At 41.9% G+C, this 121,896-nt stretch overlaps 11 protein-coding genes across 13 annotated transcripts; 9 read left to right on the top strand and 2 right to left on the bottom strand.

Moving 5' to 3' along the window:
* Nucleotides 1-225: 225 nt before the first annotated feature.
* tbc1d22b (TBC1 domain family, member 22B) lies at nt 226-14,313 on the top strand. Of its 2 annotated transcripts, none has more exons than XM_083974582.1 (13): nt 226-494; nt 4,983-5,160; nt 5,899-6,058; nt 7,537-7,704; nt 7,865-7,935; nt 8,230-8,358; nt 8,468-8,533; nt 10,307-10,421; nt 10,575-10,681; nt 10,773-10,848; nt 10,946-11,073; nt 11,165-11,260; nt 12,010-14,313. In XM_083974582.1, the coding sequence occupies exons 1-13, from the start codon at nt 439-441 to the stop codon at nt 12,136-12,138; spliced, it is 1,479 nt and encodes a 492-aa protein (XP_083830708.1). In that variant the 5' UTR covers nt 226-438; the 3' UTR covers nt 12,139-14,313. The 2 variants fall into 2 exon arrangements, with proteins under 2 accessions (XP_083830708.1, XP_083830707.1); XM_083974581.1 differs by having other exon boundaries at nt 5,896-6,058.
* Nucleotides 14,314-15,940: 1,627 nt separating this feature from the next.
* LOC310988741 (uncharacterized protein) lies at nt 15,941-19,991 on the top strand. Of its 2 annotated transcripts, none has more exons than XM_083975441.1 (2): nt 15,941-16,097; nt 16,515-19,991. In XM_083975441.1, the coding sequence occupies exon 2, from the start codon at nt 16,550-16,552 to the stop codon at nt 18,182-18,184; it is 1,635 nt and encodes a 544-aa protein (XP_083831567.1). In that variant the 5' UTR covers nt 15,941-16,097; nt 16,515-16,549; the 3' UTR covers nt 18,185-19,991. The 2 variants fall into 2 exon arrangements, with proteins under 2 accessions (XP_083831567.1, XP_083831568.1); XM_083975442.1 differs by having other exon boundaries at nt 15,947-16,097; nt 16,512-19,991.
* Nucleotides 19,992-20,675: 684 nt separating this feature from the next.
* On the top strand, nt 20,676-22,814 carry snrpg (small nuclear ribonucleoprotein polypeptide G). The gene is made up of 4 exons (XM_083975020.1): nt 20,676-20,801; nt 20,997-21,019; nt 21,598-21,722; nt 22,577-22,814. The coding sequence occupies exons 1-4, from the start codon at nt 20,770-20,772 to the stop codon at nt 22,625-22,627; spliced, it is 231 nt and encodes a 76-aa protein (XP_083831146.1). The 5' UTR covers nt 20,676-20,769; the 3' UTR covers nt 22,628-22,814.
* Nucleotides 22,815-23,889: 1,075 nt separating this feature from the next.
* plpbp (pyridoxal phosphate binding protein) lies at nt 23,890-29,797 on the top strand. The gene is made up of 8 exons (XM_083975959.1): nt 23,890-24,027; nt 24,744-24,851; nt 24,946-24,981; nt 25,085-25,160; nt 25,957-26,097; nt 26,210-26,352; nt 27,512-27,610; nt 28,617-29,797. The coding sequence occupies exons 1-8, from the start codon at nt 23,938-23,940 to the stop codon at nt 28,794-28,796; spliced, it is 873 nt and encodes a 290-aa protein (XP_083832085.1). The 5' UTR covers nt 23,890-23,937; the 3' UTR covers nt 28,797-29,797.
* Nucleotides 29,798-30,164: 367 nt separating this feature from the next.
* Nucleotides 30,165-35,790, bottom strand: tmed4 (transmembrane p24 trafficking protein 4). The gene is made up of 5 exons (XM_083976253.1): nt 35,605-35,790; nt 33,904-34,004; nt 33,688-33,813; nt 32,519-32,665; nt 30,165-32,052 (listed from the first exon to the last, which is right to left on the bottom strand). Exons 1-5 carry the CDS (start codon nt 35,738-35,740, stop codon nt 31,903-31,905), a joined length of 660 nt encoding a protein of 219 aa, XP_083832379.1. The 5' UTR covers nt 35,741-35,790; the 3' UTR covers nt 30,165-31,902.
* An 808-nt stretch (nt 35,791-36,598) lies between these two features.
* On the top strand, nt 36,599-50,556 carry ikbkg (inhibitor of nuclear factor kappa B kinase regulatory subunit gamma). The gene is made up of 14 exons (XM_083974874.1): nt 36,599-36,950; nt 37,531-37,671; nt 39,173-39,438; nt 41,546-41,620; nt 42,332-42,517; nt 43,595-43,656; nt 45,301-45,403; nt 45,521-45,636; nt 45,731-45,883; nt 46,850-46,922; nt 47,013-47,147; nt 47,724-47,860; nt 48,174-48,250; nt 49,089-50,556. Exons 2-14 carry the CDS (start codon nt 37,533-37,535, stop codon nt 49,277-49,279), a joined length of 1,713 nt encoding a protein of 570 aa, XP_083831000.1. The 5' UTR covers nt 36,599-36,950; nt 37,531-37,532; the 3' UTR covers nt 49,280-50,556.
* A 394-nt stretch (nt 50,557-50,950) lies between these two features.
* On the top strand, nt 50,951-58,281 carry sephs3 (selenophosphate synthetase 3). Its single transcript, XM_083975416.1, has 8 exons — nt 50,951-51,336; nt 52,049-52,152; nt 53,183-53,290; nt 53,452-53,606; nt 55,386-55,476; nt 55,568-55,667; nt 55,790-56,002; nt 57,115-58,281. Exons 1-8 carry the CDS (start codon nt 51,060-51,062, stop codon nt 57,363-57,365), a joined length of 1,299 nt encoding a protein of 432 aa, XP_083831542.1. The 5' UTR covers nt 50,951-51,059; the 3' UTR covers nt 57,366-58,281.
* Nucleotides 58,282-60,293: 2,012 nt separating this feature from the next.
* ap4b1 (adaptor related protein complex 4 subunit beta 1) lies at nt 60,294-92,879 on the top strand. The gene is made up of 13 exons (XM_083974952.1): nt 60,294-60,416; nt 60,550-60,774; nt 71,454-71,584; nt 71,726-71,873; nt 74,863-75,148; nt 76,190-76,288; nt 77,126-77,237; nt 78,507-78,590; nt 79,274-79,377; nt 84,024-84,231; nt 84,320-84,634; nt 89,411-89,566; nt 91,822-92,879. The coding sequence occupies exons 1-13, from the start codon at nt 60,304-60,306 to the stop codon at nt 92,301-92,303; spliced, it is 2,463 nt and encodes an 820-aa protein (XP_083831078.1). The 5' UTR covers nt 60,294-60,303; the 3' UTR covers nt 92,304-92,879.
* A 307-nt stretch (nt 92,880-93,186) lies between these two features.
* LOC310988432 (alpha-1,3-mannosyl-glycoprotein 4-beta-N-acetylglucosaminyltransferase C-like) lies at nt 93,187-99,265 on the top strand. Its single transcript, XM_083975027.1, has 5 exons — nt 93,187-93,419; nt 95,172-95,270; nt 95,525-95,675; nt 97,437-97,691; nt 97,792-99,265. Exons 2-5 carry the CDS (start codon nt 95,175-95,177, stop codon nt 98,694-98,696), a joined length of 1,407 nt encoding a protein of 468 aa, XP_083831153.1. The 5' UTR covers nt 93,187-93,419; nt 95,172-95,174; the 3' UTR covers nt 98,697-99,265.
* A 2,829-nt stretch (nt 99,266-102,094) lies between these two features.
* Nucleotides 102,095-105,260, bottom strand: cfap126 (cilia and flagella associated protein 126; the record flags this gene model as incomplete). Its single annotated transcript, XM_083975751.1, has 5 exons — nt 102,095-102,334; nt 103,220-103,420; nt 103,513-103,587; nt 105,055-105,117; nt 105,234-105,260. The coding sequence occupies 5 exons, from the start codon at nt 105,258-105,260 to the stop codon at nt 102,095-102,097; spliced, it is 606 nt and encodes a 201-aa protein (XP_083831877.1).
* A 919-nt stretch (nt 105,261-106,179) lies between these two features.
* Nucleotides 106,180-113,846, top strand: ccnq (cyclin Q). The gene is made up of 5 exons (XM_083974879.1): nt 106,180-106,532; nt 107,331-107,514; nt 108,378-108,510; nt 108,889-109,107; nt 112,507-113,846. The coding sequence occupies exons 1-5, from the start codon at nt 106,412-106,414 to the stop codon at nt 112,594-112,596; spliced, it is 747 nt and encodes a 248-aa protein (XP_083831005.1). The 5' UTR covers nt 106,180-106,411; the 3' UTR covers nt 112,597-113,846.
* Nucleotides 113,847-121,896: the final 8,050 nt, after the last annotated feature.

The raw sequence follows: 121,896 nt of genomic DNA, 5'->3' as shown, positions 1-121,896 counted from the left end.
AACTCCCCCACGAGTAGCTATGAGTGTTCAATCCCCCCACCCCCACCCCCTGTGTGTGTGTGTGTGTGTGTGTGTGTGTGTGTGTGTGTGTGTGTGTGTGTGTGTGTGTGTGTGTGTGTGTGTGTGTGTGTGTGTGTGTGTGTGTGTGTGTCATCCTATTGGTCGGTCGCGCTGCACCTGTTCCAGCCGGAGCGCCTATCGCACGGATCGGCCGCTGTGCTCCAAGATGGCGGCTCCCAGTAACTCCGCTCAACACATCATCGCATCCGAAAGCTAAATATCTCTATCTCTCGACCGTGTGAAAACCCATGAGGGGGCAGAGCAGAGGGAGAAGAGCGGGCCCGAGCTGTCTCCGCTGAAACACGGAAACGGTTTCCCCCTCCTGCGGCCTGTTTATGCGGGGAGGAGCCGGTGCGACGGGGGCTGTGTTATCCGAGTATGGCCACCGAGAACAGGATCAATTTTTGGAGGAGAAACGCAAAGGTTCCCGGAAGGTGGGTTTTCGTTACTCTTAATTTCTTATCGAAACACGACGAGTTATGTTTCTTTACTAAGTTTCAGAACATTATCACCGACATTTATTGTTTGTTTGGCCTGAATCAACTCACAATCAAGTGTGCAGGAAAACTAGCTTGAAGCCGTGGACGTCACCGTGTCAACCAGCAGCGTAAACACCCACTAATAATAATAATAGTCGTCAGGTGATAGTTTAGCAGTCGAGTGTGTTATTATTACATTCATTCCTCCTGGGGGCTCACTGACATCTCCGCCGTCCTGTGCTGTGAGTGTGTGTCAGTCCGCCGGAGGCAGCTAGACCTCCATCTCTGAGCTCGCCACCGGGCGGAGGTGTCAGCTGTCACAGCCGTGCACCGGCGCCATATGCTGCCTCCGCCTGAGCCAGAGAGACGGAGAGAGAGGCAGCCTGCTGGCTCACTGCAGCAATCTCAGACCTGCTATTGTTGAAATCCAAGAGCGGAGTAGTCGAGTCATGCAAGGGCAGAAGTTTAGTGAAACACATCCTCTTTTTTTTGTGGCGGTTTTAATGATGACTAACATCTCATCCTTGAAAGCAGTTGGTTAAACCATAGCTCATCTTTGGTTCACAGGGGGAAACACTTATTGCAATGTGGAGATTAGCCTACATGTGTGATGAAAAAATTGAATTAAGTGGGAGAAAGCACATACAGTAGCTAATTGGACCTAAGTTAGTCAAAAGCCCAGGTCAGAGGCATTAGTGTATGACCTGGTTATGCATAATCAAATAATATTTTTTATGCTCTTCCAAAATATTTTAAAAAATGTATTTGTTTTTTTAATCCAGGCCAGAAATTATATACGTCCATGATCTGTGCACATTTTGAAACCTTGTTGAGTTGAGTTAAGTTGAGTTAAGTTGAATACTTTTATTTGTCAGTATCTCTTCTGAAATTTTTCTTGTGTCCAAGACACTTCTAATAACAAAAAACATTACAGAATATAACACAATATAACACCAAACAAACATCAAACAAAATATCACATCAGACAATAACAAAAACATTAGAAAAATATAACACAAGACAAACATCAGCATTGCAGTACAAAGAAATAAGATTTGTTTTAAATCAAATAATAATAGATATTCAAGAAGATTCAAGACAACCCAAACAAATACTAATCCCTTAAAGGGCAGTTCCATTTGGTGGCTCCCACACCACATGCTCGTAGCACAAAACACATAACAAAACAGGGAAACAAGGAAAGAAAAGATAAGTTTAGCAGCTGTGTGCAAAGTCTGCTAGTTACATGTAAGGAATATGAATACATAACTTCATTAAAAGTAGGAATTTGAATAAATATCACCATTAAAAGTACATCTCTATATCTCTGAATAAAAAAAAAATACATAAAAAGTACACAGTACCCAGTACACAACACAAATATTGCACTGTTGCCGTTAAACAATTCACATAGTTTTATTCAGCAGTCAGACAGCAGAGTGAGCAAAAGACCTGGACAGACGGTTGCCTCTATTAGCAGGCTGGGCACAACGACGGCCCGAAGGCAACAGTGAAAAATCATTTGCCAAAATGTGCCGAGATGTGTGCAAAATACTATGTGATTTCCTCACTAACTTGTTCCCATAGAAAACCTCACTCTCTCTGTTTAAGTCCAATAATCTTTGAGCAGGTTTTCACAACACTGTTAAGACTGTTTTTGTCCTTGAGTGACAGGTTGTTAAACCAACAGATAAAAGAATGATGAATGAGGTACATTACATTTTTGTTTTGGTTCACTTTGAACCGCCTTTTCTAGCAACTTATCTATCTGTGTTTGGATCGGGCCTCCTGAATCACAATTAGGTCACCGAAATGTCTTCCATTGTGATGGTAATGGCTGTTTTTTATTTTTTTTTATTAAGATGGTTATTAGGGTCTGTGATGATTACACAATCATTGTCAAACTCATTTTTTAACCATGTTTTGTCAGAGACATGTGAAGATACTAGCTCTGTGACTTGAATGTAAACATAATGAGAGAATCATCAGCTAGTCTAGTTTGTGCTCAACAGGCCTTAACGTTAATGGGCCGTAATTATCTCTGGTTATCTGCAGGTATTCACGTATTTCATTTCCTGTTTTGTACACATGAATCTCATCATAACACACACAAGTTGTTGCTACATAATGTGTTTGTGTCAGCTATGAGGACTGAGGGATCATCCTGCCCTGGCTCCATGCATGTGCCCAGCAGAGCGGGTGGAGCAGGTGGAGCGGGTGGGTGGGAGCCAGGGCAGTGTGTTTGGGTAATCTGAGAGGAGAGGATCTCTAAGGAGAGGGCGTTGCTGCCTTTGTCACACACATACACACACATACACACACACATACACACACACACAGTCACACTGATCTCTCTCAAACTACGATGGGTGGAAAGGCTGGAAACCCAAACACAAACATGTGTTTGAACAAGAAAGCGAGCAGCTACTCAGTCTTAGCTGCCTGTCCTTGAGCTGCTCCTGATAAAACAAGTCTGACGTTGGTAAACAAGAGACTTTGGCAGTGCCAGATCATCAGCAGGCTCAGTTCTCAGCCACTGGGCTCGCTCGTCAGTTTATTCATGCAAATGACATGAATTAGGTCGACGTCTTTCAGCCTCAGGTGTTAGAAGCCACAGTTTGACACAGAGTCCACATGGTGATACTTTTTGCTTGAATGAAATAAGTGAAATATCCGAGTCACTGATGACATTTTGGATAAACAGAGATAATAGATTAAGAGAATAGGCATTGGAAAATACTTGCATACAAGCATAATCCTCATCAAAAGGAAAAGTGTGAACATAAATCTCCCAGTAACTTACTCCAACTAACAGCTGCAAGTCTGAAAAATGAATGGATGATATATAAATATATTATTTATTCACAAGAAAGTAACTGATTTCTGCAATTCCAGCGCTGTGTAAAGGCAGCTCTATCATGACTGTTGAGCATGAAGCAACTGAATCCAATATTCATTAATTTCTTTTTTATGTGTAAAAGTTTGTATATAATGGAGAAGGCTGCGACGAGAGGAGATGAGTGTTTGTTGATAATTGTGGGTCTAGCGCAGATCCCACGCTGTGACTCTCTTCGCTGTGCTTTGTGTCGCCAGAGAGTTGGAAAGAAGCTGAGCATGAAGATTCTCACATCCGCTGAACATAATGCCCGGCACAGGGTGGTGGTGACGAACGTGGGGGCCGCGCAAGCTGTCCCCTAGTTCTGTTCAATACTCAAAAAAAGAAAAAAAAAAAGAAAACTAAAAACAGCACAGTCTAAATAAGACGGGGGTCGGTGGCTCTTTAACTGGAGGGAAGAACTGAGCTGTCATCTTGTTAGAGGCTGTGTGCGTGCTTGTCTCTGCTTCACCAAATGCTCCCTACGCTGTTTTCTAGCTGTGAGAAATCAATCACAAACACACAAAAATATGAACTCATATTGATCCCATATTGCAAATGTAAGTTTGCAGACAACCCTCTGCTTGTCCTTTGAATGGTTTGCTTTTGTTGTTGGAAGTTTAGTTCACACTATCAATCTCCTTTCCTTCTAATAACACTGGACACAATTTGTCATCTGTGGCGCAGCATAAGGACCTGTAACTTTGTGATGTCACAACAAAGTAGTCACCAGAATCAACCGTGTGTTTTTTTTGGTTGTTTGCCTGAAATCTGCTATAGGCTATTTTTTATTTGATCACTTAGATAGTCAGCGAATCAGAAGCACAGCTCAGCTCTCTTCTGATTGGCTTACGCCTGAGAGAGGAGACGTAAAACTACACTTATTATTTTAGTTTCTCAAAACCTCAAATATATCTTGGATCAGCACTTAAGTTAAAACACAGGAAGATGGGCCCTGTTAAAGGAAATCAACCACATTTACTGACAGAAGACACGCAAGGACAAGACATATGGCTGCCAAACCTTTTTCTGAACAATAATTAATAATTAAGTAGACTTTCTGAATAGTTGGTCTTTGACTGATACGACTGCCCTGGTCAAAGACTTGGAAGCTGCATGTGTTTGTCTGCACAGAGGTGACAGCATTTCACATCATCCTCTACAGCGTACAGCCAGTTTACGGAGCACAGCACCCGCCCCTCGACCCACGATTGCGACGCACGTGAGTGTGCTCAGCGTAGCTGGACTGCATGGCATCATGTCACCCACGTGGATGTATTTTTATTTGTGTCACTACTGTTTTCAGTCATTTGCTTTGAGGACTTGAACATGTGTGGCTTGCGTGCATGTACTGTACCAGTGTTGACATCTGCATAATGGAGCCTGTTTCAGAGAATTACTTTGTTTTATTGCTTTTTTTTTATTATTATTTTTTTCTTGTATTTGCTGTTTGGTGTTATTATTGTTTTGGTGATCTCATCTCCTAAAGTTTGTTGTCTTGTAGCTCCTAGTGCAGCCACGAGTGAGACTGTTGAACTCTTCTGACCTCTGGATCTGTCCTCCCGCAGGTATCCCAAAGACACAAAGCCCAAGTTCAACAATCTCAAGTCTAAAAAGGCCTCAAGCTTCCACGAGTTTGCCCGCAGCACCAACGACGCCTGGGACATCGACGATGAGGAAGACGAGGATTTCCTCGGGACCCCAGCCCCAGTTTCAGGCCTGCACACAACATCCACACAGAACCAGGTAGCTGCAAGTGTTAAAGGGATAGTTCAACATTTTGGCAAATTGGCCCATTGCCATAATCCCTATAGTTTTAGGAGTAGGTTCGTTACCTTTAATTGTCGGTGCAAGCTATTTTTAGGACGGCGGAGAAGAGCCGCGAGCTGCTCAGAGCTACGCTACGGAAGCTAATGGGAATTCTTGGTTTCCCTCATGAAACTCATCAAATACACAATCCAACAACTCCAAAACGCTCTCGTGGACAATTTGTGACCTGCACATTCACCACGCTATGAGATAATAACTGAACGTTACGAGACAGAGTTGTTTTTGAGGCAAATTCATGCAAAACCACTGATGTGCGTTCCTGTGCGTCCCCTCGAAAACAACTCCATCTTGTAACGTTCTGTTATTATCTCATAGCGTGGTGAATGTGTAGGTCACAACTTGTCCACCAGAGCGTTTTGGAGTTGTTGGATTGTGTGTTTGATGAGGGAAACCAAGAAATCCCATCAGCCTCTGTAGCGTAGCTCTGAGCAGCTCACGGCTCTGCTCCGCCGTTCTAAAAATAGCTTGCACCGACAATAGGTAACAATAGGTAACGAACCTACTGCTAAAACTATAGGGATTATGGCAATGGGCCAATTTGCCAAAATGTTGAACTATCCCTTTAAGTTGAATCCCTGAGCAACTACAGGTATTGATTTGGTCTGAAACAAAAGCAGACGTTCTGACGTGTTTCCTTTGCCGTCTCATCAGCAGCAGAACGAGGCGGGTGACACGGACGGCAGGACCTCGCACACGCCGGCCCACCCAGACAGTCCCAACCTCCAGGATGTTCAGGAGGACGACGCAGACTGTGAGCACGTCAACGGCAAGGTGGTCAAGTCCAACAGTGAGGCCCACCTGGACACGTCCTCAGGTACGGGTTAATGTGCTGCAGCATTAAGATCCACTGAGCAGCTTATCAGAGGATTCATAGTGAAGATAATGACGTCACACTGCTGACAGGACGGCTGGGATTATATCAGGCTCTTATCCCCATGTGCACTAAGGTGGTTTCATATGAATGATGAGTCTGATCAAACTACCAGTGAGTTTATTACAAGTGCTATGTATTAGAAGACTGAGTAAGGAGTGATTAAAGCACCCATGGATCACTCTTGAATAACACCATATGTCCTGAGCATCAGGCTTTTCATCAGTCCAGCCAACCTGCTGTGAATAGTCACCTGGACCTCTGCTCACAAGACTCCCACTGAGTCTGTGTAAGCAGGAGTGACTCATAAACAATAACACCTCTTAAATCACTACTTGATGTCTAGATGCCTTTAAATGTGCTGTTTTATTGTTTTATTTCCATCTGTTTTATTCTATACAGGAAGGACGACGTTTATTTAATTAGTTGTACAAAAAAACGAAAAAAGAGGAAAAAGGAAAAAAGGAATGGTCTGTGTTGGGTGTGAGTGTTGATTTTGAAGGATCATACCAAAATAAATTAAAGCGGTCCCTCAGCTCATCATAATGATGTTACTGTGGAATAGTTTATCATCCATGGTTATGCATCCATTTCTATATACTTCATCTGATCTGGTCCATTAGTTCTCTTTTTTAAACAGGAAACATCTCGGAGATAACAGGTGTTAAAGCAGAAGTAAGCAGAATGTTTGTGTTAATATAAGTCTTAAATAGTTATATCTTCCGACAGCAATCACTTATATAGAGTGTTTGGTCTGAAACACGGGTCTGTCAGTCACTCTGCTCTGCTGTAAGCCGAGGAGAAAACTTTCCTTGTATCCTACAACCTTTATCCAATGAGGAGAGAGAAGGGCATAAAGGGGCGGTCCTCTCTGTGTGTGCAGCCAAGGGATGCGCGTGAATGTGGTGACGTAGGGACGAGGGCGGGGACTGCTAACTCCATCTGCTGACAGGAAGTTAGCCAAAACGACCGGATCGCTTACTTCTGCTTTAAATACAGAAGTAACTGGGTCATCTGTATATCTCCTGTTAATATGATTGGACTTGCATCTTGGTTGCTGTTTTTTTTTACTGTTTTTTTTTATTACATACAAACACAAACTCAACAAACACTGAGATGTATATTATATACAGTTATATTTGCTTGAAGTTCTTTTCTTCTTTTTTTCTTGTTGACTAGATCTTTGTTAATATCAGTATTCTTGTACTTGTGCGTCATTTTTCCCATAGTCCAATCCTCATCTTCGTTCCATTAGCCCATTAGCCTAGCTTTCCGCGTTTGTACGAGTACTTTACAAGTGAGAAGAACAACAATACAAAGTATGTTGCATCTTTTTTGAGAAAAAAAAGTTTGTGACTCAAAGGTTTTTTTATCACTATATTAACAGATTGGCTTTTTTCTTTTGTTCGGCCCTTTTACAGTTCGCTCAACGCTGCAGAAGCAGCAGTCGCTCCCAGTTCGTCCCATCATCCCACTGGTGGCTCGCATCTCAGACCAGAACGCGTCAGGAGCGCCGCCCATGACGGTGCGGGAGAAGAGCCGGCTGGACAAGTTCAAGCAGCTGCTCGCCAGCCCAAACACTGATCTAGGTACAGCAGCACATTGACACACGTTGACAGTGTAGACCACACTGATGTGGGGTCTGTCTGAATGCATCAACCTGCATCAGTGAGTCACGTTAGAGTGAATAGGAGGTCTGCTTTCTGACGGTGTTACAGTGAGTTACTGTGTTGCTCTATGTCGTTACAGAGGAGCTCCGGAAGCACAGCTGGTCGGGAATTCCAAGAGAAGTCCGGCCGATCACATGGAGACTTCTTTCTGTGAGTCTCCCCTCCTTCTTCTTCCCTGTATCTTTTCCGTTTTACAAAGCTTTGTCCCAATTGGCCAGGGTACCGTAGATTTGGTTTTCTTAGTTTCTGTGCAGCCAGTTGTAGGCCTTCAAGAAAATGCGCACATGCTGTCAAAAAGCCGTGTCCTTCCAGGCAGCCTTATCTGGCTTTTCTCTTATCTCAAATGGTCAGCCTGTTCTGTTCCTCGGAAACCGTCCACGCAATCAGAAAGTAAAGTTTTTTTCCCTCCTCTGTGTTTTCTCTCCTGTCCCTGGTGTGTGACAGGGCTACCTGCCGGCCAACAAGGAGCGCAGAGAGCTGGTGCTGAGCAGGAAGCGAGAAGAATACTTTGGTTTCATAGAGCAGTATTACCACTCCAGAACAGACGAGCACTTTAAAGACACATACAGACAGGTAACAGAGCGGTTGACGTTATCAGGCCTTTTAGACTGCTGCTGCACATCCGTCAAACAACCACCTTATCATTTGCTTGGAGTGAAATCTCAATAATCCTTCCTGTTAGATCCACATCGACATTCCAAGAACCAACCCTCTGATCCCCCTGTTCCAGCAGCCGGTCGTACAAGAGGTAAGAGATTACGTTTACACACAGTGTGTGACTACATAATAACGCTTTATGGGTTCTGTTCCATGTGTAGACCAACTTTCAACCTAGCTCAAAATTCCCCACCCACGTTTGAAAATTATATTCTGTTCTTTTTTTCCTGTTAATGTCTTTTTCAAGTGTCTACTGAAATTTCAGGAACATTTTGAAGCATTCTAGATTTAATTGGAAAATAAATAATAATTGTAAAATAAAATCTTTTCCCACCATACTAATAATTTTATTCAGGTCTTTTCCTATGAATCGTCTGAGAGATATGTTTGTGTTTGAGTTTGTTTTGGTTCACCAGGAGCACGACCCTGGATCAGGAAGCCAGATTAGTGAGGGCATTGATGAACTAATTAGATTTTGGTGGTTCAAAGTCAAAGTCAATGACTCAATGGGTTTGATAGGTCAAAGGTCAACCTTACTGTAACATCATAAAAACTAATTTCCTACTGATATACACTTTCAAAGTCTTTAGTACACATTAATGAGTGTGGAGGTAAACAGGTGCTGGGCTGCAATTCTCATCAATCTGTCTCTAGTGCATTCTCCAGGTGGAGGTGCAACACTGAACACTCACTCATTGCAGCGCGTCGACAGTAATGAGACACTAATGAGGATAATGTTGTTGAAATCAGGAGAAAATGGTGTTGCACCGATTCAGTGATCTGTTCTCTGTTAGTCAGTTTGCCTGGCTATTCATTTTTTTGATGTTTGTTTTTCAGGCGTTTTTGCCTCTATCAGATGAGGACAGTGGAGATGTGACAGGAAACAGGAGGGAGCAGACAAACAGTTAAAGGGATAGTTCAACATTTTGGCAAATTGGCCCATTGCCATAATCCCTATAGTCTTTTAGGAGAAGGTTTGTTACCTTTAATTGTCTGTGCAAGCTTATTTTAGAACGGCGGAGCAGAGCCGCCAGCTGCTCAGAGCTACGCTACGGAGGCTAATGGGATTTCTTGGTTTCCCTCATCAAACTCATCAAATACACAATCCAACAACTCCAAAACACTCTGATGGACAAGTTGTGACCTGCACATTCACCACGCTATGAGATAATAACGGAACATTATGAGACAGAGTTGTTTTTGAGGTAAATGCAGAGACTGCTTGCCGAAAAACTGCGCACCAGCAGTTTTGCAGGAATTTACCTCTAAAACAACTCTGTCTCATAACATTCTGTTATTATCTCATAGCATGGTGAATGTGCAGGTCACAACTTGTCCACCAGAGCGTTTTGGAGTTGTTGGATTGTGTATTTGATGAGTTTGATGAGGGAAACCAAGAAATCCCGTTAGCCTCCGTAGCATAGCTCTGAGCAGCTCGCGGCTCTGCTCCGCCGTTCTAAAAACAGCTTGCACCGACAATTAAAGGCAATGAAACTATATGGCCCATGTGTTGAGGCTCTATCCTGTGTGTCATTCCCCCCTCTCTGCCTCCCATTTCCTGTCTCTCTCTCGACTGTCCTGTACATTAAAGGCAAAAAAGCCCCAAAAAATATACTAAAACTAAACTAAAAACCTATCCCTTTAACCATCAACAAAGGCTACAGGGGCCAGAGCCCATATGGGACTTGCTCTCTAAAATGAGCTCTCACTTCATTTTACATGCTGAAACTGTTGTAAAAGCTGAACAAAAGAAACTGTAATTCAAAACCACCGAAAGTGGAAGTTACAAATCATAATGGTCGCAGTGTTTTTGCCTTGTACTCTTGTGTTAAAGCTGCTCGTCTACCACTTTGTTGCTCCTCAGGTGTTTGAGCGGATCCTCTTTATCTGGGCCATCCGTCACCCGGCCAGCGGCTACGTCCAGGGAATCAACGATCTGGTCACGCCCTTCTTTGTCGTCTTCCTGTCTGAGTTTGTCAGTAAGTTGCCGGAGGGAGAATTCCTGCATGTACTCGCGTCAGCCGGGCGACGGTCTGTTTCATCTCACAGTGTCTGATAGAGTCATGTACAGATCTCGCCCCTCTATCTGCGTCCGTGTCATCACCAGTCAGCGTTGTGTGTTGTTGTTGCAGCGGAGGACGTGGAGAACTTTGACGTGGCGGCGCTGCCTCTGGAAACCCAGAGGAACATCGAGGCTGATAGCTTCTGGTGCATGAGCAAGCTGCTGGATGGAATACAGGTCTGCACGGACACAGACACCTCACTGAACATAAAACAATAAAAAAATGAGCCAGTTTACTGATTGTATGTTTTGTTTTTTTTCCTTTCAGGACAACTACACCTTTGCCCAGCCTGGGATCCAGAACAAGGTGAAGGCGTTGGAGGAGCTGGTCAGCAGGATAGATGGTAAGTTGGCTCTTTTTCCTGTCGCGTGCTCGGATGTCGTACATGCAGAAAGTGATGGAGGGTCATGACTGTGCCTTCCCTCCCTCCCTGTCTCCAGAGGACATTCACAATCATTTCAAGAGGTACGAGGTGGAGTACCTGCAGTTTGCCTTCCGGTGGATGAACAACCTGCTGATGAGGGAGCTGCCACTTCGTTGCACTATCCGTCTCTGGGACACCTACCAGGTAAACTGCCCAGTTCACACTCCGCGTTGCTGCGAATCTGCTCCCATCACACAGCATTTGATGCTGATGGTCGGTGTTGTGTTCTCCACAGGCTGAAGCAGAGGGTTTCTCCCACTTCCACCTCTACGTCTGCGCTGCTTTCCTCATTGAGTGGCGCAAAGAAATCCTCTCCATGATCGACTTTCAGGTACCACTGCAGCTTTGTCATCGTTCACACACACACACACACAGTGCTGACAGACAAGCGCAAGATGTAGATTTATTGTGTAAGAAAAGTGTGGAGCCACTTTTCTAAGCCACACTCCTGAATTGAAATACCATAGAATTTTTAGTGTTTAAAAAATTGTGCTTTAAAATGCATCTGACTGACTTGGTGTGGTGTGAAGTCCCATCTTTTAAACCACAGGGGATGATTTCAGGCTTTGTGTGACTGAATTTGATGTGGAAATTTGAATTTTCTATGTTTCTCATTTGGAACTTCCCTTCCTCAAAACACATGACTGAGAACAACCTGATAAGACAGCTGAGTCTTGTTTGCTTGAGTGCTCCGTTTACCACAAGTCTCGAATTTTTTGTGTCTGAATTTTTCACCAGTTCCACTTGAAAAGCCCCATTTTATTTTATTTTTTCCCTGACTTGAATTCAGAGTTGGGGAAAACACACTAACCCTTTATAAAGAAGGAGGCGTACACTGTGTTCATTCGCTTAGAACTAGTTTGACTAGTACACTTTGTTTTTCAGCAGTTGCTCGGTGTTCAGCACAACATGTGCACTGTAAATTTGTACACTTGATTTTATTGGCTCAGAATTAGATTTCACAAACAACCCCACACACATTGTGTATGTCTGAAATGCTGTTTAAACTCTAGCATCAACCGCAGCCTTTCAAAAAATAGCGCCCACCACGTCTTGAAATAAGTTTCTGTTGCTCCTCAGGGCCTCCTCATGCTACTGCAGAACGTTCCCACAATCCACTGGGGGAACGAGGAAGTGGGTCTCCTCCTGGCTGAGGCGTACAGACTGAAGTACATGTTTGCGGACGCACCGAGCCACTACAAGAGATAGAGCCGGGCGCTGCCCCATCACAGCAAACACAGGACTTCTTAAACTTCAGCAGACTGTGGACTGGATGGACTCCCACTGTCTGAAGACACTCTGGACAGAAAGTGTTGTCTCTGAGGCGACCTGGAAGAGACCGATGCGTTCAAATGCAGCTCCAGGAGACCCGCAGGGCGTTATCTCGGAGCCACTAAACTTATCCTGTGAAAACAATGTCCGCCGAGTATCACACACTGAAATTTGGGTTTTGGTGCATCTGTAGAGCTCAGCGAACATGAGACTATATATTTGCAGTGGACGCACTGCATCGCATCAGTGGACTGTTACAGTATGAACAAACCACGGCTATAGCATTTTGGTTCACCTGTACTGTTTTTGGTACCATGCATCATTGATTGTCTCTCAAGCGGAGTGTGCACTCAGAGGTACATGCTGTGATACAAAAAAAAAGGATGATGAATGTTTGTGAAATCATCCTCTTAGTGAAAGATGGTATCTACAGATTCTATTTTTTTGCAGATTTGTTTTAGTAGATGTTTTACAAGGGAAATAATATTCAGTGTAAACCAGGCAACTACAACATTTTGTCTTTGCAAATTGAATTAGTCTGACACTGGACTTTGCGACAGCTAACGTGTGAGTAGATGTATATTTTGGTTCAGGGTTACCAAATCTGCACTGCACAATCAACTCATCTAAGTCTTGAGTTTTGGCCTCAATCAGCGAGTTTAATCAGTTTCTAGCTCTGATATTTTGGTTTGTATGAAGGTAAAAAGGTAGCAGATAACACTCCAAGGCTCTTGGGTTGAGCTTATATATGTATATCAATGGAGGTAAGAATTCAACATTTTCCTGCAGACAAATTGAAGAACTTCTGGTTCATGTCCCAGTTAGTGTGTCGGCTGAAATAGCTCTAATTTTATGTTGGGACAGACGAATCGTAACTTTTTTAGTATATTTTAGACGATTAAAATAAAGTTTTAGTTCGAGCTTGTGGCACAAGATGAGATCAGTAACAACTGTGTTGATTTCACCAAAACTCAGTTTTTATGCATAACAGATGATAGTCTTATGATAGTCTGTGAAGTCTAATTAAAAACCTGTGCCCACTGTAAAAACCACATATAAAAAGTAGTGATGAAAATATTCAATCCCCTGAGTTTAGCTACTGTATATGTGATATAGTAATTGAAGTATTTTTTTAAATTGAGGAAGTGCCCCTGTCGAAGACGTTTGGTCACACCATCCTACCTGTGGACACAGTGCAGCTCTGAATACATGATGATGCCTTTGTTATGAGCATTTGTAATGTAAAACTCTTAAATGTAACACGGATCAACGCTTTGTCATTAACGCTTGTGTTTTTCTATTTGGTTCAGGTTTCAGGTTGGGGTGCTCTCGTGTCTCCTGTGTTTATTTGGAACTGCTTTTTTCTCTGTGCGTGTGCTACTATGACTCATCTACCTTCATTACCGGTGATAATTATGACACAATGTATGTTTGAACAGTAGCCTTTGGTATACTCAGCCATTCCCATCATTAGCTGTGTATTTAGGTTTTTTTGTTTTTTTTGCTTCAGTCATTTGCTTCATGTGGAAATCAGGATTTAACGTCACCGTGGACCAGAGTCCTGGCTGTTTTCCTGGTTATTGTCAACTTCAAGGATTTGATCTTTCAAGAAAAGTCTTAATTCATATCCAGGGATTATTCAATCCCTCTAAAAAATGTGGTGGTTTAACCATAGACTGAAGTCTGACTTACTTTATTTCACTATATTCAGTGAATTATGACTGAAGACACTGTGGTACTGGAATAGACCTTTTCCCATTTTCTTTCATTGTCAGTTTTTGCATTATTGAGCCACTTGTAATCTTGTTTTACTCACTTGAACGTGTCATGTTGTGAGTGTTAACGTTACAGTATACCTTCAGCCTTGAGGTAGGTTTGCTTCATTCAGGTGCAACTACTGATCGTCTCCCTACCATGACGGTGTTGTACACTCCACGCTGTGTTCATGTGAAGGTCACGTGTCCTCAGACATGATGTTGATAACTGAAGGTTGACAAAATGAAAATGTGTTTATTTGTTCCAAAAGTGTTTCTGCAGTGTTTTTTTTTTTTCATCGATAACATGCCAAATCTTTATCTGGCTAATACAATCTGTGCTTCAATAGTCAGTGCTGGCTTCAGCCTTTAAAGGAATAATTATTAAATTATTACAGTACCTGCTGTATATTAACTTTCTGTTTATATTAAACGATTGTTATACAAGTGCCAGAATGAGTTTTTGTTTTGATGTGCATGTACTGACTGTTTTTCCTGCTTTTATTTCAGGGGGAAAAAAATCATTAGAAAGAAAACAGTGCATCAGCAGCTCAATTAAAAAGCATAAAGGTAAATAAAAGGTAATAAAAAAAGATACTTATTATGGTAATGACAAAATCAAATACAAATAATAGCATAATGAATAAAGTGTGCTAGTCAGATGCAAAAATTAATACAATAAAAGTAAAAAAACAAAACATTATATTAGCCCAATTTCAATGTTATGTTTTTTGAAGGTGTTATTGTCTTTATATAGCTGCATTTCTTTGTTGAAAATGCAGAAGCTAAGTGTCATTTAAGCCAATTTACAGTTTTGCAAAAAACTTTGCAAATAATATAATGACATGACGATAAAATAATCTCAATTTGTCTTGACATTCAAGAAACCAAAAAATACATTTTCCCGTTCATTTTAAAGTTAAATTCACTCTTACACCAAGACACTTTATTCAATAAATCCACATAGCCTACAACCTCAACACCATCATTACTGAGTGGTCAAATGAGTTAAGTTTGTTTACATCAGCTCTTCTGTAGATAATAATTCTCCTGATAACAGGACAGATTATTCTAAACAGGAAATATGTTGCCATGGATGAAGTGAGTTGAGCTGTGAGCTTCAACTTGAGTCTCCTTTTATTTCCTTCAGCCCATGTTTGTTTACTTTTGGCGAATGAACTACACCAATACTGTCTTTGAAGCACTGGGCGTACAGACAACTGTGAAGAGCTCCTTATTTGTTCTTTGATTTATGGATGATTATTTGTAATGATGCTACCAGTCTCTGTGTTCAACTTTGAACCATTTCTCAGATTTTGACACACAAAAAATGTTTTTGTTACAAAATGCCAGTTTTGGATGTTGACACAAGGTCAAATTAGAATGCGTCTCAGAATTTTTTTTTTTTTTTTAACATCTCAAGGAACTGGTGCACATGAGAAAAAAAACCATACATAGGCTACATACATACATATATGTGTATAAAGAATATAAAATACATAAACAAAGATAATTCAACTAGAATAAACTAAAATAAACAAAGGCTAGGACTTCTTCTGTAAATCATATTTATCAATAGGCTAATACTAAACAGTTTATTTGCATTTTTATTTTTCATAAGATTGAGGGCTTTTATGAAATGAAGAAATTCGTTATGAAGCATGTAAAACCTAGGAGTCGATTTTTAGAAATTTGCACTTGTGTAGGCTATGTAAAATGTACCCAGGATGAGAATGATGTTGAAGTAATTTTCAAAATTGTCGGACTAGTCCGGATCGATCGATGTATGAAGCCAGTCATGAATATCAGTACACAAACCTGATGTAATTGGGTCTGAACATCCTCACAGAAGAACACACATTGATTAGTTTCACGTGTGTCTCAGAGTGATAAAGAGTGAAGATTTAAAGGGGGCGTGGCTGGTGACGTATCGGAAGTGACCCTGACAGCGATATGAAGTAAACCCAAACCCCCCTCCCCTTCCTCAACATCCCTACACTCAAACTTCGGTTTCACTTTTGCAGCCATGTCGTTTTGTTTCGTGCTCTCCGAGCTCAACACAAACACGACGCGCCGCCCGGGTTGTTGTCGCCTGTGTCCGGGGATGAAGTAGCCTCCACGCGCCTCTGTCCGCGCGCCGAGGTAAGAGCCGCTTTGAGCCTTTTAACCTGTTAGCGCAGCAGCTAGCCACGAGCTAACGCAGCTAGCCCCACACGGAGGCAGCCTGTGGTGGTGCGCAGCGGTGGGGAAGCTCACGTAGCCCCGGGCTGCTCACTGGAAACACCCCTCCTGGCTGCTTATTCGACTAAATATCTTACCGATAATCGATTAGACGTGTGTTAATGAAGAGCTACAAGCTAACGAGGCTTGTGTGGGCTCACTGCCGGTCAAACTTGAGCAGCACTTAAGTCACACAACAACAACAGCAGCAGCAGCAGCAGCAGCAGCAGCAGCAGCTTCGTAGCTTTCAAGTTAAATGTAACGAGCTGTCGGGTGTTTTAACTTGTTATTGTTGTTTCTAAAGGTAAATGATTTAAACCTGTGTCTCTGCTGAAGCAGGAGAGGAGCTGGGTGAAAGGAGGGGGAGGAGGAGGATGGATGGAGTCAGCTGGAGCACCACCAGGGCCCCGGAGTCGTTCAGCCGCAGCAGCAGGACGGCAGCGGACACCCTGTCCCGCCTGGCCAGCTTCATCGCACGGGCTGACACCAAGCAGCAAACGCGGAGCCAGAGGCAGAGAGACTCCTCCCACCTGCCCGCTGACGTTTGCCCAGAGTGTGGTAAGGTCTTCCCTTCTGCAGAAGATCTGTTGCATCACCAGGAGCTGAAACACTCATTACCCAAACCTCACCGCTGTCCCTCTTGTGGACAGGAGTTCTCCCTGAAGTCGTCCCTGCAGCTGCACCAGTGCGACCGCGATTTCTCCATGTGCGAGCTCTGCCGCGGGGAGTCCCGGCTGGGCTCGCCCTGCCCGGCGTGTGCGACCCGCGCCTTGGAGCCCAGCAGGCCGCAGGACAAGTCCCTCCACCGCCAGCCTCACCTCCCGGACAGCAGCCCGTACGCCTGCGCCCCGTGTGGGAGAGGCTTCAGCCAGAAGCAGGCCCTGCTGCACCATCAACAGGCCGGTTGCAGTGAACCACCGTCTCCGTCTGCAGATGCCAGCAGCCTTCCGGATGATTCTCCTCCGGTTTCTGAGGGAGACTCAGCCCGCTCTGATTGCTCGGAAACCCCAGGGCCCAGCAGCGGCGGCGGCTCCATCATTATGTGCCAATTCTGTCCGAGGACCTTCCGCACGGAGGCCGGACTGCAACGCCACGAGGAGACGAACCACAGTGAGGACTGGCTGATGGCTCCACAGGGACAGAAAACCAAAGCAGAATGTACTGGCGGCGAAGCGAGGAAAGGAGCGAGCAGCAGTACAAACGAAGAGCCAAATACGAGGCAAAACCCCAAAAAGAAGTTCCTGAGCTGTCGCTCTTGTGACATGGTTTTCCGCAGCACCGCCAAGCTCTATGTTCACAGAAAAGAGAAGCACAGCAGGGAGAAAAACATGGGGAGAGAGCCGAGGCCGGTCATCACCAAGCGCAGGAGACGAGACGCGTATCCGTGTCAGATCTGTGGCAAAGTCTTCTTCCATCATTTGTCCCTTCGGGCGCATTACAGACAGCACACGGCCTCGAGCCTCGCCACAATCAAAAACAAAAGCCAGACTGTAGGGAGCACCGCCAAAGACTGCAAGTCATCAGAAAATAGACCAAATAAATTAAAAACCAGCCTCGGAGATAAGACTGTGAGGGCCGGTACGGGGAGGTCCAGGGAGGGGGCCGGGGTAGAGCCCAGGGTCAGCCATGCAGGGAGGTGGAAGGAAGTGCCTGAACAGGAGGAGGAGGACGAGGAAGAAGATAAGGACGAGGACGAGGAGGAGGAAGAGGAGACAGAGTTCCCGTGCCCCTCCTGCGCAGAGGTTTTCTCTCTGCAGTCCCAGCTGAAGGAGCACATCGAGCTCCACCAGTCCTCGGTGAAGAGGCGGCAGTGCAGCGTGTGCACTCACGAGATGGACACGTGCAAGTGGCCCGGCTCCAAGAGGCAGCGGCTGTATCACTGTGTGCCCTGTCATCAGGGCTTCTCAGCACTGGACGCTTTCCTAGAACACTGTCAGGAGCACCTGCGAGTCCGGGTGGAGGAGGACAGCGCCACGGAGGGCTACACACAGCAGGCCCGCAAAGCCTGAGGCCCACTTTGAATGTCATCAGATTGCCTTTTTTTTGTCTTTGTTTTTTTCTTATTGTCTTGAAGGGGTCAGGGAGCAGACAGCAATGAAGTGTCTGGAGTTCTTGTTGATTCGCTAGTTCATCCACTGAGCATTCAGAACACCTTGTTTTCACATCTACACTGTCAGTTTAATTAGTTTAACGACTTAATTTATCCACAGATATATCAAGGGTTAAAGGAAATGGGTTGTTAAAAGACCATACCAGAGTTTTTGCATGTTTTTTTTTTGGCCCATTTACCATAAATCGCATTAACTTTACTGCCAACTATTCTACAAAGCAAATTATAGCTCCTTACAGTTTTGCTCTTAAGAGGGGCCAAGAGCCTCCAGGGATGCATAAAGGGGGTCCTGGTGCTCCCAGCAAAAAGGGGATTAATTTATTTTTACTATCATGCCATTCATAATGTCATAAATGACAAGAGTGTGTGCCTATGTGTATGTCATATGACTTCCAGAAGCAAAAATCCTATCTAATCCTTGACATAAAAGTTTGAGACCCACTGTTCTTAAAGGGCCACATAATTGATTTTTTTTTTGTATAGTCTGTAAATCATTTTGGTTGAGATCAATTAGAGACTATTCCAGAAATGTAACAATATCACTGCGTGTTAATATACCGGTATTTGAAAACTGGTCATTAGTGTGTTTAAGCGCTAATGGGATCGTCCACCCAGAAGCTAATGTGGACGTTACAAAAATGATTGTGAATACACTGTTTGGCGGACGGACTAAAGAATTCTGCAAGCGCTTTTATGCACCATGAATGAACAGTTTTCATAATAAAACATCAATTTAAGCCTTATTGACTAATCATGATGCTTACTGTGGTGCATTACCTCTGTCTAGGTGGTCTGCAAGTTGGTTTTCAGTGTGTATCAAATTATGCTGAAACCTGAAAAGTTGAAGGAGAACATGCAAAAACACCAGTATGCTTATTTAAATTGAGTCTTGCATATCCCTTCATGTTTAACTGTCACTGACAAGTCAATATTTGATATAGATCGGGGGGCCTTGTTTCCTTTTAGAGAGGGATTAAGAACATGTGGGAAACGATGCCATCTGCATAACCACGGTACGTTCCAGCCAAAGCACTGCCAGATCTTATTTGCTATAGTTTATTCTTACATCAGACAACTGGAGTGCTTCAGCTAAGTAACCTCATGTGTAAACTGCTGTATTTTGTTTGTCTTAGAGTTTTGGCAATAATTGGCCACGTGTTAGTGGAAACTCTGGTGTGTCACTGGCTGGATTGCCCCTGTTGTCTGCTGGACCTGGGTATTTGCACTGTATTTGTGGCACTGCTTACAGTACTGGATGGAAGTTCAGTGCTTTGGTCAAGACTTCAAAGTATTTGCTAAGTGCGTCACCAAGATTTTAAGGAGACATGTCAACATGGACTGACTTTTTTTTTTTTTTTTTTACATGCTGTTTGACATGTGGTAGCTGAAACATGGTTGTTATGGATAAATATACCCAATACAATGCCTTTCATCGTGGCCTGTCTTATAGCTGGCTGTAACTCGGGTGATATTACCTAGCTATGCAAATAGATAGACTGATGGTAGCCGCAGCCCTTCCGTGTGTTTCTGATGTGTGGTGAGTGTGCTTTGGTTGATGAACGAGGATTAATGTGAGCTTTTGTTTTGTTTTGTTCTTTTTGAATGATTTTCAGCTACTGTTTTGAAAGTGCAACTGTGAAAATATAGAACTTATAGAGTGAATAGGTTTTGAATCTTCCACTTTTTCAAGGTCTTTTGTAAATGAGTTTATGGCTCTTTATAGATAACATTATTAAAACTTCACAGTTCTCAAGGGATCTTTGTTGTGTTTTTTCAACAGATTTTATGGAGTTCTTGATGCTGATAAACTGGGCAGTCGGTAACTTCCTGAGCATGAAAATCTGTGGAAAGTGAACACAGAAAATGTATACACTTTTTTACATTACTTTGATTGCCCAATAATGACTGATCGTGATACTTGACAACAACATGAAGCCTTTTGTGTAGAGATATTTCCATATTCAAAAGACAGATGAAATCAGCAGGAAGTGGGTGTGATGCAAATTTCATTTTCAGACACTGCTAGCAGCTCTCATCAAATCTATTTTGCTCTGGATTTAAGAGGAAGTCTTTTAAAAATAGGAAAATAGCAGTAGTTTAGTGTTTTGTTGTTTGTTTTTCTAAAAATGTATGGATGGTCAGGTAAGAAAAAGAATAACTCTTCAAGCTCATCAGGTGGGTTATTCCATTCAGATTTATATTTATTTTATTCCTCCCTTCCTTTTACGTCCACTTTTTATGCTTAGATGTCAGAAATATGTCAACAAGAAATAAAAACAAGTTTATTATTTGCATCGACATAAATCCTGCCGGTCCCCACATCCTCCTGGCCTCACGGCGGCGCTGTGCAGGTTTGACCACAGACGTCAAGGAGGAAGTCTTGTCGCCGGTCTACTTCCGGTCTCCCGGTACACGCTTTCCTTCCGCGGGTTTGTGAAACGAAAATCGGACGTCTGCCTGTCGGTAACTGGAAATAAAGACACAATGAGCAAAGCGCATCCACCCGAGTTGAAGAAGTAAGTTGTTTTGATAAAACGTGCTCTTTAACCAGAACATACTTTGTATTTTTTTAGTGAAACACGCGCAGTGGGCCGCCTGCTTTGTTTGCAATGGAAACAAGCTAACGCTAGCTAGCCGCTCTGGTTGCCCTGTGTGTGTGTGTGTGTGGAGGCGCTCTCAGCTTAAGTTAATGTTATTTTTTTCTCTTTCAGGTTCATGGACAAGAAGCTTTCATGTGAGTCTGACCGGAGGCTGATACACAAACCATCTCATTTAAAGGAAACCAGAGCTTGATCTCGTTGGTTTGAAAGGGTTTCTAATGTGATGAAGGCTCATTGTGTAAAACATTATCCTTGTTTGCTGTGTTGTCTAAATCAACTGGTTCTGAAACTGCCTCCTAACATTTAACATAATGAATCAGCCCTTTAACTAACAGCTGTGTTCATTAATCTAATCTGTTTGGCCTTCATTAGTGAGAAAATAATGAAGAATCCCTGTTGTGATTCACCACAGACCAAGGAGATGTTGATTACAGACAGATTTATCCATCCATCAGCCCAGCACCCAGAGAGATTCAGTTTACAGTCACACTGATTCAGTAAATCCTCACATTTAGGAATAATGAACCAGGGAATGTTAAAAAAAGAAAAAAGAAAGGATGAACTATTAATGGACTTATTGGTGCAGCTCCAACAGTATAATAACGTTAATTCATACTAACAAAAGACACGATTGAGTCCTTTTGAAAACAGGCTGGATTGTAACTGCAGTGACTGAGCCTAACATGGAAGTTATGTCTTTCTCTACCTCCAGTAAAGTTGAATGGAGGCAGACACGTGCAGGGCATCCTGCGAGGGTTCGACCCATTCATGAACCTGGTGGTGGACGACTGTCTGGAGATGGGCCCGGGAGGACAACAGAACACCATCGGCATGGTGGTCAGTATCTGTCAAACTGTGTAAAATGTCTGGCTCACTAAGCTCCAGCACTACTTCATCTGTCTCCCATGAGCAAATATCAGTGAATAGAAACAGTCAGATAACAGCTTGTTGTCAGATTTGTATTTTCTTTGTGAGTCTGTGTCTGTACTCGTCAAGATAGTCCTGTTGTGTAACACTATTGCACGACTGCTGGTGTAGTCCCAACAACTTCAGCACTGCGAGGTGTCTGCTTTCTAGCCAATCCTGTCACTTTCACTCTCATTCTTATCAATAAATGAAGCTCTTTAACTGAATCTTTCTGAACCGCTACCTTCAGTATATGGATGTAGCTCTAGAAAATTACGAAGCACAGTGTGTCAGATATATTTAGGTAAATATAAACATTGAACTTAACTCTATTGGTTTCGGCAGAGAGCCAAAAAGGAGTTGGATCAGGGCCAGAAACTTGTGGCTTACTGATGCGTGTTTGGAAAACAATGAAGCTCTATGCTCAGAGGAATACAACTCTAGATATCAGGCTCCTTGGGGATATTTGTGTTAGCACCAGCCAGGCTGTGTTAATCATGTGGGACTTATCCTTTTTTCACAGCTTCAGTAGTTTGAGTTCTACTAGTGAACCTTTTTATTTGCCTTTTTCACAGCAGACATTTAACACTGCTGTGGGAAATCAAAGGTTTAGCTGTGAGCTACTTTTGAATCATTATACTAGTATGATATTGGCATTGCAGGGTTTTAAACACTGATGAAATGGCACAGATTGAACAGTTCTGTTGTGACTTGCATGAGAGTTTGTCAATGTTATGCAGAAGAAGTTTGTGTGAATGTCTGAACTCTGCTCTGCTTCCTCACAGGTCATCAGGGGAAACAGCATCATCATGTTGGAAGCCTTGGAGAGAGTATGAGAGATGGAGCGGAGGATCGACCCACACCTTTTTTTTTTTTTTTTTACATTTTGTTACCCCTTTTTAGTTTTTTTTTTTTTTTGAAAGAGGCAATGTCAGTTTGTGTCTTTGAATTACAATATTTCTATTTTCCATTGATGAGGGTGTTTGTTCCTTTTGATTGTTGATTTTGTGAATAAATCAGTCTTTCCTTTGTATTTTGTCTGTGGATTCAGTTCATCACAACTAAACTAAACACAACTCTGCCCACACCAGTACATCTTTCCCAGAATGAGGGTATAAATTAGCTCCATAAAATGCTTATTTATAAAAGAAAAATAGATATTTATATAATCTTTCCACCACTCTACAGGATATTGACTGAAGGTGTGCAGTAACATGCAGCTTACTATTGCCATGGTATCATGTCTAGAGACTTTCAGGGTCTTCAGATCAGTACATTCTACTCACAGTTAAATGCATCAACCTGTGACTTTATATACCATGCTATCTATATTTCAGTTTAATGCTCATACATGGTGCGGAGAGGGAGACAGTATGAGTTCAACTGAAGACAATGAAGCTGTTTGGTACTTCTATTACTCTTAGGACAAATAATTTATATATTTGAATGAATTTGTTTTGTTACATGATAAATGCCTAATTCTAAAGGAAGTATGTCAGCGTGAATATTTTCCTTGAAAAGTTGATTTCCATTAAAAGATGCATTTCTGGATTTTAGTATCAAAAACTGTGTGTTTTTACATCTCCTTTCAGGCTTTTCTCTTGAGCAGTGGTGACAGCAGGTTGGTGGACCTCTCCTCTGACTGTTTTCTGAGCAATCAAATAAAAATAAAAACAGAGTTGATTTCAGGTAAAACAACTCAAGAGAAACCAAACCTTGCCAGGTTGGCTGGTGGGTTCAGGTGAGCGGGGCTTGGAGCAGAGGTACCAACTTTGATATGACATCACAAAGTTACAGAAGTCTTGACGGCTTACAGAGTAAAAGCACAGTATTGATGTGGAACTTAGACATCCTTTTGTTTACAAAATAAAAATGATGAAATAAATATAAATTGTTAAATATAAAAAAAGAGGCTACCATTAAAATACTTAACTTTAAGTGGTGAAAAATATTAAAAACACAGAATTATTTAAAACTGAACATCATAACTTTAGACTGCGTTAGAGGCTCCGTGGTCATCTTTGATCAATAGAGGGCGCTGTCTCGAAAACGCACTTCCTGCGCAGGTGGGCTTTTATTTTGAAAGGTGATTGTCGTCATCGCAGACACGTTTCTCTTACGTCGCGTGTCGTAGCCGTCTGACGGTATGTGGAAAGTAGCAATGTCGGAGGAGGTTGGGAAGGCGCTACAGTCTGTGGTGGAGCGGGTGAACCAGGCGGCGGCACGGCGGCCCAAGGTAACTGCAGCCCGGGGAGGGTTAGGGTCAGGAGCCCCGCTGCCCTCCGCGCCGCTGTCCGGCTCCTGACAAAGTGGTGCTGCGGCTGCACGACTCGTTATGTAAGGCTGCCAAACACCTCAACCTTTGGAAGGGAGACAGTCGGTGGTAGTGTGGCAGCACTTTCATAACACACCACCATGCACTGCTCTGTCAGTGGCAGGCAGCGGGAACGTTACACGCGTGGGAGCCGGTGGATGGATGGATGTCTCCCAGCGGGTGTGCATGTGCTGGGAACTACTTTATCAAGCACCATGTTGATGATTAGCATCTGGCATGTTTATTAGGCTTCATGTACTCGACTCGACTCGAGCAGCCTCTCCTCACTCCATTGTGTGTGTGTGTGTGTGTAAGACGTCCATCAGTGGAGATGTCAGTGTTTACATAAAGCCTCAAGGTTGAGATCTAGGTCAGAGCACGTGCATCATCTTTTCCCAGCATCATCCAGATGTGGCCCCAGTGGTTGTTTGCTAAATCATAGGCAGAGATCAGGGCATGGTGCTCTGGAGCTTCATCACTACTTTGTAGGATCCAGATGAGGCTGACTCACTGTTGTGCAAGAGCCAAAGGGGGCCTGAGCTCTCTCTCACACACACACACACACACACTGAGCTCCTCGGCTGATGCTCACACTGATACAGATGTGAGAGATGAGCCTGCTCTTGTCCTTTCCTCAGACGCTGCCAGCTGTGCCGCCCCGCCTCGTCGCTGTCAGCAAGACAAAACCCCCAGAGATGGTGGTGGAGGCCTACAGACAAGGGCAGCGCAACTTTGGAGAAAATTACGTGAGCATGAACGCAGCACAAACAACAAAAAAGCTCTCAGAGGAGTGAGGATGTGTGAGGAAAATAAATGATCTGGTCTTTTATCTCCAAACAGGTCAATGAACTTGTGGATAAAGCTTCGGATCCTCTGGTGAGTGTGTGTAGAAGTTTAGAAGTTTTTTTTTTATATATGTCCCAACGCTGCTCTTTCATATATTTTTACACACACTCTCTCTCTTTCCCTCCTCATCCAGATTTTAGAATCATGTCCAGAGATCAAGTGGCACTTCATCGGCCACCTACAGAAGAATAACGTCAACAAACTTCTGGGTAAGCAGCCAGAGGTGTTGCAACAGGGCAGGCAGGGCCTATTGCCTATAGGGTCCTGAGCTGGAAGGGGGCCCCAGGGGCGGCTGGCATTGGTCCATATCGGTGACAACCTGATGTTGTCACTGGCTGTGTACATCGAATGTTGTGCATAGTCAACCCAGTATAAAAATGTAACCACCTAGCGACAGCAGAAAACATTGTCGTTTCTAATTATTCTGGTTGGATCTGAAAAAACAACAAGAAACGAATGATTTCGCAATGCAATTATTATGAAAATAAAATATATATTTCTCGCTAGAAATTTAATCAAAGGGCATTTTTATGCAGAAACTACCTTTTAAAATATAGATTTTTCCATTAAAAATTATAGAAATATTTGCAATGTTTTTTGTTCTCACGGCCAGAAACTTTAGAGTCACGTGACTTGGACGCAAAACAATACGAAAAAAAATAGTCAGGAAAAATGTAACCGTCATACGATTGAAGAGCCGTTATTGTAAACCCTCTATGTTTTTGCACTTTGGACCAACATAGCCATGGTACGTTTTATATGAGACTGAGTTGGCCTAGTATGCAGAATTGAATCATCAATAGTTTGGGATTTTTGGATTCATAACAGTTAATGTTTGTGGTCCCGGTTGGGGCTGGGGGCCCTCCAAGTTACCTCTTGCCCGGGGCCTCCAGAGTGTCTAGAAACGCCCCTGTAAGTGGCTCTCAGCTCTGAGACTGGAGCTCGGTGTCGGCGTGAGACCTCACACACTGAGTCTGTCTTCTTCTTGGTCTGTCTCGCTCCCAGGCGTGCCCAACCTGTTCCTGGTGGAGACGGTTGACTCGGTGAAACTGGCCGACAAGGTCAACAGCTCGTGGCAGCGTCTGAGGGGAGCCAGCACGCAGAGGCTAGAGGTCATGGTGCAGATCAACACCAGCGGAGAACAGAGTCAGTGTTTGGTCTCATTTCTCCCTTCTCATTTTACACACGCAGCACGCACGCACGCACACATAAGTAAGCTGATCACGATCGGTGTGTGTGTGTCTCATGTTTGCCACAGGTAAACACGGCCTGGCCCCCGAGGAGACGGTGGACACGGTGAAACACATCCTGTCCCGGTGCTCTGCCCTGCACTTCTTAGGACTCATGACCATCGGGCGCTACGGCTACAACCTCACCCTGGGGCCCAACCCTGACTTTCAGGTACGAAACACCCCTTTATCATCTCTAGCAAAACACTCACGCACACATCTGCTCAGGGAAGATCATAGCAGCTGAAACTAGGAGCTAGGAGCTAGTTTGTTTTTGCACCAAAAAAAAAGACTCAAAGCTTCTGGGCTTCAAAATGCATCAAGTACGTGGAGGGGGGGCTTTAAAGGGATAGTTCAACATTTTGGCAAATTGGCCCATTGCCATAATCCCTATAGTTTTAGGAGTAGGTTTGCTACCTTTAATTGTGGAGCAGAGCCGTGAGCTGCTCAGAGCTACGCTACGGAGGCTCATGGGATTTCTTGGTTTCCCTCATCAAACTCATCAAATACACAATCCAACAACTCCAAAACGCTCTCGTGGACAAGTTGTGACCTTCACATTCACCACACTATGAGATAATAAGGGAACGTTACGAGACAGAGTTGTTTTTGAGGTAAATTCATGCAAAACCGCTGACGTGCGTTCCCATCGGGGGCAGTTTTTCGGCAAGCAGTCTCTGCATTTGCCTCTAAAACAACCCTGTCTTGTAATACTCCTGTCTTGTAATGTTCCTTTATTATCTCATAGCGTGGTGAAACCAAGAAATTCCATTAGCCTCCGTAGCATAGCTCTGAGCAGCTGGCGGCTCTGCTCCACCGTTCTATAAATAGCTTGCACCGACAATTAAAGGTAACAAACCTTCTCCTAAAACTATAGAGATTATGACAATGGGCCAATTTGCCAAAATGTTGAACTATCCCTTTAAAGACGGGGGTCAATGCGCTGCAACGCCTCACAGATTTTTAAATAAAACAAATCTCCTTTGGTATAATTTCATGATATATTTACTTTGCCTGGACACATTTTTTCCCAGCCCCGTGTTGTTATGAAATCAGCCCTTTTCTCTGAAGGTTGCACTAAATGTAATCTGCAGGAGAGCTGGTGAATCAGTAATATCAAATATCGCAACATTTTCTGGCATATGCAGTATTTTTTTGATAACGGGAAATACAATTATTTATTTATCTTTTAGAGTTTTGCGCAGTTTGAAAAAATAAAAAAAGGAAAAACACTGTTTTGTGACACACCACTTGGAGCTGAGACATAAAACACAATAATAGGATGTAAAAACCTCCACAGTATCAGTATGGTCAGGTGTTCCCTCCTGTAGATGCTGCTGAGTCGCAGGCAGGAGGTGTGTGACAGTCTGAAGGTGCCTCCGGAGGAGGTGGAGCTCAGCATGGGGATGTCCACAGACTTCGAACATGCGGTGAGTATCGCTCCTCGTCGTCCATAAACCACTTGCAATGCACGCACAAACATTGAGGCAAATACCAAATTTAAAGTCCATCCAACTGAATGTACGTGAGGGTTTCTCCCCCCTCTTATTTGTGGCCTCATAAATCTCGCATAAAACATCAAAAAGGTACATGATTCAAAAACTAACATACAAGCGTTTCAAACAGGTGGGAACTATTTCCAATTTCCTTTTTCCAGTCCCGGATGAATCTACATTTTGTTTTTTAAGTAAATATCCGAAGCAGAAGGGCAGAGTGTGTGAATGTGTGCATGCATGTGTATGCAGGTCAAACTGGGTCAAAATAAACTGCATTGTGTGTTTGTGTTCCAGGTGACTCACTGATGTATTTTTCATAGTTTTTGGTGGCAATGGAGTTCTTTGGTATATAGATATAGTTAGAACTTAATACTTAGAACATCAATAATCTAACTTAATGGATCTTAACATAAATGTATATACTACTTACTTGAGCCTTCTAGCTGAACAGTTTGAATATTAGAGCTGAAATCAATACCTTGATGTTGATACCTGATCATAATGTTACTGTTTTCATCAAATCAACCCAAAATGAATCCAAAAAAAAAAAAGGTTAAAAACTTAATCAGTACATATCTTGGACAGAACTGCTGCATATTGGACTAGGTGTTTAGATATTGGTAGCTTGATGTCAACACCAATTCTTAATGATACTGTTTTCAAACAATTTGATCGAATCTGTTAAAAAATTAATTTGCTATTGATTAACAAGGTGTTTTCAATCATTAATGATACAGATTTAATAGATTTTGCATCGCGTTCTTTGTAATTTAATTTCACAATTCACAACCATGTCTTCAGGCGCTTCCACAGAGTGTCTCATGCTCTGTATTGCACAGCTCACATGCTGCTTAATGAAGCCATAGGTTGAAGATGGTTAATATTTGATGTTATCTACAGTATATCCAAGCTTACATGTGTGTTTTCCCATCTGTCAAAGATCGAGGTGGGAGCCACCAGCGTGCGAGTGGGCAGCATCATATTCGGAAACAGGGAGTATCCCAACAGTGCAGCAAACACTCCAAACCCCAGCCCGGCCCCCAGCCCAGAGAAAACAGCCAAGGTGGTGTCTGAGGAGGCCGCCAAGAAGATGCATCACCTCACTGTGTCTGAACACTAAGAAGAAGAAGAAGAAGCATCTCCTCCTCTGAAAAACCTTTAAGAAAATTAAACGAACAGATCAGTGAAGCAGAGTTAGGATTGCAAAGGTTCTTGCATCATTTTAAAGTTGTACTTGCCTACTTCTCTTCACTCTTTTTGTGTGCCCTTCTTGCTCTTTTAAGCACTAAAATGTGGCGTTCGCTACTGAAATAATTAAACCGTTTTTTAAAAAAGGTAATGTGTTACTAACCTGTAGTGCTCTGACTTCCTCTTTGTGGAAATCTCTCCTACAGCATTCACTGGATATACCGCAAAACATACAACCACTGAAAACACGACAACATGTGGAAAATGATTTCTCCTGAGTTAAGAGATAGTGAAGATTTGTTGTGCTGATGTGATATTTTCTATCTTTCCAACCCGACATGTTGCCGAAATGTGCTCAACTGTGTACAGTGTCCCGGGGGTCAGGAGCTCCAGACTACGATGTACCGTTTTTGTTGTACAGATGAAACAAAGACTTGATTTAATAAATCATTTATCCCTTTATAATGACACATAGTATTGTGCGTTTGATATTGTTTCGTACAGTGTGCCAAACGTGTCAAAACTTTACTATCGATATTAACACAGAGTAAAACCTGGAGAAAAATGTTCTTTTTTTTTTTTGTTCCTGTGTAACAGTGTTGTGTTCGTGTCATGGTGCATTGTTGGAGATGGGAGAGTCGTCCTATGCAAAGTGATGATCTTGTTTCAAACGTGTGTTTTCAACTAGATTCTTTTTACACTGCAGCTGTGGCGGTGTCGCAGTGTTCCTTCAAAGATGTCACAAGGTCAGTATGTTCTTGTCTCCATGGAAAAGTGCGATCAGTGATCAATGTCAGTGGTTTAAAAAAAAAAACAGCTCAATCAACTTGTGGTTTGACGTGGTTGCTGTCTGACCAAGGCATCCGGGCGTTTGTTCAGTTTGGAATCTGGCTCTGAGCGAAGCCTAAGCAATAAATTTTACTGTGGAAAATATCTGCAATTTACTGTGTGTTTCTTCTGGTTAAAGGTTAAAGGTCCCATAGTGTGTAAAGTGACACTACCGCATCTTCTTTGATTACAAGCCAGGCCTAGATTCTGTGTTAATGCTGTAAAAGTATCAAAGTCTTCAGTCCACAGAGAAATGCACACAGCTTGTGTTCAAACACTAAAATGAAAATGAGAACATCTGTAACTTTGTGATGTCACAACAAAACACAGCCATCTGGGAGAGGAGATTTACTACACTGAAACTACATAGGGATTCTTCTAAGTTCTTAAAACTATAAATATCGTATTATGGATAAACATAGATCAATTGTTGGACCTTTAAGGCAAAGATAAAAATATCAGAGACACAGTGTTTGGCCAAAGTTTCTTTATTAAGCTCATGGAGGTGACATCTGGACAGTAGGAACTGGAACACTTTAATCCGAGTGTTTCTTTAACCATTTAAAAAAAAATGTCCCAAACATATTGTATCAAGAACTGGACTATCTTTAAACATTTACAAGAAAAAAACAAAAAAACGCATTGCCCGGGATTGATAACTGCTCACACCATTTTTGGTCGATACCGAGACCACACGTCTCCACCCTGGCAGTTTCTGTGGGCGTGTCTGTTCCCGTCAATAAAGTCTGTCCGCCTGTGTTGTTAACCACTTTAAAAAGAATTTAGTTCCAAACATAGTGTATCAAAGTTTAGACTTAAGTCTTAAGTCTAGGACTTTGACTTAAGTCTAAACTTTGAATGTGAAAAATTCACTTAGTTTCCTACCAACGATATGACTTAATCCCCCCAGAAATTAATAGAATTTGTAAAAGTATTAAAACACTGACAATGACAGTAAATGTCGCTAAGACACAGGTTACGGCTGCTCAATAAATAAGTTCTGAAAAAGCAAAAACCTGGAGACAACTAAAAAAAAAAAGTGTAAAGACTCATTCAATCCATGTAAAAGGCATTAGAAAACAGGACAGTCAATACGCTTTAACTGTTATTTACAACAAACAGTGAGCTCCTGTTATTATTCACAGGTGAGTATCACAAACTGTATCTACAGACCAAGCTCTGGTATAATATACAGGGAACTGGACTCAAGCTAGAAACTATATACAGTCAGTAGAGGGGTGAATGTAACAGTTTAGTTTGACTCTTTTCACATTTCTAAGCACAAATAAATGGTTCACAAAAAAATGAATGTAGCTGTAATCAGATATTAAAGCATTTAAATGGTTTTTAATGTATTTGTGAAGCATCTGTAAAACTGATCTGTAATCATATGTTATTTATTATCATATTTATTACTGTTATATTATGGTTTTAACAAAAATAACTTCATCCTAACTCACAATGTGAGCTGATGAAGCCCTGATGAAGTTACTGTGTGTTATCATCAATATGATCACAGTGATGTCTTTGTGTAATTAAATATTAACTCCCTGTTTATTCACTAGTTGCAGGCGCTTTGTGGGATTTATAACTGTTCAAACACATTAAATAACATTTTAAATGTCCTCCTTGAAGCTTACAACTACATTATGAGGTTTTCGGAACCATTTATGTACTATTTATAAATGTTTTCCACAGGGTTTAAGTAAAGTGTAACAAAACGTACATGTGAGGAATAGAGACCTTGTACAATATTTGTGTGTGATCACTCTGTGAAGATAGAAACAGGTGTAACATTCTCATTGTATTGTTTGTGCTGCTGCAGTCATTCACTCCTGTACCACCTTAAAAACACAATCTCAGTTCACTAACGCCGTCGCTGCTTCTTTGTGCACAGAAAACAGGAAATGACATGTCCAGTGAAAACAATAGTGAGCACAACAGGAAAGGAATTTGCAAAGTGGGTGAACCATTGTGACGTTGCTAACGGAATAATAACAATATCTTAAAAACATTTACAATAAAAAAAACAAAAAAAACACATTGCTCGGGATTGATAACTGCTTCTTAAATCTGCTCGTACCATTTTTGGCTGATATTAAGACCACACGTCTGTCTCCCCCCCCCCGGCTGTTTCTGTGGGCGTGTCTGTTCCCGTCAATCAAGTCTGTCCGCTTGTGTTCATGTTGTTCCAGATGCTCAGACGGACGCTACACCAGCTTCTTGGCCTCAAAGAAGCTTTTCAGGTGCTTCATCTGCCAGATCCCAGTGACGATGAGGATGAGCGTCTGAGCGATGGACCACCAGAGGACGCGCTGGTTGGTGCTCTCGCTCGTCATGCGGAAGCGCTCCTCGCGGTACTGCCAGAAGACAACGCAGAGTGAAATCATGTAACCCCCACTAAACATAGCAGTGAACCTGTCATTTTAAAGGGATACTTCACCCAAAATCAATAATTCACCAATTTTGCCAAGGAAGGTTCAGAGAACTTTTGGAGTCATCAAAACGCTTTGGAGTTCCAGTGGGGGTCCGGCTAGCAACGGATTTTCATATAATGGTGGCGGATAGTGCTCACTTTTAATCGTCCAAAACACACACTATGTAGTATGGAGGTATTTGGATGTTTCATAGTGTGTGTTTTGGACGATTCAATGGTGAACTCTATCCGCTGTCATTATATGAAAATCTGTTGCCAGCCGGACCCCCCCTGAACTCCAAAAGCATTTTGATAATCCGAAAGTTCGCCAAACCCTTCCTTGGCATGACAGTGAGTAGAAAATAGGTGAATTACTCCTTTAACATGGACCATGTGTGTTTTTCACTGACCCTCTGGTAGTTCTGCTCCTTCTGGATCTGCTCCACCTGGTCCAGAAGCTGTCGGACTCGTAGCTGCAGCTCGGTCAATTTGTCTTTAGCTGCAATTTCAGGGTAGTTGTTGGTATGTTCCCCGACCTGAATGTCTAGATGCACTCTCTGTATCAGTGGAAAACAGACAGTGTGAACTTCTAACTGCTTACAGTGGTTAGGACTCCAGAAAAGAAGCCTGAGAGAGACTGAGGTAGTTTTTGGTTCATAAAAAAACCCCACAACTTTATCTTCTTGTGGATCATTACTTAAAATATTATGATCTTTACTAGGTGATCTTGCGCAGTTTGCTCTATTCATTTGCCGTGGTGCCACCAGTACAGTCACAACCATTTGTGTGAAAGGAAAATGACTGATCAACTTTAGTTAAAGGGATAGTTCACCCAAAATTTAAATTTCACTCATTATCTAACTCACCCTCATGTCAACTAAGAGCTGTGAGAATTTTCAGAGTCCTCCGTGCCTTCTCGGAGTTACGGGGGGGTCCGCGCAGCAGTATTTGTCCATATAATGGTTGTGAATGGTGCTCACTTTTCTTCGTCCAAAAAGACACACCAAAAAACATCCAAATACCTCCATACTACTCGTCTGTAATGTCCCTCTTGTATTGAAGCCCCGACATGAGAAATTTGCACTGTCACAGGAAGAGCAGTGAACTGAGACACTGGGAGCTTCTGCTACAAACAAGCTTAAAATATAGACTTATTTAATTTTTTCGGAACAATTTCTCATGTCGGGGCTTCAATACAAGAGGGACAATACAGACGAGCAATATGGAGGTATTTGGATGTTTTTTGGTGTGTCTTTTTGGACGAAGAAAAGTGAGCACCATTCACAACCATTATATGGACAAATACTGCTGCGTGGACCCCCCCGTAACTCAGAGAAGGCACAGATGACTCTGACAATTCTCCCAGCCCTTAGTCGACATGAGGTTGAGTAGATAATGAGTGAAATTTTAATTTTGGGTGAACTATCCTTTTAAAATGTTATGATCTTTACTAGGTGATCTTGCGCAGTTTGCTCTATTTATTTGCCGTGGTGCCACCAGTACAGTCACAACCATTTGTGTGAAAGGAAAATGACTGATCAACTTGAGTTAAAAATCAGAGCAGTGACTCTGTTCATACCAGTTTTCCGCCTGCAAACAGAGCCATCTTGGTGGAGTTGGAGTGCAGACAGATCTGATGCTCTCCAGGAGTGTGGGAGGTGAAGGTGAACCGTCCGTCTGAGCCGTACTGACGAGAGAGGATAATCTGAGAGAGTAGTGAGAGGAAAGTCTTTAGTTTCCATATCTATTCACGTAGGCGTTTATTTTTTTATGTTGCAACCAACGCCGTTCTTACTTTTGTATCCGGATCCTTGATCTCGACATGCATCCCAAGGCCGGGGGTGGCTGGGAGGAACGAATTGGTCTGTTTATCCCACAGCTGAGTCCGGTACTTTCCTGTCAAATACACAAAACTATTCAACAAACAGCTGCTTATTCACACAATCTGACAGACGCATAGTAACATTATCATTCATTTGGAGGCCTGGCCACCAGTGTGTGAAATTTACTGATCTATTAGCTCTGTTTTTGGTCTACACCATCTAATGAGGGAAATATTCGATGTGTCGCTCACTCACACAGTCCTTCTGTGAACAGTGGATTAAACCTGAACCTTTCTGAGAACAGCTGCCAGAGAGAGTGAATCTAAAGCTGTGAACCATAAAACCAAACAGTACCTCAGAAAAACTACTGAGCCTCTCATATAAATTATCTGTACAGCAGAATAAAGAATTAAGCAAACATTTAAAGCAGAAGTAAGCGATATATTTGTGTTAATATAAGTCTTAAATAGTTATATCTTTCAACAGCAGTCACTTACATAGAGTGTTTGGTCTGAAACACGGGTCTGTCAGTCACTCTGCTCTGCTCTGAGCCGAGGAGAAAACTTTTCTCGTATCCTACAGTTTTTATCCAATGAGGAGAGAGAACGGCATGCAGGGCTGTGTGTGCAGCCAAAGGATGCGCGTGAATGTGATGACGTAGGGACGAGGACCGTTATGGTGCGTTCAAGGCAACCCGTAACTCGTGTTTTTCCGACCTGTGAAGTCATACCAGTTCGATCTGGTATGAGTTCACGGGTCGGAAGTTACGAGTGGCCGTTATAGTGACTTTCACAGGTAAAACAGGTCGGAAAAACACGAGTGGGTTGCCTGGAACGCTACAAAGTCGTAAGTTGTGACTTGAAGCTGTAATTTACGGTTTCAAAAGCCTGCCTGGAACGCAGCATTAGCCAAAACGACCGGATCGCTTACTTCTGCTTTAATGAATGAATTTCCACCAACTGTTATCAATATCAATATCAGATATCCAATATCGGTCAGGCTAGGTATTCTAATGGCAGATAAGACACAGAAGTCTTGTTAAATCAAACGTTTTCATTAGCGTGCTCTTTCCCTAAAATGGAACAGTTTGTATGACACAAAATTACGCCCTCTTTCCATTTAGACACACATTCCTTCTCATCCATTGTTTCAATATATAACCACAGGATTCATGTTAAACTGGGTTGTGAAAGACGAACAGACTGTGGGCGGTGCAGATTGATGATTGATGATGATGGTGGTGGTGAGTTTCTGTTGGAAATTGTTCCACATCACAATATTGCTTTCGTAACACTATTGATCTTCAGTCTCAGGTGGAAAATATTCAGAATTTACTGAGAGCTTTGTGCCTGGAGCTGAGCAGCTGTCGCGAGGAAAACACGATGTCACTGCACTTGTTCTGATCATGAATTAACCACTGAATTTTGTATCTCGAAGCATCGACTATAATTATTAATATGAATGTAAAGCATGCAGGTGTTGAGACGTTCACAGCAGCTACAGACACATCAAGTGTTTTCTATTTTAAGACTTAAAAGCAGCCTGGACCGTGTGAACTCGATGCCTCACTGTGGTGGTTTCTGTCAGAGTCAGTGCAGCATCTCTCCTGCAGCCAGCTGTTAGCCTACGCTGCTAGTTAGCGGTGTGTAGCTAACGAGCCCGCGGCGTCTTACCGATAACCATGGTCTCGTCGGGAATTTCCTCAATGAAGCATTTTTTCTCCGTCTCTCCAATGTGGAAATAGAGAGCGTAGCCTGGATAAATCCAAGCGACTATGAGGAGCAGTCCAGCAGCCGGGGTAGACAGCATTGTGCAGCCTCCTTCACTTTGCGCACATCAGCACCGGAAGTTCTGCCGCTGCAGCGGGCTGACGTCACCGTCACTGCGGAAGGAGGAAGGGGATTTCCTGGGTCGTGGGATTTTTCCCCCTCAGTTTAGCCTTCCAGGCCGCACTCACTCAGGGACTATCCCCTCTCATACTAACAGAGAAAACTATTTCAGTTTGAATACGGTAATCAAGATAGATGCAGTTCGTGACAGCATTCATAGTTTTAGGGCAATGCCACGAGTTAACGCTACATCAATTCTGAGTGTGTATGTAGATGCAAAAGAAAACCAAGAGAGCATTCACAGAAAGAAGTCATTTCACTGCACTATTTCCCACAAAGCTGTTTCAGCTCATGAAAGTTTAGAATCAAAAATGCTATATTTGGTAACTGATCAATATCAGGATACTAAAGAAATTTTAAAAGTTATTTTTTTAGAACAAAGAGTAATGCATATGTGTTTCTTTATGCTTGAGCTCAGAAATTTGATGATAAAATCTCAAATATCAAGTCACAGAAAGTATTTTTCGGGGGGGGGGGCTACAAATCTCATCATAGCAGTAATCATAAACATAATCAAAACTATTGATGAAGACAGTTAAATGTAGCTCAAAGGCAAAGAAAAATACATCCAGGGGACATTGCCTTTTTTTTTTTTTTTTTTTTTTTAATTTCTAACAACTACTTCCTCTATTCAGCTTCACAATAAATTTCTCCTGAAATCAATCAAAGAGATTTCAAGCGTGGTTGGTTCTCTATAAAAGTGGGCTGTGTTTCAGCCTGAGAGGAAGTAGGCTACTTCCTGAGAGACAAAACTCGGGAGAGAAAAGTCACTGCATTTCCTGAGCTAACAACAGTCGCCTCGACACTGACAGAAAACCTCAACCCACTTTAAAATTACAAATAGCATTGGGTTAACGCTATGAAATTTAGACAAATAAGCTTCGGAGGGCATACAGTTCGTTGGTGTCGATAGGAGTTAATGTCACTTAACGTGTGCTGGATATTACTCAGCTGCTGCTTTGCTAAATTACCCTAGCAAGCTAATAAGCTAAATCGTTAAATAGCTTTCTAGCATCAACCAGCTCTGTGGCGTTGACTAAACAACACGAGCTGCGCTCAATAACAGGTTGTATGCGAGTGTCGGCCCGACACACAGTTAACCCGGACAACATAGCGGATAAAAGGAGCGGGTAAGAGCAGTTTCGTTCATGTGATGTCCTCGTCGTTAGCTCTGAAATTCATCTGTACTGTGTAGTGAGGAGGACAGTTGGAGTTGATCCTGTGACGTTTATGTAACGTTAGCTGAGGTGGTCATGTGTTTCTGGTCAAACGACAGTATTGAAGGCGACCAGCAGATGTTTGGTGTAGTTAATGTTAACAAACTAATGTGGGTAAAGCATGATAATGTGTCTCAGATGAGCTCAGTGCCTCATGGTAGTGGGGATGACGTAATGTTTTCTTCCCGCACACCGCTACCTGTGCACCAGGTTAACAACAGCACCAAGCTGAGCACTGACACAGGAAACCAGTGAGTCATCAGCCTGAGCCCATCAGTCCGCCAGGATGGACACAGGCCTCTAACAAAAGAGGGATCAGGATTATTTTTTCTGCCGAGGAATTGAACTGAAAGTAAAAAGTTCCTGTCCCGCCTACGGAGATGAGGCTGCACGTTAGCGGTGCAGTGATGCGTTGTAACAATACCAGTCAAATCATGTGTGTGTGTGTGTATGTGCGCGCGTGTCAATGTGGTTGTGGTTGTGTTTCTAAAAGGGATGGTGCAGCCCCAGCCTGACGGCCCAATGCAGTGGGACATGTCAGGAGAGGAGAGTGGAGGGGCCCTCCGGGTCCCACCAGAGCTGGCTGCCAACGAGGTGGTGACCAGGCTGCTGGGGGACAACCAGCAGCTGAGAGGTAGGAGCTGCTCTCATGCTGTAAGCACAGGTCTTAAACAGGGGGTCCGTGACCCCTAGAGGGTCCGCCGAGATGCTGCAGGAGGGGCAGTGCTTTATATCTTTTAGTTTCCACATTTATGTTTCAAATAAAAATGTCAATTTGAATAGCTTGTCTGCATGATTATCATGCAGTTGACAGACAGTGTTGATATTGGCATTGGTATCAATGAACAAGGTCTGTTTAAAAATGGCAGAGGGACAGCCCCCTACTCACTGTACCTTTTACACGTTTAGAAAAAACATGAATATATGAACCTGCGTATATTTGAATAGCTTAGTATTGAATTCACAATAACAAGCTATGTTTATACTGGGCCCAGTTTAATATACATTAATACACATTTTTCTAATATAGTAGGAGTCCCTGCTCCATCTGTCCGTCAGTTTGGGGGTCCTTGGCCTGAAAAACGTTGAAGACCCCTGCTGTAAAGAAATTTTTAAGTCAAATTAAAGCTCAGTGTGTATAGCAATGATTCATACAAAACCCAGACACTGTGTGTAGTCAAGCAATGTGTGAGCAATGCAATAGTAGAGGTTTTCATTGTTTATTAGCACCAGGCCAACCATCAGCAGGTACTGAGGCCAGTCTTGATTAAGGATGAGTCAATATGTGAAAGCTTTATCTTGCAATTAGGTAAGTAAGTAATATTTATTTGTATAGCACTTCTCACAGAAAGAACTCGCAAAGTGCTTTACAGGGTTAAAATACAGAACAATAAATACATACATTCAATGCCACAAAAATAATACAGCAGCAGCCCATGCAGGGCTGAATCACAGGAGACAGTCAGGGAATGCCTTTCTATACAGGTGCTTCTTAAAGCATTCTGTAACTTTTGTTTATGTGGCAACAAGTGGACCTTATGTACAGTTCATTTCAAAGTATAGAATAACAGTAGCACAAGTCAATGTATTAATTTAAATTTTCCATCAAATATGTACCTGAGGTTTGCAGACATGAGCATCCATATGGTATCGGTCATATCATACAAAGAGAGGTTGGACTAACACAAGAACCTTTCAATCAGTTCGTGGTAATTATCTGATGATGATGATGATGATGAAGGCAGAGATGTAGCGTAAGAGTAAAGAGGAGTTACACAGTCCATGAACACCCCACAGATTGACTCGGTAACACAATAATGTTAGTTACATTAGTTACTGTCTGTGCTCATAGACTGTATTGTGAAACACAACATGTGCATTGAGAGAACTGAACAACATGAATCCAGCCTTTAAGAGGAACAATGTTTTATTTAATCTTTCAGTATTGTGCATGTTGCCTCTTAAAGTCCTGGAAGTCATATAATAGATGCAGTACATAATTAGCCGAACTACTTCTTGTTCATCATCATAACATTGGTTTAATCTCTGTCCCCATTTGACCTGCTGTAGAACCTGTTTCCTTGTGTCATATCATTCTCCTCCATCTTTTACCTTCACCCCTGTGCGTCCTCCAGAGGCCTTGCGGCGGAGCAACCTGGCCTTGCGTCAGCGCTGTGAGGAGATGGAGGGATGGCAGCGAAGGACGAGGGAGGAAAGGGAATTTCTCAGCTCTCGTTTCCAGGAGGCCCGGGCCCTGGTGGAGAGGCTGGCCCAGGAGAACCACTCCTTACAGAGTCTGGTGAGCGGCCCGACCTCCTCGTCTAACCACTGCTGCAGCTCCAGCCAGACTGAAGACCTGCAGGGACGCCCGGCGAGGAACGGTCCACTGGAAGGACCACAGGTTAGAGATTCACACTTAACACTTGTTGTACGTATTTACACACTAGATTTGTCATTTCATGTCTTCCATTGCGATATATTTATCTTGTGTTGGTATGTGCATAGATTACTGTATATAATGTCATGATTTCACACAGTGGTAATTCTAGTTACAATAGTTCATAGTCCATTTGCTCAAATCCTATTGCCTCTGACATAGTCATTTTAATTTAGCCGTGTAGAGAGATGCAAAGGTTGCACATAAGACAAAACTTTCCTGTGGACAGGAATGAGTGTAAAGGCCAACATGTGGCTGCAAAATTCACCCATGAGCGGTGTGCGGTGGCCATTTGACTGAAATCAATATTTATTTTTGCTACATTTCATATCATGTCACTAATTTTCTTCTCACACATATGCAGTAAAGCTGCTTTTCTTGTTGGTAAATAATGAGATTTTTATAAAGAGAGAGCAAAAAATGGAGGATAAAAATTCAGGCGAGTAAAGCAAGCAGATGGTTTTCCTGCGACTACATCTTGTCTCCTTGATCCTCTTTTCTGTTGGCAAACAACAGAACCGTGAGTGACGTGCCCTGGTTTACTCTGCCGAGTCTCAGCCAGCTAAACCTTTCTTCTGTTCCCTCCGTGATCACGTAGTCTGAGTTGGTTTAAAGCCAAACTCACTACACAGTTGTTACTGAGAGCAATGGCACTGTCTGGTAGTACATTTAAAGCGAAAGCCAGTAACAACACATGGTCGTGTGCCGCCACGAGACGTCTGTTAGTACCATATTAAACTGAGTAAAGGAAGAGCCAGTCTATTGACAATAGTAGAATAATATAAGTTCTCTGGTAAAAGTGCATTTAAAGGCATTAGCTACAAGTTTAATTCCTCCCAGCCAGTAAGTGTCATACACACACTTGCCCGCTCTCGCTCCAACATTCAATTGTACTGGTTGCCAGGTAGCGGCTAGTAGCTAAAGCTAAGCTAACGCTAACTGTATTTAAAGCAGAAGTAAGCTGAATATTTGTGTTAATATAAGTCTTAAATAGTTGTATCTTCCGACAGCAATCACTTATATAGGGTGTTTGGTCTGAAACACGGGTCTGTCAGTCACTCTGCTCTGCTGTAAGCCGAGGAGAAAACTTTCCTTGTATCCTACAACCTTTATCCAATGAGGAGAGAGAACGGCATAAAGGGGCGGTCCTCTCTGTGTGTGCAGCCAAGGGATGCGCGTGAATGTGGTGACGTAGGGACGAGGGCGGGGACTGCTAACTCCATCTGCTGACAAGAAGTTAGCCAAAACGACCGGATCGCTTACTTCTGCTTTAACGAGCGGCAGCTCCGGTGTTGACAGCGGACTGGACACACATATAAATCATTTCACACTAACTCACCTGCAGATGAACCCGACAAACCCACAGCATCACGCCTGCACTGTAAACATTACAGTACCGACTGACCGTTAGTTAGTGTTAGCACGATGCCATTTTTTCCACAGAGCTATCAGGATCTGGCCCCCTGAGCTCCGCCTCACGTGACATCAACGTACTAATGCTGTTGGCGCAGAGATCACATTATGCCGACGTTGCCAACGTAACCAGATGTAAATATTTATATATTTTGGACCCATCAAAATTTATAAAACAAATATTTATATACTATAAAAAAATTCAGTAAAGTTAATTATTATTCTGCACCCCTCTAGACGTTCTGTGGATGTATTATTTTTGAAAAATTAATCCTTGATGAAAAAGTTGTAGCTATAACCTTTAATGTACCCACTAAACACCCATCTCACTGCCCACCTTCCGCAGAAACGCAGATACAGAGCGCTGAGGCGTCAGGGCCCGACTTTTTTTTTTGGATTGTTAAATGTGTACACTTTGGTCTCTGTGTTGTGTTATGTGTGTTGCCCCAGTGTTACCTTCTTGCTCTGTCCTCGTGGTCGGAATGTGTAAATAAGAAGAACTGTGAAAAAGAATTTCCCTTAAAGACAGCAAAGTCTAAAGTAAACTGGGTAAAACAAATCACAAAATGTGTAGAAACTCCAAACTGCATCTGCTGAAAAACAGATTTTCTTCTGCTTCTAATATATTGGATCCATGTATTTCTGTTGCCTCTTTCAGACTCTGGATCAGCGGGAGAAGAAGAGGGTTGAAGAGATGGATCGGCACACACAGACCACGCCACCTCGCAGCCTGGTAAGAGACGTCTGACGCTGCCTTTTGTTTGTTTGTTTGGACGTATGTGTTTACTGTACAACTAACGGGTCTGTCCGTGTCTAGGCCAGCGCAAGTGCGCATAGCTCCTTGGGTAGCCCCTTCCCCACTCCCCCCGTCTCCCTATCGGAGGCACTGGGGGCAGTGATGGGTAGGGAAAGCGGCCAGGTGAGACTGCTCACTTCATCCCGATCTCATCCGTGTGTCCCCCATCTTTATCTGTCTTCGTGTTCAGAGAGGGTCGGAAATCTGGACTTCACACCTGGAATAAATGCAACTAGAGCACAAAATGTAACACTAAGCTCTGTGCAGCATTTTCAAATGTTGTAATGATAAATTTAACACCAGCTGCATTATGGGAAACTGTGTTCCAAAATTGGGAGTTGTCCAGGTTTTATCCCCTGAGCAGGAACGCTGGATTGAATGGAGGTTGGGGCACCAGAAGTTTCTTTGCTTCTAACTTGATTAACACACAGAATCCAGCGCGGTTGACGCACACTGATTTATCTCTTTATAATCCCACTCTGCCTCTCTAAAGCCTTGTGTGTGTTACCTTCCATCTTGGTGTGTTTCTACCTGCCTTCCAGCCCAGGGTGAACTCGGTCTGTCCCTATCCACTTCCCTCCCTTCATCGGGTCTCCCTGCATCCATTTATCTCCGGGTTTCTCTCACTTTTCACATGTTTCTCCGCAGCCCGTGGAAGGTGCGAACGACTTCCTGCAGCTGCTGAAGAGCCACAAAGAAAAGCTGGAGGAGGGGATGAGGGATCTGAGGAGGAAAAACGAGGAGCTGGAGAGGGACAGAGAAGAGGGGGAGAAAGAGAGAGAGCGGATGCGCCGCTGCATCGACCAGCTCCGCGGCAAAGTAGCGCAGGCACAGGTGACACCATGATACAAACATGGAGAAAGTCTCTCCGAGGAACCACTACAGCAGTGATTTAAGATGGAAGATTTTTATTGTCAATTCAACCACATGTACCAGACATACAGATGAATCGAAAAAAGTAGTTTCTCACTGTCCTACAGTGACAGAATAAAATACAATACACAAGACAGGACATTACCTAACGCTAAAGTAGAATAAACAACTAAGTGCACAACAGATAAGACATTAACTGTTTCAATTGAGAACGATGTAGTTCTACAGATGACTTAAAGAGGAACTATGCATAATTTTTTTTTTACCTTTATTCTACAATTTTACCTTAATAAAACAGCTTTGGAGTAATTGTGATGGTCAAATAAATGACTTGTAACTTGTTAGAGAATGAGAACGGAAGCTCTCTGCCGTCCACCAAGCATCTGACCCGGAGTCCCAGCTCTTGTCTCTGCGGCACCGCGACACAAACGCGGCCCGTAACCCGTAATCTCTCGTTTATGACAGATATACACAAATATACACGTCGTAACATCGTAATATGGCATCTTTTTTTTTCTTTTTTTAAAGTATATTTTTTGGGGGGGGTTTTGCCTTTAATCGATAGCACAGTGGAGAGAGAGACAGGAAATGGGGAGGCAGAGAGGGGGAATGACATGCAGGAAAGGGCTGCCCAATGCGGGACTCGAACCGGGGCCACCTGCAGTGAGGACTGTAGCCTCAGCATGGGGCAGCAGCTCTACCAAGTGGGCTAAACGCCGCCCCCATGGAGTGCTTTCTTGCCGTCTTCATTGAAAACTAATGCACATGGCCGAGAGGAGGGTTAGCAAAACAGAGGAAAAGCGACCAGACTTGCATAGTTCCCCTGTAAGGAAATAAAAGCAACAACAGCACATCAGCAGCAGATCGGTCTGTTTCCGTTAGCTAAGTGTTAAATAATCCATTTTTAGAAAGACTGCACAAAGGTTAGAAGAGATTTGCAAGAGACAAACATCCCAAAAAAAAACAAAAGCAGTTATTTATAGACGTAAGAATCGGCTTTCTCTGTGATCTAAAACACTTGTGTGACTGTTTTCACAGGCGAGCAATGTCACGGAGGAGGTTGTTCAGCAACGCTCTGAAGCGCAGCACTCCTCTGACTGGTATGATGCAGTTTCCCTCATCTCACTCTACAGAATACTGAAACTGCCAGCACCGAACTACTCACACTCTGTGTTTAACTTGTCATCACAACCTCTCAGACTGATTAAACTAATCATACAATATATTTGCTGAAGACTTCTCTGTAACATGGGGATGCCTGCATGTACTTACATTTCTGTGTTTCCCCTGCTTAACTAAAGCCTGACTGCTGAGATGTCTTGTTCTTCTTCCTCCTCCTCCTCCTCCTCTCTCCTTCTTCTCTTCCTCTCTTCCAGCTCTAGCCTGGCTAAACTCACAGAGCAGCTTCAGGCCACACAGGGCAGGTGAGCCCGCAGCTCTGTGTGGCTTTGTCTCTCTCACACTGTCCATGTCTGATACCTACACTGTCTCCTTCTCTTACTTTTTAACTCATTTACCCAGTTTGTTTGTTATTTTGGGATTTGTCTAATTTTTTAGTTTACCTGTAAATATGACACACAAATATGCCATGTGTCTGTTATTCCACTGTCATACAGTTAAAACCAAGTTTTTCTCCAATCAACAAGACGAGTGTAGGAGTTGAACTGTCTTCAGAACTGCAGCTGCTGTCTCTACATGAGAGAGTTTTCCTTGAAATATTTAATGGATAAAGCCAAATGTACAGGAAATTATCTCCATTTAGATGTGTAACTTTGTTACACGGTTGAATGATTTGAAGAAATATTTCATACATTTCATATTTTCCCACTGCCACTTTCCATTTGTTATCCTCATTGTTTTGAACAAATATACAATATATATATATATATACAATATACATACTTTTCTACTGGTCATCATGACTGGAACCCTTTATTGTTTTTAGGGGATGATATACAGGTGAAATAATTCAGTTTTTCTTATTCTTATTTTTTTATTTTTTAAATATTTTTAAAGAAAAGTCAGTTTTGTTAGTTTTCTATGTTTAACCAGCTCTGCACTGTAGCTATTTAACCTAAAAGACACAGACCAAAGCTACAGTTGGCAGCTCTGAGCTGTAGATGTTTACTGTAACATTTGCATCTCAGACTATTTTTAGTTGACAGCCGTGAATTGTAACTGTGTAAGTTAACGTCAGAGACTGATGCATCTGTTGATAACACTTGATATTTAAGCCAACGTCAGCATCACAAACAAATTTTACAGTTGACAGCTCTGAACTGTAGCTGCACATTTGCATCTCAGACCAAAAGGGCTAAGCTGCTTCCCTAGTTAATCTTGGACATATCACTTCAGAATTTATGAAAATTACCAGTGATTTTATTTTGCTTAAAACTTTAAATAATTAAACCTGTAGTGTCCTCAAATTCCAGTTTTGATATCAAATGATAAACCATTCATTACTAATTGCATTCAGAAAATTCATTTTTTCCTCATCAATCTAAATTCATATCCCATTTGACTAAGCCAAGTTAGAATATGAGTAACTTCTGTAATTTAAATTTATTAAAAAGAAATTTAAATTAAAAAATGTGAAATACATTATGTATTTAATTATTTATCACAAGTGGACTGTTCTCAAAGTGTAGAAACATCACAAAGATGACAAAGAAAAATGGAAAGTCCTCAAGCCTTAGTGTCGCAACAAAGTGTGTGAATGCTTATGAATCAGTTTTTTTCTGCAGGTATCGGGAACTTGAGGAGAAGCTCGATTACCTGCAGAAGAGTTCGGCCCAGCGAGACAGAACTGAAGCTCTGCTCAAGCAGAAAGACAAAGACTGTGCTCAGGTATCAACTTTTAAAATCTGCAACCCCCCCCACCAAATGAATTTACAAAGTTACGGTACAGGTGGTTAGGGTAGGGTAACGGTAGTATGACGCCTTAAACTGTTTGTGTTTTTACAGCTGGCCAAAGACTGTGAGGCTCTGAAAGCTCAGGCAACTTCCCTGTTAGGAGAACTCAACGAGAGACAGAGCTGTCTGGAGAAAAGCGAGCATGAACGCAAGATTGTGGAGGAAAAGTATGTTGTCACACAGTAGATGTGTATGTTGTGATCATCTGTAGGCGTGCATGCGTGTGCTAACACGTACGCATCTTGTTCTGCTTGTGTCTAGGCTGTGCAGTAAGATGAAGTCCCTGCAGGCAGCGGAGCGGGAGCTGGAGCAGCAGAAGAAGCAGCATCATGTGGCCATGGACAAGCTGCTGCTGCAGACCCAGGGCCTAGAGCAGGCCCTGAAGACAGAGAGACACGTTGTCACGGAGGAGAAGTGGGTTCAGCACACACATACACAGATACAAACACATATACACAGGTAGCCTTTTACCGACTGGTTATTGAATTCCTCAGCCAACCCATCACCTGGTAAACTGAGTTAGAGTTAAGCCTGGTGCACACCATAGACTGTAAAAAGAATGGACGTAGCATCCGTGACGTCACCCATTGGTTTTGGGGAGTCGTTTTTGTCACTCAAATATGGCGGCCTGAACAGCTCCATGTTGGATTTACCGGCCGAGAACGCGCCCACTGGCCTCGAAGCAGCGGTCTCCGGACCGCTCCGGACCGCTCCGGACCTGTCACTCAACATTTTCGTGCCCTAATTGGTGAGAATTTGAACCTAATAATAGTAAAACGGTAGAGTTAAAAAAAATAATTCACCCCCCTCAGAGTGTGTGCGGGGGTAGAAACTATCGATTGAGATCAAAAAACGTTCTGACACCAGGCTTTGATCGTGTTTATTGAGGATGTAAAGTCGGCGATTTTAACATGGGGGTCTATAGAGAATGCTGCTTTCTGGCACCAGCCCCCAGAGGAAGCCGAGGGGATTGCAGTTTTTCGAACGTGGAAGTGGGCTTCACTTCTCAGACCGACAACTGCCCCCTTGGTGCACAGACTCTAGTGTGTCGTACTGTATGGCAAATCTCTATGTGCGTGGTGTGCTGTATTGGGAATATCGGAGCACACAACACACAATACGATTAATATGATTTTTTTTATCTTCACATGTGGGGTCTCTTACAGATAAATTTAGAAAATCTTTATGTATGTAGTGTGTACCAGGCTTTAGCTATAGCTCGGCAGTTTTTCTCTAAAGACAGATCAGAGAGGGTTTTAACAAAATATTGATAATAATCATAATTCAGTCTTTGCGTTAGCATAATGGTTTTACAAGCACAATTTCTGAGATTTGATGTTTTATTCTGAAAGGTAAAATTCTCTTCCTTTTTATCCTCAGAAAAAAACTGACACAGCTGCAACACGCCTACACGTGTCTCTTCAGGGACTACGACTCTAAACTGAAGAGTGAGGTAAGAACACACAGTAACAGCTGTTGCCCTCATTAGCATGAGCTTCCTCAGCTTATGGACACGTCTTAACACCGGGCGGTTGTCTTCCAGGGAGGAGATCTGTCCAGCCGGCTGGATGAGGCAGAGCGAGCGCTGGCCCTGAAGCAGGATCTGATCGATAAACTGAAGGAGGAGGTGGAGCAACAGAAAGGCTCGCTGGAGACGGTTCCTGTCCTCGCTGCACAGGTACGGTTACACACCTGGTCAACATCTGGAAACACAAGTGGCTCATGTGACAGGTTGAGGAAAGTTCCAAATCACTTTGTTTATTCACTCTGTGATCAGCCCAGGTGAGTTTTAAGTCATCGCACTAGTCTTAATATAAATATTGAAATCTCCTATATACAACCCCAATTCCAAAAAATTGTGACATTGTGTAAAATGTGAAAAAAACAATCATCTGCAAGTCTCACAAATCCATATTTTATTCACAATGGAATATAGTAAACATATCAAATGTTTAAACTAAGAAATTGTACAATTTTTTTTAACCAAAAAATAAGGTAAATTTGAATTTGACGGCAGGAACACATCTCAACAATGTTAGGACAGGGAATTTGGAATATGGGTTGTAGATTGAGATTAAATGCTGGAGTATCATTAGATCTCTGGAGTGGAACAGATACATGTTCAATGGAGGATAAAAAGCTGAGGTAAACCCTGGAGTAAAATAAATGATATGAATTAATTAATTAATTAATGTTTACTTGGATTTGGAGAATGAATACTGTCAATCCTCCCTCTCTCACTCCGTTTGCTCAGGCTGAGATCTACAAGGCAGATTTCCTAGCAGAGCGGGAAGCAAGAGAGAAGCTGAACCAAAAGAAGGAGGAGCTGCAAGATGAACTAAATAAGGCCCGGGTTGAGATCGACAGGTTCAAACAGGATGCTGCGACACGGTAAACAAAACAACAACAAAAAAGGTGGAAAAAAAACTGCATACCACATGCTCACTTCAGTGTTTCAGATATGATAACTATTTGTTCCCTGTATCTGAGTATGTGGAAGGTTTATGCAGAGGTCATACAGCTTCATCTGTCTTTTTTGAGGGAAATTCAAATGCCTGTTCACACAATTTTGCTGAATTGTGTCGACTGACATGTCACATCTCAAATTACAGCTGTATCTACGTATATCATTAAATGCTGATTCCTCCAGGCATTTATTAAAACTGTGATTAAGCATGAATGTTATCTGTGTTCACCTCTGTAGCGCACGTATGGAGCAAATGAAGATGAGGCACATGGAGGACTTTCCAGCCCGGGCCCCGCTTATTCCTCCTCCACAAAGTACAGCACAACCAACACACACAAAAGCACATATGCAAAATAACATCTACTTAGGAAATGCTACTCATTTAATTTGTTTGAAATAAAAGCTTTTATGAATTAAGTCAGTTCATTTATTTGCATATTTAATGATAAACTAATTAATACAATAATCAACCATGTCAAACCTTCCTTTCAAACTTTACCTAATGATTTATGTGATGATCAAGATGCTACATACAATAGACCGGTTGGATAGTTCATGACAAAAATTAAAAATGTAAATAAATGTAATACAGTATAGATTTTCCTCAGAAACTTAGTGGAGTAGAAGTATGAGGTGACATGAATTTGAAACGAATCAAAGTGTATGTACCTCAAGTACCCCTTAAAGGGATAGTTCAACATTTTTGGCAAATTGGTCCATTGCCATAATCCCTATAGTTTTAGGAGTAGGTTCGTTACTATTAATTGTCGGTGCAAGCTGTTTTTAGAACGGCGGAGCAGAGCCGCAAGCTGCTCAGAGCTATGCTACGGAGGCTAATGGAATTTCTTGGTTTCCCTCATAAAACTCATCAAATACACAATCCAACAACTCCAAAACGCTCTCGTGGACAAGTTGTGACCTGCACATTTAAGAATTTTGTTCTTAATTTGCTTGCCTGGTTAAATAAAGGTTAAAAAAAAAAAACATTTCACCACACTGTGAGATAATCAGCGGTTTTGCATGAATTTACGGCAGTGGGCTAATTTGCCAAAAATGTTGAACTATCCCTTTAAGTACCTCAAAATTGTACCTTAGTGGGGTACTGAAATATAATCAGTTTTTTTTCATCTTTTCTGTCTCCTTCGCCTTTAGGTGTGTTTCCAGGTCCAGCTTTCAACACAGTGCCCCCCGCCCCCTCATTCCGCAATCAGGGTTTGGTACCGGTTGGTGATCAAGGAGCAGCCGGAGCTGAGGAAGTGCCCGATTTATGTTGTCCCAAGTGCAAGTACCAGGCTCCAGATATGGACACACTGCAGATACATGTCATGGACTGTATACAGTAACATGAGCTTAGCTCAACACATGACACCAACACACACATGCAGACTTACACTTGGTATATTTACATTTTTGAAACTCAGTGAGTCTGCCGCCAGCTCCGGGGAAAGCCTGGGAAAAACATATTTGGTTGTTGCACCTTACTCCCTCATTCACACAAACAAAATACATTCTCCATTCTAGCTGAATGTGTTGGAATCAAGTGGCAATCAGATGACAGTATGAGTAAGTGAAAAACAAGAACAGTAGCAAGATAATCAGTACGGTATTTTCCTATAACTTCTCCAAGACCCTGTTTCTGCTGTAGCTTTTTTAACTCTGCAATCTGTCCACTTCTCGTCATCCTTTTTGTCTCTTAGCATCAGATTGTTTTACTTCCCCTCTTCCTGTGCCTTAGCTGGCACATTGATGCACCTCCATCAGTATTTGTAGATTCATCCCTTGTTTCTTGCCATAGTCCCACCCAACTCTAGTCTCTCTTCACTCCAGTGACATGCTGGTGACTTAGGAGGTGATTACATATCAGAGATCAGGCATGTATACTTTGACTGCATCATCCACGCTGAACACATCAGTAATCATTGGTCCTAAAGTGATGACATGTCAAAAAGGGGGGTTGCTCTTTAACTTAAAACACATGACAATGTGAATAATCTAGTGAGCTTTAAATAGTAAAGAATATTTAAATATGTTTTGGTCATAAATGTTGCTTGTCTACATTACCTCAAAACATGTATTATTATGTATTAGAGATGGATTTACTCTTGTTAAAAAAGTAGCCATTCTCTGTGTTCTGTGCCTGTGTACACCTTTGACTGCACCACTGCTTTCTTATCTCGGTTGATAGACCTGACCCCTACCCTCCCCCATGGCCCCGACTCTGTCTAATCTTTACCTGTGGCTCCTAGCTATTTATCGTTCTGAATGTAAGCACATTGAAGTTCGTTCACAGTTTGTGTGAATATCATACGTAATTAGAGATCATTCGGTGCAAAGAATATTGTTTTATGATGAAATAAATCAGTTACTCATTAGCCCTTTGTTTGTGCTCTGTCATGTGTTATTCATCGTCTTCATTTCGAAAGAATGGCGATACAAAATATATTTGATGTGATAATCCCAGAGCAGTGAAATTGGTTGATTATTATTATATTATATTGTAATGATTTTCTTCTCTTAATGACTTTATTACTGAAAACATTTTTCAATTTCATGTTATTATAAGTATTAAACTGTGAAAATAGACGACATTCAAAACTGGTATTGTCCTGTATGAACAATACATGCGATATAAATGAATGAAAATGTGACGCACATAACAGAGCGATATATCTATCGCTCTGGCACATAAGGACAATGAAATAGATACATAGCAATGACACACACGAGCGCATATTGTACGCTGTGCAAGCTGTCCTGTGCTGCGCGAGAGAGACGTCAGCAACAATTCTTTCAAAATAAGACATTTGCTCCTTTACGTCTGATGAATACGACTTTGCTAAGGGTTAAATTTCCCTTAATATGATATTAATAACCCGGAATGAATGTCCAATCAATTTTCATTGAAGTGTATAGCTGCGGTTTTGTGAATCTCTTGGACTGTGTTGTGTTTTACGCCTTTTACGCTGAAAGTTCCGACCGGAAGTCATTGCGGTTTTATTTCAGTTGCCTTGACAGCAGCCTCCTTACGCAGCGCTCGCCGGCCGCACGCTCCATTCATCCTTGCGTCTTATTTACCGGTGTGCGCGACTGGCGTCGTGTGTTTGAAGTGGTCTTCAGGCAGGCATGTCAGGCTCAACTCCCCCGCCTCCTTCGGTGGAGGCTGTGCGAACCGAGGGATGTTTTCCCCCCGGATACAAGCCTTTCAAACCCGAAGACCACGGCCTGGAGCGCGGGTTTCGTCTCACAGCATTTTCGGACCTGAAGGGATGAGGCTGCAAGGTCCCGCAGGAGGCTCTGCTCAAACTCCTGGCGGGACTGGAGACGGACCGGGCCGACGGGACAGGAAAGGCCGGAGACCAGGCAACGGAGTTCGGCCAACAGTTGCCCAGCCCCCGACTCGGTAAGGAATAAATTAGTTTGCAGAGCTGGCCGTCAAACAAGCCAGAGGTCCTGGTGGCTAGCCTTAGTTGGCTAGCGGAACTGTTGCTAACCATGCTAGCTCGTCTCTACTGACACTGCACCTCATTTGACAGTTGGGCAGGTACGAGACATTACAGTTAACTTGTTTCTGACAGTCACCACCTAACTAAACTCATGATATATCGACCGAGTCCACATACAAGTTGTAACGATACTACAACGTCGCTTTAAATAATAAGAAACTTAGGTTGTTACAGGAAGAGACCACAAGTTCCGTGAGTTGTTAAATAAGCAGAGTAGGAATGATTCAGCAGAAATAATTTTGATTGTTTCGGGGCAAAGGTCATCCTCGTGATTAAGCTTCTCTTTTTTTTCCTTTTTTTTCGTGTGGAAGAGTTTCGCAACTTAGTGTGGAAACTGTGCTCTTCGTTTGATCTGATCAGAGGTGCAGCAATCAGCCCTGTGTTGAAAGTTAGACATGAAGTAACACACTTGTTCGTGCAATAATGCAATCCCACATAACGGGTCTGTAGAAAACATTAACTACATGTAACAACAAAAGTTACACACAAACCACACACAGAAGTTACACAGTATTTAAAAAAAAAAGTGCGCAGTACATGTCTAGTTAACTGTAACCCATTGTCTAAAATTGCACACTTCCTTCCTTCCTCATCCTGATGTGTTTCCAGGTGTGGGGATGGACTGCTGTGTGATTCCCCTGAGACATGGAGGACTCTCACTGGTCCAGACCACAGACTTCTTCTACCCCCTGGTGGAGGATCCCTACATGATGGTAAGAGGCTGACAGGTGTTTCTGTCCACAAGCTCTCTCTCTCTCTGTCTCTCTCTCATAGGTGGGCACTCTGCCACTGTTGACTGGGAAACTATCCGAGAAGAAGTGAGGCATGTTCAAACCCAGAAATATTTGTGGAATTGCGATGAACTCATTGAGTTCAAAAAACACAGCAACGGGCAGCCACACACATGGTTACACTTCGGCGCTTGTGTAACCCAAAACAATCACTCCAAGTGCGTATATGCCAGTGACTGTGTCTCCGCCATTCCTAAGCCAGAGTCATTTGTCACTACTCAAGATGTGTATCTTTTATTAAGGTTATTTTTCTTCCAAATTATCATTTTTAAATTGCTTTAACATTTCATTCTCCCACAAGAGTGGGTGGTGCACTTTTTAGTTAATGGCTGCACATGTGCACACTGACGAAAGTCCAAAATCCACAAAACAAACATAACTTTCTTGTGTTGTTATTCCTTTGGTGAAAGCCAGAGCTGGAGGCTTGTTTTGGGGTCGTTCTTGCAAACATGATTTCTCAGTAATGCTTTAAATTTGTTTTTGTTACCACAGTTCCTTAAGATTTGGCACAAAAAAATTCACATGGACAAAATGTCAAGGACAAAACATTTCGAATGTCACAGTGACCTCACGATGTTCCTGAAAACCGCTCTGGCCATTATTCACCACAGTAACTCAGGAAGAGCTAGGGGAGTCGGCCATCCGCTGGGTGGTCGTCACCCCCTCGCTGCAGGTCCTTCCTCTCCTCCGCAGTGCAGCTGGAGGACCAGATTGTGCAGCAGGAGTTTCCAGAGGAGTTTGCCACATTTTTTAATGAACCATCTCAAGACAAAAACAGGAAAAGACAGAGTCATTCTGCCAAGAAACAAAATCTTAAAGCTGAATATTATCCAGGAGCTGATGCAGTAAAGTCAGGTTCCTGGTCTTTGTTGAAAATAATAATTGATTGATGACGATGATGAAAGTCTGAAAGTTGTTTGTCTTGTGTCCTCTTTGTGCCTGTGTCTCTCAGGGCAGGATAGCGTGTGCTAACGTGCTCAGTGACCTCTACGCCATGGGCATCACAGAGTGTGACAACATGCTGATGCTGCTGAGCGTCAGCCAGAAGATGAATGACAAGGTAGCGTTATGTGTGTTCACAAGTGGATGTACTGATGTACAGTATATGTATAGTCTGTATATCCTCTGCTAGTCTAACACGTCCATATGTACATGTGTCAAAGGTGGACCAAAGTCTCATATCCATTCATGTCGGTGTGTGTGTGTGTGTGTGTGACACAGGACCGCGAGCGGGTGATGCCGCTAATGATTTCAGGGTTTCGAGACGCAGCAGAGGAGGGCGGGACTTCGGTGACGGGCGGCCAGACTGTGATCAACCCCTGGATCATCGTAGGAGGGGTGGCGTCCGTGGTCTGCCAGCCTAACGAGTTCATCATGTGAGTTCGTTAAAAGTCCGTTGCCGTGGCGCTCTGTCAGCTGCTTTTTTTTTTTTTACACTGAGGATCAGATAATATTTAACAGAATGTAACTGACCTCCATGATGTCAGGACAACACATAGAAGCATTTATAGCGTCCCGGTGTGTTGACACAAAGCTCAGGTCCTCCTTCGGCTGCATGTTCACTTTTTGAAAAATGATTAAACCAAAAATAGATTTTTTGAAATTATTAACATGTCAATGTCGTGTTTGGGTTCTGCTACAAGACATTTCAGCAGCGAAGATGCTAATGCACACCACAACTGAGCATTTTAGATTTGAAAATGCAGTTTCAAAGAGTCTGAAAAAGTTGGATTCAGTTTCTCAGCACCCAGTCAGGTTTAATACGTCAGAATCCTCAGCAACCAATCCTGTAGATTTTTTTTGCATCTCATTTGTTGTTCACTGTGATGGTGACACTTCACATCTACTTATACAGCACCTTGAATGCGGGAGACCAGGGTTCGAATCTCAGTGCGAGCCTCATGTTTTGACATCGCCCCTCTGTCTCCTCTGCTCCCGCTGACGCTCACCGCCGTTACCGAGCAACACGGTGGCGGTGGGTGGGTGCAAGTCATGACACATTTGCGTACTCATGAATATTCATAGAACCTGGATTTCTTAATGAGGGAGAAATAGTAGACGTGTTTTTAGCCTCTTTGAGAGTTTTTTTAAACAACTTTTTTTGTGGGAAAACAATTTTAATCAAAAAATAGTCACAGCAGAGCATTTTTACAATTTTTAAAATGCCTCTTTAGGCGGACTTTAATAAATGGTGTGGGTTGATGTTTATATATAAATAATTGGGGCCCCAAGGATCCACCAGCTGGATCCACGTTGTCCAGGAAACAAAGGATGCTTTTCCCTGTCACATCTGAAGGGGCCTTTTAAATAGGACAGGCTTATCGCGCCGCTTTAACGCCATCGGTTTTCAAATGCAGCCTTTGAAGGATGAGGCAGCTGAATGGGGACGGAGCTACAAGCGCACTGAGCCATCGTTAGTGCCACCTGTGCTTTTCTGCCACGACAAGTTAAAGTATTGTGAAGCGGGAGGAGGGAGGTCGCTATTATATAAACTGTGCCATGAAGGATCTGTCCCCGTGTGATAAATGTTACCGTTTGTGAAATAGATCACCTGTTGATGGTTTTGTTAAATTAATGTCTCATTCTGGTCCTTTATGTAAAAACACTCATGTCTCCTCCTCAGATATGAGGGTTTGTATATGACAATAACTCTTTGGTTTTGATGTGTCTGGGATATCACACACCTGTTTTTCACATCGTCTGATATGTTACAAAGATAGAATGAATAATTAATCAGGTAACCAATCAACACATAATACCCCACAAAAATACCTAGGGGGCTAGGACGTTATCAGTAGCTGTTTTTTGTTGTTGTCGTTAGTTTTTTTTTTTAAATAAATTAACAAATTCAGTTTCCACATTAATACGCAGTTTTGAATAAACAAAATGCACAAGTAACATAAAGTCATAGAAACCAAAGCAAATTAAAGAGGAATAACCGTAACTGCAACACCCTCAGTTCTACCGTCCATCTCTTGTCTCCAGTGACACTTTGTACTAAAGGACAGATGCCAAAGAAAACGGGTTACAGGACTCTCCACTTTTTAAAAATGGGCTTGTATATAATTTGCTTGTAATTGAATTTCAGTTCACGTGGAAAAGCTGCACGTGACTGAGTATGGTGATATATTTTTGTCATATCTGTGTTTTTCCAGGCCGGATGGAGCCGTGCCAGGCGACGTCTTGGTTCTGACTAAACCTCTGGGGACGCAGGTGGCCGTGAACGCCCACCAGTGGCTCGACCAGGTCAGTCAGTCGACTCCGCTCACCTGAACATGAACGTTACATGACGTGTTGTCGTTCTACACTGACACTCCCCCACTGCCTTTCTCATCAGCCTGAAAGGTGGAACAAGATCAAGCTAGTCGTCTCCAAAGAGGAAGTTAAAGAGGCCTATCAGGAAGCCATGTTCTCCATGGCAACGCTAAACCGCACAGGTACACTTTGTCACTGATGTTTTTGACTTATTTCATTTACAGTCTCTTTTAAAACGCTTCACAGAAACGTTCTGCAATCTCAAAGTGAGTCTTTTCTTTTTTCTTCTTTTTTTAATCCGTAGCGGCCGGTCTGATGCACAAGTTCCAGGCCCACGCTGCAACTGACGTGACAGGTTTCGGACTGTTGGGACACGCCAACAACCTGGCAGAACAGCAACGGAACGAAGTGGCCTTTGTCATCCACAACCTACCAATCATAGCCAAGATGACTGCTATCAGTAAAGCCTGTGGAAACGTGTTCAACCTGGTTCAGGGCACGTCAGCAGAGACGTCTGGTATGAGCGCTGAGATGTAATTTGCTTGAATCAAGATTGATCAAACCATGTTGATATCAGCAGTTGAAGCCAATGTCATGATTTTAAAGATTAAATATTCAGTATAAAGCGAGATCCCTACGTAGTTTTTGACCCACCAGGCATGGGCGTGGTAGTGGGGGGAAAAGGGGACCTGACTACCCAGGGCCCGAGTAGGGGGAGGGCCCATGAAAATCCCCCCCCCCCCCCCCCCCCCCCCCCCCCCCAATTAATTGGTGTCATAATTTATTTCAAATATATTGATAACATCAACTGAGAGAATGAACTCTGTGTCAAAGTCCTCCCAACATATTAGACATTCTCGGGGCCCCCTCTTGGAGGCGTAAAATGGTTTAGTCCGCCCATAGACAGCGGCCAACAGCAAGTGTAACGTCAGTGAGCCCAGATTGAATGAGGCTAGCTTTCATCATGCCACCCAAAATACATAAATCGGGGTATAAAGAAAGAGCGGAACGAAAAAGAAAGAAGGCAGAATTAGGGGAAGCAACTGTTAAAGGGAAAGTTCAACATTTTGGCAAATTGGCCCAATGCCATAATCCCTATAGTTTTAGGAGTAGATTTGTTACCTTTAATTGACTGTGCAAGCTATTTTTAGAACGGCGGAGATATGATATGAGATAATAACGGAACGTTACGAGTTGTTTTCGAGGTAAATGCAAAGCCAGTATAGTGCCGAAAAGAGATTACTTGCCGAAAAACTGCCCCCGACGGAAACACGCTTTGGCGGCTTTGTATAAATTTAACTCAAAAACAACTCTGCGCTTCGGGCACTGGCATGGATAGGGGCCCACTGACATTATGAGTGTATAGGGCCTAGAATTTGGTGCTACGCCCCTGCCACCAGGACCCACCATTCAAACTTGTAGGATTTATTCAATTGGGAGAGATGCCCAGAGCCTCCTCTCTCTGTTGTTACTAGCCTGACAGATGAGATATAAAACCACAAATATATAATCTTATGCATCAACATTTGAAAATAAAACACCTGAAATGTTAAAAAAAAAAAAGGAAAAGAGAAAGAGAAAGAGAAAGAGAAAGGGACCTTTAATAATAACTCTCTTCCTCTCCTGCAGGGGGGCTGCTTGTTTGCCTGCCCAGAGAGCAGGCGGCCAAGTTCTGCTCGGAGATGAAGAGTCAGACCTCTGGAGCCGGCAGTCAGGGGTCGGCGGGCGGAGCCTGGATAATCGGAATCGTGGAGAAAGGCGACCGCCGCGCGCGCATCATCGACAAGCCCCGCATCATCGAGGTCCCGCCACGGACAAGCCAGGCAGCGAATCAGGAGAACAGCTCCACCAGCCCCAACCCCAGCCCCAATCTGTCATAGACACTGCCGCTCCTCTGACACTGGTCCAGGGTGTGTGAGTGTGTGAGTGTGTGTGTGTGTGTGTGCGTTTGTTTGCGTGCGTGCGTGCGTGCGTGTGCTGATGTTGCTGTCCATCTCATCCCCCTCTTCAGTCAGTCAAAATGCTGAGAGCACACCGACCAAAATCACTGTCATTGTTTTCCAGTGGGAGAGGAAATGGACGGCACACACTGTTATTTATCCATGTTTCGAAGGAGCTGCTGGAAAAGGCCTTTCACCATTTCACCATTTTGGAACGACTGTAAAAATTCAGGGTAGTACACTTAACTGACCCCACGCCCTTTATTTAGATCTGCACTTCTTCCCTTTCTTTTCCATTTATTTTTTTCATTTTACTTAAATTTATCTTAATGCAAAATAATATTCTTGTGAAAACATTCCATGTTAGTTTAGCCAAATTCAGCAAATAATGAAATTGTGTATAAGCGTGTGTGTGTGTGTGTGTGTGTGTGTGTGTGTTTGAGTATTTTATCATTTGACTGGGGTGCTTTGCTGTGATGAAGTTGGGCGAGATGGATGATGATGATGATGATGTCTCACGTTGGTGAATGTATCGTGTGAAAAAAGAAATAATTCATCGTGGCCCCCGGCACCTGACGCCTCCGCCCACACAGATCCAGAGGAAGGCTTGAGCAGCTTCCTCCGGAGCGGCCGGGTGGAGTCCAGAGTGTCCGTCTGTGTCAGCTGACGCCGTCCGGCACCGAGTCCCTCCCACCCTTCCTTTTTCATGAAGCTCCGCCTGGTAAACCCCGGTCAGCGGGGGCAGGTGGAGCGGATGTTCGCCTTTGGATTGGGGTCGGACTCGGAGTGCCGGAGGTCTGGAGCTGTGTTTGTAGGTTTCCTTTTCACATTCAATAAAAACCATCATCAACGCAGACTTCAGCAGTGTTTGGATGTTATGTTAACAACCCTCTGTGCATGTTAGAGCCTGTCAAGGAAAATATGTAGAACATTGCTATGGGACTATTTCCATCACCACCCAGGCATTTTTACAGAAGATATTATAAGTTGTCTCAGTGGGAAAGTTCTCATAACTAATGAGTCATCACCTCTTATTTATGTTTTAACTATTTCTTTTTTTCAGGCTACGTGATGGGTGATTACACTAGCAGAAAGAAAACATGTCAGAAATAATTTCGCAGTGAAAATAATTACATAAAAAAAACAATAAGATTTAAATCCATTGTTATCAGGTCATGGATTTCCCTATAAGTCAGCAGCACATAGTCTAACCAAGTTCAAAGCTGACCTGTAGAGCACCCCAGGTTTGATAAGTACCTACATTGACTGCAACAATTTGATTATTTTCTCTTTAGTAAATATATTTATTGTATAGAGGTGTTGACTTTGTCTTGCGGAGAGCAGAGCTTTTCTGCAAAGAGACTACAAAGATTGGTAATGTAGATAACACCAGAATTGGAAACTGCAGATCCTGATCAGTGTTGCCGATTAAACTGTTTTTCCTCTGCTGTTTGCCATGAAAAACATCTACAGTAAATAGTTTCTGTTTTCCTAAATGGGGTTTAAATATAGTCTAAGTAAGGCCTGCTAACCATTTCCCAGAGCAAGTTTAATGAAAATAGTAAAAGTAAGAGAATATATACACAGTATATCCAAACTGCGTATGTCACTGAGGTTGACAATGTGCCCAACACTGAGTAGCACCCTGGACAGTTCCGCAGTGCTCTGCTGCTTCAGGACAAGTTAGGATGTTAAAGGAGTACTTCACAAATTTTACACATTTTATTTACAATAATTTTATTATTGAGAAAAATATCACTCTGGTTGGAGTGTCTTTTGTTTTTGTTTTTCATTATGACCATTATTTTTGTAACTTTAATTACAAAACTTTCAAATCAGCAGCATTTCTGAAACAAACACATTTTATTTCTAATAGATTGTATTGTGTTTTTTTTTTTTTTTTTTTTTTACTTTTTAATTCTTATTCTCTTCTGTCTCAATGGGTCTGTGAAATGTACACATTGCAGTGGCCGGTGTGCGGTGCTTTACGTCCCAGACGAACAGCTGTAGTTCAGGGACTGGTCAAGCGCCCTGTCGCCAGCAGGGGGCGGCACCTGGCTAGACACAGACTAAATACAGAGGTAGAAGAAGAAAAGGCGGAAGTGTTTGTGTTTTGTTTTTGTTTTTTAATCTTTTTTGTTTGGAGTTAAGACACCACTTTCACGGGGTAAAACTACTCAATCATTATTTTATTTTTTTTGTAAACTTTTATTGGCGTAAAAATACTATCACTACAGGTTTAAAAACACTCCCTCAGTACACGAAGACAGCGTCACTTCCGGTAGTGACAGGAAAAACCCTATGGGAAAAACAGATGTGTGCCCGGCGTAAACAATCGAGTCATCCAGGGAGAGCGGACTGCAGATGAGATCTATTATAAAGTATTAAACGGTAATGTTGCCAACAAATCTATATGTTAAGAGAGGCGAGCTGTAGCGTGTGATCATTTTGATGTATGAGGTTGACACGTCTCTGTGTCAGTGAATCAAATTTCTGCAATGACTCTCGTGATAAGCCTGACTTACTCCTGCTCATTGTATTTATTAAAATAAAAGCCTGACTTATTATCTGTTCTGTAATAGTTCACGCAATAGCTTGAATTGTACTCCCCTGGTTTATGATGTCTGAGATCAAAACCTGACTTACTCTCCCTCTGGCCTAACATATTCTCCTCTAGTTTGTAATAATTCACATGAAAGCCTGACTTATCCTCCTATAATTTAATATTATCCCTTTCATAAGTGTCGTCCTTGTTTCAGTTAAACGTCAGCAGGCCCTGTAGTTGCTTTTTTTTTTTTTGCAAAAGGCTAATGTTTCCCATGGTGTGTAAAGTGATCAGTGTTGTGTGTGTTCTGTGCATCAGCTGTCTGCGGCCACCATGCCTTATCTGGGCAGTGAGGACACAGTGCGAGAGCTGAGGAGAGCTCTGTCCAACCCCAATGTCCAGTCTGACCCGCTGCGCTACAGGAACACCATCCTTAAAGTCATCAGGTAGGTGACAGACAGACACGCACCCACGCACCCAGCAAGCAGGAGTGACACTGCAACAAACCTGACACATTTTATTGTCATTGTTTCCTCTTTCTTTTCTTTTCCCTTTGCTCCTCTCTTTCCTCTGTCTCAGGGCCATGTCGCAGGGTGTGGACGTATCAGGCCTGTTCAGTGAAATGGTCAAAGCGTGTGCCACGGTGGATGTAGTCCAGAAGAAACTGGTCTACGTCTTCCTTTGTTCCTACGCCGCCTTAAACCCGGAGCTGTCTCTGCTGGTCATCAACACGCTGAGGAAAGACTGTCAGGACCCAAACCCCATGGTCCGCAGTCTGGCCCTGAGGAACATGACCAACCTTAGGTGAGGGTGCCACACACACACACACACACACACACACACACACACACACACACATCGACCTCAGTACAGATCAGCCTGTGATTGTGAATGAATGAATGAAAGTTTACACAGAGTAAAAGAAGGACATAAATACAACACAACAACGCAAAATAAAACAACGAAACTTAACAATGGAGTGGGAAGAAGCTGAAGCTTATTAAATCCCTATGTTAATTCCAATATATACTATAATAGGTTATAAAATAGTAACAATACTATGATAATAAATAAACATTTTTTATTTTATTTTATTATTTGTCAAAGACCAAATGTGTTACAAACAAAGGCAAAAAATAAGAAACAATTAAATTATGACAAAAATGAGTAGGAAAAAGAAGCAATCAACTGAATGATCATACAGTGAATATAAAAATACATACATGAATGAATAATGTAAAACAATAAAGATACATGCATAAATGAAAAACAGAGTAGGCTAAGACAATAAATAAACAACATAACTATAGATGCCTTATTATGTTTGATAGTACATAGTTTGGCTGACAACATACAGTATACTGTATATACAGTATATAACCACATACACATAGGGGTGTGACTGTGTACACGTGTAAACGTTTACACGGAATGAAACTGTAAACGTTTAGCAAAAAATCCCTAAACGATACACGCATTTTTTTTTTTTTTTACATAGCGTTTGGGGGGCTGGGTGAAAAATAGTCCCTCACACTGTCTTAATTTAGAGAAAACTATGATTTAATAAAAATGATGCTGTGACGCGCTTCCCTCCTTCAGACAAAATGTGCGTGAGTGCGTTTTTTTTTTCCTTTTTTTCTTGTCTTTTTTTTTTTTTTTTTTGCGAGCGAGTGTGATGGCGCCGCTATGGAAGCCCATTTCCGCCACTTGAGAAAAAAAATTATGAGATCCTAAGTCATAATTATGAGATAGCTAAGTCGAAATTATGAGATACTAAGTCGAAATTATGAGATACTAAGTCATAATTATGAGATAGCTAAGTCGAAATTATGAGATACTAAGTCGAAATTATGAGATACTAAGTCATAATTATGAGATAGCTAAGTCGAAATTATGAGATACTAACTCGAAATTATGAGATACTAAGTCGAAATTATGAGATAGCTAAGTCAAAATTATGAGATACTAAGTCGAAATTATGAGATACTAAGTCATAATTATGAGATACTAAGTCGAAATTATGAGATAGCTAAGTCAAAATTATGAGATACTAAGTCGAAATTATGAGATACTAAGTCATAATTATGAGATACTAAGTCGAAATTATGAGATACTAAGTCATAATTATGAGATACTAAGTCGAAATTATGAGATAGCTAAGTCGAAATTATGAGATACTAAGTCATAATTATGAGATACTAAGTCGAAATTATGAGATAGCTAAGTCATAATTATGAGATAGCTAAATCGAAATTATGAGATACTAAGTCAAAATATTGAGATAGGCCTACTTCTAATCAGGAAATGAAGCTACGCTAGTCTAGTCTAGCACTAAAATGGATCTCATCATTGAAGACTACTTCAGACGTGGGTTTACAAATCGTGAGATTTTAACCTTATTGGAAGAAGTACATGACATTAAGTTAAGCCTTCGGACGTTGGAGAGAAAGCTGCAGAGGAACCAGCTTTGGCGGAGACGAAATAAAACAGATGAAGCAGAGGTGGCCTCCTTCATATCCCAACAGCTGCAAACATCTGGCCAACAGCACGGATACCGATGGATGCACCAGAAATGTTGGATGGCCGGACTCATCACAGACAGGGAAACTGTGCGTCAATTAATGAGGCTACTGGACAGAAATGGGGTCGATCTCCGTGCGCACAACCGTTTGCGACGGCGCATTTATGTCAGTCGTGGTCCAAATTATGTTTGGCATGTGGACGGGTACGACAAGTTGAAGCCTTACGGCATATGTGTTAGTGGGTGCATAGATGGCTTCTCTCGGAAGATGATATGGCTCGAGGCGTTCAAAACCAACAGCGATCCCCGAATTATTGCGGGGTATTTTATTGATGCCGTGAGTGAAAACAGTGGATGCCCACACAGAGTCAGGATGGATCACGGGACTGAAAACACGCACCTTGCAGAGATGCAGAGGTTTCTCTGCAACAGAGAGGATGAGAATGGAGCGGAGTGTGTCACTTTTGGTCCAAGTACCGGTAATCAGAGAATCGAACGCTGGTGGTGCACCTTGAGAAGCGAATGCACCCAGTTCTGGATGGACCATTTTGATCAACTGAAAGCAGACGGACATTTTGCTGGCAGCTTCATTGACAAATCACTGATCCAGTTTTGCTTCCAAAATACCATACAGGTACAGTAGGCCTATACTAAAATCTATTGCTTGCCCTTGCTAATTTTTACACTGTTGGCTGGTTAACTAACAAGCAGCTGTAGGCCTATATATGAATTATTAAGGTTATTTGCTCTCTGTGTTATCTTTTTTGTGATGTGTTCTCTTGTAAGCTGCTTGAACTTCCCTTCAGGGAGGGATGGATACACGTCTTTCTATTAGCCTATATTCTATTCCCCAAAGGAAAATTTATTTGTCAGCTCTTTTTCACATGTTACGTACTGAATGATAGGCTAACACTGAAGATTCATGTGCACGATGATTATATTGCTGATCACTCACTGAAATCTCAAATCCTCTGAGTGTAAACTACTGTCACCATGACAACATCTAACACAATCAGGAGCGACGAAAAATAACAACAATAAAATAAAGTATACTGAAGCCAAGTTCGACCTGAAGTTGTAACACACACTGTATTTATTATTTACAGCAGTCTGAAAAGACAAACAGATAAACACATACACTTAGTTGTAGGCTAGCTCAAACGGAAACTACTAGGCTACAACTGTTGCGGCTGGACTTCCTCTCAGCTGACACTTGTTGCCACGACAACGGGGGCCCGCAGCAACCACCCGTTGTCTGTCTGTCTACACAAATAAATAAACTGATTAAAATGACCAGGGTGCCACACCTGCACCATACAATCTCCTATCACAAGGTAAATAACCAGAACTAAAGATCGAAGCTAACATGTCGATATCATTAGCGGCCGATGCTAGCTTAGCTGCCTCGTAGCCTACATCTTACCATTCTACACAAACAAAGTTAAATATAACTGAATACAACTGGGTTAAGCAGAACATACTGGGGCTTGTGTGTACATTGTGAGTTATCACCATGGTTATCACGTCGTTAAACCTTGAATGAGTGTAGCCTACTTCCTCTGAGGAGGTATCACAGCGACAGTCACCCACATCAACAAGCTGCTACTGCCATCTACTGGCGGAATGTAGAACCAATTCACCAGCTCGCACACAAGCATCCCAATCTTGCAAACTTGTAAAGTTACTGTAATAAATAAGTGTGTGTGTGTGTGTGTGTGTGTGTGTGTGTGTGTGTGTGTGTGTGTGTGTGTGTGTGTGTGTGTGTGTGTGTGTGTGTAAACAAAGGTTATTTAGCCTACACTTAAGCCTAATTAAGTGAAAAAAGTCACACAAAGTTAATTTGCGTCACTAAACATGAGATAACGGCATAAAGCACTGATTACTCTCTATGAAACATTTTATTCTATCTCTTGCAGGAGGAGCTTGATGCAGTTGTAACTGCCTGGAATAACCATCGGATAAGAAGAGCAAACAATCCTCGGGCTCCCAATGGTCGCCCTTCCATCATGCATGCGGTCCCCAGTCTTTATGGGGCACAGGATTTCCTGCGGCCAGTTGAGCCAATGAAGATTGAAATTTGTCAAGAGGACTGCAGCTTTAAGGACTATCCTTGTGATGAGGACATGTTCCACTTATGTATGGAACTGATTGCTGAGCACAACCTGGAGATGTCCGATGATGTGTTTGCAATTACTGACCTGTATATTAGACTTCGCCAATTGATTAATGATGGGCTGAGGGAGTAAAGTAGGCCTATGGGCCTTATGTGTCACTTAATACGTAAATGTATTTGTTTATTTCTTTGGTTATGTTTAGTTTTATCTGATAAAAGTGTATTACATCTTTTGTATAGTATAGCAGAACATTCTTCTAAATATTGTCAGTAAAATAACATCACCACACAGTGCAGGATAACAATTGTAATTGTGACAAATTCATCATCAAGAACATTTGAACAAAGACAGTTAAACATTTTTAACCATTTGCTGCTGATGGGAAAACCTGGTCATGGCAGCCAAAAATAAGACAACAACAGTAGAATAGCTGTTTTACATGAGCATTATCAAAGAAAAAGATCAAGAAGACCTTTCCTTGAGGCATGTATTTGCACAAAAACATGTTTTGGCCTTGAACTTAACTGTCATTAAAGACAGCCAAATTTTAACTCTTCATAAGTGACTTTACAAAAAAAAGGATTGTCAGGTGGCTCAAAAACAAAAATACAAAGATAAACACATTTTTGCAAAGACCTTGATAGATAAGATTCTCAAAGGTGCAAAGTAACATAAGTTATTATGTTTACCATTGTTGATCTTCACTACTGTGATGCTATTATGTCATGTTATTATGCTTAGCAAATGACCTGCTAACAACAAGAAACAATAGTAGAACAGCTATTTTATATGAGCATTATTAAAGATTTACACCAAGACCTTTTCTTGAGGCATGTGTTTGCACAAAAACATGTTTTGGCCTTGAACTTAACTGTCATTAAAGACAGCCAAATTTTAACTCTTCATAAGTGACTTTACAAAAAAAAGGATTGTCAGGTGGCTCAAAAACAAAAATACAAAGAAGATAAACACATTTTTGCAAAGACCTTGATAGATAAGATTCTCAAAGGTGCAAAGTAACATAAGTTATTATGTTTACCATTGTTGATCTTCACTACTGTGATGCTATTATGTCATGTTATTATGCTTAGCAAATGACCTGCTAACAACAATAAACAATAGTAGAACAGCTATTTTATATGAGCATTATTAAAGACCTTTTCTTGAGGCATGTGTTTGCACAAAAACATGTTTTGGCCTTGAACTTAACTGTCATTAAAGACAGCCAAATTTTAACTCTTCATAAGTGACTTTACAAAAAAAAGGATTGTCAGGTGGCTCAAAAACAAAAATACAAAGATAAACACATTTTTGCAAAGACCTTGATAGATAAGATTCTCAAAGGTGCAAAGTAACATAAGTTATTATGTTTACCATTGTTGATCTTCACTACTGTGATGCTATTATGTCATGTTATTATGCTTAGCAAATGACCTGCTAACAACAATAAACAATAGTAGAACAGCTATTTTATATGAGCATTATTAAAGACCTTTTCTTGAGGCATGTGTTTGCACAAAAACATGTTTTGGCCTTGAACTTAACTGTCAATAAAGATAGCCAAATGTAAGCCCAGGAGTGACTTAACAAAAAAAAGTACTGTCAGGTGGCTCCAAAAAATAATAATAATACAAAGACAAAGTAAAAACATTTTTGCATTGACCTTGATAGATGAGATTCTCAAAGGTGCAAAGTAACATAAGTCAAATTGATGTTTGCCACTGTTGATCTTCACTACTGTGATGCTATTATGTCATGTTATTTGCTTAGCAAATGACTGGCTAACAAGAAATGTATTGTCATTTTACTGTAAAGTTACCTGTTCAACAATTTCAACACTGTAATGTTTTACAGATGGACACATGGTCACTGATAACAGGAAATGAACATTTTATGTTTCATATACAAATACTGTCTTGACTGAGTTAGATTATGTCCATTACCCACACATTGGAGGACAACACCTTGTTCATTTCAGAGCTGAAGTCTGGGTTGTTATCATAATGGACTGACAGCTCCAGCACACAGCCACATGTATGGGCCACAGGTCTTCTTTGGAAACCTTGAATCTGATTGAACTCAACTATGATGTCCTTCCCTAAGAATAGATCTGAACCTGTGCAGAACCTGAGGAACAAACACAGATGCTGCATATCAGTGTTCCTTAAGTATGTAGTGAGGTACTTTTGAATGTCCTTCTGGTGGACATTCATTTCCTCTGGGAAGGTGAGGGACTTCAAAACCTTTCTCACAGTTGGTTGCAGTGTTTCATACACTTTGCTGATTTCCTGAAGGCTGTGTTTAGCCATGCTGAGTATTTTTGCCCATTGCTCGATCACATATGCAGGCTCTTGGATAAGCGTTTTGTGGGCAAGTTCTTGGAGGATTTCATTGGCATTGCTGGCTGTTGGTATCCTTCTGCAGCTGTTGTTATCAAGGATCTCAAGTAACTCTTCCTGATCAACAGTGTCAAAATCTGATTGCCAAGATTCAAATACTGTACGCTCAGATTCAGGCAAATATTTAAGGAAATTCTCCACCAAATCACTCTTCACATAACCCAAAGCAGCTTGCTCTAATAGGACAGGTGCAATCTTCACAGGAAGATATTTCTCTCTCTCCCATCCAAAAGCAATTATTCTGCCTACACTCTCCCACTGCTGCTCTCCAAAATCATGTCTCAGGAAAGGTACTTTCCATGTACTTCCCACTGTGCACTGGTCATAAAATTCAGTCCAGAATTCTGAGAGACAGTCTCTCACAACTCCACCATCATCATGTGCCTTCTCAGGATTTCCATCTGGCAGTACAAGCTGGATTTTAATGTCAGCCTCTGTAAGTCCATCATCACTGAAATGAGCAATGAGCTCTTGCAATACCTGCCCCCTGTGAACAACCAATATTTTCTTCACTCTCTCATTAGATGGCGCGGCTTGCAGCAATGTATCATCCAAATTCTGTGGTTCATTTTCAGAAAAGTCTCCAACAAAAACAATGTTGCTGCTCTCCAAAACATCCTCAATGTTGCCATCTGTTTCATACACTAACTGCAAACCTTCAGCAATTACATTACTTCCAACAAATAGCACATCAGGGCTGACTGTTTCAAGTGTATCTGATGGTTTGGAAGTTGCAACACTAACGAGTGTAGTAGAGGACTGAGCTCTCTCCTGCCCTTCCACAGATGGAGCCGAATCTGGGCTGGGTGGTCTGTCATTGTGTTCTTTTGTTTGTGTGGTCAGATAAAAACGAAGAAGAGGAAGTTTTGTCTCCTGGTACAACTTCCCAACTGTGGTCACCTCATCAAGTGGAACCTCTTGATAATTTGTGAGATCTAACTCAAAATCTGTTAAGGATCCCAGACTATTTCTCCCATTTGGAAAGAAGAGGCGAGCTGCTTCCTGTATCAATTCCCTTTTCTGAGCATCCTTTGAAACGTTGAGTTTTCTTGTTCCTCCTCCTCGTTTGGCTCTCACTTGCTTGAAAACCTCATTTTCATTATCATAATGCATCCATCCCATTTCAATTTTTCTTATTGTCTTTATCGCATTCTTTTTCTGACTTGGTTGGCCTTCGTGTGAGCTACTGTCTCCTTCACAAGATTTTCTTTTTGACAGTTTGTTTTTTAAGCGCTCATACAGTCTTGTTTTGCGAGTGTTGCAGGGGCTGTCATCCCTGCGCCTGCAAAATGCAAGTACTGCTAGGCGATCCCCATAGGATGGCAAATAATGCTTCAGTTCTTCATCCGTCATCAGCAGTATGGTGCTGGCATCAATCTAAAAATGGAAAATGCATTTGGTTAAAAAACAGTGATTTCCGATAGATGACCTTGTCATGGGGCTTTTGATAACATCTAGCCTAGTTATGTTGAGTTTCAGGAAACAACTATACAAGAAAGCTGTTAGTCAAGAAATGTCCATGAAAAGTATTCCCTTTTCGTGGAATAGGGTGCTTTTACAGTTAAGTAGCCCACCTTCTGTTGCTCCAGGGCTTCTACTGTTTCCTCAGAGACATTTCTCTCCCTCAGGAATTTACTTAGGTCATCCATCCTGTAAGTACAGTACAGGGAAGGTAACAGTATCGTTTAACAAAACCCACAATCTTTTGTTTATGACAGTTAACACTACACACACGTCGTAACATCGAATGTGTTATATAACGTTATCCACCGCTCCGTGGATGTATTTTTGTAAACAAATGCACATGGCCAGGCGGTGGGGTAACTTAGCAAAACAGAGGAAAAGCGACAAGACTTGCATAGTTTCCCTTTAGCATGAAGCTTTATTTAGCTTAACTTGGATGTCACCTTAATGGTTTGATCTCACATGCCAGCTTTTAAAATTAAAAACTAAATGATTCACTTTAAAAATGTTAGCAGTTACCTAAACATTAAAAGAAGGCGAGACATATTAGCATCTTAGCAATTGACATTAAGGGTCTAACTACTGTCGATAGTAACGTTACCTTCATTTGTGCATTGAAGTCCGCGTCTTAAGGTCCAAGTCACAAAGATGTTGCTCAGAACATAGCTAAAATGCCGTATTACAGCGCAAGCTATCAATAAAGTTATGCCTACTTAGCCTGTGATCAAACTTCTGAACGGAGAGATGACGAGTGGCTGCTTAGGGTTAGCACCATAGTTTAGCACTTAGCATTTCTGTTAGCACTGCAACGGCTACCGCCACCTACTGACAAAAAAGCATCAGGACATAAATCCCGAACAATATTGTATGATCCACTGATTTATTATCACTTAGGCCACTTACTTATTATGACAGGAGCCTTCAGCTGGACCTATTCAAACAAACCCCATACGTAACATAGCAAACTTGTTTTGATTTATCTCATAATTTTGACTTAGCTATCTCATAATTTCGACTTAGTATCTCATTATTTTGACTTAGCTATCTCATAATTATGACTTAGTATCTCATAATTTTGACTTAGCCATCTCATAATTTCGACTTAGTATCTCATAATTATGACTTAGTATCTCATAATTTCGACTTAGCTATCTCATAATTTCGACTTAGTATCTCATAATTTTGACTTAGCTATCTCATAATTTTGACTTAGCTATCTCATAATTTCGACTTAGTATCTCATAATTATGACTTAGTATCTCATAATTTTGACTTAGCTATCTCATAATTTCGACTTAGTATCTCATAATTATGACTTAGTATCTCATAATTTCGACTTAGTATCTCATAATTTTGACTTAGCTATCTCATAATTTCGACTTAGTATCTCATAATTTCGAGTTAGTATCTCATAATTTCGGCTTAGCTATTTCATAATTATGACTTAGCTATCTCATAATTATGACTTAGTATCTCATAATTTCGACTTAGTATCTCATAATTTCGACTTAGCTATCTCATAATTATGACTTAGTATCTCATAATTTCGACTTAGTATCTCATAATTTCGACTTAGCTATCTCATAATTATGACTTAGGATCTCATAATTTTTTTTCTCAAGTGGCGGAAATGGGCTTCCATACGCCGCCACCGAGTAAACCGTAAATGCCCATCCGAAATAAACGCCGGGTCAAACATTGCTTTTCTGGTTGCCAAAAAATATTCTATGCAAATAGCCTCCCTAAACACAAACAAATAACCTTAAACGGATTGAAAGGGGTGTCTAGAGACATTAAAGACGGCCGAGGACTGAGACGCCTCTGGGCTGGTTGCTCCTGCCCGGTCTATCCTCTCCTCTCATCCGCACTTCAGCACCTCTCCTGGGCTGCACCATGTCGGCTCGGCTCGGCTCGGCTCGCTCCTCGTTTTAAATGACTTACTCCTGTTAAAAGTAGCGTAAACAATTTACTGTTCTGATCACTCATATGCGTGTTTAGTTAGGCAATACGGTATTAGTTATAGGAAATAAAGGACGGTGGAGCGAGCCAAGCTGTAGCCGCGGACAGGTGCTGCAGTGTAGGAGAGGAGGGAGAGACTGGGCTCCGCGGGGCTCTTGCAACTTGCGGCGGATCAGGAAGGGTGGAGGTCAGCGAGACCGGGGGGTGGGTGGGGGGGGGGGGGTACGGTGGTCGACTCTGAACGCTCACCGGGCGGATCTCTCCAGTTACGGTACGGTGCGGTGCGTGTCGGGGGGGGAGGGGGGCGGGAAGAATCCGCCGTCGGGTCTCCTCCGCTCCGGTGTAACACCGGCAAAAATAAAAAATAAGGCTACAGCAACCTATAGCGGTCCTGAAGCGTGTACACGTGTACACGAAAAAAAATGCACAGTGTACACGTGTACATATTTTCGTACACGTTCACACCCATTTACGAGGATATGTATGTAGTATTATATATTTTTTAAAGTATTGTACTTCTTCCCACTCCTTTTTCGAACAGTGTGCGGTGTTTTGTTATGTCTTAGCTCTTTATTTTATTGTATTTGTTTAATTTCTCTTTTTCTTTATTTTGTATGTACAATAGTTACATACATTTTTTTTATACATGTTCGAAAATAAAATTCATTCATTCATTCATTCATTCATTCGTATATACACACACACATAATACACATACACACATTGTAGTCACAATGAGGCATAAAATAACAAAAAATTAGAAGCCATAATAGATTAAGACGTCAATAACAATAGCAGTACCCTTATCACTTAGTGTTTTTTTACAACCCAATTTCATCCTCTACCTTATAAAGACATGCTCTCTATGCTTTACTTTATTGTTTTAATTGACATTAATTAAATTGTTTGAATTTTTCACACATCCCATTACATATTTTTACTCAGCAGAATGAAATGCAAAATCTTTTCTTATTTGTGAGATTGTTGGGATGATCAGACCTGTGACTGTGTGTCTGTGTGTCCCAGGTTGCCCAGTCTGGTGGAGTATGTGGAGCAGCCTCTGACAGCCGGACTGAGGGACCGAGCAGCGTGTGTGCGACGAGTGGCCGTACTCGGCTGGGCCAAACTGCACAATCTCCAGACCAGCTCAGAGATAGGTACAGCATCTGTATGACTCCGCTGTCTGTCACAACCTCACCTGGTTGTGAGGTGCATGGATGGGGAGAGCGGGCCTGGAGCACTGAAGCCGCCCCGCAGCAGCATTCATGTCCTTAACCTCTTGCCCGTGACTCCTATAGATGCTGCGGTGGTGAACGAGCTGTACAGCCTGCTCAGGGACCCAGACCCCGTCGTCATGGTGAACTGTCTCCGAGCCCTGGAGGAGATCCTGAAGGATGAGGGGGGAGTCGCCATAAACAAACCCATCACGCATCACCTCCTCAACAGGTCAGTTTGGAGTCAAGTCATGATGTGAAGTGAAGGGAGTTTTAACATGTGGTTGATGCATGTTTTAAGGATAATGTTGTAGAGGGACTAAGTCAGTGTTTTTCAACCTTGGGGTTGGGACCCCACATGGGGTCGCCTGGAATTCAAATGGGGTCGCCTGAAATGTCTAGTAATTGATGAAAATAAAATAAAAAGACTGATAAAAATATATTTAACTAATTATTATTCTTTTTAAAATTATGATTTAAAACACCACAGACAATCTTCAATCAGACTTTATTTACAGAGCACTTTTCATACAAAAGACATGTAGCACAAAGTGCTTTACACCATAAAAGCAGACAAAACAAAGCAAAAATAAAACCCAAAGTCACGCAGCTACATACACGCTTGCACACACACACACACACACACACACACACACACACACACACCCGCACACACTCAGTTATAAAGCTTAAAAGAAGGCAACTGAAGCGCTATCTTACTCTACAATTTGCCGTGAGGAAACACCAGGGACTGGATAAAACCAAATAATTAAAAGAAATGATAAAAAATAACTAAAATTATACCATAAATATGCTAAGACTAAAAAGATTAAATGTAAAAATAAATACAAAATAAAATAAAATAAAAATCTTAAACAACTGTATTCTATACTTTCACTTTCTCGAATATAAATCGAGTTCAAATAAAATGCAACATATAAAATCTGAGCTGGTGCATCTTGACTGATGGGGGTCGCCAGAAATTTGTGATGTCAAAATGGGATCACGAGCCAAAAACTGTTGGATGGAAACCCCTGGACTAAGTGGTTGTTCACTGCTGCGCCACATGATGTCGTCCATGTTAATGATGGAGGCAGAAAAAAACGATTAACATATCAGATCAGTGCCATTCCTGCTCACAAGTCAATCTCAGTCCAGACTGCTCTCATCCGTGTTTCTCTGTTGGTGGAACAAGCCACTGAACGCAGAGGAGAACCACCGTTTCAATTAAACACACACAATTTGAATGCAGTCTGATCTGACTTGAAACACTATTGTTTTTCAGTTTACACAATGTAACAGAGAGAACATCCTGACACATGTTTATTTATTACTCTGGTAGCACTGTTTGGCTTATTGAATAGGCCTAATAATTATTTTTTCACTCTTCAGTTAATAATGGTTTTAATTCACCTAATTTAACACATACTATATATAAGTAATATTACAGTGTGTAATTCAGTCGTCCTTAATGTAAAATACATGTTGATACTATAACAAATCTAAAAAAGCGATTAGTATTGGTAGTGGATTGGCTGATTTCATCCATAACTGATTGATATTGGTATTGGCAGCAAATAAACTGTAGTCAGGACGTTACTAATAGGTTATACTTACACCAAGGTTTCCCTCTGCACTGATCTCCTTCACTTTGGATTGAAGCACCTGCCAAATGAGTGAATGAGATCTTTTTCTTTTTTTTTTTTACTTGTCCTTGTTTCTGTGCGTCTTAGTAAACGTGAACAAGAGCCTGAATCTGCAGAGGTTGTCTCTCTGTGTAAAACCCTCAACCACTCATCTCAACTTAATCAAATCAGAGCAGCCAAATTGCTTCCTGACAGATTCTCTTGTAGACAGAGCTGCCAGTGAAGCACCACAGGAGATTCTGTAAATTTCCAGGAAGTTGCTGTTTTCTTTTGGGATTTTATTCCTCCCAGGGGTAAACCATCAAGTCTCCCCTGTTCTCTAGTCTTTAATTCAAGATGAACAAAAAAACAAATACTTGCAGGAAAAACTGAACATGATGAACATTCACAAACTGCAGTTTAAAATACGTTGGAAATGCACAAATTTGTGTAAATTGGTAGCACTGCTGTGTCTGTGAGACAAATTTAACAACTAAAAACATGTATTTACCAGAAGTAGATGGGAATTGAACTTGAAAAGTGACAGAATTGGATTGATACCATCATTCAATACCAAATGTTGATACCTAAGGAGTAAATCAATATGTAATATAGCCTACTTGTTGTAGTGGCTGTTTATATCTGCGAATGTAAGAGACTGAGCTTAAAGATAAAAGTAAAATATGTAAGTTAATGTAAATGGTCATTTTCTTCTTTCATTAAATTGGTATAAACAAAGTTTATTGACAATACCCAGTCCCAAGCTACTTAACTCTGATCTCCTGACTGATTAATCTGAGCAGAAACTACAGTATAAAAAACTACAGCCGGACCGATACGATCTGGTTGGGGCTGATGCTGATACTACATTTCAGATTCCAGGCAGATATTCCCCATTTGCAACGATCCCTCCATCAGATATGGTTCAAACACTTGTGACAAATGTGTTGGAGACTCAACAGTTTACTGTTGAACAATAAATAACTTTAATTGCTCAAAATGGCCTCAGTGCAGCACTGCTGTAAACTCTTTGAAAATGTCACTTAAATAAATGAAAATAACAATTTAAAAAAAACAAAGATCAAAAGCTTCTTATTAATAATTAAACACTTTGTTTTCACAAGCCCCTGTCAGTCCGACTGTGTTATGTGGAGCAAACCTACAGAAATGAGAGAACCACAAGCTGAATGAATACAACACTTAACATTAGTTTTCTCGACAATCAATTAAACTGTTAACAGTTTACAGTTCACCTGCAAAGTTTGAACAGTTTGACATTAGTTCTTATAAGCCAAGTACAAAAATACCATATGTCTGAAAAGAGAAAGGCTCAAGCCAGATGATTAAATCAGCTGATTAATCGTTTAGGCCCTAGGAGTAAAATCTACATGTTGTGTTTCTATGAGGGTTTGTGTGCTGGACTATATCTTGGCTGTGAGCACCGAGCACTTCTTTAGCTAACTCACGTTGACTGTTTTTACGTGTGCAGCTTCATATTTAATGGACAGATACAGATAGGAGTGTGAAGTGTGAACAACAGTAATCAGTCGGTTGTGTGGGCGGTGGTCTGAGGCCTTTGTGTGTCTGTGGTCCCAGGCTGAAGGAGTGCGACATCTGGGGTCAGTGCGAGGTGCTGAGGACCCTCCAGCGCTACCGGCCTCAGTCAGAGGACGAGCTCTTCGACATCCTGTCCCTGCTGGACGCGTCCCTGGTCAGCCCCCACCCCCCCGTCGTGGCCGCCACCCTCAGCCTGTTCCTCAGCCTCAGCGCCGCGCTGCCCGCCGTCGGCCTGGCCGCCCTGGAGCGGGTGCGGGGACCCCTGCTGGCCACCTGTGGGAGCGCGTCCAGAGAGATGAGGTTCACCGCACTCTGCCACATACAGGTCAGTTTGAAACGGGGTCAAGTTTGGAGGCAGACGTCTACTCACACATCTATGTCACCTTTAATCTCTTATCTCTCCTTCATGTCAGCAAGTTGTTTTGAAAATCTGTATCTTTGTGATATGCATCTAGGATATGGAATCCAAAAAACAATGCGCTCACCCTCTAAAAATATAAATGGATGCTGGATCCTCAAACAAAAATCCATGTAGAAAATGTACAAACAGTACAGGACCGCACTGCAAATTCAAGTATTTTATTATAGATATGAAATACTGTATATGCATCCAATTGTATTTGAACTTTTGATTCAGTTTGACATTTTGTAAATATACATATTTGCTTTTTTACTGAGAGTTCAATGAGTAAATTGGTAGCAGTGTCATGTCCGTTAGATAAATTCAAAGCATAACTGCCCCTGAAACACAGCTTTACCATCAGACTTTTATTCTATAATGGTTTGATTTTATCTAATCAGCTCAGAGCAGTCTACGCAAAGCAACATGGTTCATAAAGCACATGGTATGAAAGTGTGTGTTCAAGAAGAATACAAGCAAATGCATAAGAAAAAGGAGAACCATGAATAGACAAATAAAATAACAATAAAGCTTTGTTATAAAAAGGGTTATAAATAATATAATATGTTGCAGCCAACACAAATAATTCATATCCAGGTACATAAAACCATAAGTAAACACGCACTAATGTATACATATACTGAGCATACACAGCATTAGGGCTAATGTGTATTGTTGGACAATATATTTTCACCATTAATAATAAATAAATGAGATAATTCTATGAGATGTTAGACATCAGCAACAAACGCTTGTACTGTAAATCCTCACAATGGGTAACAAGTACAAAGACGTTGTATAAACCTTGATGTGATTATTATGCTGTCATTCATTTGTTCATTCAAAGCAACATCAGGTAATATTTGGCAATTTTGCATGAAAAAGGCATTTTCCGGATAGATTATTTGGAAATTGAGAAATTGTGCCTTTTTTTCAAGTCCTTCACCTCTTTTTGTCCCTTTCCAGCTGCTGTTGCGTTCCCTCCCTGGCCTGATGGGGGCGCACTACAAGCGTTTCTTCTGTGGCTATGCTGAACCAGCCTACATCAAACAGAGGAAGATGCAGGTCGGTGCCTGTTTGACTCACTATCGACGTTTTTATTTGCTGTCACCTCCACCCTCCTTGTTTTATTACATGTGTTCCCATGTGTACCATTGAGTTGCTAATCTAATCTCAGGTACAGTTAAATTGCAACGAAAGAATCAGATGCCATAAACTTCTCTCTTTACCAGACAGCACATAAACACTGCTTTGTGTTTTACACTGTGCTGGATCCAAAAAAATAAATATCCCTTTATGAGCTTCATCCGTGTTATGAAATAACACTTTCCTGTGTGTTATGTATAATGATTAACAGGTGGATGCAGGGCAACTTGTATAACAGGAGTATTAGTGTCTCCACTGAGTGTGATTAAAGCACAGACGGTTTGAACTGCTTTTGGCTGATTGATCAGGGAACGTCCCTGCCCTCCTGAGCTAATGCATGTATTACCATGGTTACCAAATCATTTAAATAGAGATATAAAAGATCCCACCTGAGTTGTTTTTTTTTCATTATAAAGTAGGTCTAGGTTCTACACTGATACTGTGAGGGTAGTGACATGAATACAAGAAAAGTTTGTTTTCTTAAATGTAAAGAAACGATATGTAGAAATGAATGTTACCACACATAAAGTGGAATCACAACAGGCCTTTACTTTTCTCTTAAAAAGGCCCATGAAGTGTATGAAAGACGATCCTGATCCACACCAGAGACAACCAGTCTGCCTCTGTTTGACCCTCAGCTGCACAGCAGCACAGCATTAAATCACTGGAGTATCAACACTCCACCAACAGGACCGGCAGCAGCAGCAGCAGCAGCAGCAGCAGCATAGTGCTTAACAATATAATTGTGTTGTGCAGGTGCTGGTGGAGCTGGTGAATGACGAGAACGTAACGATGCTGCTGGACGAGCTGAGAGGTTACTGCACCGACGTCAACGCCGACACCGCGCACGCCGCCATCTCAGCCATCGGTAAACACGCTCACACCCATGCACGGGCCTTGTTGTGGGTGCTTCAAGCGGATACTGTGGTGGCCCTGACAGCTCAACTCACTGCAACTTAAGAGAACACATGCAAAATTATATGACAAACATTTTTGTCTTTGCATGCATTTGCTTTAGTTGCAGCGTGTTGAGCTCTCAGGGCCACCACACAGTTTAGACAGTCAGTGTGGGTACTATTTGATCCTTGCAGGCACCTGTACTACTTGACAGGGGAACCATTTGTAGCTGGTGCTTTATTAGCGTTACATTTAGGAGTTGTATTCCTAGTTTCCTCCATTGTAATCTCTGCAGTAAGCACTTTACTCTGGTCTTCACCTATAAAAGGTAAATCTAATGATTCCAGGACAGTATTCCCCTGCAGGGAAGTTGCATTTTGCTCCTTACATAGATCTCTGTAATAATTCTCAAAACAATTTTGTGGCGTAATGTTTTAGTTTTTATTTTAAGGGTCCCTATTTAAGTATATAATGCTCTCTGATTGTTAGCCTGGTCCTTGATCCATTCTCATTATATCTGTTTGACAAATTCAGTGTTTTTCCTTATTCTTATTCTTATTCGTAGATTTATTTATTTATTTCTCTTTTGATTGTATTTACCTGCTTTAATATATTCGGTTTCCCCATTTCAATATGTTGCATTTCCGAAGCCCGCAGATTTTCCCATGCACTACCTCCCGCCATGAGTTATTATCAGTATAATGCATGCAGGTGTTCAGACAAACATGTCCAGATAATGGCTTTATTCTTTCATCTCACAGTCTGAAGAAGTATCACATCAAACATTGATAGGAGGGTCAGTTTTTTATGGCTCCTACTCCGACTATTGATTTCCTCTTTATTTCCACTTATACTGTAAGAGTTTACATCTGACTTCATGTTTCTATGGCTCATTACCTAACTGGGGTAAGTACAAATGGTGTCTATCCATTCATTTCCTGTCAAACACCACTTCCCTGTAATGCAATGGTCAACATTGTGCGCACCACAGCTGTTGAACAGTAACTAGAGGATGATAAGAGAGACACCGTGCCCCCTTGGTTTAGTCACATTTTCAGTGGAGTCGTTCCTGTGTGTTTAGAAACACACAGGAAGGACCTGAACGTATCCTGCATTTAGAAAACGGAGGAAATTCAGTTATTAAAATCTAATTTCCTGCGTTTATAACCCCACCTCCTGACTTGGCTTCTCTGTCTTTGATCAGCCTCACTTACTGTATGTCCTGTGTTTTCATGTGTAGGTCGCATCGGACGGAGCTACAGTGACAAATGTCTGGAGATCCTCACTGGACTCCTCGGCCTCAAACAGGAGCACATCACCTCTGGTAAAACACATTTCCCCTCCGTATCCAACATATTTGATATTTATCAATATTTCGATTATACTGAATATCACGATATTGCCATTCTTCATAAAATTGCACATTGCTCTGCTGCTGAGTCCGACCCTCTTCTCACAGCTTTTCTCCCCCTGGCATGTGACAAATAAAACAGTGAACGGCTGTTTAGTGGCAGCAGTGGTTCGCTCTGAGTCATACAATGATATGATTGTGTTTTGGTCACGGTGATGCAGAAAGAAAGTACGTGTAGTAGAAAAAAGCTGTTTGGTTAGCAGCTTCCTCCCACAGTCCATACACATGCAAGTTACAAGTTGCAATGCAAGTTAACCAGTAATACTGGTAGGAATACATTTGGCAATAATGAGCGATAATAATGTGGTGATAGGAATAAGCAGAGGAATCAATACACAATACGCAATAATAACAGAAACATGAAATGTAACAATTGATATTATCATATCGTGATGCTTGTGATGAAATGTATTGAGATATTAGATTTATCAAGGTCAATATCCACCAGTTTCAATTCACTTCAGTTAGATTCAGACTGCTTTATTGATCCCAATTGTGCTGCAGCCATTGAGAATAAAAATAAAATTGAAAAAATTTAAATCACACAAGTCTACTGCCAACTGTCTCCATAACAACTCTGTTCTCTCCTCCCTCAGCCGTGGTGCAGACAATGCGTGACCTGGTGTGGGTGTGCCCTCAGTCCAGCGACACGGTGTGTTTGGCAATCGAAGGCTGTGAGGATTCTCTGCAGGACAGCCAGGTCAGACACACCCTGTCAGACACACTCACACACACAATGCATCTGTGTGTGCCAAGGGCTTAGTGTCATGTTGAACAGCCACTTAACAGGTTTACTGTTTATTTGTTTTTTCAAAAAATGCAGGCATTGTCTTGTGGGGTTGTTTCTTGGAACCAGTTTACATACTCGGTTTGATGACAGGTGCGGTCTCTACAGAACAAATAAAGAAAGTGATAGACAATAGTTAAAGGAAACTATTTAATATGGAATGTATTCTGACACACCCTAGGATATACAGGAAATAATACTGTAACTAGACTAACTTGGATTGCCATCTATGAGTATTTATTTGATATCTATTTATATTTATTAATTTATTATTTTTAATATTGTTTAGTTTTGAAGCAATACCAAAGATATGAAGCTAATTTTTCTGTGGTTTTAAAATGCAAACAAACAGCATTTAAAGTTCATGGTGCAACTAATTTGTCTGTTGCATATCCTGTTGGGTAGTTTAATCTGTGACTAGGCTCCATGTTTCAGTTCTTTGTTTATCCCAGTCTAAATACAACTATCAAATAGATCAAGTAGAAAGGATAATATTTGCCACTCAAATGTCAGGCCGTGGAGGTGTAAAGTGACAAAACTTAAATATTGCCCTCCCATGGAATGTATGGTGGTTTAAGAGCTTTCATTGATCTGTTGGTGCAGTCTGTCAGAACTTGATCGTGGGAATTTCAACCAGGAAACTCACTCAGGATTTCACAATCCAAGATGGCTGCTCTGAGTGTCAACAGTGACTAGAAGCTCTGCATTACTGACTGTTTATCAGCCACAGGACTGTGCAATGTCTACCTGTAGACATGTATGTTATGTTGCTTTCACTCGCCAGCTACTTAACCATGTAGAGTGTTGTTACCGGCAGGTGTAAGCTGACAATGCTAACAACAAAAAATGCTAACGTGTTACCGAGTAACTTTTTCTTGTAATCCCGCTATCTATTACTTTGTACAGAACATAATTCCTGCACATGATTAAATCACGGGCAGACCATGAGGGAATTTGACGTGGGGTCACAGGCACATGCATGAAAGGCTCTGCGTCACTTGCGGGTTCACCCTCTGTTTAATATCTAAACAATTTATTGCTGCAGCAGAACCTGAACTCATTCCATGTTTGTGTCTCCTGTATGTTCAGTTAGTCTGTAACTTTGTGTTTTGTTGCTGCCTACCCGGAATAGGTCTCTATTGTAAATGAGACCCCATGGGTGATGGGTCTCATGAGATTTTACCTGTTTAAATAAAGATTAATAAAATAAAATAAAATAAAATACCCACAGCACAGATATTACACTGTAGTGTAGTCATGTAAAATGTTAAAGGAGTCATAGTATGCCCCATTTCCATGAATTAAAATAGGTGTCTTAAAGACATGTCTGTGACATGCTTTGGTCAAAATACCCCAAGGATCGAACATCACAGATGTTCTTAATATATTATGAAAGTTCATTATGTCCGTATGAAATAATTAGTTTCCTTTTTTCTTTTCCAAGACAAGAAATTTCTCGTACCTTTTTGTTGACAGTTTCAGCGTTTTCTTCTGCCTAGCTATTTGGTTAGCTGCTTCCTTTCACAGTCCACACACATGCAAGTTACAAGATGCAATGCAAGTTAACCAGTAACTGGACTTGACATTAGATGTCTAATGAAAGGAGGAAGACATTTGGCAATAATGAGCAATAATAATGCCATGGTGCTTTCCTCAGAACTGTCACTGGTTCTGAGGAAGGCGGAAGAAAACGCAGAAACTGTCAACAAAAAGGTATGAGAAATTTCTTGTCTTGGAAAAGAAAAAAGGAAACTAATCACATGGTTTCAGTGTCTGTCCCTTTACATGCAAATGAGCCACTGCTCACCCCGCCCCTACCCCTACCACCCCTACTCACAGGTAGGTGGTAGGTGGTATTATGCAAATTTGAAAACTAACGACATCTTTGGATGACAACTGAGGGAACAGCTCATAAAACCTTCAAAATCAAAACGTGATATTTTTCCATAATATGTCCCCTTTAAAGAAAATCAGCATCAATAACAGCTTTGAAAGAAGCAAACACAATTTTTATTTCTATACTTCCATGTATTTTTTTTTATTATCAGGCAGGTTCTGCTTCTGTATTACAGTTTGTTTTTTTCCACCACTCTTAATGCAGTTCTCACTCACACACTTCATTCCCCCCCACACATTAGCATTTCTCCTTGTGATTGTACAAAGCACCATTGTGTCCAATCATACAGTAGTTCACCACAAACGACATCTCCTCATCATGTTGACTTATTTCTCAGCGTTGTCACAAGAGCTGTAGACAGAAGCCATTTGATTTGATTTTTTGTTTTTAAAATAAAACACAGGGAACTGTATGTAGATGAACAGTGTCTCATTTAAGAGTTATGCACAATATACTTTTTGCTGTATTGTAATGATCGAATCAGGGAAGCTTTTGAATTTATCCCCAATTACTAGAAGTCTAAGATCATCTTAATTTACAATACATCATAATTTTGTTTTGTATTCTTAATCTAGATATGCAAAGTAAATAGTTAGCCTACTAAATTCCTCACGTGAATGAGAGTAAAATGATGTATGTGAGCTGTAACAGGAAACCCTGCTTCTGTTTAAACATGAAAGTACTGCTTTGCATCTGGTTTTAATGAAAACTACTCAGTTGATATGTTTACATGTGAACACGCTCCCTCTCCCAGAGTTACTTCTCTTTTTCTGTTGTTTCTCTGCCCACCTGCACTTCCTTTATTTTTCCTTTCCCTTATATTTGAATTCCCAACCGCTGCTATGAAATGCTGCTGTGGCAAAAAAAACAAAAGGTCCTCCTGCATAATGACTCTGTGAGGGTTACACCAGTAAACCTTTGTTATTGGATCATTATCACAACTGAAGCTAAATGTTGTAGCTAATCTTTATCAGGAATTCCCCAGGTTTTTTAAGGTTATAATTCTTTATTTATTGGGATTACACTTGGTTGTACAAACCCATGCAAAATAATTACAGTGTAGCAAAAGTAACAATGCAACTCTTTTGTTTTCACTCTATTGAAATAAAAGATTGAGGATATTTTTCTGTAAACAGATTTATTTCTCTTTAATACCAGGATCAGACTACACAAATTTCCACACAATTTTGTCATGGCCCACAAATTTCCAGCGATGTGTAGTGTAACATAACTAGAGAACAGCCATTTTGCATTCAGGACGCTCCATGAAACCTCAATGAGAAGTCAAGCATGTTAGAATCTTTTTGCATTTCCCTGCCTAGTTTGACGGTGAAGATGGTGACGTCAGAGCAGCCCACTCACCTCAACACCTGCTGTATCATCAAGTGAAAACTATGGTTGATGTCGAAGAGGTTACATCTATATATACAGTGTGTGTTCTGGAGCACTTCTCCTTTCAATTGAAATGAACCACAGAGCTCACGACACACCTATGCAATAATCACATGATCATTTGTGAACAAAATGTGAAAGAAATGTAAAATCAAAAGCAAAAACAAAATATTTGGAGTATTGTAGTTCTTCAGTGTATATCTCAGCCTTTATTCTCTGGCTAGAAACTCAGCCAACCTGGCAACACTACCTGACATCACTGACACCACCCACGCTGGACTTCCTGCAGGTCAAATGTGCTGTCAGTTCCAGTGAAATTCACTTCCACTGTTGTCGTTTAGCAGGTTTCAGTTGACATTACAGTAAATGTTCGACTCATCTCAGGCATTGTGTGGTTTTTCTTTAGGGGGAGTTTGTTTTTTACCACCATGAGTGTGTCTTTGCCCTTATTGACATGTGGAGTAGAAAGTGAGGGTGTATATTGGTGCGTTCCAGTTGCACTCGGAAGTTAGAATTTCTGAGCTTTAAATTGTAATTTTAATCTGGAGCGCCCTCTAAAGTCAGATCTTTGACGCAGAAAGTTTGACGAATTCGACTAACCCGAAAAGAATTCAAGATGGCTGCTTCTCGTGTCAACAGTAGTGAACATTCTGCAGTTTTACTGTTTATTTTATTTCTCCTATAACATTTTTCTACACTGTATGTGTAAGAACCACCAAGAGCGTTGCACGTTACATGTTTCTGTTGTGAGTTTTCTACTGCTTTTTAAAAATTATTGCAAATAACATTTACAAGGATTAAAGCAGAAGTAAGCGATCCGGTCGTTTTGGCTAACTTACTGTCAGCCAATGGAGTTAGCAGTCCCCGCCCTCGTCCCTACGTCACCACATTCACGCGCATCCCTTGGCTGCACACACAGAGAGGACCACCCCTTTATGCCGTTCTCTCTCCTCATTGGATAAAGGTTGTAGGATACAAGGAAAGTTTTCTCCTCGGCTTACAGCAGAGCAGAGTGACTGACAGACCCGTGTTTCAGACCAAACAGTCTATATAAGTGATTGCTGTCGGAAGATATAACTATTTAAGACTTATATTAACACAAACATTCCGCTTACTTCTGCTTTAAATTGTTGCGTTTTCATTTTGTTATATTAGTCGTCTATTTTTCCGACTTCTGTCTGTTTTTCAACTGGAAAGCTCTCAACTCGGAGGTGACGTCATTCCCAGCTCTGACTTCTGACTTACACATATTCTTCTCACCCTCCATTAGGGCAGGCAGGCCTTGCTGTGGTTGCTTGGTGTGTATGGGGAGCGAGTCTCCAGCGCCCCCTACACTCTGGAGGTGTTCATTGATGGAGTGAGGAGCGAGGCCTCTCTGGGAGTGAAGATGGAGCTGCTGACGGCCACCATGAGGCTGTTCTTGTGCCGCCCTGCAGAAACGCAGGACATGCTGGGAAGACTGCTGCACTACTGCATCGGTGAGTGTGTGTGCGTGTGTGTGTGTGTGTGTGAGAGAGAGAGAGAGAGAGAGAGAGATGTACTTGTTAACATCCTTGTGTTTTCCAGAGGAGGAGACAGACATGTGCGTCCGGGACCAGGCCCTTCTCTACTACCGCCTGTTGCATTGTGGGATAGAAGAGACACGGAAGGTCCTACAGGGTCGGAGGTCGGACCCTTCCCTGGGCGTTCTCATCGGCCGCCCCGCCGAGCCCATCAGCCAGTGGGCTGGTAGCTTCAACACTCTGGAGCCGCTCGGGCGGGGCGCCATCGACACGGAGCCCACCAGCAGAGGAAGCCCCGAGCACGTGACCTTTGACCCCAAGCCGAGCACTGACCTCTCAGACACACTGAACAGCAGCCACGTCACCGCCGTCTATTCAGGTGAGTGAGGACGTTGATAGTGTTGCATCCTGCTGTATGAGACACTGTTAAAGGGATAGTTCAACATTTTTGGCAAATTCGCCTATTGCTGTAATCCCTATAGTCATAGCAGTAGGTTCATTACCTTTAATTATCGGTGCATGTTGTTTTGAGATCAGCGGGGCAGAGACGTGAGCTGCTCAGCGAACACAATGGAGGTGAATGGTACATTTTCCCCTGTCCCTAATCAAACTCATCAAATACACAATCCAACAACTCCAAAAGGCTCTCGTGGACAAGTTGTGACCTGCACATTCACCACACTATGAAATAATCATGTAACATTACGAGACAGAGTTGTTTTCGGGGCAATTGTGTAGCCGGAACTACATTCCAGACACGGCTGCTGGGCGGAGTGATTTCAAAAGTGCAAGTAGTTCCGAGTATTTGCTTCATGAGTCGTAATGTTACATAATTATACATGATTATTTCATAGCGTGGTGAATGTGCAGATGACAACTTGTCATGAGTGTTTTGGAGTTGTTGGATTGTGTATTTGATGAGTTTGATGAGGGACAGGGGACCTGTACCACTCACCTCTATTGTGTTCACTGATCAGCTCACGTCTCTGCCCCGCAGATCTCAAAACAACATGCACCGATAATTAAAGGTAATGAACCTACTGCTATGACTATAAGGATTATGGTGATAGGCGAATTTGGCAAAACGTTAAACTATCCCTTCAAGACTGTTTAGCCACCCAGCCAATCAGATTCTGATTATAGTCAGTGGGCGTGTTCTTTCACTTGACTGGCTCATCACTACGCCTTTGCTTGGGATGTTAAGTCTTACTAGCAGAACAGTTGTAGTCTGCTTGTTGTCATGGCCGACAGCCTGTGTTGAATTTGTAAGTCAGTCTGTGTTGAATTAAATTTGAAGAGCAGCTCAGGATTCATGAGTCATGAGTTAGTAAATAAAGATGGTGTGTGTAAAATGCTCATCATTTTTCAACTATGCACTTGGAAAATGGATTATTGTGCAAAAGGCTAGGTGTGTGTGGAGAAAATGAGCCACTCTGAAAAGTTCCTCTCTGCTCTCAGCCAGCTCCATCTTTCAAACACTTCTCCTATGCAGATCCTGGTTTTGTTTCTGCTTTTTTCCTGCCGTTTTTGAGAGTCATAGCGATATCTTTTTATTGTAGTAAAGTCAGATATGATCCACAACGCTTGTAGCTAGGGCTGGGTATCACTAGGTACCCCACGATACGATACTATCACGATATTTTACCCACGATAACGATAATATCACGGTACAGCGATTCTGCGATTATCGATATATTGCAAGAAATTTCATCCACGATACATCACGATATCTGTGTCACTTAAAATCCGAGTTGTATGTACATCAGACGATAGTGATAATTCATGGGACAAACTGAGTCAAAACAATGTAATTCAAATTATCCATGCCATTTTATACAAGTGCAAGTTACAACAACATATTTCAATTGGATTTAGGTCTGAAACATGATTTATTAATTGAAAAAAAAATTGAAAAAAAAATTTTTTTTTGAAATTTTTTTTTTTTTTTTGAAAAAAAAATATCGATATTTAAATATTGAATATCGATATCGTATCGCGGCATAAAGTATCGCGATATATTGCCATATCGATATTTTGGCCCACCCCTACTTGTAGCCTCAGCTCAGTGGTAACTGGGATACTGGATGCCCAAATGCCACTGACGCTAACCCTCACCCCATAAACATGATTTGCATGCTGCAAATAAAAAATTTAAATGTGAATATTCTGGCTGTGCTATTGTTGTCAGTTAGATTCAAATTAACATAATTCCTTCTTGTCTGGTGACATATTGGATGATACGTATAGCTCCTTTAAGTTTTAGTCAAGTATAAAGGTGGTTTTTACAGAGACCAGTCTGTGAACATTCATTTCTGTTTAAAGTTTGGCATTTTCACATGGAAGACTTTGGTGATTAACTCACTTTTGGAGTCGGCAGCGGACATGCTGCTGCTGGTTTTATTTTTCGGCCTCGGAAGGCGTTCTGCATTCTTTCTCATGCAGATGTTCATAGGCGATTTCTGCAGAAACTTGTGTACATCCGTCTTGCCAGGGTGTGTGAGTCAAAATATGGCCTGGGAGAGAGAGAGAGTCCGGACTGATGCCATCTGCGGTGTGCCAAACAAAAACCAGGGCAAAGTGCAACCGGGGCAGTCTTACTCACCCTGGCAGAAACCACACTGCAGCATTCTTGACAATAATTCTTCCACCGATAAGAGACACATTCAAAGAGCAGGATAATCATGTGTTTCCCTTCTGGACCCAGAGAGCTGAGCAACAGGACCCTCTTTGATCTGAGCAAAGCAGAGTTCCAGCAGCTGTATCCATGGCCACTAGCTGTAATATAACATTAGCTTGAGCGGGCGCGGCCTTTTGCCGTTGCTATGGCTATCTCTGAGGTAGGGCTGCAGCTCTGATTGTTCCTGATTGTGGCTAAAGGCTTTTGCTACGGCTGCGACTTTACCTAACAACCTCAACAGTCTGACTCAGCAGCCCAGATGGCGTCACCGGCCAAGACAAGTGTTGTTGACCCAGATGTGAACACCTGGTATTTATATTAGATTAGACATACACCTTTAATGTACACCTCAGGGGGGCAGGGATAGCTTCCCCAAATGCAACCTGCATCAACAGCCAGGGTTTGGGTTTGGCAGTGGCAGCAGCTAATCATAACAGGCTCTGTTGGTTATATAGACATTGATCCACCAGACATTGATCACACCACCAGGTAGACAAAACGTTCAGCTCCGAGTGATTTTTCCATTTTAAATCCACGCTCCCTGGATTTGAAAACCAATAATCTGCTCTGATTGTGTCATTACCTGCTTTATTCAAAGAAAGAAGGCATTTTGTATGCAAGTAAACACCTTTATAAGTGTATATTGCTGTTGGTTGTTTGATGAAATGATTGTTTGTGTTGTTGTTTAGGCATGCTGCTTGTTTTATCCACGGTGTTTTGTCCTTTGATGTCGTCATTGCTTGTTTTCTAGGCATATTGGTGAATGACACAGTCAGCTGTGTGTAGCAAATGGCAATACACTCATTTTATAATTGAAGCTGTAGAATCTAATAGGTCTGTCGTGCTATGAAGTCGACTTTTATGATGCCTTTAATGTTCCAGTTTCTGTAATGTTTGTCCCAATCATTCACTGGCTTCTTAGCAGGCTGATATTTTTAGTTTTCATAAATAGTGTTTTTGGCCTGCGCTTTCTCTGCGGCAGCAGAAGTCCTTACCTAATGTCAGCGCTGATGAGTATGTGACCAGAATGAAAAGAAGAGGCTTTGAGCTCCAGCCAAAACTGATAGCGGCCGGTGTGTTACTGTAAGCAGGAACATGGAGTATTTTTAAATGATGATATCATGTGTCAGTATGCAGCATGTACTGCTCTGGCTGGCACACAGTAACCCATAATGACAAAGCAAAACATGCTTTTAGATGCACTAAATAGGTATCCAGAGTCTTTGCTGTGACACTCCAGGCTGTGCTAAGGACCAGTCTGTTTAATTTGATTATCCTTGAGGCATGAGTTGTTTTCTCATGCAGCAGAAACCAGACAGTTGGAGATGATACAGTGGTACTTGGTTCAGTATAATCAGTAGGCTATCTAACGGTGGTTAGTGTGTCAGCAGTCCTCAGGTGGATATGTTTCCAGAGTGTCTTTTTAGCCACCTACCCGTCCCTGTAGGAGACAAACAGCTTGTCTGAGAAAAGAAGTGTTCACAGATTATTTGCCTGATTATTTTTGCCCCACTCGGTCAACTAAGAGAACATTTTTACAAGCCAGATGTCTTATGAACAATGTGACACTATAATGGCAATTTTTAGACAGAGAAATCAGCAGAACATTAACTCTGCTCATGATGCATCTGGTTAAGATCTGGTTTGCACAGAAAACAGATGTGGTTTTCCCACAACAGCATTTTATTTTTTTGGCTTTTTGGCTTTATTTGATAGCACGTAGTAGAGTTAGACAGGAAAGGGGGAGGCAGAGAGAGGGGGAATGACATGCAGGAAAGGGCTGCCCGACGCGGGGTTCGAACCGGGGCCACCTGTGGTGAGGACTGTAGCCTCTACATGGGGCGGCCGCTCTAACCACTGCGCCACGCACCGCCCCACAACAGCATTTTCTAAATTCGATTCTGGGCTAAAATAATAAGTATTTGTTTATTGCTGAATCCAACTGAAAAGAAGAGTTTGATAACATCCTCCACTGCAGGCATGATCTAAAACAGCTTAACAATGTGTAAAGATGTGAGCCCTCCTTGAAAAAAAACACACATTTTGGAGTTTTCTCTTGTAAATCTGCATCTGAAAAACTTGATCATTCTGAATTTTAACCCATAAAAGCTCATTTTTTAACCTATGACGACATAGCATGTGTAATTTTAGAGGACCCCAAAGAGCAGGTCTACAACTGAACCTTGATGGTCACACACATCTTCAGGCCACTTTAAATTGATTATACTAAGAAGACAGAGAAGGTTTTGGTTGTCCAACGCTTGGGTCCATTTCTGGGATTGCAGCACAAATCACAAATCTCCTCCTCTGGCACTCGTCCTAACTGCCTGTCCCCCCCCACCCCCCTCCCCCCTCCCCGCTTCCACTCCATCCTTATCCTCTGTCCTTCTTTTGCATCCTTCGCCTCTCTTCCTCCTCTTTCCTCCCTCCCTGCGTCCTCCCCTTCTTGCTCTCCTTGTCCTCCCGTGTCCTCTCCAGGCGGCTCAGACGGCGCCACTCGGTGTACAGACCCCTCCACTGATGTGCCGTCTTCTGGCGTCACGGCCCCCCTCACTTTGTCCCTCTCGCCGCCTCTCAGCCCCGAGGAGTTCGAACGCCTGTGGCTGCGGCGACAGGTCCTGCATGCTGAGCAAGGTAATTAAATGGAGAGAGGTTATAGTGTAAACAATCACTGCACATCTCAGAAATACTTTCAGGCTGAAAGCTTCCTCTTCTCGGGCCAGGAGGTGTGTTTGGCAGGAGCTAACGGGCCCTGCTGAAGAATCTGTAAAACAGAGAGAAATCTCCAAATCTCAACAACTGTACTTATGTAAGCACACAATTTAGGAACGTGTATTTTCTGTTACAGGGAAACATTGTACAATTCAGTCTATTACATTAATGAGCCAGATTTAGTTTTTTGCTAACAAAATATATTAATGGTTCATGAAATAGGGTTATTTATTAGAGGTTAAACTACCCATTAGGCTATAGAAATGCAGCCCCCTTAACATAAATATATAGGTAATAATGATCTTGTGATATAATATATAATCATATAACAGCTACACATGCGTGAATCACCTTTCTTATAACTCTAAGATTGTTTTTCTGATTATACTTAAATAGTATTTCCCATTCAGCACTGACTTGTCTTTTTACAGAGTGGCATTTTTGCTCAAGTGAAGGGTCAGGATACTTCATCCTACACTATAAATCTTAAAGCCCAGGTTAAATATTAGCCATAGGGGATGAATGTCAGGTGCGCCCTGTTTGTTTTGCTCCACCTCAACCACGAGTGTGTCAATCTTGAGTTAAAGAAAATCTTATTTACTTTCCAGACTGAAACCTCTTAGCACATACAGACTTGCTGTGGGAGATAATGTACATAAGTTAGATATTAGAATTGTAATAGGAAATCTTCATCTCACCAAGAGAATGGCAACAAATCTATTTAATAATTTTATACCAATTATGTGCAACGGGTGGACAACCATGTACAAATTGTTGCTTTTTCTGCCATTATAGATAATTTCAGGAGGTATCAATGACTTCCTGTTATTCCCTCAGGCAGCTCACCTAAGTAGTGACATGTCAATGGGATCTGCAATGTGAGAATATGTTAAGTGATTCTTCGACTTGTGTGGAAAATTGCTCTGTTTCCCAAAGAAAATATTACGAAAACAATTCATGGAAATCTATCAGGAAGCAGAAAAAAAACATTTCTCACTGTGGACTAAATGTTTGATTAGGTCAACTGTTATTTGTGTATTTAGGTTCAGTTGCTCTGAATTGTACTTGTAATATTTGTCTTAGAATCCATAATTGTAACTAGTTCATGACATCAATCCAGGTTAGTATGTAACAGTTATATGATACTGCTCATTTCTGATCCTATCATTTGTAACTGCTGTTCATGCCACAGAGCGATCTGTGGGTCACATGGCAGCGTTAGCTCCTGTTAGCTCGCACGAGCTTTCTGTGCCTCTTTCTCTTAAAAATAGCTTCAGAATCCAGTTCCTGTGCTTGTTTGTTTATTTCTTCATTCATTTTAAGTGGCAGCTGTATAGCCCACGTCTCAATGACTTTGACATTTTTGTTGCACAAGCTAACAGAAGCTAACTGGCTAGGCAGCTATTGCTACTGCTTAATAGTCAAATGGTAATTGGTAAATGAAAACATAATGAAATGAAGTGACATGAGCTTTGGAAGAGGGAACCTATGAATAAAAGTTTTGTCTTAGTAAAAATTTAGTTATTATCAAAATAAGAATATTGAAATTATATTTTAGAATAATTAAGTTAAGTTTTAAAGTCCCCCTCCCGCGACCCTTTTTGGTTATTTTAAAACATTCTCTGTGGTCTTTAAATTGTGATTATGAAGTTTTTAACCAAAATCACAAAACCTGTGCCATTTCCCAGGGCTCTCCTTCTGCATAGCACCAGCAGCTCATTAGCAATGCACCTCTGGAGGGTGGGCGGAGACTGCGCTGCCCCGCCCAGCAGAAATGCAATTTTGCACTTCCTTTTCTGCTGATATGTCCTCTAACACAAGAAAAATGCCACAGGAACATGTGAAAAGCACGAAAAACACGATTGTCATGGGAGGGGGTCTTTAAGAAATCATGGGTTGGGGGAGTTATTTTCCTGTTACACTTTGTTGTTATTTTCTTCAAAATTGTCCACAGTGTATTCATTATTATTAATTGTTTATTTTGTTCATATTCAACCCTTTGGGGCTCTACTCATATTGGAAATTGGGGTTAATGTGTCTCATCTTGTGCATAAGATAACACTTACTGTAGATAGTTCCCATATCCCCTGTTTTATGAAGTAACAAAACAATGAGTGTTGTTCTTGACTTTTGAAAGCCTTTAGTATTGACTTTTCTAATTGTTTTGTTGTTGCTAGGTGCTGAGGAGATTCAACAGGAGGAGGATTATATGTTCATGGAAGAACACATCCAGTGCCCCAGGATACCTCACTGTTCCCCGCAAAGCCTTCAGGCAGCGATGCAGCTGGTCAATATCCAGACACTGGCCTTCACGCCGCCACACACACTCCCCTGGAGAGTTTACTTGTACACACACACCCAGCACACACACTCTGCTGACACGCCCCACAGCACGCTCATACTGGGGGAGCTGTTGCACACTGGAGAAGCAAATCAAAACACAGGAGCAAAGAAAGGTGACGGAAAAGGGGCGGTGAAGGGCAAAGACGACGAGCAAATGAAAGAGGGAGAAGAGGCCCCAGCTGGAGCGCTGAACGGGAGAGATGGAGAGGAAGGAGGAGTAACAGTGACTCTTAAACAGCAGCCAAGAGATGAAAAAGCTCTGAAGGGATTTCTGTCCATCCTTACCACTGTATTGCACACACTATCTTCAGAGTGAGCTTAAATATACCCCACCCCCACCACCAACACCAACACCACACACGTCACTGCTCTTGCTTCACATCCTTTCAAAGATGCTCATTGACCACAATATGTAAAATAGTTCCCCGACACGGAAGCAAGCAGCGACAAAGATGCTATCACTCTGGAAAAAAAGCAAACATTAATTTTTAAGCTGTAGAGATAACAAAATGACAGGAAACCACACACACACACCGCAGACATAGATAGAAGGCATTAAGCTTAGGTGAGAGAAGTTGCATCAGCCTAAATATTCACGCAAGAGTGGAGTCTTTAAAAGGTGAGTTAACAAGAGTGGAGAGAAAATTTCGGCTGAAGGCCATTAATCTCTTCAGTTTTTTTTCCACAGTTGAACCTTAATAAGAAGATTAAAAAATATTTCAGGTTAGGTCGTGTTTGGCCTGGTGGGGGCGCTGTTGACGACGAATCTCACTACAGTGTGTCTCATTGCAGCAAAATCAACAGTCAGACACATTGTTGCTCATCTACAAACACATGTCATGATGAAAGTGGAGGAGGGGGTCCTTTAACTAACTTATTCGAAGTATGCAGAGGTGGATAACCGCCCCTGAAGCAACGAGCTACTGTGGATATTGTTTTATTTTTGATTCATGGTGATGACTGGCTGAAAGTAAATGCACACACCAGCTGACTTGAAATAATAAAACGTGCGGACTGTGGACTGCTTTCTTCTTCAGAGTTTGCCTGTGTGTGTGTGTGTGTGTGTTTTAATGAGACGGTTTGGCCCGAGAGAGCAGAGAGTGGGCTGGAGATGGCCCAACAGTGACGACACACCTGGGTGATATAAAAGCACGGCCACCTACGGTCCGCGGCTCACTCACGCCCTTACAGCGTGTTGCTGCTGTTGCTGCTGCTGCTGCTGCTCCGTGTGGGAAGGACCGGGGTGGGACGTCGACGCGGACACGGGGAGGATGTTGTAGCCACCTCTTCGCACTATCATCGGGAGAGTGTCCGTTTTGTTTTTCTTTTTTTCCGTTGACGTCTTCTTTTTCCGTGCCTTATAAGTACAAAGTAGAGGAGAGTAACCTGCTGTCAGTGACGGTCAGCCGCTGAGGCGAACCGGCGGGGGGAGGTTAGTACCCTGAACATTAGTTATTATTATTTTATCAGACTCATAACGGCTACTTTTTGTATTAACTTTATTCACACACGCACACATACAGAATGAAATAACTTCCACCTCTCTTATGTGGATATGCTACGACATTAATCGCTAACGGTACCTAAATCATGAATTTTCAAATGATGTTTCTCTGTAACAGTTAATAATATTAGCCTACATGTTAGGAGTTGACGTTTTATCTGTCGGAAAACCAGGCTCAAACAAACCCTCCAACTTGGCCGTCAACAGTTAGTCGCCTAACGTTACCAAACTATCTTAACGTCACATGTGTCTCAATAAAACTAACGTTACTGTAGCTGCTCCACCTTTTATATCTTATCCTACGAGAGTAAGTTACCTTCAGGCTACATTAACGGCGCTTGGACCGACACGTAGTTGGGCTATCTGTGAAGTTGATCCACGTCCAGGCACACCTGCCCTGTCAATCACATCTCCAGATTAACTCTGACTGATAGTTGCGCTGTTATGCGTTATGATGCCATAAACACGCTCATTAACTCTGTAAAAAGTGTGTTCATCGTAGAGGAAATGGACTGAACGCAGCTTCACGAGGAGACCTATAACTGGAGTCAGTCAGAGGCTGAGTGAAGGGACTTGTTGACAAAACAAACACGGTGAAATGCTAGGAAGCCCGTACAGCAGATGTAGTAGGCCTAGCCTATCTTTCTCTCATCTTAATGTCACTTGTGGACTAGCTATGAAATCCTTACTTGCCAGTGCAAATAATTCAATTGCACTATCTTGGCTAAAAAAAAAATAGGCTACATGTAGGCCTAAAATATTTTTTTTTAAATCAGTGTTAAAATCTCACTGTCTCTGGTTCCCCACCTGTTGTCAGGAGGCTGCACATGTATCTCCTCCCCTGCCTTTTTCTTCTCAAACCGACCAGACAAGGCTGCCGCCCACCATGAGCCTAGTCCTGTCAGGGGTATTTCCTGGTTCTTTTTTTTTTTTCTTTTTTTTTCAGCCTTAAAATCACATCCCTTGCCATAAAGAATCAGGCTTTTTTTTTAAACAAGAATAATCACAATATGATTTGTAATAAAAGTTGTCATCTGTTCAAATGAATGATATGTGCTGTTATTATTAATATTATTATTATTATTATATTATATATTAAGTTGGAATTTTAGCCTGTAAAACTTGCTAGACACATGGATTAGGTAACAGGAGTTACCAGACTGGATTGGGAAAGCATATAGCCTGAGGTTACAGGTCCAAGCAAGTTTTTGACACCTAGGTAGATTCAGTCAGTGAGACCACATGCAAGACAACACACGACAAGGACTCAGCAGGATGCAAGTTTTGGTATTTAAAACCTTTTTTTGTTTTTTGTTGTTGTTTTTGAGACAGGTGGTAGAATGCAATGTTGAAGAGTTCAGCATGTCACGGGGGATAATTCACTAGTGACTAGTGTAATCATTAAAATGTCCTTCACTTAACTTGTCTTGATGTTAAGTATGAGTTTGTAGATTCAAAGCAACACAGGGGGAAGCTTGTCTAATTAGTTCCCTCAACACACAGTCCATCTAAGCCGTCACTGTCTGAGCCCTATGAAACATTAATTAACTGTTGGCTGAATTATTTACTGTTGTGTTGACTAAGTTACACAGCAGTATAAAATGGATGGGATATCCACTGTGTGCATCTGTGTGTGTGTGTGTGTGTGCGTGTGCGTGTGTGTGGGTGGCTATCTGATAGGAAATGCGACTTTATTCAAGAAAGAAGAATGTGTTTTTGGCAGCGCTCCTTCTCGGCGCAGGATTGTACTTCATTATCCATTCGGACTCCCTCATTTCTGTGAGTACACCCCCCCCACCACCACCACCCCCCATCTACCGTCCATCAGATGTAATATTTGCACTGTCACTGCTTGTATAAAACAAAGTGCACATCAACTTCCAAGTAACTTGAATGTGAGGTTTCACTTGCACTTGCAGAGCATCTGTGGTTGCAGATTGATGGCTAAGCGACCTTCAGAGCCAAACATTTTATGCACACACACTCTGACAATACATGTGTGTGTGTGTTTTTTTTTGTTTTTGTTTTTGCAGGGCCTGACAAGGTCACATGAACAGATTCCAAAAGACTTATCCTGGCAAGCAGAGAGGCTGGTCAGTAAGGAGTCCTGGGTTGAGCACGGAAACTTCCTGCCTCTCAATGTGTCCTATCAGCTGCTTGCTGGAGCGCCGTCCACTCAACAGAGTAAGTGGTGCTGTCTGTTTGGTTCCATCAAGGTGAAAGCTGAATTAATGTGGTGATTAACTTTGTGTAAAAGTTGGGTTTTTTTTCGAGCTCTTGTCACAGAAGGCCGTCATGGTAACAGCTGCTAGTGGGGCAGAGTGTGTCACAGCGGTTACACAAGAAAACTTGGTATATAATGTTCATGCACTACTCCCACATTTGCATATTTTCACATGAGAAGTATAGCTGTCAACGCAGTAGTGTAATGTTCATGTGTCAAAAGAGAGTGTTATGTCACTTCATGGTAAATATTATAAAGATTACCATAGAATGGTCTTTAAATGTTTTCATCTCTATCACACCATTTGGTATGTTATGTTTACTGTCAGTTAAAGGGGAAAGATCCTAAAGTGTTTTCAGCCAGGGAGGTGAGAGGTGGAGACGTCCAGAAAGCAGCATGAGACAGGAGAGAGTTTTTCAGCTCAGGAAAGACTGGCAGCACAAAATCATGAGACGAGACAAGTCTGGAATTGAAGACGGATTAGCTACTGTAATGTAGTGTGATGATGAGAGATGGATGGGCGTGTGTGTGTGTGTGTGTGTGTAGACTGAAGACAGGCTGGCCCTCTGTTTCCTGTAATTAACATTTGCTCTGGAGTTGGATGTAAAGAGGAGATGATTTCAAAGAGTAAAAAAAAAATCTCAATCTAGTGGCCATGCGGTGTTAAATGACGCTTCTATGACTCCATGCTGCTAACAGTCAGAGCTGAAGGGATTATGTTCTGGGCTTTTCCATAAACATAACATATCCATCCAGCACATTCCCACGAGCATAACATCTCAGGAACATCTTGAGAGAATTTCTTCAAATTAGACACAAATGTCCACCTGGACTGAATGATAAACTCCTTAGAATTTACAAATTCATACACTTTTTTTTTTTTTTTTACCTCAAATGTCTGTAAAGATAAAAGGAGGCCCTGGGGTTTTATATCCAATTTGCCAACTTCATTTTAGTGCTGTTACTCAGGAAGGAAGTGTAAGTTATGATCATATTTCCTTCAAGTAGGAGGAGACAGCTGCGGTAGATTGTTGGTGGGACTGATACAGTAGCTGCAGTTAAACCCAGTGTGGTCGAGCCTTCTTTGTGTAACAGGCCATTGTGAACTACCTTTTTGTCAATTCTAAGACAAATCAAAGGACAAACTCGTGGAGGGAGAAGTTTGACTGAGATTGGACATATTATTGATCAGAATAGTGGAAGCGGTTAACAGGAATGACAGTTTAACCACAGGCCAGACTGAAACTGCCCGCCTGGCCAGTTGGACCGGTACTGTAACTGTAGTTTGGCCTAAAGCTGTACTTGGACTGAGCCCTAGTGAAAGATGCACACCTACACAAGTATCCTGGGCAACAAGTTTACCCTGATTCCTGTTGCAGTTGGATTTTAGCTTTGAGCAGTCAAATAAATACAAGAGGACATTCCAGTAATATGATAGGCTGCTGCCAGCTTAGGAGTCAAGGCACAGGCACTCTTTGAAGACAGGTCAGGGTGGAAAATGGTGTCATCTGTCAGGGCCCAGTACTTGTGTGATTGCACAACTGTTTAACGTGAGGACTTGCCGTCCATAAGAATGCTCATCCAAACTTTTGGCACAATGCATTGAGTGTTTAGAGAGTGGAAAAAACTATTTTTATTGATTTATTGATACCAGTTAGAGATTATATGGAGTTAATAAAACAACAACTCACTTATCACGTTCCTGTCTGACCATGTTTCAGGGTATTTATCTATTGGACTATCATCAGTAAAGAGGAAGAAGGGCAGCTATCTGATCTCCACCTTGCAGTCGATCTTCTCCCAGTCGTCAGCGGATGAGCGCTCGTCCATGGTGGTGGTCGCGCTGCTGGCAGATTTCGACGATAGCTGGAGAGTCACTACGGTGAGGGACATCAAAACTGCGTTCGCCTCAGAGCTGGAACAAGGCCAGCTGGTGGTCCTTCACGTTCCTCAGGATTTTTACCCTCCTCTTAAAGGTGCAGTACACGTGTAATCCCATACAAATTCTTTCACACCCTTGTCATGACTGTTTGTTGATGGTTTGACACTAATGCCGTTTCGGTGATACTCCCGCAGGTCTGAAGAGGAACTTCAATGACGCTCCAGATAGAGTGTCGTTCCGCTCCAAGCAGAACTTGGATTACGCATTCCTGATCCACTACAGCGCCGGTCTCGGTCAGTACTACCTCCAGCTCGAGGATGACGTCTCCTCTGCCAAAAACTTCCTCAGCTCTATCAAGAGGCACGTCAAGGAGCAAGAGGCGAAGAAGACCACTTGGGCAACGCTGGAGTTTTCAGCCCTCGGCTACATCGGGAAACTCTACAGGTCGGCCCACCTTCCCCTCCTGGCCCGCTTCCTCTACATCTTCTACCAGGAGATGCCCTGCGACTGGTTGATGTCTCACTTCCGAGAGCTGTTGACTCAGAAAGAACAAATCCTCTTCAAACCCTCTCTTTTTCAGCACATGGGGACTTTCTCTTCGTTCCAAGGGACCTACAACAAGCTGAAAGACAAGGACTTTGAGGAGGGGCTCTACACCAACCCTGCAGCTGAAGTTTACTCCGATATGTCGACCTACCAGAAAAACGTCCCCAAACTGGCGTGGGCTGCTGGGGAGGGATTCTTTTGGGGACGCTCGCCAGAGAAAGGCAATTACCTGAGGGTGGTCTTCAACGAGCCCACAGTGGTGACGGGGATATTAATAGAAACGGGGGCAGGAGGCAAAGACCTCCTGGAGTCAGCTCAGGTGGAGATGGGCCACGTGGTGGTTACCAACCAGAGAGGGGAGAAGAGTTGTCAGGAGTTCCAGTCAGTGGGGACGTTGGAGAACGGGAGGTTCGAAATGCAGGAGATAGACACGAAGCACGGCTCTGCCTCCTCCTGCCTCAGGATACAGGTCACCAACGGGCAGAAGGACTGGGTTATCATTCAGAAAATCAGGATTACCACAAAGCAAAATACACCTCCACACCAATCATAGGTGTGAATTCCTCTTCCTGCCAGGTTAATTATTTGCCCGCCAGACCTGATATGCAAACTGATCCTGTGACTTTTGTGCCTTGTTAAACAGTTTCATCAATGAAACAGTTCAGTGCTTTATGATACCATGTGAAGCTATTGTAAGAATGAAGAGGAATGTTTGACCAAGCTCTGTGATCTGTTTTTTAGACATAATGACGAGATATGCAATGATAAGTTATTATCTGCAATAATTAAAAAAAACAGTTCCATGTGTTTATATATATTTTATGTATTTATTTAAGAAAATACACAAATCAGAGTGACCTTAAGACACCAACACTAGAGGTGGCAGTTTGTATTGTCTATTGTTTCTGAATGCTGAGGTGTGGGAGAGGGAATAACTCTCATAATGTTGAGTCATGCGGACAGGGACGCTCTGTGTCGCAAGGCGAGCGTATCGTGGTTTTCATAGCTGACAGGGCTGAACTGTAACACACAGTCTCTCTAATGTGGACACGTAAAGTTTACCCAGAGTTGACCACCGTACCTGCACATGCTGACGGCCAGCTTCTTTCCACAGAGGACAGAATAAAAGTCTTTTGTGATGTTTACTGTCACTGCAACTCCTGTTGTAGCTCTGTTCAGCTCACAGAACAATAAGACAACATATAAAATAGTAACCACAACAGAGGAAGCGACTGCACAGAGAGAGGAGGTGGAAAACACAAATGCAGTGTCAAAGTTTAGGGGCTTTGGAGGTGGGGGCTCTCTCATTATGAGTCAAAGGGAGTCATTTTAACATTGAGTTCCCAGAAAAGTTGGTTGAAGTTGAAAATTCAGCTTTTAAATGAACATTTCTATAACAATGCACATTGTTGTCCATAAAGTTGAAATAATTTTGTTTTCAGACACATTCCTCTTTTCATTCCTAAAAAGGTTAATTGTGATTCAATTTTCACAGTGATGTGTTTGGAAGAGATTGATCAATAAAGTTTTGAGAAGATATACACTTTATCTATCAAGAATAAATCACATTCTCACAGTTATTTCATGAGAAGAGGTAAAAAAGAAAAAAAAATCCAACTTTATGGGCAACTATTGAAGTCCTAAAGGGTCATACATATGTACATTTTATTTCCGTTTTCCGTGATAACGAGATAATTAATTTAAGAGATGAAGAACGTGATAGGCCTAAGATTTCCATCATACGTGACATGTCATGCTCAACTCAACTTTATTTATAAAGCCCTTTAAAACAACCACAGCTGAAACAAAGTGCTGTACATAATGCAACATATGAAAATAAAACAATTAGCAGAAAAATAAATATAAAATAATAATTGTTTATTGCTTTTAAAACAATTTAAAAGCAATAAAACAATTTACAATTTAAATAAAAACAATAAATAAAACAGACCATAAAACACTACAACAGAGGTAGAGTCTCATGCTGAGTTGAAAGCCAAGGAATAAAAATGGGTTAAAGACGAGTTTTAAAAATGGACAGTGAGGAGGCCTGCCTAATGTGGAGGGGAAGCTCGTTCCACAGTTTTGGAGCGGCAACTGAAAAGGCTCTGTCCCCTCTGAGCTTCCGTTTGGACCTCGGTACCTCCAGGAGCGTAGGGGTGAAGAAGCTCAGAGAGGTAAGAAGGGCACAGTCCATTTAAAGATTTAAAAACAAATAAAATAATCTTAAAATGAACTCTAAAGTGCACAGGCAGCCAGTGGAGGGAGGCCAGGCTGGGGGTGATGTGCTCCCTCTTACGTACTCCAGTTAGCAGGCGTGCGGCCGCATTTTGCACCAACTGGAGACGTGCAAGGGAGGACTGGCTGACTCCAATATAATGCTGACTGACGTCTCCTTGAACACCAATGTAAGTAACGTTAAGCTTAGTTCTCTCACTAGCGAACCATCAAGTGAGCTGACAAACAGCTGTTGTAACATTAATGCACTCCTTGTGTGGCAAGGTGAAGAGGGCCCAGGCGAGGATTGAACCCACACCTCCCGGGTAAGAGTCACGCGCTTGCCAGTCACCCAAAGGGACATCCTCTTGGCCAAGTAGCCAGGGCACATGATCAATTGGAGGCATAGTGACAGGAACCTCAACTGTCACACTTGCACAAAACAAAAGACAAACAAACAGAGAACTAGGCTTAGAACGGGCTTCCATAGGCAACAGTGTGTATAGGCTACTGGTAAAAGATCTACTGAATGGACACTGTGAGGGTCATGTTATCTAACATTTAATCCATGCACCATTGTGGCTAAAGTATTTAAAAGGGGGTTGGGGAAACAACCATTTTTAGGTGTTATGAACACATTTATTTGTTGCAGCTCAGATAAGGTCCAGTGAAAGCAGCTTTTGGAGAGGAACTGTTCCAAATGTTCCCATCAGCCTGCATGCGGAGGAGGAGGTAAGTTTTAATCTTAACTCAGGAACATGCAAGACGAACCTTTTGCCACAAATTAGCAGAGCATATTTTTTCATGTTCTGTATCTGTACTGCACCGAAACTTGAGGCCCTCAGCCCAAGACTGGCCGTTAAATATTCACATCTCTCTGGTTTCTTATACTGTTGTCTGACAGCCACAACATTTTCTGTGTATCTTTAGGCCAAGAAACCCGGTGAACATGGGGCCAGAGGAAAACAAACATGTGGTCCTTGTATGGGCCACAGTCATTTTAAAATCTGGTAGCTAATGTTAGTTCAAGTCTACCATACCAAACCTGTGCCATTTATCTCTTTGTGATATCTGATAATTATGGACTGGTTTCTCTGCGTCACTCTGAGACAGGATATTCCTATTTTAGCTATAGTGCACAAGTGGAAGAAGGCAGTTCTAGTGACATGCTTTATGTGGGAGTTGAAGGATAACTCCTGGTCAAAAATGACTCCAAGGTTCTTCCAGATTGTAAGCGGAATTAGATATTATATTGTAGTTGAAAATGCCAGTAATTTTTCAAAATAAAAGCAAAATGCTTTGTTTTATGTTTATGTTGAGAATTAAATAATGTAATACAAACATAAAGGGAAAAAGGTCTATCAGTAGAAATGGTGGTATTTAATTGTTGTAGCTTTTTTTCATTATATCAAAATTAACTCTCTTTTTGGCATCTGTGTGGTTGAGTGTCAGTGTGTGTTGGAGATCAAAGTAGATCCATTACCTGTTTTAATATCGATTCAATCATAATTTATTCACTATTTTAAGTAGCCTAGTATTAAAGACATTTTTTCTTCTCTAATGACCTTATATTGACTTTTCATGATGTACAACATTGAAATAATTGCAGCCATGTTAAAATCAGTGGAAACTGCATTTATTGTTGTCATTATTTTCATCCAACAGACTGGTCTTTCTGTGTGTTTCTGAGTCTCTGCCTCAAGGACGACGGTGTTGCTTTTTCTGACACACTGCTCACTGGTCTCCTGTTGCCGGTGGTTTCTCTTCAGCCACGGAGCACTGGCCTGATGGACGATCTGCCCCGGTAGCCTGAGTAGCTTGATTGTCCTCTGCGGGCGGAGCGACTCCAGCTCCCTGCAGGTCCTGGTTTTGGCCGGCAGTTCTCTCAGCTCCAGTGTTGGGACGGCTCTGCGATGCTGGTCGGGCCTCAGCTGCAGATGGGGAGGCACAATCCTGAAGTATGTCTGCACTGGTCTGAAAGACAAGAGAACAGAGATCATGGCAAAATATGATGATGGGATCACATTAAGTTATTTCAATCAAATCACATCTTTTAAAAGAAAATGACAAATACATTTCTGAGACGGAGTTAGTAACACTTTGAACTTTGCTAATTTATCCTCCCTAACCTTAGATCATTTGTTTGGGTGGTCTTTCTCATCCATGGAGGGAAACTCCACATTATGGCAGACAGAGTTTCAACTCAGCTGACCCCACCTGAGAGGCCCACCACCTGAAGGCATCGCATATTTCTTGTGTGTTGTGTGAAAGTCAAGCCTGTAAACCCTTATTGTTCAGGAAAGCATTATCTTGTTTTGTGTGTATGAATCCTTTAACCCCCCCCCCCCACACCCCTTTGCCCACAGCCTCTCTGTTGAATAACGCTTGTTTTGATTTATTCTTCTCTCTCCCTAAAATTACATTTCATAAAATGCATTACTTTTTATATGAGTTTTGGGGGTAAGAAATTGCAGTTTGTCTTGTCTCAGCACATATGCATACAGTATATTATGTAGCTGTATTGTTGGGAAACATGCTGTAGCTATTTGTCCTGTAGCTAGTAACTTTACTCTGTCTTTGAGTAAGGATGATGAGTCCTTTCTCTGTGGGGTGTTTCACCTCAGAGGACACATCTGTCAGGTTTTACCTTGAAACAGTAAAAGCTTGACAAGAAAATCTGGGTCATCCTGAATATTATAGTTACTGTAATGTCTGACATGCTGTAAACAGCCACTGTAGGAAAACGGTATGATATTCTGAAAACATCTCACAAACTAGTAAAGCAAGGAACAAGAAACTAGTGCATATGAATCATGTGTGCATTTGTGTGTGTCTCTGTAAACAGACTAGGGGACAAACCTGCTCGCCAACATCCTGCAGCCTTTCGGAGTTTTTGCTGCAGCTGCGTGACTGAGATTTTTCAGTGCATTGTGGGTCAACACCCCAGGACTTCAGCCTTTTTAGACCCTCCGCTGAGCGGCCTGTAGGGTTGACGCGGTGGACCGGGATACGAGCCGGTAGATCCCAGGTCCCCTTAAAGTCTGGCCATGCACTGCCACTCTGTAGTATCACAGACACACACACAAGAGGGAGTGGATTTGTAAAGTTACATTTTTAATTAAAAGAAAAGCTGAAGGATGATATGCTCTAACCTGAGCTACTCCTGGCAGCAGATGTCCTCTATCGTTGGCAATGAAGGTGGTGTGACCCCTCTGTGCAGTGGGTCTCTGCATACACATGTACAGCCGCATGGAGCAAAGCACACAAACACAAATAATAACAAATAATGATAATAATTGAGATAAATTAAATGACCGGACTACCCTTGGTCACATGATCCACCTAGACGTGTGGTATTCGTGCACATTGTTAGTATGACCTGATGAAGTGAACATTCTGTGCGTGTGTGTGACTACTGCAACACACCTGTACTATAGCTGCCAGAGTGAGTTTGAGGCCTCTAGCACGGCAGATGTAAAATTCCCACCACACAATTATAATTTACCACAGAATGACTCCTTTGAGTCCAAAGGAAAAAACAGTCATTTCAGTTTTCATTTCTCATAAAGATGTTTGATGACGCTATTAAAATGAAAATAAAAAATGTTGGACACAATGCTCAGTTGTAAGATTAGGCTATTATGAATAATTTTACCTGATATTTCATTTATGAAATATATGTTCAAGTCACAATTAAAATGTAATTTTCCAACAATTTAAGAATAAAAACAGCACTTTGAATAAAACATTTTGCCTTAATTGACCTGCCACAGCTACACTGTGTTCAAAAGGCAGCATGAGAACTAGCAGCCCTACTTTATTGCATCTAGACCTACATTTCTTCAAGTTCTGAGTGCTTTAAATGGAAATGAAAATACAGGGGCACGTGCAGGGGGGGTGGCAGCCTGGAGCACTTGCCCCTTTGCCCCTTCATGCCCAAAGTGCCCTTTGAATTGTAGTTAGTTGGTGGTGTCATTGTTCATGTAGCCTAGACATTGAGCTGTGTGTAAGTCATGTATCACTTCGGTGTGAACTGTGTCAATTTCACATCAGGGGGATGTGGTTTACCTGCCGGATAGAAGCAAATCTGTGAGAACCGTTGTCTACGGAAACACCTGCCTTTTCTTATGGGAGTTGTACAGTAAGTTCTCGATATTTTTAACCAGAGGACAGGCTGTGTCTCAACCATAAATGAAACAAAGAAAAGACTTATGTCATCATGACAGCTGAAAATCTCAGGACATGTCTGCTCTGATTACTGAGCAGTGTAAAGCTCAAGCATGTATTCATATCTGAAAGTACAGCTATCAAGATGGGGCAGAAGTGGCGGAAGAAGAAAGTGTGGCCTGAAAGAGGCTCATGCGAAGCAGAGGAAGCAACCCTTTGAAAGGCTGGTCCAGGCCAAAATATTTTAAAACATTATTTTGACTTTGCTCACAAGACCAGTTTCACACACTCCAGCCATTCTTGCCATTACAATTATAGGAACATCAGTCAGTAGGCCTACTAAATGTACCTCAATGAGTTTATAGTAGGTGTGTGAATGATCAACAATATTATTGAAAATAGAGGGGCCCCAAATCAAATTTTGCTTAGGGCCCCATGGAGGCTTGGGCCGGCTCTGGGCTTCCATAATGTTTTGAAGCTACTAAGCAATGTGGACAGGCCTGCAGGTGTCTGACTCTGTAGCCTACCTCTTTGAAGCCCTTCGTCTCACACCAGTTCTGCAGCCTCTGCGACCTGAAGGCGCTGTCATACTGATGGATAGACAGACAGTGTAAACCAGGTTATGCGTGAATGCGTGAGCAAAACATAACAAATAAAATAAAATGAACTTAACGTTTTTCAACCTGGAAGCAAACTTTTATCTCACCTGATTTGCTGAATAGCCGGACGACATCTCTGCATCTGCCTAAAAGCGTCTGGGTCTGTTTTTGTTGACTCGTTGCATAGCAACACGACAAAACTGACTGTCCTAAATGGCAACTGAGTAGCGACCATACAAGGGGGGGGGGGGGGGGGGGGGGGGGGGGGCAACATAGATATATAATGGGGGGCAACCATATGGGGCAACACCTGAAGCTGATGAGTTGCTTTGTTGGCTGTGTCTGCTTAAAATTTGAATGTGTCTTTATCCTTTCTTTCTTTCTTTCTTTCTTTTTTTTTTTATCAATCATGTGTCATGGTGTTGTCCTCCACTTTACTTAAAAAAAAAAAAAAAAATCTAACCGGAACTTTTTTGATTTGATAGTGACTGCGGAGGAAAGCATATCATTTTAAGATCTGTCGTTTAAAATTACTTTTATTTTCTTACACTTTGCCTCTGTTAAAACGACATTTATTTTTTAAACATTTCACCGGAAAACCAACTGTTATTCTTCCGGTACCAAACGTCTTCAGCAGCCGTAGACGTCTGGGTTGCCAGATCCGCATTTTCCCCGCGGAATTGAAATACTTTTGTAGCGCTGCAACTGGTTGATTTTTTTTGTCTGCTACTTCGGCACACGTAAATAACATGAATAATATCTATGAAAAAAAAAATCAGAAAGTAAATAAGTCATTCGTGTAGACCAAAATGCTACCAAACTGACTCAAGATGACAGAATCACATCCCCTATACGTAGCCTACTGCTACGGTGTTAAGGGATACCTGCTTTTAATGCTGACACACTTAATATTCACGATGATATTTTGTAGGTATCACGATACGGTAGGTAATGACTGAAATGACTGCTTACTAGCAGCGTATGTGCCTGACCAGAGGCATATTTTTAAGTTGTGGCATTGGGCTGTGTATGTCACACAGATCTGGCAACCTTGAGGCATGTATGCTCACAGCGGAATGGACTGGTAGCTGGTAGTAGTAGGAAGGTGCAGAAAACACAACAGTTACACCACGTTTGTTTTCTAAAGTAGTTTATACTTAGTCCCCGTTTAACTACCAGGCTGATGGTGTTGTTTGCTCGCTGGTTGCCCTATTGTTGACTATCGAACCAGGGTTTCATTGTGCTATATACGACGTTTGATTCTCCCGTTGATGCTCGATGAGCTATGGAGGGAAATGGACGTGTGTGGCAGGCGGACAGGAGAGACTCCGGCCCGGACACAGAGTCCGAGTCTGGCCGGGACACCAAGACACACTTCCGCGTCTGTCGCTTCATCATGGAAACGGGTAATTCACAGGAGGCTGTGTCAACACGGTTCTTACATTCCTACTGGATGTTAGACTGATTCTCCTCAAAAGAAATGTGCTCAAAATGTCTTAGTTTTAATGTAATCTGGTGGGTAAATACACTTAAAATAGTCTTAAATATTCACATCTCCTCAATTGAAATACATTAACATTACAGTTCACACACCTGCTGAAAAATAACTTAAAGGGATAGTTCAACATTTTTGGCAAATTCGCCTATCACCATAATCCTTATAGTCATAGGAGTAGGTTCATTACCTTTAATTATCGGTGCATGTTGTTTTGAGATCCGCGGGGCAGAGACGTGAGCTGCTCAGCGAAAACAATGGACGTGAATGGTACAGGTCCCCTGTCCCTCATCAAACTCATCAAATAGCTACACAATCCAACAACTCCAAAACCCTCCATTGGACAAGTTGGGTTGTGACCTGCACATTCACCACACTTTTGGAGTTGTTGGATATGAGTTTTGGGACAAAACAACATGCACCGATATTTAAACGTAATGAACCTACCACTATGACTATAGGGAGTATGGAAAGCAAGTTATACCAGCTTTGGTCTTGTTGATTATTTACTAATGTGTACTCTGTTGAGAAGAAAATCTTTTACTTATCATAATTACTGAGTTTGACAGATTTGAGCCATAATGATACTAATCTTGGTCCAGAAGTCTGAAGTGACTGAATAGGATAATGGAGTGAAACCCGCAGTATATGAATATGTTGAGTGTACTCTCAGTTCAAGTGTTGGCACCTGCTCCCTCTGCTGTCTCAGGGGTGAAGCTGGGGATGCGCTCGGTGCCCGTGGCCACAGCCTGTGTGCTGTACCACCGTTTCTTTGAGCGTTGTAGCCTGCACGCGTATGAACCTTACCTGGTGGCCATGAGCTGTGTTTACCTGGCCGGCAAAGTGGAGGAGCAGCACATCAGGACCCGTGACATCATCAACGTCAGCCACAGGTAACATGCAGGATGCTGCCTGAAGCTCATAACTGCTGTGAGAGGTTGTGAGTGAGGGTCCTGTCAACTAATATGTTTGAAAATGAGAAAATATTGGATATGATTCAAAAGAGTGTGATGAATTTGTTAGTTATGCACTGGCAGTATTCAGATCTGGATGTTTGCTTCAGGTCATAATGTAAACTGAACCTACATCCCAGTCTCAGGTCATGTGCACTCTGGAGCACAATAAACGGTGAGGTCATCACCTGAACCACATCTGACTTTATAGGAAGATTATAAAAACCACTGCTGGGATTAAACATTGACATTATCCCACAAAAACTGATTTATAATAAACTTTTCCTGAGTTAAAATATTCTTGCTGTGTTGTTTAGGAATAAATATGAGCATGTTTTATTTGCATTATTATTATTCAAGTTCTGAAAAGACTTGATATTTTCTGTTATTTAGACTAGTTAAGTCATTTTCAGCCAATAAAAGCTCTAAATGACAATATCTTTATTTCAATTTTGGGAGAAATGTTGTCAGTAGTTGATAGAATAAAACAAAACATTTTTAATTAAATTTTACTCAAACACATACCTATAAATAGTAAAAACCAGTTAAACTGATCATATATATGTATAGTTTTATGTACTGTATGTCGTCCACTGTCTAAAACGGTATATTTACCTCACAAATAGTCAGAGTTAAATGCTGTGTTTACTGAAGTGGGTCAGCATCATGAGTGTTTTACTGCAGGATATGTTGTTTGAATGTCTTTCATTTTGTTTATCACAGTTTTTACGTCTTCACCTCAGATGCTCTCCACCTACTCCTCCCTCACCCTCTCCATCTCTCCTTCCGTTCCTCCCTCGCAGGTATTTCAACAGTGGCAGCGCTCCTCTAGAATGTGACAAGGAGTTCTGGGACCTGAGGGACAGCGTGGTGCAGTGTGAGCTCCTCATCCTCCGACAGCTCAACTTCCACGTCTGCTTCGAACACCCTCACAAGGTAAGGTGCGTTTGTGTGCACGTGCGCGCATCCCTGTCCCCGCTGTTTAGTGTTGAGCCTCCTTGTCGGCCTCTGTTACCGTCTGATGTTGTCATGCTTGTCCCGCTGTGTTTGTGTACAGCCGCTGTAAAAATCGATTGAAGTGGTGTTTTCAGATATTAACTGCAAGTGCTGCGTCACCTTCCCCCGGCTGATCTGATCTGATCTTTTTGCTTTTCTAATTTCACCCTTTTATTTGACCCTTGGGATTTACTGATCCAGAAACAGTGAGTCTCCTGTGATTGGCTGATCGCCCATGCACGCATTATTAACCTCCTGTCTAAACTTAAACTAAGACACTGAATCACAGTTTGACTTCCTCTGTCTCTCTCTCCTCAGTATTTACTCCACTACCTGTTGTCTGTGAAGTCGCTGGTGAACCGCCACGCCTGGTCTCGAACCCCCGTCGCTGAGACTTCTTGGGCGTTGCTTAGAGACTGTTACCATGGAGCCATGTGCATCCGCCACAGACCCCAACACGTCGCCATTGCGACGCTGTACCTGGCTTTGAACAGCTACGGCGTAGAGCTTCCTGTTGGGGAGAGAGAGTGGTGGCAGGTGTGTGTTCGTGTTTTTTTATTGTGTGTGTGTGTGTGTGTGTGTGTGTGTGGATGTGAGCTGGGAATTTAATGACTGGACTTTGAAATGCTATATAAAGTTACAGGTTTTGGTAAACGCATTGGCAGATAGACACAGGCTAACAGTAGCATTTATCTTAAATCATGCCTGTGGCTTATAATTAAAGGTGCCATATGTAAGAATGTGGCCAAAAACGGTTACTGCAGTCAAATTCAAAACAAAGCGATCTCGTTTTATCTCCCAGCCGTAGTGGCAGCTCAGTGGAAGCAGACTGAGGCTGAAACGCCACTGACGCCGCCGTGACTGGGAGAGAGGGCTAGGTGGCGCAACATGCCAACACGTAAATTCAAAACATAAACATGATTTGCAGTCTGCAAAAAAAGTTTTCCTGAGTCTCTGTGACATATTAGGAGGATTTTACGGCCAGTTGCTTTACATTTCTTACATATTGTACCTTTAATTTCATTTCATTATTCACCAACATTCACATTTTTAGAACTTGTTAGAGATGAAAGCAGATAATCAGTCATTTACAGAGCAGTGATGACAACACGAATCATTCAGCTCACTTCAGTTTGTTTATTTAGGTCTTTCTTATTGATAGTTATAGAAGCTACATGTAGAAAATAAAATATAAGGTTGAAGCTATGGCTCGTAACACCTTCCCTCTTTGTATGCTCGTGGAAATTTTGGTTCTGCCGGTGGAGAGTCAAAGAACAAGACTGGAGAGGTAGCATGCAACCAAGCTTATTCTCTATAGAGAAGGGAACAGTACTCAGTCAGAACTACACAGCAGATAGCAGTTCAGAGTAGTGCCCCCAGAACAGAGATTGCAGTCACTTCTTATACCCCACTTTATGACTCTGGTTACTTCATTACTACAAGCACTGGCTTCCCCAGGCCATAAAACAATTCAACAGATGTATTACTCAACAAATGTCTACCCCAGTTGTTGTTTTTCCTATAGGATCAGTTATTAAACAAGGTTGTACGTGGGTCATCCGAGTGTCCTTCCTCTGCCCCCTGTTTATTGTAGTCAGTACACAAATGTCTCCACTAATGGAGTTAACAGGATTGCTACAAAGTTTGACTACAACCTCTACAAAGACTACGTTGCTACTTATTACAAGGAGAATACCAATGTCAGCAAATTTTCCACCACATGTTAATCAATAATGTTCTCACCTCCAGTCAGTGTATAGTGAGAGGGAATTGAAGGAAGCAGAAGAAGACACTTATATTTAAAAAAAGATTGTAAATAATAAAATCAAATTTATATTAATTTGATTTTGACTGCAGTGAAAGTGCTACAGTAACTAGTTGGCCATGTCAAAACTGATGATGGAGAGAGAGAAGACGTGATGTGGTTTAGGTTTAAAGAGCTACAGGTTTGGACTTCTAACCCTAACGCCAGCTGCAGGGGTAAGAGTCCTGCCATACACAAGCCTTTCACTGCTATTCATTGACTAATAATCAAAGCCTCCTCTCCTCCTCTGGAATATGCTAAATACTAAATTACTGGCTGGCTTCAGCAAACAAAGTCCCGAGATGAAGTTACAGTATCAAGGCATTAAAGGGATGGTTCACCCAAAATTCAAATTGCACTCATTATCTACTCAATCAATCAATCAATTTGTTTAATTCGGGCATGTCAATTTAAATCATCATCATCACACTTCATCTTAGTTCAAATAATACAATACACATGGCCGAAAGGGAAAGCGGGAGAAGCAAAAGCTTATCTAGTCCCGCCCCCATTACCCACAGAATAAAAATATTTATCATAATCTTTTCTTTTTTTTTTTTTTTTTACATTTTGATACTCACCCTCATGTCGACTAAGGGCTGGGAGAAGTTTCAGAGTTATCCGTGGCTTCTCTGAGTTACAGGGGGTCTCGGCGTAGCAGTGCATGTCCATATAACGGTTGCAAATGGATACCAACTGTCTTCGTAACAAAAAGACACACCAAAAAACATCCAAATACCTCCATGCTGCTCGTATGTAATGTCCGTCTTGTATTGAAGCCCCGAAATGCGATTTGCGCCAACGTCAGTGCGATTACTGACGCTGGCGCAAATCTTGCGAGATTTGGACGGACCAGGAAGAAGAGCTTCGAGAAGCTTCCGCTACAAACAAGCTTGAAATATAGACTAAATAAAAAAAATTCGGAACAATTTCGCATTTTGGGGCTTCAATACAAGACGGACATTACATACGAGCAGCATGGAGGTATTTGGATGTTTTTTGGTGTGTCTTTTTGTTACGAAGAAAAGTGGTATCCATTTGGACATGCAGTGCTGCGCTGAGACCCCCTGTAACTCAGAGAAGCCACGGATAACTCTGAAACTTCTCCCAGCCCTTAGTCGACATGAGGGTGAGTATAATGAGTGCAATTTGAATTTTGGGTGAACTATCCCTTTAACTTCAATAATGTGGCGTTATTATAAGATGATGCATCAAGGAAGCACATAACATAAAAATGAGATTTTCTTTATTTTCCAAATGATAATTATAATATTTGAATATGAAAAATATTCGGATCCAAATCATTATCTGTGCCTTTCCAAATACATTTAAGATTCAGGCACATCATCAGTGACCTCTGTAAGAAGCCGCAGAGGTTTCCGTTTGTAAAGCAGCTGCTGTACAGCTGTAGTGGAGGGTGATTTGCCTCAGAATACAAACACCAGGAACACGCTTCATATTTTTCGATGATACTGGACAAGAAATAGTGCCAAGTTAGAGAAGCTAGTGGATCCAGCTTGCTCGTGTTGTTCGTATCTTGTTTTTGCTTCCCCCTAGTGGCCAAAAAAATAAATAAAAATAAAAAATCAAAGCAGGTTTTTAAATTTCCCAAAGGCCTTTTCCTTTATGCCCTTCTTCTGATAGAGTGCAACATTTAAATTTAGAGGAAGGTAAAGCATCTGCGTAATGCAAATAGAGTCATAAGGGAACTGTCACAGTCTGATGCACACAGACAGACAGCAGTTGTTGCCCTGCACAGATGTTCCCTTGCTTTTAGGGTCATGCCAGCAGCAGCAAACCGAGTGACGCCGTCCAGCTCCAGCCCGGCTTCAAAGCAGACGTGTCTCTCATGTAGGCGTTAGGTATTAATTGAAGGGTGGTGGCAATTATAGTTTTCCATTGTCAAGCAGTTTCACAAATGAGGTCTCTTTTGTTTGAGCTGTGATTTTATAAGTCACTCCATCCGCATGCAAATGGAAACAGGTCTGGATTTGTTCTGGTTTTCTGCTTCAGTTCTAAGGGCAATAAAATCTAGGTCATTTGAAATGGTGTGTGGACCTTTGATGTCCACTGTTTATTGAGGCCAGGTGTGTAGCTCAAATCTGTCTCTGTGTGTGTTTGTGTGTGTGCAGGTGCTGTGTGAGGATGTGACCAAAGCAGACATCAACGCTGTGATCTCGGACCTTCTTCAGCTCTACGACATGGAGGCCAAGTGTATCTAAGGGACTCAGCCGCAGACCTGCACAGAGGAGACACACGGGAGCCGTTCTGTCTGGGTGTGTTTGCTTGACTCTGTGTCATCGCGGCATGAATGTGCGTGCTGCGTTCGCTGCATGTAAGGGTTCAGGTGCGTTTGTCTGTTTGTGTGTGTGAGAGAGAGAGAGAAAGAGAGAGAAGTACACACTGTATTGCCCCAGTTAGTCTGTGAGCTGTGACAAAAACACACCTGCATTACTGACTACTGCCACCGGGGGGAGACGTTTCTTGCTTTGAGGTCTCTGCTCCTTCAGCCCTGCAGAATACTGATGTGCTGTGTGTGGACTCCATCATCATCACCATCATCATTAACACCCGGCTTCACAAAAACACCTCCGACACACACACAAAATAAAAAATGCCTTTATTTGAATATAAGCTCAATTTATTAAATAATTCACCAATATTTCCTACAAATGACTGAAAAAGCCGAGGAATATAATGACATCAATTTGATATCTGTCATTAAATGATATTTTCCTAAGGCATTTGTTAATTCAGAGAAAACTAGCCAATAATAAACCTGTAGTTGAGGTGAGGTTTTGAATGCCTAATCAGCAACCAGATAACTTCACACCGCATAAATCTACATATTAACAAGGACAGTTACTGTAGATTTGCTCTGCTAATAATACATGTCCTCAATTTATTAAGATACACATTGTAACTCATGTTGACATTGCATATTATTGCATAAAAAAAGCTTTATGCATTAATTGGCTCAATGGCTTCTTCATCACACACAGTTTGTAATTTTAAAATAACAGGGGACATTTGCTGTATGAGTGAGACAAATGCTTTAGATATTTGCTTTACATACGTATGTGTGGATTGTGTATTCAATTCAAGAAACTTCCCTTGTCCCTATGGGGCAATTTAAAAGGCAAATAGAGTAGATGTCAGAACACACACAAACGGTGTGAGACAATATGTGCACATTAAGAAAGACCAAATTCAAACAACAGTAAAGGTGCAAATAAAGTAAATAAATAACAAAGACACATTTAAATGCCACATAGTACACACTCGGATAAAAATGTCACTGCCCATCCTGTTCCAAGAATATGTTTGGTGATGTTAGTTCATATGTTTTTCTATATATTACTGTCTGTGAATCCCATGAAGTGATCAAGACCAACAGTGTATTGGCAGTATTGCAAGTCTGTTTGTGTATCAAAGGCAGTTGTATCATGTTCCTCTGAGCCACAGAGCATTGTTTTTTAAATCTATTAAAAATACATCAATGAGACACACTGTTGCTCTGGGCGACTCGTTCCTTCATCACCATGAACACACGCTGTAATTTGTTTTGACTCAATGCTACATCGTTCTGCCGCCCCGCATATTCACTACAGCACCAAATTGTGGATGAATGCGCTGCTGGAAATAGTCCCCTTAACAAAATGTACCATTTCCTCCTGTTTGACTGTAGATAAAATAACTTTCTAATCTTATTTGCTGCGATACATCTTTGCAGAGTTGATTGGTTGTTGATTAGTGGCCAGGTGGAATCTGGACCCACTCATCCTCAGTGGCTCTTAAGTTGTTGGATATTGGATATTGGCAGGAAGTTGATGTGCAGCCTGGCCAAACACGCAAGATCTGTGGAATAGTTTTGTGTGATAAAACAGCACATCATTAAAGTCTTAAAATCTTAAAGTGGCCTTGAACTGTTTCCAGATCAAAAAATACGTGATATACAGAGATGATATGCCATGTCTGTCAGCTGGGTGTATGATGGCAAAGGAGAAGTGCTCAATACACAGATGTAAACACATTTGTGGAGGAAAATCTCCAAGAAATAAAGTCTGTATACGCAGAAAAAAATTAATTCCTTGATTTCAACAAGATCCGACTGATGTGGAATTTTTGGTGCAGGTACTGATATTGACAGTAAAAAAATAGTTATTAATTAGCCGATATTCCTCGTGTTTACATAAACACACTTTTTTTTTGCAATGATACCTCAGATGTGGTTTAAACACTTGGAGGTACTACGTTTTACTGTTTTCTTCATAATAGCATCAGTGCAGCACTGCAACGCATATACCAATACTGACAAATCTGAGAAATACTCAAATCAGATGGCCCTAAATTGAACTAATGAAAAGTGGCAGTGAAAATAAAAATGCCTTTATATTTGTGTTTTTTAAAATTGAGATGTATTTAAAATAATAAAAAACTAAAACATCGTCACCTTTATATTTTCAGACTGAGCTTTGCTCGTGGATAAACTCACAATTAATCCATCTGTGAACACACCAGTGGGAAGCAGTGTGGCAGCCCAGAGCTGAAAGCCCAGGTAGCCCGGAGGTAGCCCCGGCTCGCTGCGTGGTGCGTTTGGCCTGAGTGGAGAGTTTGGGTGATGTGAGGACACATCGCCCTGATTTTTTATTTTTTTTCCTCCAAACAGCGAGAATGTTTTAGGGGAATGTAAAGAAACAATGTTGTGACAGTGGAAGCTGAATGAGTCATGAAAAGTCAGCCATCACTGCTGTTTATCATCACAACATGTTTGACTTGTCACGTCTGTGAACACTCTCTTTACTGTACAAAGCCTCTCAGACCTGGTATTTTTAGAAGGAGAGTGTTTTGGCGTTTTTATTTTATTTATTTATTTATTTTTTTGCATTTATCTTGTAAAATCAGGTCTGCCTATCTCAAATATGTGTGTGTTTCTGTGTGTGTGTGTCCAGGATAAAGGAGTCACAGTCACATGATCAACACTGACACATCTGAGTCTCTCTTTCTGTCTTTTCCTCTTTCCTCCTGCTTTCGTTCTGCCTCTCTTCACAGGACATGAGACATTGCGTGCATCCTAATAGCATCACATGTTATACAATATTCTTCCTGACACATTCTCTCCCTTCTCATCTGTCACTCTCCTCCAACTCCCAATGTTGTTTCCCCCCCCCCCCTCCCTCCCTTTTGTAGCTGCTGGGGAAGAATCTGGTTTGTCTCTTCATTTGCTCCATCCCTGTCACCATCTCTCCACCTTTTTTTTTTCTGCCCTCCGTCCTCTCTGTCCCCCTTTCTCACCCTCTCCCTAATTCCTCATCCTCCTTCCACTTCATTCCTCCTGCTGTTCCTCCTCTGTGTCTCCCTCTCTCTCCTCCTTCCTCTGTCTCCCTAATGTTATATTAATAATGGAGAGGCTGCGTGTTCAGCCAGACTCCATGAATTAACCATCAGACGGGAAGGAGTACTGAGGGAAGGAGTTGGAGGAGTGAGGAAGAAAAAAAGGGAGCATGACATGGATGGATGAGGGGTGGAGGGGATACAGGAGCGGGGAATGTAGGGGTGAGGAAGAGAAAAAAGGAGGTAAAGAGGGAAAATTGCAAGTGAGAGAGGAGCTTATCTTTATATCACACTTCAGTGCTCTCCAGCCTGTTGTGATCGCCTCTCCTCTGTACTCTGGGCTTCTGATCTGCTTACACATCACTTCAGCCTTCACTGTGGGCTTGAGGGGAAGTCAGAAGGTCACACACACACACACACACACGACCAGCTGTGCGTGTACGTTTCAGTGTACATGTGTGTTTGCATCGAAATGACAGTTTGGGATGTTAATATTGTGTTAGGCCCTGCAGTCTGAGAGCTGAGTGCCCTTGAACTGATAAAAGCTCTGTAGCCGTCAGCCTCAGACCTATTAGACATCAACCCAGCGCTCCTAAACACTCTAAATGCCTAATGCATAGACAATAGATTTAAGAGAGCAAGTGTGTGTGTGAGAGAGTGTGTATCAAGGGTGGAGCAAAAAGAGCAGTCTGCATGATGTAAACAGTAAGATGAAAAGATGGATGGGTCAGCAGACAGACGGCATCAAACCATCAGTCAAAAGTCTATCAAGACCTCTCTGGATGCAACCTTTCTGACCGGTAACATTAATGCAAAGCAACAGAGATTGACCGGTGGAGCTGACATTGGGAGTTTGAAAGATAGGCTACTTTGAAGGATACTTTCACTTTTGATAAAGTGAAAGTATATAAAAGTGTTAAAGCATTAAGTTCACGCATAAAACAGCCACAGCCCATATAAGGAAACTGAGCCTTAAAACAGGCCAGCAGGACTTCTGTAACTTTGTGATGTCATGACCCCAAACCCCAAGCCCCACCCACCCACCATGGACCCACCATGCAAACAAGCAGAATTTGATTTCTCAAAGTGTAAACCTGGAATTTGCTGTACTTTGAGTACAGTACAATGAGCAAATCAAAAGAGAGGCTTAGAGCCACCTCGTCTGATTGGTTACTACTGACCTGTTGGTACTGGAGCTCCTGAGAGAAGCCTGAGAGAGGAGACGTAAAACTATGGTGAGATGGTTTTTGGTTCTTAAAAGCACTATATGTTCCAATGGATGGAAGGAAGAGTGTAAAACATGGGGCCTTTCTCAGTATCAATACAGAACCTAAACCTCTCAAGGAAATGTAAATTGAACGCTGTATAATCAAATAAAATACATGTAAATCTTTGCTTTATACAATATGGGACCTATAAAGAATCAGAGTGATCACAGTTAATACAAATGCCTATTTCAAATGTGATGGCAATGCATCAAATAGTTGAGAGATGTTTTACTCAGAACCATAAATGTCAACCTCATGGTGTCAATAGAGGAAAAGTCGGGCTATCACCTAAGTCAAATAACATAGTTTGAAAGTGTCTCTCCAAAATTTCATGGTCATCCACCCAGTAGTTGTTGAGATGCCGTATTTCTGTCTGTATCAAAGAGCCATGCAGCTAGCCACATCAGAAAGCCAGTTTACATTAGGTTAGCGTTGGCTAATTCAAATCAGTTTAGGCTAAACAGGTTAAAACACTTGAATCCGACCACACCCAGCAGTGATGTCATGGTGCACTGACACTCTCTGGAAGACATCACTGCAGTGAGGTGAAGCAAAACAAGACTCTGATCCCAGCTGTAAAGTCACTCTGTAGTATGGACACTGCTGTGAAGGAGTCTGCTATCGTAACATGAGAGACTTATTGCACCAAAAATCAACCTCTGCCATCTTCACATCACCACAGTGCTACTGCTCTCCACCCTCAACGCTGCAGTGATGGCTGCTCCAGTGAGTTCAATAGCGATGTAATTAGGATGTTGGTAGCAGGACTGGTATCGTGAACAAAGTTTCACTTCTCACATTCAATATAGTGAAATCCACACTGCAGAAAATACCCCTAGAGAGTCTCGAGATGTAGTTTCCCTGATATTTCAAACTGACCCCATATAGTATGTGATGAAATCTGGGCTGGACATGCTCCGATCACAGCGTTGTAAGATGTGACATTAGAGAATATCCAGATATACTCCCGATTCAGATCCAAATCCTATATGTATAGGCTTTATCATGGCTAAGATGGAACTAACACAGTGTCTGTGCTGATGTCTAAGCGTATAGTTGTTATGCATTATATCCTCTATGTCCTACACACCATCACCTGGAAAAAAAAACCTCTTAACCTCAGGGGAAAACACTCAGTGCAGCTCTTTGGCTAAATATTTTATAGGCTACATACTGTATGTGTATTACATGAAAGAATGCAAATAACAAACCAAAGATACCACTGTCTATGAGATCTGTCTGAATCTATGAACATTCTGAAGCTCAATTGAACAAAACTATGTTTTTGATCAATAAAGTTCCTCCACTTTGTCTCCTTTCATATGCATTGAATTTCAAGAAGATATTTTAAAGGAGACATATTATGCCCCCTTTTCACGAATTAAAATAGTTCCCGTGTCTTAAAGACATGTCTGTGACATGCTTCGGTCAAAATATCAAACAAAGGATCAAACTTCACAGCTCTTTTCATCCACTTAAAACAACCCTGTTCAGAATAGCTGGTTTCAGTTCCTGTCCCTTTAAATGCAAATGAGCCACTGCTGACCCCGCCCCCTCTACTGGTAGGCTACCGGTACTCACAGGTAGGGGTGCTATTATGCAAATTCGAAAACTATTATTGTATGACAACTGAGGGAACAATTCGTAAAACCACATGGTTTTCAACCTGAGAGTCTTCAAATTACAGATTTTTTTGTCAATTCTCACATTTTGGGGCCTGGAAGCCAAGACAAACACCCAAATATAATATAAAGAGCCTTCAAAAAAGTGATATTTCAATAATATGTCTCCTTTAATGCTGTCCTTTAACAAGGCCAGTTTCTCTGCTAGTTGGAGTTTTATATCAGATTAGATCTGAGATTGCTGAGAATTAGATTTGGCATGCATGTTGGACTTGATCTGGTGGCAATGTTCATCATCTTTGAAAAGACTGATGGCCCTATTGATGGGGCAGAAAGCAACGGAAGGTTGTTAAGTGCAGGAACATGAGGTCTTATCGCCATCTAATTACACAGTGTCTCTTTGTCCCTTTTAGCCATGCTGGCAGCATGACAGTTGTTGGAGACATTAATAGTACCCAGAAAATGTAACCCTACTGACATTGGTGATCCCATGGAATTTCCACTGGCACCACCATGAGACTGAGGTGGACATTTTTGGCTCTCATGTAACTGAAGAGACTTTGGTGATCTCCTGACATTTTGTCTTGTGCCATCATCATGTCTAAATTTTCATACGACGAGGAACCTTCAAAACTAATGACAGTTGCAGTCTCAGCTGTTCATTGTGTTCCCGTCCTTTGAGGGTCTCTGTTGGATTCAGATCAGGAGACGGGAGGTCACTGAAGTTGGACTGAACTCACTGTCATATTGATTGATTTTGAATGGCTTTTTCTTTGAGACGTGTGGTGTCCTTCTGGAGGTAGCCAGTACAAGATGGCAACAATATAATATAACAAACAATGATTGGTATCAAGGGGCAAGAAAGCATTCCCCTTCACTAGCAGCTTGCACTGTTGACACAAGGCAGGTTGGGTTCAAGGTTTCATGCTGTTAACGCCCTATTCTGACCTTTCTATCTTCTGCATTAACAGAAATCCAGATCCATCACTTTATCCAGTGTCTTTGAGTCTGTATCCGCCTCAGGTTGTGGTTCTTGGCTGACAGGAGGTGGAACTTGATGTGATCTTCTACTGCTGTAGCAGCATCGACCTCAGGGTTGGACGTGTTGTTCATTACAAGATCTTTTTGAATTCACCACAGTTGTAAAGAATGGGTATCTGCTCTCATGACCTCTGACCTCCTCCATCAACACCGTGAGACCAGCAGTTTGGGAAATACTCTGACCAGCGCCAGCAACCACGCCACGGTCAAAGTCACTGAAATCACATGTTTTCCTCACTCTGGTGTTTGATGTCAACATGAGTTCAGGCTCTCGTCCAGTGTCTCTATAATGATGTGCATTTTACTGCAGCTATGTGATCGGCTGATTGGATAATTGATGAATGAGCAGCTGTACAGGTGTTTTTAATACACCTGGGTGTCCGGAGGGCCTCAAAGTCAGGATGATTATTTGACCAAATTTGTTAGCGTTAGCTTGGGTTGAAGGGCTTGGGTTAGCCCCAATGTTTCTTAATCTAATGTGATATTTGTACAGAACGACTTTTCCACTAATCAGACAAAACTCCTGTTCCTAGAAGATTTCATGTATTTTCAGTTTGGCTGAAGGGGAGAGGCCATTTTTGTGTATATTTGTGGAAATAATAAAACAGATTAATGCTCATCTACAAAGAAGGTATGTCTAATTTTTCTTTTTTTTGCGTGCGCCTCTGGGAGACGGTGTGGAACAGTTAAAGATAAGAGGGAAAGATAAAATCAGCAACAAAGCTTTTCATCAAGACATGTGTATGTGTGTGTGTGTGAGCGCGGCTGCATGGACGGACAAGTCTGTGGTCCATCTCCCTGCAGTGTGGAGGATATCTATTAATAAGTTCATCTGATTCATCTATAAATATATTTCTCCTCTTTCTCCTTACACTGGCTCGCTGCATAACAAGCTTTGACAGTAGCCAGTTGGGTATAGCCATGCGTGTGGAGGGCTGGTGTGTGTATACAGTATGTGTGTGTTGGTGGAGGAGGGGGGAGTGGGGTGCATTGGACGTTGGAGTCTTTGTTCTTTGGCACCGGGGTGTGCTAGCTTTTAGCACATTGGATGGTGCCTCGGGCCTCTGTTTTGTTTGATTGTACAGAGCAGAGGAGGACGGTTGTGCTGCTTCCAACCACATCACTCGACACTGGGCTCATTCCCCCCCCAGTCCCAGGAGCTGTGGGCCAGCCAAGTGCCTCCCACAGGGGGTAAGCCCAGTCCTCCAGCACTGTGTCCCAAGGTGTAAGCTAGTACATGCTGTGTTTTTGCACTTGTCAACCCAACAGTGAGTCCAGTAAGTTTTTTGCACATACACAGTGACTGTTTTCCTTCATGTTACAGTTATAAAACACATCTGCTCCTGTGCCCCACATGACCAACCTCACAACCAGACACTGAATGTTTAAAACAGCAAATGGAAAAGTTTTGGATGAGTGTTACATAACAAGAAGGGCATCTCTTCACACTACACCCTCTGACCCTGTGTATCTCAAATACCCCTTTTCCACAGAGATGGACATAGTCCTTGTTTTGGGTTGATGCTACAGCTGCTTTGTAAAACTTGCAAGAACTGTTACCGCTTTTCCATGGGCTAGAGAGCCACATAGATGTTGATGTCACTTCATACGTCTCAATTTTCCCAGCAACATTCACTCTTTCCATAAAGTATTGATTGTAAAGTGTTGGTTCAGAGTTGGAAAACTGGCACCAACACTCCACTGGGCTATAGGTCTAGAAACAAGAACTGCTCATGTCAGGGGCTGGGCGCGGGGTTTATCACATCCTTTAGGACCAACTATTAGCCATATTCACAGTGTTGCCGTCTTTGCTTACGTCGTCACTCGGGGTGGGAAGATTCAACGGCGTCACATAACGTTACACACTAAGAACAGTTGGGTTAATTTTAACCCAACTGCTGGTTCCAATACGGACAAACCCCTTTTTTGGGTTAATTTTAACCCAACAGGGGTTATTCTTTTTTTTACCCAACTTTTGGGTTGAATTATTCAACCCAAGAGTTAAATTCATAGCCTATAACCCTGAAAATAGGTTACACTCTAGAAAAATAACCCAAAAATGTAACCCAACACCAGTAACTCAGAAATTGGGTTGCAGAGATAACCCAACATTTTTTAGTGTGTACCGTTAATGTTAGCAGTTGCAGCTAATGCCGGCTAACTTGATTCAAATCAGTTTAACCCAAATGTCGTTTTACTTTGAAACATGGCCCGATGTCCCTTCGGACGTTAACAACCCATGCCTTCCTTAAATCTG

The sequence above is a fragment of the Trachurus trachurus genome, assembly GCF_905171665.1.
Source record: "Trachurus trachurus genome assembly, chromosome: 7".
Classification (NCBI taxonomy): domain Eukaryota; kingdom Metazoa; phylum Chordata; class Actinopteri; order Carangiformes; family Carangidae; genus Trachurus; species Trachurus trachurus.
This window is presented reverse-complemented; position numbering and strand designations above follow the sequence as displayed.

Coding starts and splice junctions, on each gene's coding strand:
- tbc1d22b (XM_083974581.1), top strand. CDS start 439: ATGGCCACCGAGAACAGGATCAATTTTTGGAGGAGAAACGCAAAGGTT. Junction 6,059..7,536: donor CCACCTGGACACGTCCTCAG/GTACGGGTTAAT, acceptor GCCCTTTTACAG/TTCGCTCAACGCTGCAGAAG. Junction 11,074..11,164: donor GTCTCTGGGACACCTACCAG/GTAAACTGCCCA, acceptor TGTTCTCCACAG/GCTGAAGCAGAGGGTTTCTC.
- LOC310988741 (XM_083975441.1), top strand. CDS start 16,550: ATGGATGGAGTCAGCTGGAGCACCACCAGGGCCCCGGAGTCGTTCAGC.
- snrpg (XM_083975020.1), top strand. CDS start 20,770: ATGAGCAAAGCGCATCCACCCGAGTTGAAGAA. Junction 20,802..20,996: donor CATCCACCCGAGTTGAAGAA/GTAAGTTGTTTT, acceptor TTTCTCTTTCAG/GTTCATGGACAAGAAGCTTT. Junction 21,723..22,576: donor AGAACACCATCGGCATGGTG/GTCAGTATCTGT, acceptor GCTTCCTCACAG/GTCATCAGGGGAAACAGCAT.
- plpbp (XM_083975959.1), top strand. CDS start 23,938: ATGTGGAAAGTAGCAATGTCGGAGGAGGTTGGGAAGGCGCTACAGTCT. Junction 24,852..24,945: donor GCAACTTTGGAGAAAATTAC/GTGAGCATGAAC, acceptor ATCTCCAAACAG/GTCAATGAACTTGTGGATAA. Junction 26,098..26,209: donor CAACACCAGCGGAGAACAGA/GTCAGTGTTTGG, acceptor TGTTTGCCACAG/GTAAACACGGCCTGGCCCCC.
- tmed4 (XM_083976253.1), bottom strand. CDS start 35,740: ATGCTGTCTACCCCGGCTGCTGGACTGCTCCTCATAGTCGCTTGGATT. Junction 33,814..33,903: donor TCAAGGATCCGGATACAAAA/GTAAGAACGGCG, acceptor CTACTCTCTCAG/ATTATCCTCTCTCGTCAGTA. Junction 32,053..32,518: donor AGGAGCAGAACTACCAGAGG/GTCAGTGAAAAA, acceptor GTCTTCTGGCAG/TACCGCGAGGAGCGCTTCCG.
- ikbkg (XM_083974874.1), top strand. CDS start 37,533: ATGGTGCAGCCCCAGCCTGACGGCCCAATGCAGTGGGACATGTCAGGA. Junction 41,621..42,331: donor CCACGCCACCTCGCAGCCTG/GTAAGAGACGTC, acceptor GTTTCTCCGCAG/CCCGTGGAAGGTGCGAACGA. Junction 47,148..47,723: donor TTCCTGTCCTCGCTGCACAG/GTACGGTTACAC, acceptor CCGTTTGCTCAG/GCTGAGATCTACAAGGCAGA.
- ap4b1 (XM_083974952.1), top strand. CDS start 60,304: ATGCCTTATCTGGGCAGTGAGGACACAGTGCGAGAGCTGAGGAGAGCT. Junction 76,289..77,125: donor TCAAACAGAGGAAGATGCAG/GTCGGTGCCTGT, acceptor TGTGTTGTGCAG/GTGCTGGTGGAGCTGGTGAA. Junction 79,378..84,023: donor ATTCTCTGCAGGACAGCCAG/GTCAGACACACC, acceptor ACCCTCCATTAG/GGCAGGCAGGCCTTGCTGTG.
- LOC310988432 (XM_083975027.1), top strand. CDS start 95,175: ATGCGACTTTATTCAAGAAAGAAGAATGTGTTTTTGGCAGCGCTCCTT. Junction 95,271..95,524: donor ATTCGGACTCCCTCATTTCT/GTGAGTACACCC, acceptor TTGTTTTTGCAG/GGCCTGACAAGGTCACATGA. Junction 97,692..97,791: donor TTTTTACCCTCCTCTTAAAG/GTGCAGTACACG, acceptor ATACTCCCGCAG/GTCTGAAGAGGAACTTCAAT.
- ccnq (XM_083974879.1), top strand. CDS start 106,412: ATGGAGGGAAATGGACGTGTGTGGCAGGCGGACAGGAGAGACTCCGGC. Junction 106,533..107,330: donor TCGCTTCATCATGGAAACGG/GTAATTCACAGG, acceptor CTGCTGTCTCAG/GGGTGAAGCTGGGGATGCGC. Junction 109,108..112,506: donor GGGAGAGAGAGTGGTGGCAG/GTGTGTGTTCGT, acceptor GTGTGTGTGCAG/GTGCTGTGTGAGGATGTGAC.